Source organism: Melopsittacus undulatus, chromosome 6, assembly GCF_012275295.1.
Source record: "Melopsittacus undulatus isolate bMelUnd1 chromosome 6, bMelUnd1.mat.Z, whole genome shotgun sequence".
Lineage (NCBI taxonomy): Eukaryota > Metazoa > Chordata > Aves > Psittaciformes > Psittaculidae > Melopsittacus > Melopsittacus undulatus.
Genome location: NC_047532.1, coordinates 77,171,299 through 77,308,227, shown reverse-complemented (window position 1 = coordinate 77,308,227; position 136,929 = coordinate 77,171,299). Strand labels below are relative to the sequence as shown.

At 54.6% G+C, this 136,929-nt stretch overlaps 9 protein-coding genes across 16 annotated transcripts in view; 3 read left to right on the top strand and 6 right to left on the bottom strand.

Moving 5' to 3' along the window:
* The window catches only part of PCDH19 (protocadherin 19), a 57,725-nt gene extending 10,326 nt beyond the window's left edge, over positions 1-47,399 (bottom strand). The window contains exons 1-4 of one of the 2 annotated variants that reach the window (XM_034064117.1): positions 45,259-47,399; positions 41,982-42,309; positions 20,099-20,157; positions 17,781-17,953 (exon numbers count right to left, since the gene is read on the bottom strand). In XM_034064117.1, coding sequence (XP_033920008.1) covers positions 17,781-17,953; positions 20,099-20,157; positions 41,982-42,309; positions 45,259-47,399 — 2,701 coding nt within the window. The remainder of the gene's footprint in view (positions 1-17,780; positions 17,954-20,098; positions 20,158-41,981; positions 42,310-45,258) is intronic. The other variant, XM_013128822.3, reaches the window with a different exon arrangement.
* Positions 47,400-70,949: 23,550 nt separating this feature from the next.
* TNMD (tenomodulin) lies at positions 70,950-79,616 on the top strand. Its single transcript, XM_005148274.3, has 7 exons — positions 70,950-71,068; positions 71,164-71,298; positions 74,318-74,458; positions 75,561-75,662; positions 77,393-77,546; positions 78,598-78,767; positions 79,105-79,616. Exons 1-7 carry the CDS (start codon positions 71,021-71,023, stop codon positions 79,312-79,314), a joined length of 960 nt encoding a protein of 319 aa, XP_005148331.2. The 5' UTR covers positions 70,950-71,020; the 3' UTR covers positions 79,315-79,616.
* A 1,794-nt stretch (positions 79,617-81,410) lies between these two features.
* On the bottom strand, positions 81,411-87,427 carry TSPAN6 (tetraspanin 6). The gene is made up of 8 exons (XM_034063983.1): positions 87,272-87,427; positions 87,000-87,188; positions 86,297-86,371; positions 85,558-85,656; positions 85,254-85,409; positions 84,581-84,664; positions 82,877-82,976; positions 81,411-82,078 (listed from the first exon to the last, which is right to left on the bottom strand). The coding sequence occupies exons 1-7, from the start codon at positions 87,356-87,358 to the stop codon at positions 82,908-82,910; spliced, it is 759 nt and encodes a 252-aa protein (XP_033919874.1). The 5' UTR covers positions 87,359-87,427; the 3' UTR covers positions 81,411-82,078; positions 82,877-82,907.
* A 572-nt stretch (positions 87,428-87,999) lies between these two features.
* Positions 88,000-93,086, top strand: SRPX2 (sushi repeat containing protein X-linked 2). Its single transcript, XM_031048253.2, has 10 exons — positions 88,000-88,540; positions 90,110-90,196; positions 90,290-90,481; positions 90,577-90,753; positions 91,122-91,248; positions 91,336-91,457; positions 91,541-91,720; positions 91,800-91,933; positions 92,010-92,131; positions 92,375-93,086. Exons 1-10 carry the CDS (start codon positions 88,471-88,473, stop codon positions 92,553-92,555), a joined length of 1,392 nt encoding a protein of 463 aa, XP_030904113.1. The 5' UTR covers positions 88,000-88,470; the 3' UTR covers positions 92,556-93,086.
* Positions 93,087-93,469: 383 nt separating this feature from the next.
* Positions 93,470-100,872, bottom strand: SYTL4 (synaptotagmin like 4). 4 transcript variants are annotated; one of them, XM_034064176.1, is made up of 17 exons: positions 100,785-100,872; positions 100,058-100,220; positions 99,751-99,966; positions 99,159-99,268; positions 98,906-99,020; positions 98,646-98,753; positions 98,316-98,436; positions 98,143-98,230; positions 97,907-98,010; positions 97,741-97,827; positions 97,096-97,274; positions 96,868-96,970; positions 95,928-96,089; positions 95,166-95,271; positions 94,734-94,833; positions 94,125-94,333; positions 93,470-93,719 (listed from the first exon to the last, which is right to left on the bottom strand). In XM_034064176.1, the coding sequence occupies exons 2-17, from the start codon at positions 100,165-100,167 to the stop codon at positions 93,577-93,579; spliced, it is 2,061 nt and encodes a 686-aa protein (XP_033920067.1). In that variant the 5' UTR covers positions 100,168-100,220; positions 100,785-100,872; the 3' UTR covers positions 93,470-93,576. The 4 variants fall into 4 exon arrangements, with proteins under 4 accessions (XP_033920067.1, XP_033920068.1, XP_033920069.1 ...); XM_034064177.1 differs by having other exon boundaries at positions 100,781-100,799; XM_034064178.1 differs by lacking the exon at positions 100,785-100,872 and adding an exon at positions 100,407-100,452.
* Positions 100,873-101,953: 1,081 nt separating this feature from the next.
* TRMT12 (tRNA methyltransferase 12 homolog) lies at positions 101,954-105,938 on the bottom strand. Its single transcript, XM_034063857.1, has 7 exons — positions 105,345-105,938; positions 105,066-105,201; positions 104,793-105,024; positions 104,565-104,715; positions 104,377-104,486; positions 102,589-102,746; positions 101,954-102,517 (listed from the first exon to the last, which is right to left on the bottom strand). Exons 1-7 carry the CDS (start codon positions 105,413-105,415, stop codon positions 102,077-102,079), a joined length of 1,299 nt encoding a protein of 432 aa, XP_033919748.1. The 5' UTR covers positions 105,416-105,938; the 3' UTR covers positions 101,954-102,076.
* Positions 105,939-106,088: 150 nt separating this feature from the next.
* On the top strand, positions 106,089-112,858 carry CSTF2 (cleavage stimulation factor subunit 2). 2 transcript variants are annotated; one of them, XM_031048271.2, is made up of 14 exons: positions 106,089-106,177; positions 106,606-106,684; positions 107,352-107,521; positions 107,843-107,979; positions 108,072-108,191; positions 108,279-108,434; positions 108,562-108,679; positions 108,939-109,001; positions 110,731-110,872; positions 111,208-111,359; positions 111,646-111,923; positions 112,283-112,408; positions 112,532-112,658; positions 112,770-112,858. In XM_031048271.2, the coding sequence occupies exons 1-13, from the start codon at positions 106,120-106,122 to the stop codon at positions 112,652-112,654; spliced, it is 1,722 nt and encodes a 573-aa protein (XP_030904131.1). In that variant the 5' UTR covers positions 106,089-106,119; the 3' UTR covers positions 112,655-112,658; positions 112,770-112,858. The 2 variants fall into 2 exon arrangements, with proteins under 2 accessions (XP_030904131.1, XP_033919747.1); XM_034063856.1 differs by lacking the exons at positions 110,731-110,872; positions 111,208-111,359; positions 112,770-112,858 and having other exon boundaries at positions 112,532-112,654.
* Positions 112,859-113,849: 991 nt separating this feature from the next.
* Positions 113,850-119,517, bottom strand: NOX1 (NADPH oxidase 1). Of its 3 annotated transcripts, XM_031048239.2 has the most exons (13): positions 118,592-119,517; positions 117,277-117,372; positions 116,641-116,751; positions 116,449-116,533; positions 116,229-116,374; positions 115,968-116,149; positions 115,699-115,837; positions 115,518-115,610; positions 115,182-115,417; positions 114,947-115,109; positions 114,703-114,849; positions 114,426-114,550; positions 113,850-114,335 (listed from the first exon to the last, which is right to left on the bottom strand). In XM_031048239.2, exons 1-13 carry the CDS (start codon positions 118,634-118,636, stop codon positions 114,209-114,211), a joined length of 1,695 nt encoding a protein of 564 aa, XP_030904099.2. In that variant the 5' UTR covers positions 118,637-119,517; the 3' UTR covers positions 113,850-114,208. The 3 variants fall into 3 exon arrangements, with proteins under 3 accessions (XP_030904099.2, XP_030904098.2, XP_033919621.1); XM_031048238.2 differs by lacking the exon at positions 118,592-119,517 and having other exon boundaries at positions 116,449-117,805; XM_034063730.1 differs by lacking the exon at positions 118,592-119,517 and having other exon boundaries at positions 116,229-116,533; positions 116,641-117,805.
* Positions 119,518-119,660: 143 nt separating this feature from the next.
* On the bottom strand, positions 119,661-125,828 carry XKRX (XK related X-linked). Its single transcript, XM_031048201.2, has 4 exons — positions 125,688-125,828; positions 124,114-124,450; positions 121,994-122,253; positions 119,661-120,604 (listed from the first exon to the last, which is right to left on the bottom strand). Exons 2-4 carry the CDS (start codon positions 124,401-124,403, stop codon positions 119,859-119,861), a joined length of 1,296 nt encoding a protein of 431 aa, XP_030904061.2. The 5' UTR covers positions 124,404-124,450; positions 125,688-125,828; the 3' UTR covers positions 119,661-119,858.
* Between the last annotated feature and the right edge of the window lie 11,101 nt (positions 125,829-136,929).

Below are 136,929 nucleotides of genomic sequence, written 5' to 3'. Positions count from 1 at the left end.
CTGATGTTTACTCATGGTTAGCCATCTTTCATGGACAATGCACAACTGCATTATTTAACACACCTCTTCCATCTACTTTGGGGGGTTCTTTCCAACCCCCAGCACCTTCACTTGCTCAGCGGATGGATGCCACAGGGCACAAGGCACATCCCCATTGGAGCCCACCTCCCCTGCATCCCACCAGGAGCTCAGAAGCAGGAGCACATTGCGTCACACTCCAGATAAAATAATAAGCTCGAGCAAAATACAAACAGTCCCCAGCCATGGTTCATCATCTGCTTGTAAATTAAGACTCTGCACCTCTCCCTTATCTCCTGTAATAGCATAACATCAGGAAACAAGAGGTGGGGAATCGTGCATTATATTTTTGACCTATGGGCTTTTGCAGAGCCTTCTTCACCTTCCCTAATAAGAAATCTCTAGTCAGTGTAGAAATTTAATCCTGGTGTGGCTTCCCTTGCACAATGCTCCGAGGATGCTAAGAACCAGAGACGGTGACAAATGCTCTTTAATGCAACGAGGAGCCTTTCTTTCCCTCTCTTTTGCTACTGTTTGGGATTTATGCAAGCTAAAAAATGCTGTCTTTTTAAGCCTGGATTGTCTGTCCCAAGGCAGGCGGACAGCAGTGCTTGGGCAAAGCAAATGCCTGCAAGGAATTCTTTTAACGGAACAAGGGATGCAAATTAGATTAATTTATCAGGCAATTGCTGATAAGGACCCATGGTTGAATGCAGCCCATAGGCAGCCCTTCTGTAATGGTCAAGAAAGATGTGATGGGCTCACTCTGAGCTGCTGCACGTCTTCCCTCTTCCCCTGCTCTACATGACCATTGTTAACACCATTTCATCTGGCATTGATGCCTGTATCATCAATGAAGACTGACAGATCTGTATCATCAATGAAGACTGCACTTGAGAGGGCTAAGGAGAGGTTCGATGCAGGTGGGAAATCACCTTCCTGGGCATGCTGAAGCCTTTGGGATGAGAAGGCTCAGGGAAGGAGGGCAGTCACCCAAGGCAAGAGGAGCTGGTGTCTGGGCACGCCGTGTGCTGCAGCGCAGTCAGACCCAGAAGGTATTAGAGGCTGCAATGCAATTTAATGCTGGCTGCCCCCCTTTATCCGGGACCATGGGCCAATCCCCACCTCATTCACAAGGCAGAATTAATTCCCTTTCAGAGGGCCAGCGGAACACACCATTTAAACTCCAATTAATCCTTCCTGTAAGTGGTCCGTAGAGCTCGTGATGGCCCCTGAGTGGTGGGGATTTCACCTCTGAAACTCCACTACTCCTGCCTCAGTACAGGGCTCATTAGCATCCTAACTGATAGGATGCAGGATCTGGTCCTCAGAGAGGAGAACACTCCGGGATCTGACAGACCTTTTCCATCTCAAACCATTATAGCTCCGTAATTCATCGGCACAGCTCCCATTAATGCTAATGGCAGTTACTGCACGAGTGCAGAATACAACCCTTTGACTTCATTACTGGAATTCAATTTCATTAACGCTGGATACAGAGGGATTGTCCTAAATACACTCTTTCTTATATTTTTTTCATGTTAATGTAACCATTTGAGTATATTATACCCTGCAGAGATGGAAACATTTCTAGTCTGTTTAAACACATTTCCCACAATTGGGAGCAAAACTTTGTCTCCGTTTATGCCTTTGACACCAGCTGCCTCCCATTTAATGGGACTTCAGTCACTAAAGCAAATTAATCCAAAGGTTACTTTTCTCTGCTATTGTCAGGAAACAGACAAATGCACCCATTCTGGCAGGGTAATGTGGGACCAGCCAGGCAGCCACGTTCCAAAGGCAGCAATAGATCGAATTATCACCCTCTCCCATTCAAAATTAGGCATTGCTCAGAAAACAGTTACTTGATAAAAATCCAACAAACCAGGAATTGCAGTCGGGGGAGATAAGAAGCAATTCCCAACTGCTTGTACCAGGCCAGCTCCTGGCCCAGCGCCTGTCGGAGCAGCATCCCTGCCCTCACTGCAGCCATACCCATGTACACCCATAGTGAATGCCTGACCACAACCAGCAACAGAAGAACCCATCCTCATCCTCTTGCCACAGGGATGCAGATGGTGCCAGTAGGAGCAGGGATGCTAATGAGACCCCTGCCTGCTCAGCTGCCCAACACAGCTTTCCCTTTCCTAAGAGGTGGCTGGTGCTTCCATACAACAAGTAAGAAATAAAGGAGCCGAGGTTCTAAAGGCTGATACATAATTTACTCCAATTATCAAGATTAAACACATCTTTGCATGCTTAGCATAAACCAACTGCCTTCCCCCAGCTTTCTCAAGGACACGCATAAACTTCATTATTATCTAAATAATCAAAAGAGGATTTCAATGGAATATTTAACTGTCTGCCTACTGGAAGCTCACAGCCTTAATCTAACACTGATCCTCTGTTGTCCTTCATGTAAATATTGTTGGGATGTCAGCCAAAGCCTAGGGAAGTGAGCTTCATCTTGGTGGATGGGAATCTCTCGTGTCAGATACAGTCAGCCTGAATAATGAGACCTACAGCTTGCCAAAACCTACAGCCTTGCTGTCTGTTCCAGCCATTGAACGCACTCAGAAACCCAGTGGCACCAGCCCAGCAGTCTACAGATCCCAATCAACTATCAATAGCTTAAGTGTAAGTGATTGTGTATGAAGTACGAGCCAAATGTGTTTCCTTTTTCAGTTTTAGGACCTCCAGTATTGTTATTGCACCAGTAATGCTTGCACGGAATTAATCATAGACATACCCACAAGGCAAAACGTTCTGAGGAGCTCTTTGTACTTTGTGGAAGTGCGCAGCTCTGAAGAGCAGAGGGAGCTGGAAGGCTTCCCAGCATGATGGGGCGTTCCCTACCATTGGGAGATCACCAGGGAATTAGGGAATTTTGCCCTTTTCATTTTTTCTTAACCAAAAGCATTGGTTGCTGGCTGACTCCCATCATGACATTGACCTCTCGCTCCTCCACCCTGGAGCCCAGCAGTATCCCCTCCTCCCTGGTGCTCTACTTCAAGTCTTATTCAGATGAACACAGCGCTTATCCAAGCTGGTGGATCCTCTCCTTGGAAGCACAGGGATGTCCTGTGATGAGATGCTGGCACAGAGTGGTGGAAGCATCAGATATACATGTAGGGCTCAAATGAGGCTCCAGTTCCAACAAGGATACAGTGATGCCAGAAGAATGTCAGACATCGGTTACACTGGCCCCATGGCTACCAAGACAGATCATGGCATTGCCAAAGCCTGGGCATTCAGCCCATTTAATTCAGCCAAAACTTTGCTCTGGCAATTAAGTTTACCTTCATTAATTAGGAGTGTGATCATAGGGTATAAATATGCATGTAGAATTACTATGAGGCCAAGATTCAAATCTAAAACCTCATTATCAGCTTTGGGAAACTACATTAACTGTGAGCTCAATTTCCAGTGATACAGGTGGGATCCCATCCCATCCTGTCTGATCCCATCCATCCCATCCCATTGTCCTTGCAGCCATTGGGGAGAGATGGAGAACAAGCCCTCAAGTTTGCCTGGGGCTGTAAACTGAAGAGCTGCAGGGAGACAGCTGAACATCAGGGATGGAAAACGACTGTGGCCTGTGTAAGCACTGCAAGAAACACTCCATGGCTCCATCCCTCCTGGCCAAGCTGATGCCAACCCTTGGGCACTGATGCTGAGTTCAATGCACACTGCCCAGGGGTTCTGCCAGGACCTCCCTTGCTGTGGTTCCAATGCAGGGGCAGAGGCTGCTGGACCACAGTGGACATGTGCCCCAACCTCTGCCTGCACAGCCCCGGATGATTTCTGACTGCTCCGAGGCACATTCCTGCAGTGCTGCCCTGAGGTCAGGCTGGATTGTGTTGGCTCCTGGCCCTGGTTCACAGGACTGTCAGCTAAATTGCACCACGGCATCGTTACTCCTGGTGATGCTGTGACAGACAGACAGAGCCCAGCTGGATTCTCAAAACCTAAGCACTTTGCAACACTGACAGGCAAGAAAAAAACAACCCACATCCCTCTTAGTCTGAGCAGGCTTTATCTGGAAACAGCCAAAGCTGGTAGGTGTAAAACCCCACAAAGTCATTCCTCCTCAACCACTTTTCTGACCAAACCTTTTAGCTGTCACTGGGAAATAAAGAGCAATAGGTACCAGCCCCAGCTGGCGTTACCTGATGAGTCTAGTCCCCACCACATCCTTAACGCAGCCTTGCTGCAAAGGGATAAAGCAAGGCTGGGATGACTGATGTGATTTGGAGCTTTCGGACAGAGTTAGTGTGAGAAGAGTCAAGTTCATTACATTGGAGTTTACCACAGGGCTGCAGCAGCCCAGAAGATGCTGATGCTGGGGCCGGGCACCCACTTTGGACTGTCATAAGTGGGTAGGTTTAATGCAAACGTGTCCCTTTGAGGTGGGAATCAGCCTGGTTTCCCCCTCCCTGAGCACAAGAAGGGGATGCAATGAAAAGCAGGCAGAGTGGTTCTGCTGGAGCTGCTCTCTAGGGACCCACCCTCGCTGTCTGCAGCACACAGATGTAATGCTGCCTCTTTGCCACTGCACACTCACCTCGCTTCTGAAACACTTACACATGCAGCATGCATTAGAATTAAAAAACCATTAAACCTCGGGAAGGAAAAACTTTGACAGGGTGCGTAATATACTAACTATAATTAATTAAATTGGATGAGGCACTGGGGGACAAGAGAAGAGTGGATGGAGACTGTTCTTGGAAAAGGGATGGTAATGCACTAATGTTCAGCGTGTCCCATTAAGTAAGAAACAGCCTTGGACGAGGTGAGGATGAGTGACGGGGGCTTCAAGAGATGGCACCAGCCAGCTGGGCACCTCGGATGCATAACGAAGAAGGTGGTAGCATGAAATACGGCTCTAAAAAGGATATAATGAAGGTGGAAAAGGTACCCAAGAGATGGAAGAGCAAAAATGCTATGCAGGCTGCTAAACAGCTATGCCCTACCAGTGTCAGCTTTCGACAGAGTGATCCTCTCACCAACCCCACCAGGGCTTGGGGTGATGGACCAGCTTCAGCACCCAGCTCCAGCTCCTCAGGGCCAGCACAGGCATCAGGACAGGGAAGAGGAGATTCATCCTAGAAAGCATCTGTCTCTCTGTGGGGTTATTCTTTAGTTATTTGCAGCCCTAGGCATGGTTTCATAGTGTGGGTAGCGCCCTGCAGCATCCATCTCCCTAAGCAGGAGCTGAGCTGGGGTGGGAAGCAGCAAGCAAGGGCTGGGCATCAAAGGCATCCCCAGTCAACACAGCAAGCAGAACATGATGAGACAGCCACAGTCTGGCTGTTCAGCAGGACAAAGTTTTAACAGGCTTAACAACAGCATCAGCACTGATCATTAGGCAATTACAACTGCTGAAAGTTGACAAAGCACCAGGACCAAATGAATTATCTCCCCAAATCCTGCAGGCAGGAGCATGGAAAAGAGAAAAAGTCATCCTCAACAGCCTCTGATAGCTCACCGGGTGTGGGAGCAGTAACTAAAAACTAAAGGGCTGCTTGTTCACTTGCTGTTTGGAGAGATAAAAGGGAAAAGCCAGGAAATGGGGTTTGCAAAAACACTCTCATCATTTAGGGAGCGGCAGGAGGGAAGGTCCTGGAAACACTGATACAGCCAGGATTGCTCAGGCCCTGGGGATGTCTGATTCAGTGAGGATGGAGCTGTGTGCGTGCAGAAAGAGAAGGCACATTTTGACTGGGGGAGTTCACTCCTGAATCATCCCGAGCATGGTTACTTGCTCCATCCTTCACATCCCAGAGCTGCCCATGGGATCTGCAGAGCTCAACCCATGTAGGACCACGGTGACTCCCTGCTCTGCTCCCTTGCAGAGCAGGGCATGCTCAGCTTTGTCATGCTGCGCTTCTCAAGCACAGCCCTTCACTTTGAGTGACTAGGCATGCTTTTAGGAAACACATGCAAATGTGATTTAAAGACTCTAAAGTGATACAGAATATATCACATCCCTTGGGTACCTGTTCCAGGGGGTAATTATTCTAATTCCTGAAATCATGTGTCTCATTTGCAGCTAGAATTTTCCAAGGCAAACCTCCATCCTCCAGCATCCTCTGCCTGGTTCTGAATCAGAGAGATGCTCAGCAGCAGATGTCACCTCCCTAAATTCACTTCTGAACACAGATGACCGATGTCTCAAGCAAAGTTCAGAGCACATCCCCTGAGGATGACATCTCTCCCGGGTCCTATTACAAGCCCAATGGTCGCCGCTGAAAAGGGTCCTGCTGGATTCAAAAGGCTTTGAGTCAGGTCTTAAATCTTCAGACACACATTTGGAGAGAGAAAGCCAATGCCTTCAGCTATACCCAGAAGCTCCTGATGCAGAACAGCCTCCAGGAAGCAAGGGGACATTTGTGCACTGATAAAGCATCTCCTCTTCACATGCCTGCCCCAGCTCGGTGGTCCCTGCAGGCACATCTATCCAGTGTAGGGCTTGAGGGGCTTTATATAGTGAATTAATTGGACATATCCATCCAGCAGCAGTGGAGGAAGTCTGACAACGAGGAAATTGCAGGTGGAGCTGTGCATTTTACTTACTTGTCTCCATCAGTGTGAGGTACCTGGATCCTAATGGGTCAAAGTATCGAGAGGAATGACTATCCTTTCACAAAAGGACGGGCAGCTAAAGGTTGGAACAGACACAAATATTTCTTTGGATTGTACAAGGGCCTTTCCATTGCAAAATGAAAGCGACTTCCCAGAGACCAGCAGCTCACCAGACAAGAGCAACCCCAGAGGCAAGATGAACATCTTTATGAGGCTCGAAAGTGCCCAGACAAAGCAGAGCTGAAGGTGGAAGTAAGTGACAAGGCAAAACATGGGTTATACTTGAGCTGTTTGTGTCTCCCTGGCACTTGGATGAGTTGGATACAAGCATCCCGCCTACCTGTTCTCCTGACAGCACTGAAAGGAAACAAAAGTTTGGAACAAGCCAAACACATTCAATTTGCCTGAATAATTTAGGCTGCTGAGTTATCATGTGCCTCATGGACTGCCATTGAGAGCGGCTCTATTGCAGAGGAATGATCCGTAAATCAATGCATCCCAGGGACCAAACTAATCAGAGAGCGGCTGCAAAAGCACCGCCTGTCACAACAGATGCAGGACATGGAAGTCAATGGGTGAGTGCCATGAGGCAGATGCAGCCCCACGCTCCAGGGATGGCTTCTGGGAGCACCGGGAAAACACGGCTCCTGTTGAACCGTGCTGGTGAGCAGCAATGGCAGCAGCATGAACAGCTCAGCTGGTGAACACACAGTGAAAACCAGAACGAAGTCCTGTATATATATATGGTATATATACACATAGCGCCCACACTGGGACCCCACCTGAGCATGCCAGACCCTCCCCAAAGGTATGTATGTGCATCACTAATGCACCTACCGCTCCCAAACACACATCTGGCTCTCTAAGCTCTCCTGAATTACTGCTATGCATTGATTTGACTTCAGGTTTCTAGCTCAGCTCCTCTCCCCGCACAGAAGCTGCCCACTTATACCTCCTCACTGAGCTGTATCAAATCCAGAAGCACAGTTAGCTGAGTTGAGAAAAGCCATTCCTCTCGCAGGGCAAATCCGGAGGTTCCTCGCCTGGCTGAGGAGCGGTTTGGCTGCTAAACCAGCTGGCTGAGAACGTGCCTGAGCAGATGAGGCAGCACCGTCTGTTCTCCTTGCACTAGCCACCCTCCTGCCTCGATCTACAATGAAACTGATGCTTCCAAAGCAGTCAGAGGGAATCAAGTGCCCAACAACCTTCACAGAGTCATAGAATGAATCCCAGATTGATTTGTGTTAGAAGGGACCTCAAAGCTCACCCAGCTGCAACCCCTGTCACAGGCAGGGACACCTTCCACTGCAGCAGCTGCTCCAAGCCCCTGTGTCCAACCTGGCCTTGAACACTGCCAGGGATGGGGCAGCCACAGCTTCTCTGGGCACCCTGTGCCAGCGCCTCAGCACCCTCACAGGGAACAGCTTCTGCCTAAGAGCTCATCTCAGTCTCCCCTGCTCTGGCAGCTTAAAGCCATTCCCCTTGGCCTGTCCCTACAGGCCCTTGTCCCAAGCCCCTCTCCAGCTTTCCTGCAGCCCCTTTAGGCACTGGAGCTGCTCTCAGGTCTCCCCTTCAGGAGCCTTCTCTTGTCCAGGCTGCCCCAGCCCAGCTCTCTCAGCCTGGCTCCAGATCAGAGCTGCTCCAGCCCTCGCAGCAGCTCCATGGCCTCCTCTGCACTCGCTCCAACAGCTCCACATCCCTCTTGTGCTGCTGCCCCAGAGCTGGATCAGGGCTGCAGGGGGAGGTCTCCAAAATCAACCACCAAACCTCCAGCACACACCGAGCAAAATCTCTCCCCTGCAAAAAGGGCCAGAAGCAGATGCTCAGAACCCCATGGGACCAAGCACCTCTCACTTCACAGCCAGTCCTGCCCAGGGAACCTCCTGTTCTTGTCCCCACACCTCCACCCATGTGCTTCGGTAGCTTTGCGGTGTGCAGCTCCCCAGTGCTTCCATAAGACACTAGGTAGCATCTGTGGTGACATCTCACCAAATGATCCAAGATAGTTTTCTCCAGCTGGGACTGATTGAATATAGCCTGGGCACCGGATGATGTGGGAAATCAGTCGTAGCCGAACACAAATTGCATGCATAGAGGTAATTATTGCAGCACAAGGTTGGTAGCACCACTACCCACATGACAGTGTATCTCAGCAATTCTCATTTCCTATTGCTTCAATTCAGAGAGGAGGTTTTGTCATCTTTTATCTTTTTTATGGTTCAATTTTCTCTTTTTCCTACAGGGACTGACATTAACCCAGGATTTCTCCAGGATAAAGCTCCCCTTTCACTCCAGCCATCCCACATGTGGGATATCCACATCCAGATGTCCTCCTATTTACACCACCCAGACCTCAAGCCCAAACCATCTCACCCTGATGCCTCTTCCCTGCACCAAGTGTGACTGTCACTGCCTGAAGGTGATGTGACACAGTGGGGACCACCGGTCACCCGCTGCCAGCAGTGGGTATCAGTAATGGAACACAACGTGCGAGTAGCTAATGAAGCTGGTCACAAAGCAAGTCGTTCTTCACACTTCAGAAAGGGTGAAAATAAGGAAAATTGAGTAAAAAAAAGGCTTCTGCTGAAAAATAGAAACACTAATGCTGAGAGTAGGGAAGCTGATCATTACTATTACAGCTACGCAGCAGAAATAAGGCCATATTATACTTACTGTAATTACACACATTGTGGCCAGCATATATCTATAATATACTTCCCATAAAGAACTTACTTCCCAAACAGACACAGAGGTTAAATGCAAGATGGAAAAGGAAATCACTGGGCAAGGGCAACACAAAAACTCAGGCAAGCCCTGGCACAGCTTCTGCTGCACAGCCCAGCTTGCTGCACCTCATACCTGCGTATCTGTGTGAGGAAAGGCAGCCAAATTCCTTCCTAATTCCATGACCCATTTAAACCTACCTGCTCTCTCACATTCATATATGCTGTATGAGAAATAAAACATAGCGCTTCCCAGCTTTGAGTGGCAGCACTTCCCTTAAGACGGATAAAAGCTTCAAGTTCTCTGCTGTTTGGTGCCAATTATCACAGAGTTTTGACTTATATATTATTACATAGATCACTTAGTAAAACAACCTCCATACACACCCAGTGGTACATCTCCCATTAGCAGTTATCTGCTGGAACTGAAGCAGTTGAGACAGTCACCCATAGGCACCAATGAGTGCAGCCAAGGGAGATGCAGTTCCCTGCCCTATATACAGCTGAGTGCAAGCGTAATTAAGAGTTATTGTTAATGCACTAAGTTAATTGCACTATATTTGAGGGCAAAAACCCAACTTGTACCACCCCTATAGAGATGCTGGTCCAGCGCTGTACCCACTATTTCAGCCCAAGGGGATTTAGCCTGCTGGCTACCCATGCCCAGAAGCTGCTCTGAACCTCACCGTACCAGGGCAGTGCACTGTTTGTGGTGGTGATTATTCCTTTAATAAAGGACCCTGTATTTTCCAGTGGCTGCCAAATTGATGCGGGTTGCCATGGTAAGCACACACTTTCCCATTTAGCAGCATAAGAGACAGCTTTGTCTAATTCACTGATTTCAGATGATTTCTCACCCCGAGAGCAAGTCGCTGGAGTTACAGGAGTCACCTGTTGTTTAGTCAATCTGGCAATTTTAATTAGAATAAATTCGGATGATTCCTCTTTGCAACACTTAGAGCTGCTCTGCCACCGGAATGCCGAGATGTCTGTAAATTATACGGGCTCCAATCACATCTCCTTCTTTTTGCTGTTTTAATTACAGTAGCATCGCGGCATTAATCATGTAAGCCTCTGTTAAACAAGTAACAGCCATCCTCCATCATAATTAAAAAGAAAGGCCAAGCAAACAGGAGCTCTGGAGTTTAGCACATTTCCTCTGAAAATTGTATTTTGACTTCCGAGTTTCCCAAACACTACTTTTATTTGGCTCTAATTAGTGCTGTGAAGGAAACACCGAAAGGTTAATAAGAGATGGTTAGTTTATAATGCAAGTTTCCTGGTGCCAGCCCCAGCAGTTCAGTCTGTTTTCAGAGTCATTAACGATGTAGATTGATTACAGGAGGAGATGGGGAAGTGCTGCCTTGCTGCGTTAGCAGAAGGTTTGGTTTTATTCCTATACCTTCCCTACTGTTAAATACGATGGCCATTACCTTGACCATTTTGCTAGTCTTAACTGCTGTGAGACACAAAGTGTTAATAGTTTCCTTAGAGGTTACTGGCAAAGGGAAGGAAAAAAATGGTCCACGTGAGCCTTTTTTTGGCTTGTTTATAAGGGAAAAGGAAACTGCAAACTTGACTGAGCTGTTTATTTATCTTAGAAATACTTGGAACCCCAAGTATTGTGCAGTGGGTTTGGACAAGGATGCTCTGGGAGAGCCAGGGTTACTGAACACCACCCCGTCCTTCAGCTGAACCCTGGCTAGGATCTTCTCTGCTTGGGCTGGAGTTTAGGAGCAGTGACCAAACCCAAGCACAAACAGAAGCTGAAAGTCTCTAATCACAGATACCACTCCTCCATAGCTCCCCTAAATTGTCCTCCATTCACCAGCAAAATATCGGGGTAAGCAGTAACTAAATTTGACAAAATCTCATTAAAAAGCACAATAAACCAGGAGAAACCCTCCAACTTTCTGGGTGGATCATTCATCCACCCTAAACCTACACAACGGGGGCATGGAGTCAAGTGTTAATTTTCATCACAAAGTTGCCAAAATGTTCACATCTGGTGAGTGGTTTCTGTGCTGGGATGGCAAGGACTTGAGGAGGTAAAGGTTGTTAGTCCCATGCCCCTGGACTGAGTAACTTTGGTGATGAAGACATTGCAAGAATTAGCTTTGAAGGAAGGAACCTAAAAACTGAAGCAAGAGTGCCAGGAATGTGGGATATATGATAATGCTTCTTGAGCAAACAAAGGAGCTTACACATCTGTTTGCTATTTAGCTCTGCCGTTGCAGAAAGGGCTTGGCGTTCATTTACTGCTATGGCTATGACTTCAGTGTCACCCCTGCCCCACCAACAGTTTGCAGCAAGCAAACTCCAAGTTCTCCAAGGTGTGCTCAATGCTACATAGCTGTGAACCTAAGGAAGAAGTAACACGAGGAATCTGCCCATGCATGGATTAAACCTCCTCAAGTGACTGCAGTCCCATTCTGCCACAACACAACAACCTGACCCACTGCCCAACACATCTACATTCATAGCCATAGACGTAGATACCAAAGATACCACACTGAGTAGTGACAGTGGGCGCTAGGGAGGATGGGGAGAGCGTGTACAAAGCATCAGTAACCACCACGCAGCCATGCATGAGCTGACTGAGATGCTCAATACATAATCATTTAAAAGCATAGGAATCACAAGACAAGCAACTCCTCTTCCCAAAGCCCAGCTTAGCTGCTTGTCATAAATAATCCTTCTCTGGGGTTTCAAAGTACTGTGAGAAGCTGCCTGCTCCCTCCAGGCTGGCCACTGCAGGAGCACCACTGAGCTCACCAAGGCTGCTGTGCTGAGCCATCCACACAATAATACAGAAATCAGAAGAGCTGTAATAATTGACATTGCCCTGTAAAGAAAGCTTACAGCATTTATCCATCTTAAGGGATGTGCTGCCACTCACACATGGATGCCGTACTTTGTCTTGTGCTGCATATATGAATTCAAGAAAGTAGGTATTTTTACTAATTTGAAGAAACTTCCAGAGAAATGCAGCTGTATTTCCAAGCCTCCAAAGCCTTAGAATATGTCACTTAGGTCTCCACGTATATACAGCTCTACAGAAAGGCTTTTCTGCGGAGTAAAAGGCAGTTGCAGGTGGAACGACTGCTGGAAATCAGCTTAAAAAATCAAGTTCCTAATACCTGTGTTTGCCTCCAGTTAATACCATTAGTCATGTTCTCAGTTCAAGACTGAAATGCACCCAGATCCTATGGAGATGAGCATAAGAACCGGTTGGAATACTTTAGATAAAGCCTCATCCCTGAAATGACGATGTATCTGAATAATTGGGGATGCAACCAACAAGAAAGGTTTCAGTGAATATCCTGTGCCTGGCTCTCCTTCACATCCAAGCCTATTCCTACACCGTGCAATAGTAGAAAGGCTTAAAGTAAGCATTTAAACACAACCCATTTCTATACAAAGAAGCCTTCATCTTGCTGGACTTTATGAGACTCAGGCACAATTAAACCACCTATGTGAGCAAAGTTCCTCAGCTGTGGCAATGTATGCAGGGTCAGGTCTGAGCCGATGACACGCCAACCTTTACTGCTGATCTGGCACCAGGGAAGTGGAAGTGATGCTTTTAGAAGCAATTCTCTGTAAAGACACATCCCTGCTGTTGCTTAAAAACCCTCTCGCTTTGATTTTTTCACTCTTTTATGGCTGTGGTGACGATTTCTTTTTTATGATTAATGTGTGTTTATTATTTGTCTGTTTTCTTTTGGATGCTATTTTTACCTTACACAGTGAACCACTGCTTCTATGATTCATTGAGTCAATGTTTTTCCTTCTACAACTGATGGCACAAGTACTGGCCAGCACTGGGAATTAAGGTAAGTTTGAAATCTGTTGCTTCTAACATTAAAACCGCCTATGTAAAATAGTTCCTTTCTGACGTCTATGCTGGCATAGAGCTCCTATGACCTATAGAGGACAAGTACGGCTCTGGATCAAAGCAAGTGAAAAAGGTAATGGAAAACATTTAAGGAGATCTAGGTGTCCACATCCATCCACAAAGCAAGCCAAAATGCTATGTTGGGAAGAGGGTAAAGGGATTTAAAGAAGAAAAAGAAGTCCCAGTATGAGCAAAACCAAGGGAAGAATAACTACCTGAATGATAAAACAGAGTATCTAGCCTCAAAGATGCTAATTCAGGTCCTGAGGGATCTAATCAACCTCTTTGTTGAAGTAAAGATAAAACTTTTTGACAGCAAACGCTTTCTGATAAAATGGAATTTTCAATTACCTTGCAGAACATCTGCTCCACGCTGCTATGTCCCGGGAACAGCATTGCCACCCTCTGCAGGGTTGGAAACGTCTCATACTGAGATTCCCCCATTCACTCCTTACGGCAAATTTCCCGTAGCTCCCAGATCATCCACCACTGGGCACAGAGGTGATGGTGGTGGTGGGTCTCCTGCTTGGCACCTCACCTCCTTATGGAAATTAGGGTTTGTTCCAGTGCAGACTTTGAGACAAAGTTACACCAGGACATGGAGAAAACCCACCCCACACTGCAGTTCAACAGGGCAAAGTGCTGGGTCCTGCACTTGGGTCATAACAACCCCATGCAATGCTACAGGATTGGGGAAGAGTGCTCATGGAAAAGGAGCTGGGGGTGCTGACTGATGGGGCTGAACATGAGCAGCTTGTGCCCAGGCAGCCAGGAAGCCCCCAGCATCCTGGCCTGTATCAGCACCACTGCAGCAGCAGGGCCAGGGCAGGGACTGTGCCCCTGCACTGAGCACTGGTGAGGCTGCACCTTGAGTGCTGTGTTCAGCTCTGGGGCCCTCACTGCAACAGAGACCTTGAGGGGCTGGAGTGGGACCAGAGAAGGGAATGGAGCTGGTGCAGTACCTGGAGCACAAGAGAGATGGGGAACGGCTGAGGGACCTGGGGGGTTCAGTCTGCAGAAGAGAAGGCTCAGGGGGGACCTGATGGCTCCCTACAAGTGCCTGAGAGGAGGATGGAGCCAGGAGGGGCTGGGCTCTGCTCCCAAGGAACGAGGAATGGGACAAGAGGAAATGGCCTCAAGCTGCACCAGGGCAGGTTTAGATGGAGCTGAGGAACAATTCCTTCCCCAGAGGGTGCTCAGGCATTGGAACAGGCTGCCCAGGGCAGGGCTGCAGGCACCGTCCCTGCAAGTGTTCACACAGCGTGGAGATGAGGCCTCAGTGCCATGGGTTAGGGGTAGGAACGGTTGGATGTGATGAGCTTAAAGGTCTTTTCCAACCTGGTTCATTTTGTATTTCTATGAAACAGGCCAATATACAACAGGCAACCCCAGGATTTATCCCGATTCTCCAACCAACTTCTGCATCCAACCCAAAACATCACTGAGATCTAAGAGCCCCTTGCAAACCTCCTTTTTTCAACCAATCCTCATGGAAGTTCAGCTGAGGACGCCATTAGGGCAGGATGTACATAAACTTCTAGCAGTGCTTAACACCTCCGCAAACAAACAGCTCAACAGCAGCCAGGCAATGGCACAAGGTGGAGCGGTGCCATGCCCGCCTCCCTCAGCATCTCATTTGGTGTCTATTAGCAGGGGAAGGAAAACAATTCCAGGCCATAATGAACTCCAAATTGGGCACATATTAGAGCAATTAAAGGCATCTTTTCAACTGATGAATTTATAATCAATAATTAAGATCCTGAGGTAAAGAGGGACTGGGCAGAAGTCCTGCTCCCAAAATAAGGGACGTGGCTGAGCTCCAGGCTGTATTTCTGATGACCTGCTGCTACCCACTACAGCTCAACACCCTCTGTGCTGTGGTTTGCCATTTTCCTGGGAATCTAGGTCATTTCCAAAGGGAAAGAGAGTGCTCCTGCCAGCAGGACTGGCAGCTGGTGACACTCCCACCCAAGAGTGGCACCAGGGCAGTGAAGGACAGTGCTGATGTACTGGTTTAAGAACACTAAAGATGCTTGAACCCATCCATGCCCACCTCTGTCTGCAGGAAATCCAGCTTCTCAATAGGCAAAGTCTGGAGGGACAGGTCCGCACTAAGCCCTTCAGTGCCAGCACAGAGGGATCATCCTCTACACCTGATTTCTGCCAACCAATGTCTTCCCTTGGGAGAGCCAGGACTACCCATAAGCAAAGATTCACAAATCATCGGGATGAGGTCCGAGAGTTGGCCACTCACAAAGAACTCATGGTGTTAGAAGCCAAGATCCAAGCTCAGAATGGGGTCACCTCACTGGGCTCCCAGGCAGGAGATCACCAGCATCAATGAGCAAACTCTGAGGACTCTGCCACCCCATTCCTATGGGGCTCTCGCAGGAGGGTTGGACTAGATAATCTTTCGAGGTCCCTTCCAACCCTTGGGATTCTGTGATTACATGAGATGCGGTCCGGGCACAGACGGCGAGTGAAGGCAAAGCGTGGGGACATTGGCTCACTGGCCCTGCATGTCCTTGGCACAGAACTTGTGTTTCCTCCCCACCCTGCCACTCTGACCCGAAATGGGATACAAATTACCATGCCCAAACCATCGTTTTAATCACGCGGCTATCACCATCATCTCAGCATCTTGATTTTCCTGATTATATTCTGCAGTCCCTGCTCAACAAATCAGCTTGGAAAACATTCTCTTTAACCTTCCTTTTCAGCTTCTGTGACAGTAACCGCTAACCTCCCTGCCTGCTGCTCCAACAACACCCTGACAACCTCAGAGGTGAGTTCCTCCTGCTCCTCCCCATGGCACATGAAGAACAGGACCCACATCGCTCGCGGCAATGCAGGTTTCCTCCCCAGTATAAATCACAGCCAAGAGCACCAATCCCCGGCCATCGCAGCCAGACACACACGTTGCCTTGGGAAGTATTCCTGATTTTGGTGGGGGGGGTGGTGTTTTAGATGCAATGAGGAGTTCACATTCCAATGGATTGGACTGTCTATATTTCCATCTGAGTCCTGCGACGAGCTCTGCCTCCAACTCATCCCCTTTAACTTGTTTGCATTGTTATCTGGTGCACAACAGAGACAGCACGCAGACTTATCACAAATGTAATCCCTGTAAAACCCTATCTGCAGCCCGCTGAGATTGGGGGCTTTTTATTTTTGCCCAAGAAATGTGACCAAAAAGAATTAGCAGATGTTGCTCACACCATTCAACGGGACAGGAATCAATTATGAACATTCCTGCTCCTACAGTCCTCCCTTTCTGCAAAAAGCATCTTAGGAGACCCTCTCCTGATCAGAATGAAAGAGCATTCCTTTGTAGCAGAAGAATAATAAATGATAGCTATCAGCCTGCGTTCTCTGACACGCAGGATTAAGCTGCCACTGTACACTTATATAAATGTTTAATTCTTTTCATCTCTGGCCACAGTAGGCTTGTCTGGAAATACATTATCGCTGCGGATGCCATCCCTCTCCAATTAGTGTGGCTGGCAGTGTGGAATGGGTGGGTGACCTCCACGTCCCCCTCCTCGCAGAGTCTTACAGGGTTAACTATGGCCATTTAGCAGACTCTATGGAGAATTAATACAGCGATCAGCTCCTCTCCAGAAGGAACAACCACATTCGGTGGCACAGATGGCAAGAACTCTCGCTCCCCCGTTTGACTCTCTTATGACAGCAAAACAAAGGCTTTTAATGATGTTTACCATGAATTGAATTAAACAGCTGAAGACCAGTACATAATCACAGCATTTTGTTTTCATATCCTTAAGTCTTTTAGCAGTGGGGCTTCCCGTTGAGCCTCAGCTACAGCTTATCTCAAGATATAGCCAAGCGCCCCGAGGCTCCCCAGCACCAAACCACATTCAGGCTCCTTAATTGAAAAAGACAGGATGTTTGCATAGGATGTCTGCATCCGTCAGGCATTAAAAGTGACAGTCATGCCCAAGTACAAATGATGGCTTTGGGGTCCGCTGAACTCCTCTGACTTCTTTCCCCCAAGCTAATACCAGTCTGGTTTTGGAGCAGGACATCATTCCTACACATGGGGATGTGAAAGAGCTGAAACCTTGTCGCCTATTCAGGGGAGAAGATACAAACCCTCACCCACTGGCCTGAGCTAATCCCTTATGGGATGCCTAACTAATTGCCTGCATGCTCTAATGACCTTCAGGAACAGTTGCCTGAACAGCATGTGGAGAGCATGGTGAAGGTGAACTGTGTGAGTGTGAGAGAGAAGCACCAGCATGGACCAGTGCTAGCCCCTGCAATTCCTGCCCTAATCCCATCTCTGCCACTCGCTGTCAGGCAGATGCTCAAGGCCTTGTGTCTGTACCTGTGAAACGGAGCATAATCCTAACTGCTTGCTTACCTGACAGGCGTGGAGTGAAGATTAACTTCTGTGTACCCAGCATTCAGCATTATCCCCAGCAAGCATTAAGCATCCCTAATGTGCACCCACCGAGGCAGCACCAGAGCCACCAATGAGGCAGAAGGGAGCTGGGGTGACACTGGGCAGCCCCACAGGACACACAACAGTCACTCACCTTGCTCTGGTCCCTGGGACCCCATGGAGGGGACGCTGGTGTTCAGCACGTCGTTGACGGCCGTGTCGCAGTAGAGGCCCCGCTGGACGTCGTGCTCGCTGTCCGTCTGGTCACTCTCCTCATGCCCACTGTCCTTCAGGCTGTTCCCCTCCAAGTCCTTGAACGTTGAGCTGCTAGGGGAGACACAGCTGTGATTTACTGCATGAGGCCAGGCAGCCCCATCACCCTGCAGTGAGACCTGAATTGGTGGCACGGCTGCCACCTTGTGCTCTGCAGGGACAGGGATGTCCCCAGCATGGGGGCAAGCTGCTCTAGTGGAAGGTGTCCCTGCCTGTGGGCAGGGGGTTGGAACTGGATGAGCTTTAAGGTCCCTTCCAACACAAATCAGTCTGGGATTCTATGAGATCTGCACCCACAAGCTGATGTGTCGTGAGAAGACATGGCCTGTGCTTCAAAGCCCCAAACAGCTGGAGGTTTTCATTACTTTGAAAAGCCCTTTTGCATCTCCACGGAAACCAAGCAGACCACCTACCATCTGATGCTTTGCAAAGCCATGCGAAGGGGGGCTCTGAAACCCATCTAAATTGGTAAACCCTCAAACATGACTTTTTAAGTAAAGATGCCCCTGTTGAAGCCACTGACTTTGATTCCAGGTGACATCAAAGAGTTTTTAAGTTAAGAAAGCACTACAAATGTACAATGCATTTGTGTGTGTGTGGATGAGCGAGAGAGGCAGGCAGGCAACACAGGGAAAGTACAAATAGATTAATTAAAGTGCTTGGGTTTGAGGAGATTCACTCACCAGAGATAGGAGAGCTACAGCATCTTCATAAAGACAAAGGATGAAAATGATGCCACACTGTGTTACAGACAATATTTCTTGTTCTTAGATGTCTGCACAGCATTCTCAACACTCTTTGTACTTAAGATACAAGACAAAGGGGGGAAACGCTGTCCTACCCAGAGCTGCTATTCAGCAGGCTCAGGCAACCCCTGTTACAACGCATTTATCTTCCCCGCAGTGAACCAGACGGGAATGCAGCAGCCACACGACACGTCTCTAAAGGATGGGCAGGTCTCGGGGAATCAGCGGCAGCAGCAGTTCCCAAACAATACAGCCTGGGAGCAAGCCCTGCTGCAGCAGCAGGAGTGCTGCTTGCCTTTATCTTAGGTGTGAATGAGGGAAGATTAATAGATTTAGGGTCTTTCCCTGTGCCTGGGGGATGTGGCGTGGTGCATCTCTCTCACAATCCCATTAGCATCCTTAAACACCATGAGCCACGCAGGAAAATATACCTGCCCTTGGCTAGCTGAACCTGGGCTGCTTAAACAATGCGCTCACAGCTCCTTGTATTTTTAAGATGTAAAGAAATGGGATCTCAGCCAGGCAGATAATTGGATACTTTTCTTGCTCGGATCACATATCCACAGTCAAGGGATGGCTCCTGCTCTCTATTGCACCCCTGCTACACAGAGCACCCAGGTACAGGCATGGGTACAGCTTGGTGGCTGCACACCTCAGGTGGTCCACAGGGAGAAGAGGGGATGGAGATGGGTAAAGAGCTGCTGGCCACATCCTGCACAGGCAGAGAGCTCCTGCAGCGCTGCACAGACACCTCCTGAGCAGGATGGATCGTGCTGTGTCAGTGCCTTTCCCTGCCTTGAAGCAGGCAGGAGGCAGAGACTGCCCTGCAGGGGGGATGCTCACACAATCCAGTGGGGTTCAGCTGCATCAGTCTGGTGTTAACCTCCCAGCAACATTCCTTCACCACTGCTGAGCTCTGAGGATACCAGGATTTTATGCAAAGGGTTAAGTTCCCTCAAGGACAATTGCCAGATCTCAGCTGAACTGATGATTTCCTTTTTACCCATGGAAGAAAACAGCCTGGCTAAGTGCTGCTTTGCCTCCGTGGTCAAACTGAAACAGTGAGCGTGCATCCAACCCTATTACCTGCCCCCAGATGAGCTTTACTTCTGGGTTCTCTTTCCCCCCACCTCACATGGCAGGGAGATCCTGATCCAGACCTATCATTCCATTCCTATGCACTCAAATAGCATAAACTTTACGAATGTGAAAGTTGTCAGGGTAACAGCACTCCACCTCGCGCACTGCAACTTCCCAGCGCCAAAGAGATGGAAAGAAAGACTTCCCTTTATTGCAAACCAAGAGCAATGGGACTTAATAGGAAGTAAATACTGTTTTGGAAAGCAAATTGTTACTCTGGAAATGTTTTACATATTAGAAAAGGCAAGTGGTATATATCACAGTAAGGAAGAACACTGAATAATCAGGATTTGGCTGGGCAAAGCCTACGTACCTCTTTATTAAATGAGCTCTGCTGTTCACGTAGTTGGAATCAAAGGAGTAGTTTTCAGTCTGGAAGGAGGAAAAGAAAAGGGAGATGGTTACAAGCCTGGTATCCCATGACTGGGAATAGCAGGGGCAGGACAAAAGCCAGCACACCCCACAGGAGGGAAGCAGCATCCTGGCACAGGACAGGTCCAGCGAGCAGGATGAAGCCAGGCACAGAATCCTCCCGTCCCTATTGGATCTATCCAACACAAAAAGTCTGGCTGGTGACCACAGACCAATTTGCAGAGAAGAAACAATGTGACTACACTGTGTTACAAAACTAATTGCTTTTAATTCCCTGATGGACTCCGTTCTGTGTGTGTCAATTTGACTGGAAGTTCAAAAGGTATTTTTCTTATTAGTGTATAATTAACGTGTTAAAATATTTATTGCATAGATATGTAAATGCCAGCAAGGTAATCCCCTGCCAGGGAATTTCATGCAGGCACTTTTTCTTTGTTCTACATCATTTCATTTGCAGAGACAGTGGGCTCTGCTAGTAATAAAAGAGCAAACAATGGGTGACATGCTTAAAAGTTGGAGGGGAGTGAAAGCAGGGCAGAGAAGTCAATGGAGCTGTCACTTGTAGGCAAACCCCACTCACATGCTCTGAAGCATTGCCTTTTAACCTCATGTTACACAGCCCTGGATTTCTGGTGCTCAGAGCAGGTAAGGAACCAAACCAAGCAATGAGAAGGTAGGGAAGAGAGGAGGGTGTTACCATGCAAGAGGCCATGGTGGGAGCCGTGAGGTGGGATGCAGTGGTAGGTGGCTGGTAGGATGTGGTGGGAGATGCATGGTAGGAGGCAGTAGGAGATGCACAGTGGGATGTGGTGGGACCTGGGCTATGGAATGCAGTGGTAGGTGCATGGTAGGAAGTGATGGGAGATGCATGGCAGGTTGCACTGGAAGCCATGTGAAGGGACATGGTGAGATCTGCATGTCCTTGCCAGGATCCTTCCTGGGTTTCAGGGCCCCACAAGGATGCAGGTCTCTTGCTACAAGTCAGGCACCCCAGTCCATGCATTCATCCACCCAAAGTGCCTCCGGATCTGTGGGGATCCCACCAGTATCACCCCTGGACCAGAGGATGCTCCTTGTCCCCACCACCAGGCTCCCTGGGCAGCATAAGAAGCAAAGTCTCCTCTTCCCCCTCCCTCTGGACTGACAGCAATGTCCCCTAGGACACAAATGGGGACATCCACCTTTCCCACAGCCCTGTCCTGCCTCCTCTGTGCCACAGCCCCTCCTCACCCCATCCCCACGACTGCTCTCCTTCCCAAAGAGCCGCTCCAGGACACCACGGCCTGTTTTTATGGCAATTATGAACATGGTAAAAATAAATGCATGCATCTTTAATGTCTCAATAAATAAAGGCAAGCAGAGTCTGCTGCTAACGTAATCACAACGGCAGGATGCAGGGAGCGGGGCCGCCGCAGCCGAGCCCAATGTGAAATCCAATCGTACCCCAGCAGAGGTTACACTGCCCTGGCAGGATAATGAAGCGAAGGCAGCACTGGTTCAGTGTAACCTTTGCTGGAATAGAGCACGATGTTTAATTTACCAAACAGGAACCTCCCGGAGAGAAACACGCGAGGAGCTGGGAGCCGGGGGAGCCGGCACAGCTCCGTTATTGCTTTCACACTGTAATTACTGCTGGAGAGTCACGCAGGAGATTTACTGCACAGCCACCGGTCCCTGCAGCTCCTGCATCCGTGGTCCTGCAGGATGGCTTTGATGGGTAGAGCTTGGGAGCAGACAGACGCAGGTGTTTTTAAATACAGGATGCCCGAGGCTTAAAATGCCACAGAAAATGCCTGATCTGGAGTTTATCCATCAGTCCTGGCACTGCCATCCTAAGGGGAACACACAGCATCCCCTCTCAGCAGCCCCACAAGAGATGCCAGGCCTGCAAACAGGTTCTGAGGGCAGCTGAGTGATGGAGCAATGGAGGGATTGGAGTAATCCCTGCTTGGTGGGGAGCCTCCTCCATCACACTGTGCTGGTGGACAGAGGAATGGCTCCAGCAAGCCCAAGGACTCAGCTGACTCCATCCCTGTGTCCCTGGCCCCATTGCTGTGCCCAGTAGTAGCCTGAGACCCCCTGCACCCATCACCACCTCCATCAACTTCAACCCTATGTCTGCACATCTCAGCCCTGAGAAAGCCAGAAGGGAGGACCCAGAGAGCAAATCTCAATGTATACAAGTACATCACAGAGCTTAAAAGTGCTCAGAGCACTGATGCCACAGGAACCAGGGCTGAGGAGTCAAGGGATACAGTAAATGATCAACCAGTGCCACTGAAACCCCACAGAAGGCTGAGGAAACACCACATATGCTGCCACTACATGTCCTTTGGCAGCCCAGATACAGACCTCACACTAAATCCCTTCTGACCAGCATCACTGGGAGCTTTGCTATTGATTTCTGACCAAAAAAAGACGACCAAATCCTGCCTTGACTGAAATCATTCACCAACAGCAAATACAATTGATGGACTGGAGTAATGTCCTTCCCATGCGGACTCCCTGCTCCACGTGCTCCCCTGCTCGGGATGCTCCACACCACATCACTAACGCAACCCACAGCTCCAAGTCCACACACGGGTTCCCGCGGGGTTGATCCCAGCATCCGTTCCCAGGCTCCGAATCCCCCCGTGCCACCAAGAGCAGGACAACTGATGCTAATTACTCCCAGATTCTGGACAAACCAAGGAATAAGCCAGTCACAGGGATGGGAAATGTGCTTCCTTGGGTGTGGGCTGCCTGTCCTGCCTGCACCAGCACCTGCAGCTCATGAGACCTGCCCTCAGCCACGGGATTACCCATCAAGGTTATCTCCATGCAGACTAAGGGATCAAACCAGAAAAAGATAAACAAGAAATGAGGTTTTTCATGGAGAAGGGCTGCTTTCTAGCTTGTACTATTCCATTGAAGCTCACTTGATTTCATTCCAGTTCATCCCGCGCAGTGCAATCACTTATAAACAGGCAAAGAGATGGGAAGGAGATGCCAACATTTCCAACATGTCAACATTTTAATTGGGAAAGGATCTGCTCCCTCTCCTAATGAGGCTCAAAGAACAAAGTCAAAGCACAGAACAGAGGGAAAAGGTTAGGCTGAGGAACGCGTGCTCTTCACAAAGCATCATCGAGAGTCCAGCCCTCATCTTCTCCATCATTTTGCCAAAAGCAAACAAACCATTACTTCCTCAGCATCACTCCTATAGGGATCAAAGCAGAGCCCAGCCTCCAGCTCAGCCTCTCCTTTTCATGTCCAGAGATGGGTATAGCAAGGACCTCCCAATGCTCATAAAGGATGCTCATGCTTGTCAGGATCAGCCCCTCAGCCTCAGCAATGCCTTCAAAGCATCGGGAACAGCATCCAGCATCAAGTCTGTGCTCTCAGCCTGCATGCCCCTTGTAGGAGACAAACCCTGCTGTCCTTTGGGCTTGGGATTTGCTTTCCAGACACAGGCACAATGGTGTCAATGCCATCAAAGGCAGAGCCCTGGCTTGGTGAACAGCTTACCAGGGCCTAATTTGAAAACTGCTTTTAACTGCTGCCTTAGCAACACAAATACAAATATAACAACGGCCACGCTCGGAACGGAGCAATCAGCAGGGAAATTCTAAACTTGCCTTTTTTTCCCTCCCCCAGCTGTTGCTTTCAGCTGAGGATTGCCAATTCCATTAGATTAGAGGAAAAAAGGATGTACAAACCTCAGGACAAGTCTTCTTGACCTGTACATCAAGAGGGGGGTGACTTGCCCGTTAGTAAATGGTCTGTTAGCAACAGGGCGCTGCTCTAACGACTGCTCACTCTCTGCCTTAGAAACAGAATGAAACCCCTGAGCATCTAAAGGAGGTTTAAAGGGAATTACTACAGGTGCCAGAGGAAGGGTCAGTGAGCTGTGGGGACTCCGGGCACAACCAGAGCTGTGGGATGATGGCGAATAGAGGATGTAGGCTGGGGTCATTCCTCAGGATGTGTCCCTGCTAGGACATGCCCAGGAGCTGGCTCCTTCTCACTCTTCCTTCTTCTTCAGCTATTCCAAATACGGTTTCTTCCCAAGCCAAACTCAATGGAGGTGAAAACCCAGCTTTCCTTGCTTGTCCAGGCTCTTGATGGTCCACACATCAGCCCCCAGCAAAGTCCACAGTTGTTGGAAGCTGGACCCATCTCTGCTGACCCGAAGTGACAGGTATCCATCCCTGCACCAGCCTCCGCCTTGGAAGCATCTCACACAGTGGGGTTTTGCCCTTCTTCTCACTTCAGGGTGAAAACACTTCTATCTTCCTACAAATTACTGTAAACCTGCTGCAACCTCCTGCCAAAGCATGTAGGGACCCTTCACACAATCAGCTTCATAAAAATGACACATTTAGCACCACTTTTTCAGGGTTATCCCTTGAGCCTTTTCTTTCCCCCCTCTATGCCTTGCTAATAAAGCTGGCATGTCACCCTTTATTATCAAAACCCAAAGCAGACCTTTCTCCAAGGCTGCAATGTGCATCTCTCCTTTTGGGTTTCAGAAAATCCTCCCAAAACATGCAATAACTCATCTCTGCACCAAGAACACCAGGCTCCTGACCTTCCCTCCACCCTGCAGGCATCATAGGGGACCACAGAAATGGCACATCCTTCCCCAAAATCCATTGGGCTTCCCTGTTGGGAAGAGCAGGGGGTGCAAGACCTCTTCTCCTATCTCCTTGGTCCTGTTCTCCATAGGACATTCAATCACAGCTCCAGCATCTGCAATAAAACTGTTGCTGCCTGTTAGGAGAAGTCACCAGCACTTCATTCTTATAGTTTGAACTCTATTGCAGGTGACAGAGAATTCATGCAAATGAAATAAAACCATTCCAGCTGCACTTGGGAAACAGGGAAAATACCAAAGTAGGGACCAGGTCAATTGAAGTATGTATCAGCAATGAGGGAATGTCATTCTCATTTAGCAAGCTGCTTATTTACCCTATGGGAAATAAATAAGCAGCCTGAGACTCCTTCCCGCCGGGAGCAGGCATGCTCTGAAACCCCATCAAACACCAAAAGCAGCCCCATGGCTCTGACAGGAACAACCAGGCTCATCCTGATGCTCTCACACCCAGCAATGCAGCTGGGTTCTCTCTCCACATGCAGCAGGAGACTCATCACATCCAGCTCCAGGTTGGGAGCAGATCATAGGATGGTTTGGGTTGGAAAGGACCCTAAGATCATCCAGTTCCAACCCCCTGCTGTGGGCAGGGACATCTCACACTAAACCATATCACTCAAGGAGACCATTGGTCAGAGCCAGGACCAGTGGTTGGAGACCAGCCTGGATATGCCCCGCAGAGCCCAATCCACTGAAGAGCTCTGCTCCTCCTTCCCATGCTCACCACCAGCTCTGCTCAGGCACTGACAGCACTGGCAACATCTGCAACCATGGGTGAGGGTCCTGAGAACCACGGCCACAGCCTGGGAACATGCAGCAGGAAACAGACCCATATCTCCTGGTTCCTCACTCTGCAGCATCAGCGTCTCCCAGCATGGTGGGTATCAGAGATGTAACAGCAGCATCAGCCCAAGGCTTATGGTTAAATGTTACCCAAATAGCTCCAGGTGCTTGCACCATGGAGGAAACTCAGCACATGCCAATGGGAACAGTGCAGAGAGCGATGCCTGCAGTACCCCAAGGAGCCCACCATGCCCTCCTACATCAGCCAAGTTGTGCTTGGGGACCCCCCAGCCTTTGGAAAGGACCCGACTGGTCAATGGTCCCCATCAGCAGCACTGAACCCCAAGCTGAGGCAGAGAGATGCTCCTCTGCTGTGTCAAGAGCCCCAGGCAACCTGGAAGGAAAACACAATTCAGCTCTTACTAAGGAGCATTTCAAAGGCAGTCACCTGGAGGGGTTCAATAAAGGTTAAAAGGATCTGACCTCTGGCATCTCCCTTTGCAGCCATCTCCCTCCACACCAGCTCACTTCTAAAGAAGACTGCAAACTGTAAGCTCCCAGCTGAGTGTCTCTGAAGAAGTAAGTGTGTTCAGCATCTGATATTGATGGTTTATAATTAGATGTAATACAGCAGATCATTTCCCTGCCCTTGATCAATGAAACCAGGCTTGGGGTTGGGGTTGGGCTTTTTTTGCAGACACTCCTGATTGCTGCCTAACCCAAATGGAGCTTCGCCTCGCTCGGTTCAGCAAGAACGAGCAGAGACGAGGATGTGCAAACACAGCATCCATTTAGATTTACTATCCCCGCAATATAAACAGAGTATTTATTTCTGGCCTTTTAAGCACTAATTCCAGACTTAATGAGGGACAATGAACATTACTCAGAGCCAGGCTCCGGGGCTTGCTTAACACCACCAACCCTCCCATTACAACTGCAGCTTAAATAAAGGGCATTTGGTACTGATGGCCATTATTAAACAGTGAAGAAACAGAGTCCAGCCTCCATTTTCTCTTGATGAAATAAAAAGCATTGCAGAGAAGTCAGTGGGAGAGTTCATCCTTTAGCATCGCCCTGTTCATCACAATTAGAAGTGTCAAACCACGTTGTATCACGGCAGAGGCTGCCCACTAATCCACACTGAACTCCTGTCCCGTCCCCAAATAAATACAGGGTTTGGCATACTTAGTGTGAAAATGGATCAGAGGCAGGAGGCAAGGAGCTGCTGTGATGTGATTTCAAAACAAGGGCATAGGATTAGAAACCCAGATTGAATCCCGGGAGCGGCAACACACAAGGAAGCCATAATTACACTCCTGAAAGCCACAAATAGTGTCACCCAATTGAATGTGTCAACACATCCAAAATCTACTGTATGGTTAAGAGCAGCACAGATGCAATAATAATGAGCCTTCCTTACATTCAGATGGCATCTATAGCCCAAAAGCTCTTTGGTGGCCATAGCACAAGGGTCCCTCCAGCAGCACCTCCATCTGGCACTTACAACACCCCCTAAATCAACCAAAAAGCAAAATACTGACCCAAAATGGGGGCATGCTTTCCAAAGAAGTTCATATCATTGCCTTCCCTGGACCATGGGGATGGTGATGTTCCAGCAGCTGCCCAACAGGGCCAGGACAAGAGGGATTTTGGGGCAGCAGAGGCAATGCCACCCTCCCATGTGCCCACTAATCGGCACAGACCTGAGCTCACCAGCCTTCTGCATGCGGGTACAGCCTTAACATGCCAAGGAAAATTCCCTGCAGGGATGAAATAGCCAATAAGCCTAATAAAGGTGTGTTTTCCCATCACCTATGCCTGGGACTGTGCAATGGATCTGTGCATGCAGCTTCCAGTGCAGACTTTCACCCCTCCTTAAGCAGGAGAAACAACATAGATCTAATCAGCAGTAATGGGGCATGACTTGGAGGTTTGTTAAAACCCCTTTGCAAAGTGTCCTTTCCTGCCTCCTGCCATTAGGAATGAAAACAAATAGAACAGAGGGACCTGCTTTCAACTGTTCCTGTCGCTGGGGCTAAATAAACCTCCTTGTCAGTCACCTTCTGGAGCAGCGGGTCAGGGCGATGCGCTTGGGAGGGAGCAGGAGGAATCACACATTTGTCACTGCAGAGCAAGAACTGGGAAGGAGAAAGCAAAACCCAAAATCACTGCAGCTGAGTTAAAGACAGTGAAGGCGTGAGATGCTCCTGCCAGCGCGGCACATCAGGGTGATGGATGCCGGGGCAGTCGCAATAGGGCAAGGTGCTAAAGCAGTGCCATGGGGACACCTCGCTTTGCTTCTGCATCCCAGAGGAGATGGGGACACCCCCGGAGGCACCGCAGGGTGATGGGGCTGGCGGCAGCTGAAGGGTTTTCTGCTTTGTGGCTGACCAGGGAGGAATTGGGATGGGGGTAGCAAAATCCACATGGTGGGAGCAAGGGCAGGATGGGCACATGGGGACATCAGCCCTGCAAGCCCCATTTCTCCTGGGCTTTTGGGCAAGCAGCAAGCACTTCTCCTATCCATCACTACACACCCCACGTGTTTTCATCCTCATTAGAAGCCTGATCCAGCCCCCAGTGTGCCCCCAGCACATGGCTGTGCACATCCATACCGGCTCTGGAGTGCTCCCTCCACACCATGCAGCTAACATTCCCTGGCAATGGTGGATGATAAGAGGGAGGTGAGCACTGCCCCACATGCCCATCATGTTATCTTGTACATTGTTATCTACAACTGCACAGCAAGGCTCCCTATCAGGGCAGCCTTGGCCAGCTCGAAGCCTCAAGGGGACTTTGCTCACAACAGATTTATTTAGCAAAACAAGTTTTTCCTGCTTTATTCATTTTTCCAGACTTAGGCTGGAAAAGGCAGGTCTGCAGCCACGAGATGGGCAGCAAACCTGAGCAGGACTGGCCTTCCTTCCTGCTGCCATAGAAACACAGAATGGTTTCGGTTAGAAAGGGCCCTAAGATCCTTCAGTTCCAGCCCCCTGCCATGGGCAGGGACACCTCACACTAGACCATGCTACCCAAGGCTCTGTCCAGCCTGGCCTCGAACACTGCCAGGGATGGGGCAGCTACAGCTTCTCTGGGCACCCTGTGCCAGCGCCTCAGCACCCTCACAGGGAAGAGCTTCTGCCTTAGATCTAACCTGAACTTCCCCTGTTTCAGTCTGAACCCATCACCCCTTGTCCTATCACTACAGTCCCTGATGAAGAGTCCCTCTGCAGCATCCTTGTAGCCCCCTTCAGACACTGGAAGCTGCTCTGAGGTCTCCACACAGCTTCTATTCTCCAGGCTGAACAGCCCCAACTTCCCTAGTCCTCAGCACCATGTCCAGAGCCCAGGTGGGAATCAGAATGCAAAGCCTGGCTCAACTCAGCTCCCCTCAAACCATGCTACCCCCAGAGGTACCACACTAGCTCCAGCATCCTTGGGGACACACAGCACCCTCCGCAGAGCCCCTCATTCCCTCTGAGCCATGCTGCCAGGTCAGGGATGCTGGGAAATGAGGAATGTAGCCCAAGAAGAGTCAACTATAGGGAACTAAATGACATGAAAGAGCTCTCCTGGTGTGGGGATCTCTGCTCTGGATGCCCCTTTCCATCACCATGCTGCCCTCTCCCGCTGCCCAACAACCACCCCACATCATTAAGAGCCTGGTAAACACAGCCCGTGGGTTATTACAAAGATGCCAAACCCTTCCTAGTTCTTGTTCCTCCCAGTTAATGTACCATAGCCGAGGATAAATTGCTATTACAAGGAACTAAAAATAAACCTGTTTCAGAGGCCATAATTGGCTTGTCTTGTTGGGCTTTTTAAGGAGCCAAAGTACCAGTTCCAGGCTATTAGCCCTAAGGTTGTAAGAGAGCGGTGTAAAATATTTCTTCATTAAACCCCTACCTTCTCCATAGAGGGGTTTCTCTTTAGGGGATTTTCCCCCTCTTTTCCTTCTTTGTTTTGTTTTTCATTCTTTTCTTCTTAAAAGATGTGGTTATCGAATAAGCTTTAGTTAAAAGACGTCTTTGGAAGCCCAGAGGTGATATAAATAGACAGGGCTCAGTGCAGCTGGAGAACCAGCCAGAGCCTTCGCTCATCTATTCAGGTCATTTTTCCACACAACTTACAGAACATTCCTCATTCTCCTCTGTAATCCTGGATCATTTTTAATCATCAGAACCAAATACTGCAGACTTAAGGGAGAAGGTTCCCTGTGCAAGTACCCAGCACACTGCATGGGACAGGGACTGTCACCACCGCATTGCCTGAGAGGCACCGGGGTGCACAGGGTGCTCCATGGGGTGAGGGTTATGGGGGTTTTAACTTCTGAGGCTGCACCTTGAATCCTGTGCTGAGCTCAGGGCCCCTCACTACAACAGAGACCTTGAGGGGCTGGAGCGGGGTCAGAGAAGGGAATGGAGCTGGTGCAGGGCCTGGAGCACAAGAGAGATGGGGAACGGCTGAGGAACCTGGGGGGTTCAGTCTGGAGAAGGGAAGGATCAGGGGGGACCTGATGGCTCCCTACAAGTGCCTGAGAGGAGGATGGAGCCAGGAGGGGCTGGGCTCTGCTCCCAAGGAACAAGGGATGGGACAAGAGGAAACGGCCTCAAGCTGCACCAGGGCAGGTTTAGATGGAGCTGAGGAACAATTCCTTGCCCAGAGGGTGCTCAGGCATTGGAACAGGCTGCCCAGGGCAGGGCTGCAGTCACCGTCCCTGCAAGTGTTCACACATCGTGGAGGTGAGGCCTCAGTGCCATGGGTTAGGGGTGGCCTTGGCAGGGCTGGGAATGGTTGGGCTGTATGAGCTTAAAGGGCTTTTCCAACCTTGTTGTTTCTATGATTCTAAGAGCTTTAGTTCTCACCATTACTCAATACCACCAAGAACCATGGCAAAACCAAAAGCATCTGCAAACCCCATCAGCCAGACACCTCTGCCACAGCCCTTGGAGCAGCAGAGCATTAAAGTAAATGATATCAATGGTGATGATGACCAGTCTCTAAAGAACACTGCACAGCAGAAAAATCACAACACGGCCTTTTCCTTCCTGCTCTAGCACAAGGAAAGGGATGACACATGGAAACAACAACCCAACGGGTATTTACTGCTTTGATTTTGCGATGGGAAGGTTGCTGCTAGAAGAAGACTATTTCTGTTAGGTACAGTTGCTAATTTTTGATGGTGTCTAGGCAATACCTTGTTAAAAAGGGCAAAACAACAGTTATTAATTACCCTAATTAACCCAATTCATAAGACACATTTGTGTGGCTGTCATGACAACTGCTTTGACTAACTTGCCAAGAATAGCTTAGCTGTCCATTCAAATAAATCCCTGATAATTACTAGTCTGGTTTACTGGGCTTCTGTGATAATAATAATTAGTGCTACTGTACAGAAGGTCGCACTAAACAGTTTATGAATGATGCATTTCGCATGGCAATTCCATGAGTCACGCAGCAGCCAGCACATGGAGCAGCCATGCTTCCAGTGCAGCCAGAAGGGAGCCTCTGCCTGCTCGGTATGAGGACAGCATGGTGGGATGAGAGGAGAAGTCATTATGGATGAAGGAGAAAGAACCAAGAGGTTGGGTGAAGCTGGATGACCACTAACGTGCCTCCTCAGCAGCACAGGTATCCATCTGTCTGTCCAGCCAACACAAGGATGAGATGGTACTCGCTTCTGATGGAGGCACTGATAGACAGCAAAGCTTTCAAGCCTGACCTGTTGCATGTTGGTATCTCACTTCATGGCCTCATGTCCCTCCCTGTCAGTGGCTCTGATTTTGGCATACTTCCTCGTTATTAGAATCATATAATCAACGAGGTTGGAAAAGCCCTTTAAGCTCAGCCGGTCCAACCGTTCCCAGCCCTGCCAAGGCCACCACTGCCCCATGGCACTGAGGCCTCGTCTGCACAGTGTGTGAACACTTGCAGGGACGGTGACGGCAGCCCTGCCCTGGGCAGCCTGTTCCAATGCCTGAGCACCCTCTAGGGCAGGAATTGTTCCTCAGCTCCATCTAAACCTGCCCTGGTGCAGCTTGAGGCCGTTTCCTCTTGTCCCATCCCTTGTTCCTTGGGAGCAGAGCCCAGCCCCTCCTGGCTCCATCCTCCTCTCAGGCACCTGTAGGGAGCCATCAGGTCCCCCCTGAGCCTTCTCCAGACTGAACCCCCCAGGTCCCTCAGCCATTCCTCATTAGGTTTTAGGATCAATGACAAAGGAAAGACCAGGTCACCAAAGGGAACACAAGCAGGGAATGGGCAGCTCCAGTCCTCTCTGTCTCCATCTCTGAAGGAAGAAATCCTCCAACCTGCAGTCTGAGTCTCCCCATGAGCAGCTGCAGCTCAGCCCTCCATCACTGCTCTGAGGCCGCTGAGGGCACCAGAAGGAAGGGCTATCTCCCCCAGCACCTTCCTGTACTCCTGATGTGGCCATGCTTTCACACACCTTCATCCAGACACAGCAAATGTCATTTTTTCTTTGCTGAGGTTTGTAGATGAAAACTGATCCGTGGGATTCCCTACGGCTGCACTCATACAAAGGGGACAGGACCAGAATGGCCAACCATCCACACCGCAAAATCCTGCACAACCCCAGGCAGAGAGGGCAGCAGGGCAGAGACAGAGGCAACACGCTCACAATTAATACGGAGACAGCTGTCAGCTCCATGGAAATCTATGAAATCACCCTATTTAGAATAAATTCTGATTAAATACCACATATGGTCCTTATTGTCCATCCGGTTCCCTATCAAAAGAGGCGTCTGCATGCAAAGAGGGGTTTAATCTGCGAGTATTTGTCTGTTAGAGCCCTCTTCCCCCACCTCAACTTGCAATTATTCGTACTGATTGACTCTAAGAGAGCACCATGTACATGCCTCGAGCTGCCACGCGCCGAGCAAACAAGGGAACAACACCGGGCTCCACTGTAATCATTACCAGGGCGAGCAATTGCCCTGTCACACATGGCAGGTTATGGCTTCAGACTGGAGGCAGCAAGGCCAGATGAACACTTAAAAGGTCGTTACAGTGTGAAGAGTGAGGATGTGGAAATGACACCTCCTTTCTCAACCAATCTGTTCCCAGAGCATCACCCGGCTACGCAGAGATTTCATCTCATTAAGCCTAAGGAGCCATCGGAGGGAGGGACACAGATTTGTGTCCTCTTTGAGTGCCAAAATAAGCTCTGATGAGGACATCTTTAATGTGGGGGGAGATGGATTTGAGGTCCTGAGAAGGATTTCAGTGCTGGACCCCCAGCACTGGTTGAGAGTACTTGCTAAAGGATGAGGTGTTTTCATCCACCCAATGAGGAGAAATGAGGGAAACCTGATGCTGAGCAGAACCTTCCCCAGTTTTCCCAAGTGAAGTTTGCAGCTCAGTTCAATATGTTAGTGCCTAATGAAGGTTTCCCCCATACTCTGCAGGGTATAATCATTCTCCTCCTAATGAGCATGTGTTAATGGCATATTAATGCTGACAACAACCAAGTGCGGGGAACAGGAGATGAACATATTCCAAAACTCATTCTTTTTTTCCCCCTGAACAAAAGAATCCAAAGCAAGCCCAGCCCAGTGGGATGCCTGTGGCTCCCACAGTGATGTTGCCAGCTCTGGTCCGTGGGCTCACCATGGGATGCAGAGCCCATATGGGACCATGGCTTTGGTCTCTCATCAACCCAACCCCTGCAATTAATTGATGTACATGAAGGATCTCAGCCCATGTGTGGTACTTCCCTCCTCGAAGGGGACACAGCCACAGTGGGGGCTCCACAAGAAAGAAGAGGAGCCACTTGCAAACGTCTGGAGAGGCATTCCACCAGGCAGGCAGACAGGTTTGGATGCTGTTTCTAAGCCAACAGCCGCGTGGATTTGATTACTAAATGTCACTGAAGCTGGGCTCCTGCCAGAGCATCCAGATGTGAATCTGAATATGAAAAGTCTAGGAGGGAGCAGGTGACAGGAGTCGCAGACACCAAGCCCCCATCTGGGTTTGCATGACCAAGTTAATGCAAGGCACAGAAAAGAACACTCATAAGATGGGTGTTTTCCTACTTTTTCACTTTTGTGAAGGCAAAACACTGAAAGCTCCCCAAAAGCAGCATCCCCCTGTCTATGGGTGTGCTGCCAAGCACTGCAGGGAGGTGTGGAAGCCTAATTCCCTAACTGTCCAACTCCCGTGTGCCCCCACCAGCACATGCATTTAGACGTCCAGATCGATAATCGATGCTCAAATCAATAACAAGGAATTTAGCTACATTATAAACCCAGCAAAATCAGCCAATACTGAAAAATGACTATTGAGTCCTGTGTTTTCTGTACTCACTTAGTCTAATAATGGTGAATGATATTTTCCAAGTACATTATTCAGCAATAAAACCGCCGAATTATTTGATCTCTTTCTAACCTTTATGATTCTAAGCACTCTTTTTGACCCAGATTGAATGAGGCAACATCTGCAGAGCCTTTCACAAAATTGTACTCGGCATGCACTATTGTAGGTCCGCTGCCAAAGATAAATGTTATTATTTTAAAGCCATCATCCTCCTAATAGATGAGCGCACTGCATTAGCATAGCCTGCAGAGCTCGAGCACGGGTGAGAAAATGCCAGAGGGTTTTTGCTTAATGGAATTTTACATACCTGACTTAGGATGGGTTAATGCAATCCACCAACACTGGGGTTTTACAACCTGCCCTGTGGCATACACCTGCCATTACAAAAGATGGTTTAATCCGACAAGCTCCAGAGCGCCGGGAGAACCAGGAGGGATTCACATCCTGATCTCTGGTGGCCAACGGGATGTCAAGACAAAGACCTCATCTCCATGGCTCCAACGCACACTGTGCTATCTGTCCCAGACCTGCACGAGGAGCTGGGGGTGAGGAGAAGGGGTGGCTGGGGTCACCTACAGCATGCTGAGGGCTTCCATCAGAGGGGTGGAAGCACAATAGCTGCAATGCACATCACTGCAGCATTAGCAGTCACCGCACTCCAGCCTTCACCAGCCTAACAAGAACTCAACGTAATTCCATGTTAATTCCAAGGCTAAGTACTAATCACTTGTCTGGCTGACATAAGCCATTACTTCACTCCAAATTGAGACTAGAAACTGTAGGGAGACACTGAAGGAGCAACACTGAGGTCTATTCTCTTTCAAACCCTCAGACAGGTGCCATGGGCAGGAAGAGAAAAATTGGGAGCCAACAACATTGTCAGTATCCCTTTGCTGAGCTCCCAGTGATGCTCTCCTGAGGATAGTGAGGACCATGAGACCTCAGGAGACCCTTATATCGCAGCCCTGCAAGGGTAGCACTGCCTATAGAGCACCCCATCCATCACTGAGTCAGAGTACACTCTAATTTAAATCATAATTACACTTATAAGTACACAGATTACAACTATTTATGCTACAAGTAAGACCATCCCGTACTTTAATTAACAGAAAATGATTAGAACTCAACTATGGCCCCTACTGGGAACAATATCTAAGCATTTATTGAAGGGAGGCTTTGCCTGGCCCCATAGGCAGACTGGCAGGGAAGGGGGAATGGGCAGGGATGGGGTCCCTTATCCAAGCCCTTGCATGGAAGTGGGAGCCACTGTCAGAGGGATGAGAGGTCTCCAAGGGGAGATGGAGGGCTCATCGCTGAAGAGCCTCATGACGGAGGCAGGCAGGGAGCTCTGCCATTGCCAGATGATGGGAATTTAAGGAAGATCCAAGCAGGGCACCCTCAGTGAGGGCAGGAGCCCACAGACCCAGGAGGGCACATGGCTGAGGAGCTTCCCTGGCTCAAAGCCCTCAGGAGGGAGTTCAGGGCATGGCAGCTGGAAGATACAGCTCTATCCATGGAGAAAAGTGAGTGTGCATAAGGTTACTCAAAGGCTACGTGTGCTTGGCCTTACAATGCCTTTGGATGCAGCATGAGCTTTATTCAAAGTGAACAACAGGCAGAAACCACAGCACCCAAAACACTCAATACAGCAGGAGTTCACTTGGAAACTCCCCTAAGAGAGGCCAGACGTAGCGTGCAAGACCATCCTCTTGATGTCATTTAAGAGCCCTCAAAACTTACTACAAATCTTGCCTAATTTAAGGGAAAATTCTTCTCTGCCATGTAAATTTAGCTGCAGGAGGGTTTTTTATAGACTCAGCGAGGAAGAGTTATGCATCAGAAATAGGCATCAGAAATTCAGATTTACTAAAAGGAGAACAAAAACGAGCCTCTCTGCTTTCAGCAAGTGAGCCATAAACCCCCATCCAGCAGCATAAAACCAACTGAGATATAGATATGGTTATACAACATATTATATTCTTATTTATATAATTAGGTATAATATGGAATAATTCTAGACACACTTTTTATATGGTTATAAATATATTGTGTATATCAGAGCATACTGTCTATAATATAGATCATATACAGTATGCAATATATAACAATATAATCATATCCCTGTTGAGCACTCTAGGTTTTGCCATCAGAGAAGGTTTTTACTGTTAAATACAGCTTAGCTACTGCCACCACACCACACACCAGCCCCAGTTCCTCTAAGGACCCTTGCAGCAAACACCCTTGGTCGCATCTATCCAGGACCCCACTTCAGGCTGGAAAACCCTTTAAAAAGCCAAAGAGGTGCCAGGATAGGGTTGCAGCCCCATATCACCCATAGAAAACATACATGGTTTAGTGGTGGACTTGGCAGTGTAGGTTTGGGTAGTCTGAAAGGTCTCTTCCAACCTAAATGATTCCATGAAGAGCCAGAGCATGTTGAACCAAAGGTTTGCCCAAGACACAGCGAGTGTGGCCATCAGTGAGAGATGTGGTTAAATGGGAATGGGAGCTGGCATGTGTATCTCTGCTGCAAGGTATTCAAATGAGGTTTTCCACACAGATTGCTTGGAGTGATTACATTAGGAGATGTATAATTTGGTTAGGCTGACCTTGGCATGGAATAGAAAGCTGCTGATTTCCATAATGTCAGCATCCAATGCTCTGAGAGGTCAGAGAACATGCAGTGATACACAGAACTCTTTGGGAGTTGTTAAGCCGTGGGATTTGCTGGGAATTGCCATTTCAGGGCACATTGGGAGTGAATATGGAGAGCATCCAGGTTGGTTTGGGGTGGGTCTGGTCCCTAGCAGGGTCTGCTGAGCTTTCCCTATGGAGAGGATACCCAGTAGCTACCTAAGGCCGAAAGCATCGCTCCTCTTGGGAGGGCTCCCAGAGGATGAATGGGGCTGTTAGCTCCCAGACAGGGATACCCAGGTATGGGAATGCCGAGGCACGGATGGAGCCGTGACCTGTGCTTACCCAGCGCAGTGCACATTGCAGGCACAAAAAGTGCTGAGTTACAGTGACCTCCCAAGGAGAAAGCAAGACTGGCAACGCTGGCTGCGAAGTCAGCCTTCTGCCTAGCAGAGCATCATCGCTGATCATGCTTTAATTATTATCCCTGCTCAAAATAAGCCTCATTCCAAGAGCCTGGCATGCCTCAGCACGGCACACGTTCTCCGTGTTGGAAAATACCTCCTTTCCTTTCTCCCCTTCCCCTGCTCTATCCACAGTATTACTCAGAAGCAAGCCAAATCCCTTCCAATTATGTATCGTGACGTCTCCCCAGTGTTACACTAAAGCAAGGCCCTTCGCTTCTAAACGGTATGGTTTATAACAAATTGTCTGTTAGACCAGACAGAAAGTGATTTCCTCAAACCCAGCATATTAAAGTGAGTACATTCATTCTGGTTGTAACACACCAAATGTGATTACAACAGACACTTTGGGGGCTTTTTAAGGCTAGCGGAGAAGAGAAGGATAAGCTGGAGGGGAAGAAAGAATTGACAAGTAGAGAAATGACAGAGAAAGAGGAGCAGCCGCACTGATTTCATTCCTCCCAAAACAAAACTCTTTGTGTGCTGTAGAAATGTGCTTTAGTTAACACCACCAGATAGCCAGTGCAGAAACTGCCGCTGCTGCATGCAACGAAAATTGCTCTATTGTGCTTCGAAACCCATTTCCTATAGCGAGGAGAATACTTTCCAGGTAGTAAAAAAAGCACATCTGAAATCAACAGGGTCTTATCCTGCAACTGTTGCTGGCTCAAATAATCCCCACTGCCTCCAGGAGCCCCAACGAAATCAGTGTGAGTGAGGATTATGGGGGAGTGTATCAAGGTTGGGGGATCAGACCGGGATTATCACTAACACCAGTGATTCCCCATCTTACTGATGGTGGCCACCAGCTCAGGAGGTGCCAGACCACCACGGACATGACCCCATGGCCAGACCTGGGCCTGGGGGTTGTCACCGTATAGGGACCCAAAGGATTCCATCTTGACCATCTCAAACCTACCAAAGCAGCACCAGAGCAAGGCCATGCCTTATCCTCACCCTGCTTACAGTCTAAGGGCAGTGCTGCTGCTTACCTTCCCTGCTGCTGCCAGAGCAGAGCCATCTGGATCCCCAGAGAGCATCAATCCCACACCTCCATGCTAATTCCACTTCTGGAATTCCCCCACCCCTGTTTCACAACTCCTTGCTCTCCCATGCTGGGTCCTTCTGGGTCACTGTGGCCCTGGGTCAGAGCAAGCTGTGGTATCCTGGGAGATGCTCCCTGTTTCTGGGAATCACACGATGCATCAGCACTGTTTCCCAAAGCAGTGCTGATTTTGGATGTCAAACTGCCTCTGAAACCCAGATGCAGCCATTGCACACACAGAGTTTTCTTTTCAAACCACCAAGTCAAGATCCAGGCATGGAAGTGTTACCCAAGGGTGGCTGCTCGACATGCGAGTCGTGTCCCGGGCATCCTAAAAGGCTCGGCATTCAGACCGCTTTCCACACCACCCCAATGCAACCTGCATTTTTATCAAGGAAGCTGCCTAATAGCTGCTGTTCCTTTTGATTTTTAGTCTCCTGGTACAACTTCCAGTAATAAACATGCAAAACCTGACAACAAGCCCTTTTGGTTTCAAAGCTGACTTCTCCTCCGGCTCAGCAGGAAGACAAAAGAAAGCCCTCGGCAGCAGCAGAGCTCTGACCGGCAATGCCCTCGCAGCTCCAACATGTCCCACTCTCCCTCCTGCTAAACAAGTCCAAACACTAACAGGGCCCAAGCCTCCTGCTGTCAGCCACAATCACCAGAGCTGCTCATAACACTTTCTGCCATCGCCGCCTACAGCCGCGAGGATGCTCAAAGGCCACAGGCAGGCATCCCTGAGTGGTACCCAAGAGGCCAGAACCCCCCCTTCCCCCCAGGACATCCCCCACTGCCTCCAAATGCTCTCTTGGCAGCCAAGCCCTGACCCAAAGGAAAAAGCTTAACAAGGATCATCCCAAACTGGTTTTGCAGCCTCTGCATTAAGCACTGTTTAATTCTTTCTGTATCATCAGGGGAAGATGGGGGGCACCAAGGAGCACAGTTACCACCAGCACTGCACCACCAGCCTTGGGCCCTGCCACCACAGCAGGGAGGAAACAGTTCCTGAAGCTTCACAAATAACCCAGCCTCGGGGACTTGTATTTCAAGGCTTAAGGCAAATAAGGCTCACATTAAAGACCAGCTACACTGCAAACCCACTACTGCTTAGGACAGTGCGTGTCTACAGATGCTTACTCGCAGCCACAACCACCATATGCTACATGACACCACCAGAGACACATTTACCTCCCTATTTTATCTTTTATCAACCAATACTTTGCCTTCCCATCAGGGAAAGTCACTCCTCGGTGGAGCAGCATCAATATCTCCATGATGCTGACACCTCGTAAGGGCTCCCTGGGGAAACACCGGCAGCATCATCACCGGAGGCAATTCAAACCAGCCCAGACAAAATCCCACCAGATGTATTGCAGGGGAAGGTTTGGCTCTGGAAACTCCGGGCTGGAATTGTATTTATTAAATCATCACCACCTGGAGGTGTACCAATAGCACATCATCACACTGAAACACTTGCTAGGACAGCAATGGGCTGCCTTAACTGTAAAGATTCTCATGTAGAAGCATCTTTCATGCTGTTTCTGTGTCACCCTGTGTGTCAGTACATGGCTGTCACTCCAGTCACCACTAATCCTCCTGCCCCTTAGGTAGAACCCACACCACCAGTGAGATAATTCCCCTTGCAATAGCTGGGAGCATAACACCAGGACTCTGCCAAAAAAAAACCATAGATGTTCCCATCCTAACCCAGACTTCCAAACAGCCTACAGTTGGGATTTCTTATCCCCCTGCCCTGGCCATGCCCTTCTGTCCAAAAGCATCCCTAGGGAGCAAGCAGATTCCTGCCAGGACAGCATCCACCCCAGGGCTGCTGGCCCTTAGCAGGACTGGAGAGCATCATCTGCTGGAGGGCATGTTCTAAGCTGACACTCCATAGCACCCATTACAAAAGACAAATGTATTTCTCACAGTGCATGCCACCAGCACAAGAGATGTGGATGGAGCCACAATGCAAAGCAAGAAGCATCCCAGCTCCCTCACATGAGGGTGCACAGGGCATGGGGATGTCCACACGCTGCCAGACCACAGGGTAACCACTGCATCCAGACCCCAGGGTAACCACTGCATCGGGAAGGGTCATGGGCAGTGCTGCCTCCTGCCCTCCGTTGCCTGTTAACTTCATTTGCTATGATGTTCCCAACGGTCCTTCCCTCCTTCTCAGCACCACAGACCGCTGCCAGAATGTGCTGCTGGCTAATGCCAGCGTGGGATGGGTTTTATGACTGCATTTTGTCTGTAGCAATGAATCACAGGCTGACAGGGTGCTCCCATACCAAGGCACCAGCCAGAGATGTGCTGGAGACACCTCTCCAAAGGACATTGCTCGAGGAAGGCAGGAATTCCCCAGCATCCCAACAGTGATGGTCATTCACAGCTTGGGATGTGTCCCCCAGCCTGCTGGGTACCCTGAGCCCCTGCTGGTATTCAGTGAAGAGCACAGGCAAATCTGAGCATGGATAGACATCCCCTAATATATGAAGGGTGATGTTTACCATCCCCAGCCTGCCCGGGCACAGCACAAGGAGAGAAGGCAGCTTCAGTAACAGCTCTTCTGCCTTATTTGACCACAGACAGGCTCATCACAAACTGCTCCCATCCACACTTGGATGCAACATCACTGCCTCTGCCCACTGGGATATAGAATCAATCAGGCTGGAAAAGACCTTTCAGCTCATCCAGTCCAACCATTGCCCAGCACTGCCAAGGCCACCACTAAAGCATGTCACTAAAGGCCCCATCTACATGGTTTGTGAATGCTTCCAGGGACGGTGACTCCAGCACTACACTGGGCAGCCCGTTCCAATGCCTGATTATCCTTTCCACTTGGGAGCAGAAGAGCCCACTCAAGCTCTATGGCTGGATACATGCAAGTAGAATATATTAGTGCTTATATTCAGGTCACTTCCACTCTCAAAGCTCAAAGCTGCACCTCTGCTTTGAGCAACTCACATTTGGGCTGAAGCATCCCAAAACTGGTCCAATACCCATATGTGACCTCTTGGGAGCTGGTTCTGCAGCCTCAGCAGAGGTTAAACACCAGGGTTCAATGAGCATATCGCCAATACACACACAGCAGGATGAGAGAGGGCTGGCACAAGCCCTCTCCAGCAGCCCTGCAGGCTCTCAAAGAGGGCCACGCTCTGCTCTCCATAGCACAAGGATGAATGTGAAGCAGCTCCAGTTTCCAGCAGCATCGTTTTGCATTTACACCAGTACACTGAACGCAAAACAGAGCAAGCCATAAATATTTCAGCTGCTTTTTCAGCTTTGTTATTCCGTTCAAAGCAGGAAACATGACAAACCTTTGATTGTTTTGCTTAATACCAAACAATAATTCAAAGAGAGACAAACAAGCAACATTAAATGATGCCTGTGATGTACAGGAAAGCTGATGAATTAGAAGAACCTGATGAGGATAGTATGGATCCAAGCAGCCCCTTTCCCTGCCTTTGGCATCCCTCCCATGCCTGCATGGTGAGGGGACAGCAGGGCCAGGCAGTGACAACAGGGCACCCCCAACACAACCCATTGCCTCCAGAGCAACAACCACCAACACTGCTTTCAACAACTGCCTAGAAACCTCCTGTGAAGGCAGTAAGTGTCTCTTCCCTTGAGCATCTCCACACTTCAAACCCACCTGCAAAGCATCCACCACAGCCTGGCCTGGCCTGCAGTGCCAACATCGCTGCCTGGCATCTCTGAGACTCTCTGCAGCACTTGGAGGTGAAACATCCACCATGACCACATGTTTGGGCTGTCCCAGAGCCCTCAGCTCCCATCTTCCATCAGTCCCTTGCTCCAGAGCATCCAATACACAAACCCAGCACTGCCCATCGCTCAACACATCCTCTGGGCAGCACTTACACCAACAGCACAATCCTACTCCCAATGCCTAAGGGATACCCACACTCACCTCTGGCAGCGGCATCCCATTGATGATGAGGTCGGGCTGCTGGGGGCTCTGCCCCGTGAAGGTGTGATGGTAGATGTGGTTGGAGCCGGCGTTCCTGTTGTTCTGGCTCTCCACATTGAGGAAGGTGCTTTCGGAGCGGCGGCAGCCCAGCGGCAGGGTCTGCTGGTGGTAGTCGAAGTAGTTGAGGGATGAAGTGAGAGAGGAGCAGCTGACAACGTTCATTTTATCCGTCTCCTCCACGTCCCGCGGCACCAGGCGGATATCATTCTTGCTGATCTTCTTCTTCTTGCTTGATTTCTTCTGATGCCCATAGGAGTACTCTGCGATTCTGGGGGACAGAATGGAAATGAAGAGCTGAGAGCATCCTGAACCTGCCCCACTAATACACATGCAGAAACCCAGAGGGCTTGGCCCCCATCTCCATGTAGGCTTCTTAGTCATGCACATTACGTCATGTTTCGGGTCTGGTGGCACGACACCATCTTTAGCTTATTTTCATATGTATGATGCTTTCAGGTCAAATATGGAAAGTAATGGGAAGGAAGAATATGCCTCTGGGGTTTTATCCTAGTGTTTGTGATTGCTGATATTTAGCTACTAGGAGTAAAGTCCAGCCTGCAGAGGAGAAAAATGGAGATGTTAAAATCAGTTTCCATGAACTGAAAAGGGTACCTGCATTCATTTCCATGCAGAATAAGGATTCTAAACAGGATTTAATTTGCTCCCCATAATGCAAATTCAAAATGAATAGGGGATGTTTTTTCCCCCAGTTCATTTTCCACAGCAGTAAATAAAGCAGACCCAGAAGCAGCCCGAGCTGGCAAGCTCGAGTCTCTCACACTCCAAAGGCTGTTTGTTTATTAATGCCTTACCCAATTTGCTGCTGTTTTGGCTATCTCCTGATAATACCCGATAACCCGAAAGCTCTTCTCCAACCGCATCCTCTTCATCCCTCACCCCCTGACACGCACACCCCCTTCTGCTGGGAGATGCTTTTTGCCTCCTGGAAATCAGAGAGCAACAACCGTGTTTTGCAAAGAGAAATGATCCTTTTTGACCTTCTTTTTTTCTTTCCTCACTGCAAGCTTGTTTTTCTCTGCCTTTCTTTCCCTCTTTCGCTTCCCACCTGCCAAAGGAACCGACTGATAAAGTGCCTTGTTTGCCTTCTGCAAAGCACCAGAGGGAGAAAGTTACCCTTAAAACAGCAGCCGAGCAAATAACCATAAATACACAACTGCACCTCGCAGGAACTGGGGATGCTCGGTTCAGAGTGGCTCCTCTTTCCAAATGCCAATGCCCCACAGATAGATTTGTACATGCACAGCACAGGGCAGCTCAGTATTTCCCAGGGAAGCACATCAAACGCTACCCACAGTCACGAATACACATCTGAAAGTGAGGACTTTGCTCTTCTTGTGGTTATGATAACAGCATTTAAAAATAAAGGGGGAAAATTCCAAGAGCTGCAACAGAAATAACGGGATGAATAAATAACACAGTTTTATCTAGGAAGGCAAATCTTGGACAAATATTCTTGTTCCAGGAAGCTAATTGCCTGCGCATGAAAACGCCACCAAGTCGAACAGCTCTCATATAACCTGATGTGCCTCATAAATTAACCCATTTTATGAAGCCTCTCCAGCAGCTCTGCCGGAGAACCTCTCAGCTAAGGCTCTGCAAAGCCCAAAGGCACGCAGACAGCGAGGGGAGAGGGTGCCCATGGTCACCATGAGCCTACCTGGTGCTTCTCCACCTCTGCAGCCGACTTCTCCTGCTCAGATGCTAGCAGATAAGAGCCCGTGCATCGCCCGGAGCGTGCAGATAAATCAGGGGAAGGCAGGGATTCCTGTTGTGCCACCAATCTATACATTGCTGCCTCATCTAACAATGCTTGATGAAGCTTTAATTGTTCTGTTTGCCTCAATGTTTTAAGTTTGGCAACGGGAGAGCCCAGTTATTTCCTGCAGGCATTCATTTTGCTGTCCCTTCTCTATTGACCAATTATTTAATTAAACTGCACTTCATTAATCCCGAAGCCATCACAGTAAACCCAGAGCTTATACCGATGTGTGCAGCTATTAGGGGCTACCACCACGACGTGATTTTTATCCATTCAGCTCCTATTCTCATTGAACGGGCCAAGCTGGCAAGAAATCTGCTGGATGAGCTTTCACTTGAAGCCTGACATCCCATAATACAGCACAGACCGACCTTTATTTGCAGATGATTTTTTCCCCCATTGAGGAAAAAGGCTTTCAGCTGTGAAAACGGGGCATAAAACCCAAACTCTCCGCCATTATTCCTGCTTAAATAAAAGTTTAAGGTCTGCACATTCCCCCCCCCCTCCACGCTGCAGAATTGCCAGGGGCCAGCGTTGCGTTTCCAAGGTAGAGCCAAATTAATTCCCATCCCTCCCCTCCGAAACGACTCGGAGCCCAAGGAATGGAGAAGTCATGGCTATTTCACTAGTAACAGGATTAAACCATTTATGAGGCATTGCAGCTGCTCTTTTATGGCATCTGATTGATATTCATGTGTGGTTAGCATTTGTCTCCTAACTTGTGTAACACAGAGAATAGTAAAAGAGAGACAATAATCGCCGGGCTCTTACATATTCAGGGGGATGGATTTCCCCTATCACCCTTTCAGCAGCGCTGGGCACGGGGCTGACCTCCCCTCCGGCATTTCGGACCTAAGAGCACGCATCCAGACAGGGCAAAATCCCTCCTCGGCCCCGTTGCTCACAATCCAACCGGCCGTGCCGGGTGCCGGAGCAGAGGATCGGGGCAAAAAGGGGTGATTTGGGGCACTATTCCCTCCAGCTGGCCCCAGGAGAAGCCGCATCGGGTGCACAATGGCTCTTTTGAACAGCGAGCAAGGGCTCGGCAAAGGTCTGCAGCGGGGATGCTGCGGTGGTCGGGGGCTTCCCCCCCATTGTGAACCATGGGAGAGGCGCTGGGAATGGGGGGCTGCCCACTGGCACCAGCCATGCCACTGGCAAAGTGTTGTCCTCCCGTTCCCTGCGATGGGGATGCTGCAACAGATTGTCAAGCTGCACGATTAAGTGGATCTGTTACTCGGCACGGATTTGTGCTCTCCTCCCAGGGAGCAATTCCTTAAAGCTTCGCAGGGAATATTCCTGGAGGAACCTCACTTTTATTCCTAAAGGAAATCTATCCCCCTCCAGGCCCTCCCTTAAGGATACAGCAGCAAAGGGAAAAGCGAGTGTGGTGGCAAAAATCAAAGCAGGGTGCACAGAAGAAAAAGAGGTCTTTACCTGCAGTTGTAGGTCCTGATTTCCTTGTTATCCCTTTTGCACTTGACTGCCACGAAGATCATGGTGACAAAAAGAATGGCTGCGATAGACCCCAGGGCAATAATGAAAATCAGGGAGAGGTTAACAGATCCTATGGACTCCTGGGCATCCAGGGCTGGAGACAGGTATATCAAAATCAATGCGGAAGCTGACAGAGATGTTTTCCCATGGTCGTGAGCCACCACAATCAGCTCGTAGGCTGTCTTGGCGTTCTCCCCAAAGGCTCTGGTGGTCCTTATCTCTCCATTGACCTGGTCTATCTCAAAAAACCCTCTGTCTCCTTCCACCATTTCATAGGAGAGTCTGCCATTTTCACCCTCGTCGTAGTCATCTGCCTTGACCACGGTCACCAGGTAGCCAACCCCTGCGTTCCTGGGGATGTACACCTCCGCCGTCCCATTGACCAGCGGTGGGGCTGTGATCACCGGGGTGTTGTCATTGACATCCAGGACAATCACCCTCACGGTGGCATTGCTCTGCAGAGAGGGGTTGCCCCCATCTTTTGCCAAGACCTTGAACTCAAAGGCCTTTGTCTGTTCGTGATTGAAGGACCTCAAAGCATAGATATCTCCAGAGTTAGGGTTGATGGAGACATAGGTGAAGACAGGCATGTCCCTGACTTGGGAGGGCACGATCTGGTAGGAGACACTGCCATTGAGGCCCAGGTCAGGGTCCCTGGCTGAGACTGAGAGGAGATAGGCCCCCGGGGTGTTGTTCTCCTGCACAATCACCTGGTAATAGGGCTTGGAGAAGTGGGGATGGTTATCATTCTCATCGGTGATCTTGACAGTGAAAGACTTGGTGGCCTGCAGGGAGGGAACGCCATTGTCCCTGGCCTGGATGGTGAGATTGTACTGGTCCCTCTGCTCCCGGTCCAGCCGCCCATCCACCAGGATGGTGGAGAAGCTCTCATACTCCTGGAGCCGGAAGGGCACGTTGCCCAGCAGCTTGCACTGCACGCGTCCATTGGCCCCGGAGTCACGGTCCGAGACACGCACCAGGGCTATGACATACCCCGGTGGGGCGTTCTCGCTCACCTCCACCAGCTCGCTATTGACAGAGAGCAGGTTGATGAGCGGTGGGTTGTCGTTGGCATCCTGGACGCTGATGGTCACTTTGCAATGGGCGGGGATGGAGTTAGGCCCCAAGTCCTTGGCCTGCACGTCCAGCTCATAGACGTGACCCTCCTCATAATCAATGGCACCGCTTACTGTGATGAGGCCGCTCTGTGGGTCGATTTGGAAGAGCTCCCGCGCCCTCTCGGAGACATAGCTATGGAAAGAGTAGAGGACCTGGCCGTTGGTGCCTTCATCCGGGTCGGAGGCGTTGAGGCGGATAACCGGTGTGCCTGGTGGGGCGTTCTCAGGCACACTGACGGTGTAGGCCGGCTCCTCGAACAGCGGGTTGTTGTCATTGGAGTCAATGACGCGGATGCTGAGCTCCACCGTGCCGAAGTTGGGCGGGTCACCCCCATCCAGCGCCGTGATCACGTAGCTGTAGTGGGACTGGGTCTCGCGGTCCAGGCTCTTCTCCACCACCAGCTCGGCAAAGCGGGACCCATCACCTCGTGTCTTGGTCTCCAGCCCAAAGAGGTCATTGGGGGTGATCTCGTAGCTCTGCACGCCAAAGCTGCCCGAGTCAGGGTCATAGGCACTCTCCAGAGGCACCCGGGTGCCAGGGCTGGCCGTCTCCGAGATCTCCAGCTCAATCTGGTCAGTGGGGAAGCTGGGCGCGTTGTCGTTGAGGTCCTTGATCTCCAACTTGATCACGCAGATCTCCATGGAGCTGGACATCACCTCCAGTGAGATGATACACTTGGGGCTCTGCCGGCACAGCAGGTCCCTGTCGATCTTCTGCTTGGTCACCAGCAGCCCGGACCCGGGGCTGATGTCCACCAGATGGGGAGCCGAGTTGGAGACCACCCGGAAGGCAGCAGGCTGCCGAGGGTCCAGCACGAAACCGGCGTCCCGGGCGTCCTTGGCGACGTTGGCGATCACCGTGCCAGCCCGCTGCTCCTCCTCCACCGAGTACTTGAGGTTGACGAGGGCCCCGGCGCCGGCCCACAGCAAGGCGGCCCCCAGCAGCGCCGGGAGAGCCCCCATCGCCGCCGCCCCGCCGCGCCCCGACGGCCGCCGGCCGCCCGCCTCAGGGCCCCGCCGCCCTCATGCGGGCAGCGCCCGCCGGGCTGCCCCGGCGGCGGGCGGGCGGGTGCGGGCACCGGAGCCGCGGTCCCCCCGCGTCCACGCACCGCCGCCCGCTCAGGCGCTGCGAGCCGGCAGCGCCGCGGAGGGGCCGGGCATGGCGTGCGGGAGGGGGCGCCGAGCAGAGCCGAGCGGAACCGAACCGAACCGAGCGGAACCGAACCGAGCCGAGCCGAGTGGTGCCGAGCGGTGCCGAGACCGCTCCCGCCGGCGCTCGCTGCGGCGGCCGCTCGCCACTGCCCGCAGTCCGGAGCGCCGGCGGGCGGCGCGGGGGCGGGCGGCGGTGAGTGGCAGCCAATGGGCGCTCGGGGGCGGGGCCGGCGCGCCAAGCCGCAGCCAATGGGACGGCGCCGAGCCGCGCTGCCGGCCGGCGGGGCGGGGCCAAGGCGGGACCCGCGGAGCGGAGCGGCCGGGAGCGGAGCGGGACGGCCCCGAGGGGCCCAGCCCGCACCGGAGCCCCGGGGCTGCGGCACCGCTGCGTGGCCGCGGTCACCGGTGGGTGCCTCTTCGGGGGCCCCGCGGGCAACGGGATCACCCCCAGGCCCGTTCAGTCGCTTCCCGCTCGGGAAGGAGTGAGCCCCACAAATGCGCTCCGGCCGCACGGGTTGGGTCCCACGGAAGCCGGGGTGAGCCCAGGGACTGCCGCGCTCTCCCTGGTGGCTGCAGCCTCGGCAGTGCCCGTTGTTCACTCCTGTTACCGGGCAGCACCACGGTACCGGTTCCAGCCGAGATCACCCCTCCTGCCTTACCTCGGGTCCCCTCCGTGCCACGCAAGCTCCCGGGCCCTCATTAAGGGGCACAGGGAAGGTGTCTCCGGGCCCGGAGGTGGGGCTGCCCCGGCGCTGGCGGCGCCCAGCCTGGAGCCTGCCGGCTGCACACCCGTACACACGCCGTTCTCCGCCCCGAGGCTCCAAGCGGGGGGGGGCCGGGTGCCGGCTCGTCCCTGCGGCACACCGCCCCGGGAGCCGCCGGTCGATAGCGGCGAGCCGGCGCCTCGGCAGGGAAAGCAGCGGGACGGGGGCCCGGCCAGAGCTGCCGCGGCGCAGGCCCCATCGGGGCGGCAGGCAGCGGGAGCCGGCGCCTCGCCGGTGCAGGGCACCCCCCGCGCCCAGGCGGTGTGAGCCCGTTCGTCCGCCTGTCCCCGCCCGGCCCCGGCCTGGCCGCGCCGTCGGGCCCCGCTGCGCCTTCGCAGGCACAACGGTGCCATCTAGCGGCCAATGTCGGGATGCGGAGCGGCGGGGACCGCACCACACCGCAGGAACAGGGAACCCGCCTGGTGCACACGGTGCATGGGGGGCTACGGGACACCCCATCCACGGACACCATTCCCTCAGGACAGCGTCCATCCACGGATACCATCCCCCGGGACAACCCCATCCACGGACACCACTCCCTCGGGACAGCATCCATCCATGGATACCATTCCCCGGGACACCACCACCTTCAGGGACGCCGTGCCCCGAGGGACCCCCCCCCCGCTTTCTTCCCTATGGGATACAAGATCCCCCTGCTCCCGGAGGAAGGGAGTGAGGCACAAAGAAGAAAGAAGAGCCTTTACCAGGTTTTTTTCCCCCAGAAAACAGCAGTGCGGATCACCATGACCTGGGAATGGGGCAGGGAAACGTGGCTGGAGCCTCTGCTCCCGCATCCGTTAAGTCTTCTTCGGATACATTCTTTTTGATGACTCAAATCCATATGGATTGAAAACCTGGCTGAAAGCTCATAAACAAAGGGTAATTAGAAACAGGGGGAGGTGTTTATGGGGTACTGCAGGGATCTAGGTTAGGCCTGCTCTCATTTAATACCCTCGTTAATGACCTGGAAAGAGGGAGTAAACTACACATTAACGAATTTGGCAGATGATGCTGTGGCTGGGAGGTGCTGTGAACTCCAACAAGCACAGAAAATTAACACCCAAAGGGCCTGCTGAGATCAGAAACAGGGGCAGAAGGAGCCATGCCCTGAACAGCCGCGTGCAAATGAGACACAAATGGGTGCAAATGGGAGTAGTGATGGGCAGCCAAGCACCAAAGTGACACCCCAGTGATGGTCTGTGCGGCAGCAATGGGGACCCAGGAGCCTGCAGCATCAGGCCAGCCACTGGTGTTGCTCCAAGAGCCCATGGAAGCACCGGGATGCTCAGATGTGGCCGGAGCCCATCAGCACGGATGCATAGGCCTCAGTTCAGAGGGAAGCCACACAAAGGATCAAAGGCACAGAGAGACTGATATCCAAAGGCAGATTAAAAGGCTTAAGCATATATACCACTTGGTTAAGAGCTGGCCATCGGGAGACAAACTTAAGAGCCTTAAAGATCCTTAAATAGGGAGGGAAGGAATTACAGTCGGGAGTACAAGGGGCGTCATCACAAGGGATGACAGGAAATGAAGAAATGGAGCGTTCAGGTTGAATGTCACAGGGGGAAAAAAAAATCCCCTTTGCTGACAGGGATTGCGATGTGGTTCCCTGGAGAGAAAGAGTTCTGTGGCTGGAGATAGTTAAAACCAGACAGGATCAGGCTGAATAGAAAGGGATCAGCCCCTGGCAGGGGATGAGCAGAGGAGCGAGAGCTGGGCAGGGATGCACCTCCTTTTCCAAGGCTTCTTCCACTGAAATTTGTCTTTCTGTATCACAGACCTGCATTTTGTTTTCCTTTTCAAATATCTATTTCTGCAGCCGTAAAGGAAACCACTGGCACAATGGATGCTGTGCCCAATGGATGCTGTGCCCAATGGATGATCTACCAGGCCCTGTGTAGCTTGAAAAGGACCTGAAATCAAAACACTTCCTCTCCATAGAAGTATGGAGGGGGATTAGTGACTGGTACAAGGGTTCCGAGTGGGTTCATGGTGTATAAGCCCTGTGTCAGTGTCCCTGGAGCACAAGGTCCCCAGCAGGTTCGGCTGCTGTAGGGCATCTCAGAATGGTTTGGGTTGGAAGGGACCTTAAAGATCATTTAAATCAACTAGAACTTGTATCTCAATGGCCGTCTGCAGATGGTCTCCAGGTGACCAAGGAGAAGCCAGGCTGCACAGCACCTGTGACCTCAGCTAACAACCAGCTTGCCAGAGGCTGTGGCAGGATCCCTTTGGAACAAACCAGGCATCGATTTCATGCCCACCCCTCCCTGTCTCCTGCCTCACTGGAGGTCTGGCGAGGGCTGTCAACAAAATGGATTAATAGTCCTATTATCAGTTCAGATGGATAGTCAGGGTGAGGAGAAAACATCGCGTCCCAGGGAACTCAAGTAGGCACATTAATAAAGATGCCACACGTTGGCTCTGAAACCTATAAGCTTCGCTCCGCTCCTTGCAACACAATTAGTTTATCCAAAGCCTGACATTCCCGTTGTGATCTGCCTGTCACTACCCCCAGGGGATGGGCAGGGTGGTTTTGGTATGGTGGTCCCCACTGGGGAGCCTCATCATCCCACTTGGTACCAGCATGCTGCCCCTCAGCATCAGGATGCAGGTCTGGAGGGAGCAGCACTGTGACCTGTCACTCACCCAGCTCACTGATGGGTACAAGAAGCATGTAATGAAGATACTGGCTCTGCCCACGCTGTAAAATAAGGAAAGCTTTTAATTAAAAGCAAGTGGCGCAGCTTGCAGCCCTTTGTTTGAGTGCTAATGCGAACGACTTTCCAGCCCAGCACTCAGAGCTGTCTCCCTTGTACCTGTCAGAAAGTAAATCTCAGGATCTCAAACATGTATATTTAAAACTATGGTATCAGCAGGCTGTCAAGCTTGAGGTTTTTTATTCACCATCCGCTGTGCAGGGGGTGAGAGAGAAGGACAAGCAGGGGATGACACTGCAGACGGGGCAGCACGATGCTCTCATCCCCTGCCTGCCTCTTCCATGTGCTGCTGCAGAGGCTGATGGGGTCTGGGGCTCAACATCCACCCACCCACCTTACCTACCTCCATAGTAAAGGCTTCCTGATGCCCTGGCCCAGGCATCCATCCTCATCACTGCTGCAACAGTGGGGACCCATCTCCCCCAGCACCCCATTGCTCCAACACACATGCACAAAATAGGTCTAAATCTGAAGACTTGTGTTAAACATCAAAGACCACCTTTATCTTTTTAATTTTTCAGAGCCTTTCTTTTAATTTCACATTCCTGAAGTGTTGTTTTTCCCCCTCTCCCAGCACCTCTCCCTTTCAGCTACTGGGTGAAGTCAAATAAATGATGTAGGTTTATTCCCCCCCTCCTTTCTTTGCTTATCCAGTTCTGCAAAACTTGAAAGCTTTTCAAAGCACCTGGGTGTCAGGAGTTACAGTTTAGGCTTGTGCTGCTTTTTTCTCCTCTCCCCTAGCAATGTTTCTAATATCACAGCAAAGCAGAAAGAAAACATAAAACCCCGTAGCACAGAGAAAGAAAATGAAGCAATAGGAAAACACACAGCAAAATCCCTCAGCCATCAGCTGTGCGTGGAGAAAGAGAAGGCCTGAAAAGAAAAGACAATATTGTGTCTATGGGGGAGTGTCTGGAGAATAAGACAAAACGTTCAGCTTAGAACTAAACACACTTTTTCCCCCTCTCCTAATGTGGGAATTCAATGCATGTCCACCCCCAAGAGGTTTGGGAATGAAGACAGACCCTGTCCATCAGCACTCCAAGAGCCAAGCTTTATCGAGCATCCTCTCGCCTCGCAGACATCCCTGTGTAACTGCTTGCACACGATGCAGATAAGGGACCATTGCTGTAAAATATTGAGTCTTTAGACTACAAAACCCCTGTCTTTCACAGCTGAGATGGAACTTTATTTGTAGTGCAGCAATTCCACCCCAGTCAGCAGGGTTCCCTGGCTGTTAGCAAGGGCAGGGCCCAGCACGCTCCCGCCACAGCAGAGGTTAAAGAGTCAAAGGGAGGACAGCATCGCTCCAGGCAATTCGATAAGCTCCTATCACTCAATAGTTTAAATCACTTTTACTGATGCAGCATCTTTTATCAGAGATTACATAATGCTGAATAATCACGGAGCGCACAATGCAGCGCCAGACAGGCAGTTATAATCTGATTTACAGCCTGTATTAAAGCAGTGGCAGGTGCAGGGCTGGTGCTCTGCTCCCACACTGGTGCTGGTCCAGAGGAAACCTGCTGGAGCCACTCCTGATGTGCACAGCCTGCCTGGAAGCAAAGAGTGGGGAGAGGCAGCAGTAATAGGATGGTGCTTTATGAAGGTATCGATGGAGCCTGGCAGGCTCATCACATGGGAAGGAAGGCAGTGCAGGGTGCAGCAGGGAGCTGGGCTGCACTGGGCACAGTTAAGGGTAAAACAGTCAGGATAGACCACAGAATCACAGCCTGGTCTGTGTTGGAAGGGACCTTGAAGCTCATCCAGTTTCAACCCCAACACCTTCCACTAGAGCAGGTTATTCCAAGCCTCATTCAACCTGGCCTTGAACACTGCCAGGGATGGGGCAGCCACAGCTTCTCTGGGCACAGTGTGCCAGTGCAGTAATATGTCTATCAAAGTGCAAAACAAAACACACTGCATGATTCAAGGGGCTGTAATAGGTGATGCAGCCTTTCCCTCATCTCACTGGCCCATGTTCCACCACTACCCAGTGGCTACTTGATGGCTCTCAGGCCATTTCCCACAGGGCACATTGTGAGATGTCAATGTCAGAAGCAGCATCTCTGGTGCTACATCAGCCGAGAGGCCAGCATGGAGCAAGGTGACAGGTATCCCCACTGGGACAGGGGATAGAGTGAGGACCAGGCACACTATTGAGCCCTCATCACCATCCGGGTCAGCATCCAGCACCAAAGAGCACTCTCAGAGGTGACCGACAGCCATCCCATGGCCTGCTGCATGGCCACACCAATAAGAACCATGCAGCTCAATTGATTTAATCCCATCCTTCAAAGGAAAAGGTGACCTGAGGATCTGAAGAGAGCTGCTGGCCCCCCTCCGGGATGCTCCCCCATCGCCACAGCACACCTGCACTAGCAGCCTGTGGGGAGACACATGTTCCAGCCATGCTGGCTCAATATTTCCCTTGCAAGCAATTCCAGCATATAAACCCATCAACCAGGATAACCTTGTGATCAAATGGCCAACAGAGAAAAGTGCTTAATATTATCCACTCCAGATAATGAGCCGTATTTCCAGCACAGGCCCCAAACACCCATCACCACGCACTAAATGCCACGCAATTGCCTGCACAACAAGTTAAGCAAAGATTAAAAGCGAGAAGGAGAGAAGAGGGAGAGGAGACAAGGAAGCACAAGGCAATTGCAATCTGTGCCATCGGAGCGTGCCGGAGCAGGGGAGCGCTGCAATGCAGCTCAGGGCACAGTTGTGTGGTGGATGCTCGGGATGGGGGCTTGGATGCCTGCCTGGCTTTACAAACCATGTGTGCTGGTACCCACATGGGTGAGGAACAGGCAGGGTTTACATGACAGCAATGACATGGATGGGTTAGAGGCAACCAAACTTCGCTCTGCAGAAGCCCCTTTTCCTGCTGGCAAAGGTTATCCTGTGTGATGGGAGAATCTCTGCTCTTCTGCCCTGCTTACAAATAACCCATCTTAATTCAGCCTCTGGGTTCTTGCATGGGCAAACAGATTGTGAAGGTTGGGGGAATAGAGAAAACAGAGAAAGGGCAGTGATTTAGAGAAACAGAGCAGTCTATCTGCTCTGAGTGGCTACAAATAGAGCTCAGCAACCTGCTCAGGGCTCCAGCACCATCTATTCCACCTTCAAACCAGCCACAAACACAACTAAATCACTTGTTCTGCATTTTCCTTTCTACTTTTCTCCCCCTTTATTCCTGCATCCCACCCCCTGGGATGGAAAACAGACTGCCACGCTTCCCTCTTCCAGCAGGGATTAGATACCTGGCCCTGGCAGAGAGCTGACAGCTCCTAAGCATTCACTTGCTCTTCCACCAGAGCCACAGGCCTCCTGCCCAGCAGGCAGCAGACAGGAGAGAGCATTCCTGGGATATACAGCTCTTGCTGCAGCAATGAGCACCAGCTGGGAGGTTCCAGGAGCATTCCTCTTCCAGAGCAGCCAATGCAGACGTGCAGCACCAGCTGAGAAGCAGCCATGGGGCCAGGCTCCGGCTCCATCCCACATCCCACCAAGGTGCTGCATTTGGGATGCTGGCTCTGGATCCTCACTGATATTGGTTAGCAGCATCCTGCAGTTTGATGTTACTGATGCTGCCTGTATCCCACACCAGCAGCCAGCAGTCCAGGCACTGATCCCAACATGCTCCTCCCCATCACTCCCTTCTCTGACTGCAGATGTAGGGAAGTCACAGAATTCACCCATCAAAGGCCCATCTCCCCCCCCAGCATCACCACATGGATCATTGCCACTCTCCAAAATGAGACTCACACATGAGGGCCCCTCACCTGCACCATCGCATGGTCCCACATGACAGCACAGCCAGGCTATGGGTGCTGCTCCAGCAGAGCACTCCAAGATGTGAATGTCACACATTGCCTACGAGAGAAGGGAGAAAAAGCTTGGAAAATGCCTAGCAATGCCTGGAATCTGGGCTCTTCAGATGGCTACACTCTGTCAGACAAGGCCTGGCATAGCTTACCATAACTAAACCTAGGGTGGATGCTGTTCCAAGTGGTGATTAATACTCTGCTAGGATTTGTTCTGTCATGGTGATAACCAAACATGGTGTCTCATGAAGATTCCAGATGGCTGGCATGGAGCGGACCCACAGCCAGCCACCAGCATGCCCAGAGCCAGAGCTGGCTGCTCTAGTGCAAGTGGGTACCACAAGCTCCTCGTTTGTGGGATAATCACATCCTGGCAGGGAATGGCTCCTGCTGCTGCCCTGGTGATCCTTGAGCTGCTCCCGGTGCCTTGTAGGACAGGCACAGTGCTGGATACAGGGATAGTGTGCAGGCAGGATGGCTGATTCCAGTCCTGAAGGGAGCCTGTCACCAGCCTTGCATCAGACGCATCCCCCCAGCAAATCCTTTGACTCAATTTCCAGCAGGATTGTCAGGACAAAGCCTTCCTCCTGCAGGCCAGGCCTGGTCCTTCTCCCCATCCCCAGCCTGCAAACCTCATCTACTCCAGGGCAATGAAGCATCACCCTCCAGGCAGCCAGAACAGCAGCTATAGTGATGGAAAGCATGAAGTACAGTCCAATCAAGAGTCCACCCTCTTGTTATGGAGTGAGGATGGACAACTCAGACAGAGCTTCCTTCCACTGGGACCATGGCCAACACGATTCTTGTCCTTCAGAGAAGGACATGGCAGGGAGGTGGCAACTGCTTCCCATCCAACAGCTCACATCACTCATCCCCTTGGAAAGCAGCAGATCTTGGCTGTCCATGCAATCAGGTACCAACATCTCCATGTCTGCTGATGCCAACACATCCTCTAGTGAGAGGTAAGAATAAAAGCCGATCCAGCTGGGCCACAAGATATATTGTTTGGATCGGGCTGAGAATCACTTATGTGGTGTTCTATTAACCATAATGGATAGCTGTGCCTGGTAAAGTGAGTAATAACCTTGTTTAAGGGATCACTCCTGAATCACATCATGTTGTTGCCAATGCTGCAAACTTCCCTCTCTGCTCTGGGGCCAAATCCTGTCCTGGAGCAAGAGAAGACCACAAATCAGGTAGGAATGGCTTTCTGCCTTAATATTATTATTCTTTAAAAGAACTGGAGGTAACATGACAGGCAGCACCCTCCCTCATCTCATCTCAGTCCATCAGGAGAGCTATCTCACCCAGCCAGCTCTGGTGTTCCATGGGGACAGAGCTTGGCCTGGGGTAAATGGTCAGTGCCTAATGGAAAGAAATAGAAGAAAAAGTGGTTTACCTCAGCCAAAACTTTGTTCTTTAAGCTGCTATTTGGTGATAATCTATCTTTTCTATCTATTAACAGTGAAAGATGAATCTGTTCTGTGTTCATCTTGTTTACAGGTGATGTAGCAGGACTGGTCTATTAGAGGGCATCTTTGGAAACTTCATGTCCCTACCATCATAGGTGACCCCTAAAGCAAAGGGGGGGGGGGGGGGGGGGGGGGGGGGGGGGGGGGGGGTGGGGGGGGCGCATAGCATCCTCCCTGACACAGGAGTTGTGTTTTGAGACCTGCTGCAATGTATGACCCCCTGAGGAGCAGCAAAGCCAGCTTTGTAATGATGGAACACCCCACTGCCATCCCCCCTGCTTCAGTCAAAGAATGGGCACCCAGACACCGTGCAGAGCTGGGGCCAGGGACCCAGGCTTGGGACCAATGGGGAATGCACTGGAATGCTAGAGAAAGCAGTTGCCCATAGCACATCTCCAAGTAGATGCCCTCTTGGAACATCCCCCTCCCTGGTTTTCCACCCAGCCCAGGACCCTCATGCAGGTGAGGTGAGGCAGTGACTCAGGGCACCGAGCACTCCTGCAGCCAGGGAATAAACCATCATTCCAGTTAACATGACCATGTTCCAAGGAGGAAGCAGCAGTTATGTCTATGTGAAAATACTCCATCCCCGGCAGAGATTTAACATCTGTCAATGATTTACTTTAATTAGCAAGCAATCAGCTGCAGAGCCAGCACTGGCACTGGGTGACACTGAGGGTCCTGATGGAGGAAGCTACTGATGGGAGCCATCCCCCACACAGGGCATCCCAAAACCTGCACTGAGCTGGGAGGATGCACCTCAGAGCCAGGTCAGCTGTCCCTCTGTGTCTGTCTGCCCATAGGGGAAGGCCTGAACACCCAGCCCATGACCAAGATGAGGTTTCCAGCCCTGAAGAATGAAAACACAGTTCCTTGGAATCCTGCCTACCTTCCCAAGCAAAGCTTGTGGCTGCCTGCATGGCCAGGAATAGAGGCCCACCCCACAACGGGATGGGGGACCCCATATATCCAGCAACACTGCCTCCTGTGAGGAACACATAAAGGAAAATAAACACCAAAGAGTCCTCTTGCAATGCACATCAATGCCACAGGGACCGTTGTCTTTAATGCGAGCCAGTTCCCCCCAGGAGCCTCTTCTGAACTCCATTTCCCTCCAAGCCTGCAAGCATATCTTGCCTTTCCTCGCTGCTATCAAGGCCAGCAGCATGGGGGCTGTCCCCTGCTGCGCTCCTTAGGGGCATTCTCCTGCCCCACATGGAAAGGAAACACGCTCAGGTCTGAATAAGTCATTTATCTCCAGCCATCACAGCCACCCCAGTCTGCCCACCGGCTCTGGCTGCTGCTGTTATGCAGGCACTGAGATTGCAGTGGCTTCGGGCACCTGCCCATCGTGAGCTGATACAGACAGATCCGGTTTAGGCATTGTGCAGATTCACAACAAATGGGTTATTGGAGGCATTTAGCCTTCCTTTTATTCATTAACAGAGTTCAAACATACTTTGATTTCCTTCATATTTGCTCATTATATGGAATTGCACAGGGATGCTCTAATGGGGAGGTTGCGGAGCAGGGACTGCTGTTCAAAGGCAGGCAGGGAGCAACCACAGCACATCCCTGCTCCGGCCCCGACACGCTCTGCGGGATGGAAACCTGGCAAGGATTCAGGCTCCTACCACCACCCCCTAGACCTGCTCTTCCTGCAGGCTTTGCTATGAGCAGACTCTGCTCCAGACACAAGCGCTTGCTGAGAGCAATTTAAAAGGGTTTGCAAACACCAGCATGGTTCTTATTGAAACAAACACCCAGCAATCTGTGCTGTGGCCCCAGAGCACCAGCGCTGGGAAAGAGCACAGCTTCCCAGCTGGATCCGACACAGGGCCACAGCAGCAGGGTCAGAGGCATTTGGACACAAGCAGCCTCCTGGCTGATGGCACTGAAGTCTCCTTATCATGTAGTGGAGGGCATGAGAGGATACCCTATCACTACAACATGTGGTAGGAGCACCTTAGCCAGGGTAGACCATGGGGTGGGAGGTCTCTGTGGGTACCAAGCACAGCTTCTCCACGCTCTCATCAGTATCTGCACAGATAACAAAGCTCCATGCACACCAGACCACCAAGCGGAGCAGGGCCATGAGATGTCTCCTTTCCCTGCTTCTTCAGCCACATTCCTGACCTGGATCAGGAGGTCCGAGTGTAATCAGAAGGGAGAACCATAGGGTGAGATCAAACCCCTTGTTAATCCTGATAACTCCAAGTAGGAGCATCACTGACATTGCTACATCCACCAAACTGCAGAGGAAAGTCCCACCTGGAGCACAATGGGATCCTTGGGATGAGAAGCCACTATAAGGGGTTCCAAAGATCCAAGCAGCAAACTGCTGTGTGGATGCTCCCAACCACTGTGCACATCCCCCTGTAACATTTGGCTATTTCACATACATCGCACAAGGCGGGTTTATTCCAGGAATTACACGGTGATGGATAGCTAGATGTAAGGAAAGGCCATCACACACTATAAAAAGCTGCGCAGCCTTCCTGCCTGCTCCGTGCTCTGTGACAAACCATCTGCTTTGCCCACACCTCCCTTTGTTTATCCTGCTCGCCTCAGCTGAAATTAGACTTGACAAAAGCAATTTCTCCCCATCAAGTTGGAAAAGCCGAGCAGGAAAACTGCTGCACACGATGCCATAGAAACCTGGGCTGCTCCAGCCCCGTCGGCCTCCCTGTGCACCATGTAGAGCCTGTGAAGTGCCCAGATGCAGTGGGAAGATCCCTCCTGCACACACCGAAGGAGAAACACAGATGGATTCAGCTATGGGAGATGCACTTCACAAGCAAGAGATTTGTTTTATTCCCATCCCCTCTCCTTGGATTCAGAAGCACAGAGTGGCCCCTTTGATGAGAAAAGCACATTGGGATGGATCAGGAATGACTTCCCGTTCAGAGGAAAGCAGCTTATTTTCTCAGGGAATGCTTTTGGAGTGTTTGAGAACCTTCTGGGTTATATTGACACTGCTAAAGCGCTTCCCGGCTCCAAGCAATGCAGAACCCGGGGCCAGGCAGCAGGCACAGATGTAGCTGGCACCAAGCCTGCAGGACTCGGTCTCCCAGCACCTTACCTCTGACAACAAACTTGCATGGGGCTGGGAATGCTGCAGGATGGGTGAGAGCCCCTCACCTCGAGGTGCTGGAGCACATCCCCCCTTTAAACACAGCAACCTGTCTGCATCCCAGTGCAGGAACAAGGAACCCGAGGCATGGAGTGCGGGACCTTCATATCTCTCCATCCAATTTCTGTAGACATTAAATAGCACAAGGCCTTTTTACTCTGAGATGCCGTCAGAGTTGCAGGAAGGCCTTGCAGGAGCCCCTTGACTCACTGGAGCCCATTGATGTGGGCTGCAAGGACCAGGTTCTGCAGGGCAATGCAGCAAAGAATGGGAACCATGGGATGCTACAGCCCTTCTGCTCCCTGCAGCCACAGCTGGAGGGTCAGGAGACATCCAGGGCATGAGAGGAGACCAAGGTACACTTGAGATGGGAGCAGAGCCTCATCTAGGCTGCACCTTCCATAGAGATACATGGCTCCATGGCCACCTTGGACAGCAAGGAGAGCTCTCACTGCTCAGGTGAGGCTCAAATAGAGGGTTCCTCGATTCCCAGCCAGCATTTAACTGCCTCCCTCTTACACAGGAAACCCCACTGGAGCAGGGAGCTACAGCCCTGCAGCCAGGGATGCCAGGCTCTCCCTGTCACCAATCCATCAGGACGACTGCTCTGATTGCATTGCACATCAAGAGCCCAATAGATCCCTCTGCAGCAAGGTGAAAGCAGGGTGACAACACCAGCAAATCAATAGGGCAGTTCTGGATTTGCATAGGATGCATTACCTTAGGATCTGGATCTGCTCCCAGGTTTGTCCAGGATAAGCAAGATTAGATCTGGATCAATCTTGGGCTTACCAGGGCTAAGCAAGATTAGACCACGGATCAGTGTCCATATTGATCGTGTAATTTGTCACTCCTATGCTTGGGAATAACCACCCACCCCCCCCATGCAGTGAATGAAGCACGAGGCATGGGAGATGCCAGCCCTGCTCCCCTCACTAATTCATTAGCCATGTCATTCACTCAGCACAGTCTTTGTTTCCTGGGATAATGTACTTAACATTCAGCAACATGCTCTTCCCCACAGTTAAATAGAAACAGAGATTCACTCCCAGACATATATTATGCATTGAAACACTATTTCAGGAATTGGAGCTGGAATTCACCTGACTCCTCATTTAACCGTGGCTAATGAGGCTCCACACAACAGCACCCCATGGATGCTCCAGCCAGAATGAGAGCCAGAGGGACCAGGACACTGGGATGGCATAAGCAGGAGGAGAAGGAAGCCAAGCATCCAAAGAAGCTGGGTACACAAATGGAATTTGGAATAATCCACGATGCCACTGTGGCCAATGTGATATTTTAGTGTCTGCGATGGGGAGATGGCCTCATCCCAACCAAGTTGCCATTGGACTTTGGAGGGTTTGATGATGATAGCAACTGGTTGGGGTTATTTGCATGAGCTGCCTTCTATGCATCCCTGATGCTAAGAGTTAGAAGGAATCAAAGGCTTCACAAACCTTATAGAAGTCTTAGGGACAAAGGCAGGGAGGAGAGGGGAGGGCTCTCCTGGCCTCCCAAGCCCGCTCCTCCTTAGGGAACAGCGGGAAGTTATTTCTGCAATATGACAACAGGATCAGCGAGGAGGAAATGACAGGAGAGTAATGAAATAACAGTGTTCCGTGGGCTGAGCAGGGCAGGATATAGCCCTGGCAGCTTGCTGAGCATCAGGCAGGGGAACCACAGACACCAGCCTTCTGCCTGCATCTCTCCTGTGCCCTGGTCCCCTCCTGGGCAAGGGAGGGTCATTTGCAGGTGCAGAGACAACCAAACCACAGCTCTCTGTTTGCAGTGGGATGAATGCAGTGCTTGGCACTCAGTTATCCAGACACATCTCCCAGATAACTCTGCAAGTTTTCCCGAGGTATCCATGTCCCCTTATTGACTGCACTAGTGAAAGCTTCATCTGCTGGAGAGGAGCATCTGCATGTGCATGGCTCATAACACCAATAAATCACTGTTCACACTGTCAACAGCAAGATGCTGCTGCAAAGAGCTGATGGTGGTGGGTCTGTGGCCCCCAAATATCCCTTTCCCACCCCATCCTTGGGGCAAGTCCAGGCTCTGAGCTTTTCCTGCCCCAGGAGCCCAACCACCTTCCACAGGCACCAGTCCCTGCAAACAGCCCTGCACACAAGCAGGGTTTTTCCCCTGCTTATCCCAGTAAATACCTTTCAGTTAATCCAATTTGCTCCCACATTGAGCAGCATCAAACACAGCAGCTGCCAGCCAAATATTAAAGGTACAAAACAAGCAGCTCCAGCCCTTTACTGGTGGCTGGGGAGAGAAGGCTCGACACAGGCATCCGCACATCACATAGGGCAAGCAATTCCCCTGGCCCCCTGAGACACAGCTGGGGTACCGCAGTGATCAGCAGCAATAACAGAGGGGCGAAGGAGTAAATCACACTTGTACATCCTCCTGCCTGTGCTTCTCTGCATTATTGAAGAGAAAACCTCTTCTGATCTTTACTCTTTTCCTTTCACACTTGATCCCTGGTGCTGGTGAAGGAATTAAAGCAAAATCTCCAAGCCCAGGTTCCAATGATGTGAAGCCATGCTCTGGGTCTGATCCAGCTCTAGGAAGTCACCCCAGTTCCTACAGTGGGATAGGGTTGTCTCTTGGATCAGAGGGACATGGAGCAGCACAGACCTGGGCTCAGCAGAGCCACACATTGACTGAAAGCCCATTGTGCCTTGAACTGCAGATCAGGCCCAAACTCTGGGAAGAGCCATGCACAGGGAGCAGACTCTGACCAGGACCATCACAAATGTTGAGAAGGACCAAGACAAGGCAAGAGCTGGAAGCTACCATGGTCAGGCAGCATTTGGAGCTGAGGGCAAGGACCACACACCAGCACAAGCACAGGTTCTCCATCCTCACTTGAGCATCAGATGGGCCAACATTACTCAATGCCCTGTGGCCACAGCATCACACGGGGCTGTCTATGCACCTATAAACCCCCAACACGAGCATGGTGCCGGAGCAGCATCACTTCCCACAGCACAGTGACTGCTGACCTGCTCCATCTCAGCATGCCCTATGGGCAGAACTGACTCAGGGCAGCCCCATGCATGGTGGGGAATGGGCAGAGGAGCTGCCTGGGGCACACATAGGGTCAGGAAGTGAGAGCAGGCACCAACATCTCAATTGGAAAGCCTTTCCCTCCATTGACTTTCTAAATTAATCCATTTACAGCAGTGGATTTGAGCTGCTTTCCTTATACCTGATGTTTGGCTTTTGCATGGTGGGATTAAGTTGGGAAGGGAGTGGGAGCAGAGGCACAAGCACCTCTGGGTGCTGCTGCACACCTATAGCCTGAGCCTGGCAGGACCTGAGCCTCCTCACAGCTCTCCATCCTCCAAAGCATCTCCCATCAAGGCAAGGCAATGGAGGAGCCCCAGATGCATTGGGGTGCAGCACTGGACCAGCCCGAGGTGCTCCAGCAGCCTCCATCAGAGACCCTTCATGCTTTGGTGAGGGGGAAAAAGCAGCAGCTTGCTGGGGAGGCTTCTCCTCACCATCATTAACCTGACATAATGCCTCTCCTGCTGGCAGCTTTCAGGCTCAGCAGGTTTGTTATGAAATTCATTATCAGATATTGCAATCACAGTCACCTTTATCGGGCTCTGCATCTGCAATAATTAGGCCAATAAACACTGATTTACAAAAATGACAAGCAGGAACTCCCAGTAAGCAAGAAAAATGTGCTTCCCCCAACCAGCGCTTGCTCACAGGACACAACACACTGCGAGAGAGGCAGAAACCAATCACTGCAGGTGACAGCTGAGTTGAGCCGATTCCCACGGGATTTTCCACTTGCCAGCCAATACATCACCAAGAATAGATCCCATGGCCAGCAACGGGATGGGGGCATCCAGCTCCCTTCCCTGCACAGAGCCGAGAGGGAGTAGGGAGATGCAGGGGCTGCAATGGAAGGGAAGATGGTGTCAGAGGGGAAAAGCACAGAGGAGGTGGGAGAAACCAGGAGGGAATGCAGGAACAAAGCAAAAGGGGAGAGGAAAATCCAACCGAAGGGAAGCACCTTGGCAGGGAGGGAGGAAAAGAGATCCCTGCAAGTAATAGCAAAGGGAGAGCAGAGTAATAGGAGGGAAAGAGGAAGAGATGGAGCTTCCAGCCCTAATGGTAAGAGCAGAAAAGAAGGAGGAGAAATGAAGGCATCACCTGAAAGGAGGTAATGCAGATGCTTTCTGCATGCTCAGACTGCTCTAAAGGCTCAGCCTGCTGCAGATGGGCTCTTTGGTGTTGTGACACTAAAACAGACCCCCATGGTGCATCGGGGGGATGGCAAAGGCAGGAACACCCCACACAGAGGTGTGCAACCGTGGCCCCAAAGGCAAAGACTCACAGTCAAGGAAAGAGCTGAGCTTCAGGGGACAGAGACAGTGGGGCACAGAATGGGGCCATCCACAGTAGCAATGGCCCAGCATCAATGGGACGTGAGCCAGGCCTCTCACAAAGCCCAGGGTGGAGGTTTGGGGCTGGGAGAGCCCCATCCAGGATCAGAACACTGGGACACTGGTACCTCCCAGAAGGGCAATGCCTGAGTCATGTGGCGTTGAGCAAGGTCCCAGCCATGGTGGGACAGCCCTCAGCAGCTCCCAGTGCCACCACACACAGCCCTGCAGCCCCAGGACCCCCCCATTAGCCCCAGGCCAGGGCTTCATCCCAAAGCTTCCAGGCAGGAAGGGGTACAGTGGCACAGCAGCAGCTCTGTGCCATGGCCCCAGCAGCCAGCCCGCCCCCGCAGGCGGGTGCTCGGTGTGTGCCATGGTACATCAGCACCAATATGCTTGTCATCTCCCCTGCACACCCCCATTGCAGCCCATCTGTGCTCACACATGGCTGAGGAGGAGGAGGACATCCCTTAGCCCCATTGCAGTGCAGGCAGGCAGCCCAGCCTGGCACAAGCACTGCTCCCCTGCAGGAGCAGGGCTGGGTGATGCACACAGCTCTGCCATGGCCCCACAGCTCACATGCATGCACTGGAGCATCCTCTGCTCTGCTGCACACCTTCTGCATCCATGTCCCAGTTTCCTGCTCCTTCCTCAGTGAGGTCTCCGTGCTGCTTTACCTGCTTCTCAAGCTCAGCTGCTGCCTCTTTCTCAGCTCTCACGTGTACAACCATAGCTCCGTGGTCCTCATCCTTATACTTCTGGAGCCCACCAGCCTCCCTCTGCTCACCAAGAACCACAGCATCACAGCCCAAACCTCTCTGCCCCCTTCCCATCCCCTATATACCCACCAAGGCAGGGGCAGCTGAGCAGCATTAGCTCCAGCCCCTTTGCTCATGGAGAGCACCTGGAGACCCAGATGGAAGCACTGCTGTTCCCTAACTGGGTGCCCCCAGGCCCTCCCATTGGTGAGCATCAGAGGGGAACCAGCACCAATGATGAACCCCAAAATGTATAGAGCTGCAGAGCCTTCCACTGCTTTTCCCTATTAGGACCAGAGATGGGCAATCTGCTGCCTGGGTCCGTTTCATTTATTTTATTGATTTCTAAAATAGCTGCTTTTTTCCCAAAAAGGACCCCAGGGCAGTGAACAGCTTTGCTGTGTGTGTGTTAGTGCTTGGAAAGAGGCAGGAGCAGAGCTTGAGGCGCAGGGAAAGAAGCATAGAGACATCACTGAGGAAAGAACAGGCAAATCCCCATCTCCTGAGCCTTGGGATCTCCCACAAAGCCTAAGCACTCCCAGGAGACCAGGGTATTCCTCCTACCACCGCTGGGACACTGCAGATGCGTGCGGTCTCAGAGGAAAAATGAAGCTCACAGCATCACAGCACAATTAATGGCGAAGGCCGTCAATGGAAGAATCAATGACAAAGACAAAAGAACTGTGCTCAGATTCCTCACTTTGATGGGTTCCTTCTTGATCAGAGTCATCTCACCTCTGTCTTTAGTAAATAAGCAACATTAATAAGTGTATCAGCTGACAGGAGGATAACTGGAGCTTACATGCTCAGCTCAGCTGGAGCTTGTGCGACACTGAACTGATTCAGTGGGAAATGCTCAGTGTGTTAATGCTAACTGGTTTAGGGTTCCTAAGCAGTGATAACACCGGTTCTGCTTTTCATGTAATCCCAGCACCGTGCAGCAAATAGTGATCTTTTCCCTGTGGGCTTCCTGCTGTTGAGTTCATGACCAAGGTGAGGATCATAGAATCCCAGATTGGTTTGGGTTGGAAGGGACTTTGCAACTCACCTATCTCCAACCCCTGCCACAGACAGGGACACCTTCCACTGCAGCAGCTGCTCCAAGCCCCTGTGTCCAGCCTGGCCTTGAACACTGCCAGGGATGGGGCAGCCACAGCTTCTCTGGGCACCCTGTGCCAGCGCCTCAGCACCCTCACAGGGAAGAACTTCTTCCTTACATCCAACCTGAACTTCCCCTGTTTCAGTTTGAACCCATCACCCCTTGTCCTATTGCTGCAGTCCCTGATGAAGAGTCCCTCTCCAGCATCCCCTGCAGTCCCTGGAAGAGGACCACCTGGTCCCTCTCCCTGCACCAATGTGCTTATTGCTGCTGCTGGAGAAACCCAGAGCATCCATCCTGCAACACATCCCCATACACCTGAGCACATCTGCACTGCCTCAAGAAACCAGGCTGGCCTCATGCACAGGCATCACAGAATGACCTGCTTCTACCTGAGCAGGCTGGGGATTGCTCCCAGTGGAGCACCTGCATCACCCTAAGCACCCATCTGCTGCCATGGAACCCAGCCACAGCCTCTGTCCTGTACTGTCTGTCCTGTGTTGCTGCAGGGCAGAGTACTGCACCTTTCACTCCCCAAGTCATCCTCTCCTTGGTTTCCACTCTTCAAGAGGAGCTATAAGCTGTTCCTTATCATCCCTTAACCTGTTCCTAAAGAAATGCTTTTTGGTGTGACACCAATACACATGTAGCTTTCCATTACATTTTAGCACTCCCAGTAGGAAGTAGCTCTTTACTGGGAGAAGTGATTTATGGTAGTGCAGGATTATGGGTTTGGCCTTTGCGTTGTAGATATTCAAAACCTGGTGAAAATCAAGCATCATCTCAGCATCACCTATAGACAAGCTAAACCTTGTGCACGGGGAAGCATTCCTGAGGAAGTTAAGTGTCTGAAACAAACCTGAGCATTCACCTGGTAGAACAGAGGCATGGAATTGTTATTCATCAAGATGAAACCAGCATTAGGATAAAACTCCTTGGCAATGTTAATAACTTGTGCTGCCGAGGGAGTCACAACAGCAGCAATAAGGCAGACATCCCCCTGAGCTCCCGGGAGCAGGGTTTCCATGGGCTGTGAGCAAGGAGAAGTGTGTGTCTCCGGTAATAACTTTCTGAGTGGCTCCATCAGAACAGGCACCACAAATCCATCTCTTTCTATTCTCTCCAAAAGCTTTGTCAGCTCGGAATGAGCTGCTCTGGCTGCACAGCATCGCCACGGCCACGTGCATCCCCAGCCCAGCTCCCCGAGCAGTTCCATCATAATGATGGAGTTTCTTAACTTCAATCAGGGATGTCTCTGGAGTTCCCTATGACAACGTGAACTTAAGATAAACAATGAGTGATGAATAGGCCAATTACTGCATCATCCCTTCACTGAGGCCGTATGTGGCTGGTTGATAAGAGGAGATACGCGTCCTCTCATCTGGCAAATGTTACAGAAAGTGGGATGGTTTGAAGCAGAAATGGTTTCATCTAATCAGGCACTGGCTAATGAGCAATTTCCTTTTAGATGTGATTTGTCCCTCTCTCTGTGTGCTGTCTGGGATGCTGGAAGTGGGGAGGGAGCCTGCAGCCTGGCTGACATGCATGCAAATGCATCCCCATGGTGTCAATCCCCTCCCTCTGTTCCCACACCAGGTCCCAGTCCAGGATACAACAGGAGCAGGAGGTGGCCAGGGGCTGTGTGATGGTTCTGCACATCTCTTCCAAAGGCAAGGAAGCCTTTCCTGACAGACCCACCCAGAGCAGGGCAGCAACCCTTCCATAAAGCTACCTCCAGCCTGCTCTAAGCTTCCTGTGTGCAACAGCAAAGTGGGACAGACACCTTGGAGCAGGGCTGCAGGACAGGGGATGGACACCTTGGACTGGGGCTGAGGCCTAAGGGACAGACACCTTGGGCTGTGGCTGTGGGACCAGACGATGGACACTTTAAACCACGGCTGAGGACTAAGGGACAGATACCTTGGACCACATCTGCAGGACCAGGGTACAGGTACCTTGGACCAGTGCTGCAGGACCAGGCACATACGCTTTGGACCATGACTTCAGGACAAGGGGACGGACACCTTGCCCTGGACAATGCATTCTGGGGCTGGAGCACCCACAAGAGCAAAGCAAGAGGCATTTCGCCTACTGAGAGGCATCCCCCAGCAGCACCCAAGGAGAAAAGCAAAGAGATGGATCCAGTGGGATCCCTTCAAGTGCTGAAGCTCAGTGTTGCTTCCCTGGCTCCATTACTGCCACCACAGCACTCTGCAGCCAGAGTCCTGCAGTAAATGAGATGATTTACTTACTACCTATGGAATTGCCCAATTAATTCACTATCCACATTAATATTATGGCTCGTTTTTAACTTTACTGTCTCCATCGTTCCAATTTAGTGCTGCTCGGAGATGCTGCCGCTGACCTTAATGGGTTTTTCATTATAACAAAGAGCACCATATTAATCACCAGGGGGTTTCAGCCGGAGGCTGCTGCTTGAGCCCCATTGCTTTGGGAACCTGCTTTTTAGTGGCTTGGGGACCAATTTTACTCCTTCCAGGCTTCTCACCCTTATACCATGTACAAACCCTTGTGCTGTCCAGGAGGAATCTGCTGGTACCACACTTCCAGGTACAGAGATTTGATGCAGCAGCATATACTGAGGATATGTAGAGAACTGAAAGGATGCACCAGTCGTCGCCAATGAGCCTCTTATTGCCCTGTATAGAAATCAAATGGCTTTTAATCATTTCAAATGTTCTTCTGGGTATCAATTAGTCACACATTAATATCAGTATTGCTTCTCTTCCGCAGCTCGCATCAGATTAAATTCTCCCCTGTTGTATACACTGGCGCTCATTAGCTTCCAGGAAAATTAGTGATTGTTCCCTTTTCATTGGCACTGATGGGAGATTTCCATCAGAACTGCTTTTTATACAGAGAACCTGATTGTCTGCTTAAAGAGGGCTTTCCCCAAAAAAAAATGTTGCCTTTTCATGGAAAATCCTTTATTTATGACATCCTGAATGCTGAGACAGAGAATTAGGAAATGGAGGGGAAAAGACATTCCTGAGCAGTATCATAGACCCATAGAATGGCTTGGGTTGAAAAGGACCTTAAGATCATCCAATTCCAACCCCCTGCCATGGGCAGGGATGCCTCACACTAGACCAAGTTGCTCCAAACCCCGTCCAACCTGGCCTTGAACACTGTCAAGGATGGAGCATTCACTTCTTTGGGCAACCTCCTGTGGTTTCTTTCCCTCTCTGCATACCAAGTATCCATCTCCCTATTGGGATCCACCGGCTGTCACACAGCTGCTGAGGGGAAGAACTACTTGGGTTGCCCAGGGATTTGCTATCCTGGTTCAAGGCTGGATACTTATAATGCTTTCTATGGAGGGATCCCATCCTGCTCCCTGCATGGGGGTAAGGACACACAGGGCTGGCTGCATGTGCATGCATTGTGTGTGCCTGCACTGTGTGCTTGATCCCATTGGTTCCTATCCCCTGGGCCAGTAGTGCCCAGCAGGCTGCAGCAAGATGAGGTCTCCATCCCAGTGGTGAGACTCTGGATGCTCCATCCCCACCACTGCATCCCCACCACTCACCAAGCTCTGGAATGGTATTTATGGAGTTTTATCAACTCCCAGCATCAGGGTTCTCACCCCTTCCAGCTGATTCCACCGCTTGACTCCTGCTGGCGTTCCAGTGATTGCCATTAAAAACCTTGACATTCCCTTACAACAGCAATAAACCAGTCATGCTTAATTTGCTTTACAAGTGGTACTTGCAGTGTTCCCTGTGCCCCCAGTGGGGGCATTGTGAAGATGGGCTGCTCTGCTGATCAGTTGTGCCTGCTTAGTGGCACAGCTGCAATCCTCTCCTGTCATCACAGCTGTCTTTCAACTGAGCTGCTCCAAGGTTTTCCTTCGAAACCCTGATTTTGACAGGGAAAGAAAGTGCTTCCCAATGCTTCAGTTTCCAATGAATAACAAAGGCTTCCAGGGGGGACTTTCTGGTGGGAAGTGAGGGCACAAAGCCCATGTCTGCACAGGGCTGCTGCATTTAGATTCCCCGAACCTTTCGGGTGCTTGCAAAGGCTGCCTGTGATTGCTGTTCTCCATTGAAAAGGGATGTTTCTCCTCCAAATAACCTGCTGTCTTTCACTCCTCGATATGATTCCCTTTTGTTATTGGCTTCTCCAATACTACACTAACCCCTCCTTGGTGTGTTCTACATCCTGGAGCGATTGGTGCTGGGTTAAAGGAAGGGGAGCTGGCAAAGCCAGCACTGGACTCACTAAAAGCAATTTCTCCATTCCCCATCCTGAGCCAAGCCCAATGTGGGTTCTCTTTTATAGCAGTGCAGTTTTCATTAGTGCATGATGGGTTTATATTAGATGAACAGCTTGGAAAAGCAGCCCGTGCCAGCTCCTCGACACCAGGGAGCCTCATCCTGTTCAGACTAGAAGCTCCACAGTGGATTGCTGGGAGTCTTCCTTCGGATGGGTTCATTTCCATGCAGAAATGGTGCGATTGCAACAAATGGGAACTCTGGAATGTCGAGACAAATAGAAAACTTAGTCAGGAAATTCCTGGCTAAGCCAATGGTGTGGCAGAGCATGCTCCATGGGGAGAGCTCGGGCTTCATACTGCATTGCTGTGGGCTGGCAGTGAGTGTATATGTGCATGTACACACCCATACATATGTGCGTGCACACCCATATATACATATGTACATGCATGCACCCATACATATGCGCATCTACACATCCAGACATGTGTATGCACAACATATATACATATGCACACGCACACACCCATGCCCACCTATGCACAACCATGGCCATGTACACATGTTCCCCTGCCATGTCATGTCCCCATGCCATGCAGGGACCCCACTGGCATCTCCCGGGCTGCAGAAGTGCCCCTGGATCATATAATCATGGAATCATGGTATCACAGACTAGTTTGGATTGGAGGAGTCGCAGTCCCTGCATCCCCACAGCTCAGGGATGTCCCTAACCCTAACCCTCGCCCATCCATCAGTGCACAGACAGCAGCGTTGGGCAGGAGCAGCACAGAACCCGGTGCCCTGCCCACGGCCGATGGACACCGCACCGCTCCCCGCAGGCTCCTCAAGGCTTGGGAATGGCGTGCGAGCAGGCAGCGCTGCGGGAGCTGCGGGGGAAGCTGCTGCACCGTCAGGACCCGGCCCTCCCTGCTGCATGTGCAGCGCAGAGCCGCTGTGACTCCACCTCGGAGCGGGCTCGCACACGGAGCAGACGATGGGAGGCACGGCTCGGGACGGCCCGGAGGACTGCCGCTTTCTGGATGTGAGTTCAGGGCTCTGCCCCCCTGCAGCTTGTCAGTGTGTGCGTGTCCCTCCTTGGGTCACCGGCATCAAACACCGCTCTTTGTCATTCCTTAGGCAGAAGCATCCAAGAGGCAAAAGAGGACCTGCTCCAGGCACCAGGTCTGCGGGCTGCTCTTCAGCGTGCTGCTCATCTCTCTTATCCTCATATTCCTTGGTGTCAAATACCTCCGGAACCCAGCGCCCAGAAAAGTGAGTAAAAACTCTCTGATCCAGCATTACAGAGTGCTGCTTCCCCAGACAGAGCCTTCTCGCTTCCCCAACCCACCGAAACTGTTAACTACACCCCAAAACCCAAGCGACTTCACAAAGATGCACTTCCTTAGACCACAGGTATTCATGAGCCATTTAGAAATGTCTTTATTATTCATAACTAGCTTTTACTTTATACAGGCTGGGGTTTATTTCTCTCTGCCACCGCATTCTGACAATTAGAGGGGATGGGAGCTATGCCATGAAGAGTTAAAGTTACTCTTATTCCACCGGCAGCAAATTTCATGACAAGTAAGAAAATATTTTCCATTTCATTTCAATTATCTTGCCAGAAACTGGTGGAAAAGTCATTATGCCACCGCATAAAGAGGAGAGAAAGCCAGGACGCGGCCGTGATGGATTGTCATGGATTGTATTTCTTACTTTAATGTGTCTGCAATGCGAGGGGACGCTGAGACGGATTAGCTTGTGGAGGAGCTCCTGCTAACTGGATTGGGCTCCTTTATTCCCGGCTCCCCAGACAGACGCTGCTCTAAGTGCTCAGTGTGTCGGGGGCAGCAGCAGGGCTGCACGTCTCCCATACATCTCTGCCCAGCCTCTTGGCAATCCTGCCTTTTATTTCCTCCCGTACCCCAAGCAAATCACTTAACCTTGAATCATAGAATTAGCATTGATGGCAACAGCTCGGTGCTCCCCATCCTCCTTTGAGTGTCCATGCCCACTGAGGAGGCCTTGCTTTGCACCCTGGCACCAGTGGGTCTTGCCAGCTCTCCAGCATCCCCATGCATAGACAAAGCAACCCATTTCCCACATGGAATCTCCTCGCTCCTCCCATGCTGGAGCCACAGCATCCCGTCCAAGTACCCTCCTGCTGGGCAGAGGAAGCGCCCTGCTTGCTGGAAACTTGGTCTTTTTATCAGCAAATAGAAATAAATACCTCCTAAAAGAAAAGAAGCAGCAATCAAAGCCATATGTGCCTGCGGGCTCCTGCCAAGACCGCTATAAAGCCTCCACTGTTCCTCGAAGAGCAGGGTGTGTGCCAGCTCTTAACCCCTGGAGGGAAGGTTCTCTTCAGGCCATTGAGCCATTGCTGCAGCCTCATAGCTCCAGCCCTCAGCAGCCTCACTGGTGGGCACTGGGGGAGGATGGAGCCTGGTGGTGTCCCTGGAAGCCCTTCACAAGGCCTGAGGAACTAAAGGTGTTCCTGCAATGGATCTGCATGGGATGCTCCTGGTGTCTGGCATCACTGGTGTCTGTGGACTTCTCCAGCTGGGCAGGGAATCCTCTGGGAAAAGCAGGATGCAGGAGGCTGGAAGTTCCTAACACCCAGAACCCTGAACCAAGGGGAATCAAGCTCTTTAAAGAACAAAACCCTCTCCAAGCTCCCTTAATGAAACCAGGGAGTGGAAAAAAGGCTTTGAAGAAGACCTGTTCCTCTGAGGGGTGGCCTCTGCTCAGCAGCATCCAACACAGCAAGTGTCACCTTTAGTCCTATAACATCTCACAGCTCTCTGAGCATCATGAGCCAGCAAAGTCCAAATGGGTTACCTGACCTCTGCAATGGCAAAAGTCACTCTTCATAGATGGAGAGGCACTTGAAGGTAAGGTACCACCCAGGATCCTAACGCCTGGAAGTTATTTATGGCACTGAGTGCATTTTGTCAGGCAGAACCAATGGGTTTCCAGGCATTTTAGGCTGCAGGCTGTTTTTGCCATGCCATCACATCCACTGTGGCTGTGTATCTTTAGAAAAGCCTCCTGCTGACTAAAAGGAGATGCTCATGGATACCTAGGCACTCTTCACTCTTCTACTTTTAAGCAGAGGTAAAGGTACCTGGCAGTTATCACCTGCCTGGCCAGTTCAGCACCCAGGCTGCAAAGCAGGGGATGCTGATGCTGCAGACACTGCTGAGAGGCTCTGAACCCCCTCATGGGTAGGGATGTGCAAGAACCAGGGGACCCTGAAAGGGGGATTGGGTTGGGGTTGCAGGGTGTTCCTTTTCCAGCTCCCCAGCTGCACCGGGGGATGAATAGAGATCATCCCCGTGCCTCCATCATCCCCCTGTCCTGTGGGTTGGAGAAGTTTTGCACGAGCCCTTTCCTTCCACATGACACCATTAGATTCGGGAAGAGAGACTCCCCGAGGCTCAGTGCCAGCGGGATCACTTCTGTGCTTCAAACGGCATCTGCCACTGTGCATTCCTTAAGGGTCAGGCATCCACAAAGACTGGAGCGCTGCGGGGCTGGCTGCGTGCGTTGAACACGGGAGAGCAGCAGAGGGCTGCTCCTCCAGCACGGCTCCCCTGCGGCTCCCGCAGGGATGAGTGCCGACGGGAAGCCGGCTGCTACGCCCCAGAGCTCTTCACCAGCCCTGGAGGAGGGCTTTGATCCGCAGGCAATCCCTCATCTCCTTCAGGCAGAGAGAGGCTTTAGCTCGGCTTTTCCAGGACAAACAGAAAGTGCAGTGATGGAGCAAGGTAGCCAAGGATGTAGTGATGGAGCAAGTGAGACAGGGATGCAGTGATGGAGCAAGTGAGACAGGGATGCAGTGATGGAACAAGTGAGACAGGGATTCAGTGATGGAGCAAGGGAGCCAAGGATGCAGTGATGGAACAAGTGAGACAGGGATGCAGTGATGGAGCAAGAAAGTGAGGTCCCTTGGGCTCAGGACTTTATTCCAGCCTGGGATGAAAGCAGGTTCATACCACAGAAAGCACCAGCAAAGGCTGAGCCATGGCCAAGCTGCTGGTGCAAGTGTAAGATGAGCATCTCCCAGTCTTGACATACCTGTTCCCCCCACAGCCTGGCCCCATCCCACCCTTCTTCCCAGCCCTGGTGCCTGGGAGCTGCTTCTTCATGCACTATCCAGGTGATCATCCTCACTCACTCACATCCTCACCCTGATGCAGGGTACCCAGAACCATCCTGCTCACCCACCGGCCAGCGGGTGAATTCAGGTCAGGCTGATCCGACCCTTGTGTGGTTTCGTCCCTCACAGGTTTATGACATGGAACACACGTTCTTCAGCCATGGTGAGAAGAAGAAGATTGTGATGGAGATCGACCCGCTGGCCAGGACAGAGACCTTCAGCAGTGGGAATGGCAGTGAGGAAATCCTGGAGATCCATGACTTCAAAAACGTGAGTGCAGCAGGGTTTATCCCTGGGACCATGCATGAATTGTTACAGCAGGATCAGTGGGATCCCTGAGGACACCACAGGTCACTGGAGCAAGCCCCAGACCCATGTCAGGGAGAGCAATGCCCACATGCAGCATCCCTGGGGATGCTCTCAAAGGGAAGGAGATGTGTATCTACATAAGATTCCACTGGTATTTAATAGTGGAGTGGTTCAGTTCCAATGAGATGCATCTTTAAAAGCAAGCCCCAGTTATTGGATTTACCCTTGTGAAGGAACGCAATCACCATCAATCTACCCGAGCCCTGTGCATCTTTCTGTCTGCACAGCATTAAACCGTCATGACAATGTTGTAGGGCTCTCTCTGAAACCTAATTAAAATGTGTAGGGAAATATCCTGTGCGATGACATATGGCAAAACTTTAAGCTAATAGCCTGGCAGGAACCGGGGGCTGGATGTTCATATACCCATAACGGTCAGATGCTCTTCTGCACGCTTTTATTGATGATAACCACAGCTCCTGAGAGTTATAAGGAGAAGGGGAGCAAAGGAAAATGTTATTGCTGTCTGCCTTCAAATATCTATAAAAAGAACAATTCTCCAACCCGTAAAGTGCAAATCCCTTAGGAGAACCTGTTCGTGCATCTTAGAACCACCGCTGAGTGGGGTTTGCACAAGAACATCAATGGGAAAGGCAAAACTAAACCCTCAACCTGCTGCACCTACAGGGATGCAGAGGGACTCTTCATCAGGGACTGTAGCGATAGGACAAGGGGTGATGAGTTCAAACTGGAACATGGGAAGTTCATGTTGGAGATAAGGCAGAAGCTCTTCCCTGTGAGGGTGCTGAGGCACTGGCACAGGGTGCCCAGAGAAGCTGTGGCTGCCCCATCCCTGGCAGTGTTCAAGGCCAGGTTGGACACAGGGGCTTGGAGCAGCTGCTGCAGTGGAAGTTGTCCCTGCCCGTGGCAGGGGTTGAGCTGGAGGAGCTTTGAGGTCCCTCCAACCCAAACCATTCAATGATTCTATGCACCCTCTATACAATGGGGTTGGTTCTCCCACTTTGCCCTGACTGGTTATTTGCTGTTTGTTCTGATGCTGTAGGGAATAACCGGCATCTTCTTCGTGGGACTTCAAAAATGCTTCATCAAAACTCAGACTAAAGTCCTGCCTGAGACGACAGAGGCCAAGATCCCAGAGCTTGAGGTAGGTGCATAAAGCAGGACACCCTTGTGCTCCCGGTGAAACCCTCTCGTGTGCCCAGCATTGGGAGCACAGCACAGTTCCCACTGCCCTCCCATCTGCTTCTGCCTTCCAATGATGCTGCAAGAAAGGAATAATGAGTTCTGATCGCTTCATAAAACGATCTTGTTTCAGAGGATTGCTTCTAAAAACAAGTGGAAAGAGGCAGGATTAGGCTGCCGGCAGGCAGAAACCTCTCAGCACAATACCGCAGATCAAGAACAATAATCCTGTTGTAGTCAAAAGGTCGCAAGGCAGCTCAGGATTAGCAGGCACTGAGAAGTCAATCAGATTGGTTTCTCCCAGAACTGAGCCTCGTGTTCTCAAGCCGAATGAGGCAGAAGTAATGAATTTAAAAGAGCAGCCGCGTTTAAGGAATGGGATTTGGGAGCGCGCTTGGAGCGCAGCCCTGGAGGTGGGAAGCATGGGGCTGGGGACGCCTCCCTGCCCTGTGTGAATCCATAAGTTGGTCTTGTGGAAGGTGTCCCTGCCCATGGCAGGGGTTGGAACTGGACAAGCTTCCAACACAAACCAGTATGGGATTCTATGGTTCTATGGCTTTAACCCCTCTCTGACAGCCTATCCTCAGCTCAGTGCCTTGAAAGCATCCTTACTTGTCCCCATCCCCAAGCTCCCTATGGTGGCACAGCACCTCCCGCCTCCCCCTTTGTGGAATGCAGGGTATTAGCACACTGACCACCCCCAGGGAAGCCACTGCAGATGAAGCACCAACAGGACACGTGTTTGAATGGAAGCATGGGCAGAAGCAATTCCCTGAATCCTGACCCAGATTCCCAGATGCTGATTCTTTGATTATGCCATAAGATGCCCATGGATCTCTTCAGCTACCGCCATAAAAGGGTGACAACTTCTCAGGCTTCAGCAGAACATTGCCCCAGGTTGAGAGCTGCAATGTAAAACCCACTGAGATAAGTGTCCTTCAGGCAGCACCTCTCCAGCCTGGCCGCTTTCACCATAGGTTCCAAACTGACCCAGACTGGGTCAGCTTGTATTGGCTCTTCCCTAAGACTTCCCAAAACCATAAGGAAAAGCTCTTATAAAAGAGAAGTACAGCTCCAGCCGCCTCCTGGAATGCAAAAAGATGCCATTTGCCAGCTTGCTCTATGGACTACGACCGCCACCACACACAAGTGGCCTCGGCAGATAGCTCAGCGCAGACCCATTCAATAGTCTTTATATATCTCCTTCCCTAAGCGCCTGCCAAAACACACCATGGGCTAATGCAAGGGCAGAGACATGTGCTATAAATTGCAGTCTATGGCCACGCAAAGAAGTTCTGTGAGGAATAAATTAAAGTGTTCGATCACAAAATCAGCAGCAGAAGGAGAGGGAAATTAAATAGTAAGAGAAAAGCAGAGGGGAGATGCTTTAATCTTGGGTTTGAAATGAGCTGGGGCACTCCAGAAGGCTCCTCCAGATGGTGGGGACCACGCAGGAGAAGGCTGTTGAAGCATGATGAACAGGGAGAGGAGAGCAGGGGGGTGGTGGCTGAAAGCAGGTAGGGGAGGTGGGGATCATGATGGGACCAGTGGGGTGTTGCATATGCATTGGGTGAGCACCATAAGGCAGATGAAGCCAAGCTGCTCTCTGGGATGGGAGAGGTGCCTCTGGGTAAGCAGAGGGGAGCACAGGGTGTCTCACCATGCAGAAGTGAAATCTGGCTCTTCTTCCAGGGAGAAGAAATCACAACCACGTACTTGGAGCAGTCTGTGGTCTGGGTGCCTGGGGAAAAGCCCATCCAGAACAAGGAGTTCCTCAAGAGCTCCAAGATCTTTGACATCTGCAGAAACGTGACCATCTACTGGATCCATCCCACTCCCATAGCAGGTACAAGGAAACATCCCCCATCCAAAGCACATGGGAGCCCCTCAGTGGGATCAGCCCCATCACCCACTGTGTCTCCCAGTGCAGCAGGAACCCATTTCCAGGGGCTTATTGTACATCTCAGACATGAACATGATGTTGAACATGACCATGAGAGCATGGCCAGTGCAACAACAGGAGCTGAAGTTTCTCTCTGCTGGCCCCTCACTGTCCTGCACTTTGCAGAGCTGCCCCTTTCCTTTCTCATAACAAGGCAAAACTAAACCCTGAATCCTTTGTACCTGTAAAGAAGCCAGTGCTGCTGGAAAATGGGGACACCTCAATGCTCATCGCTGCTGGAACACCCAAGCACGAGCAGACGTCTGCATCTAAATCACACAACAGGGTTGCAGCTCTGGCTGCCCACTACAGAGCCCTCACAGAGTTTGTGGCCTCTGAGATGTGCCAGTGCAATTACCCACTCATTAATCCACTTCTGAGCTGGTTTCAAACCCCCTCCCCCTGCTCTGCAGCCATCGAGGAGCATCTCACACCACATGGGTACCACTCAGCTTGTACCACTGACGCTCCTGGGAGCAAGTGGACATCAGAGATCCCCACTGTACAGGGAGGCTGCTGGCCCCTTTCTCCTCAGTCCCTACCATCAGACCCCATCTGCAGTTGGGTTTCAGCAAAGGAAATCAGTGTCACTGTGGTGCTGGGCCTAATCTGCCCCAAATCCTGTCACTCTGCTGGGGCTCTGTAAGTTCCCCCCACAGCAGCACCATGAGGAGGTGCTTCCCCACAGCATGATGATAATGCAAACATCACCCATTGGTACCCACCACCCATGAGCACAGGGAGAGGACAGGACATGCCTTCTCTACCCTTTCCTCTCACCATATTACCTTCCACAGCCCTTCCAGGCTTGGTAAGGGCAGGAGGCAATGAGTGCATCTAGTTTGCTGGTGGGCTTTTCTTGTGCCTTAGCACCCAATTTTGGTACATTAATACCTGCTGCTGTGTTTGTCCTGCTCCCTGCTTGTTGACAGCAACATTTGGGCTCTTCCTGCAGCTCCTGAGCTGGCCAACCTCGAAGGGGCTGAAGAGGAAGACCCTGAGCTGCTCATGGACAACCAGAGCTGGTTGGATGGGGGGAGCGAACATGAGGTGAAGGATGCGCAGCCGGGGCCCAAGCGCCACCCACGGCAGCTCACTGAGGAGGACCTGCCCGTCAATGACTACGTGAGTGCAGGGAATCAGACCCTGGGGCTGCCCAGTCATGGTCCCAGGGTGTCCTGGGGTGTCCTGGCTCTACTCCTTGGGATGTTCTGTCTATGCCCCTGGGATGTCCTGCCCATGTTCCTTGGGATGTCCTGCCCATGGTCCTTTGGATGTCCTGCCCATGTTCTTTTGGATGCCCTGTCCATGCTCCTTGGGATGCCCTGCCCATGCTCCTTGGGATATCCCGTTGATGCTCCTTGAGATGTCCTGTCCATGCTCCCTGGGTTGCCCTGCCCATTCTCTGGGATGCCTTGGTCCCACATCCCCCTGGCTGTGCTGACACTGGCTCTCCTGGCAGTCGGAGAACGGGCTGGAGTTCCACCCGCTGTGGGACGAGCGTGGGTACTGCTGCGCCCAGTGCCGCCGCGCCAACCGCTACTGCCGGCGGGTCTGCGAGCCCCTGCTGGGCTACTACCCATACCCCTACTGCTACCAGGGCGGCAGGGTCATCTGCCGCATCATCATGCCCTGCAACTGGTGGATCGCTCGGATGCTGGGCAGGGTGTAGGCTCGGATCCTGCCCATGCCCACCTCGCACCCATCCGGATGCATCCTGACGTACCCATCACACAGGTCATTACCTGATTGGGTGCTGCCAACCACAGCACCCTCACCATGCACACACTGCCTGTCCGCTGGCATCCTGCACTGCCCTATGGGGCTGGATGGTCTGTGTGGTCACACATCCCTGCTGCAGGGATGCGTGGTCCCCCTCCCAAGTGCTGTGGGGTCCATGCTCAGTGCATCGTCGCCATGCTGAGAGGCAAGAGGCAAACAATAAACGTCTTGTATGAGCGATTGCAAAGAAAATGGGAAGTCGTTTAGTCAGCCTGGGATGCTTAATGGGTCTGGGAGTGATCTAATTGCTCAGCTGCCTCGTCACGAGCATCCATAACTCACGGAGCAGGACTGCCAGCGCTCACCTCATTGGGAATGTGCTGAGGTCCCTAATTTGCTCCTTGATGGCACTGGGAGTTGTTCAGCTCATCTCAACCTGCTGTTCCAACGTGCTCTGATGTGCTCAGTGACAGCTCCAGTCCCATTAGGAGTGATGTGGGCAACGGGGAGGCAGGAGCATCCTTGGGGAACTGGGTGGCCAAAGCCAGAGGGAGAAAAGGTCAGGCCCTGCTCGGTGCCACTGTGCTGGGTGCCAGCCATGGTGTCCCTGGTGCTGCCAGGCCCTCCCTGCATCCCTGCAGCCCATGGGGATGTGAGCACATTTTAAGGGCAGCTCCCTCCATCCCTGCTCACAGCTGTGCTGAGCAGAGCAGCAGAGCTCCACATATGGCATCCCAAGGGACACCAACAGCCCTGGCGATACCACGTGTTTCTGATGTGTCCCTCAAGACATTTATCCCCATGAGAGGGGAGGTCTGAATGCAGCAGGGACATGTGAAAGCCACGCAGACACAGCTGCTGCAGGAAACCAGCCGTGTCCTGGCTATGTCGGACCAGTCACATCACCAAGACACATCAATGCCTTTGCCAGGACTGCAGTGTCTGAGTCCGCCTGGCATCCCCCCAGCACATGCCTGTATTTCTGGGATATACTGATGTCCTGGCAAATTAAAGTGAGGCATCTCCATAAGCACTATTTAACTGGGTGAGATCTGCACCATGTGGTGGGTGCCTGTCTCTGGCCATGGGGTCCAGCAGGCTGGACAAGCCTCTGCGCTCCCCAGGTCAGCACAGACCATCAGTGATGGTTTTGGAACCTCTGGGCTCCCCAAGCCACCCTCTAACATCACCCCAGACCTGTGCCCTGGGAAAGAAGCTGCCAGCAGAGGCAGGCACAATTCCCTCTGGCATGGATGGGTTTATCCAGACCTGGCCCTGCTTCTCACGTGCTCCTGTCTCCCTCCATCCACCAGCCACTGCGGGCTGATCGCTCTGATCTGGTTTCCATGCTCCAGGCCTGGGACACTTTTGGTGCTGTCAGCGCTCTGATTGACTCACCTGGGTTCAATGCAACACACCAGGGTTCCAGGTGTTCCCTTCAGGTTCCTCCATCAGCAGCAGGGCTGCCCTGTGCTGGGTCATTGCAGCACCATGGCACAGCTCAGCCAGGCGTGTGCTGACAGAGCCACCGCTCCTACCCAGGGCTTAACCACTCCTTTTCCACCTTCCTCTGTGCTCCAAGCCACAGCCCGTGTCAGTTCCACCCTCCAGACCCAAGGATCCCCCAAGGAGGGGGGTTTCACTGCACCACATGGCACCAGCAAGGCAAAGCTGCCTGACAAACAGCCTCAAGATGAGCAGTATCAAACAAACACAGATGCTCTGGTGCATGTTTCTTACCCAGAGGAGAGGCTGGGCTCACAGGCAGCTCCAGCAGCTCTGCCCTGCCCCTCGCTCCAAGTGATCCACACGTTTACATGGGGTTGGGATGCCCCAGGCCTTCAGCTCCAACACTGTTACACAAGCACTGTTATGAAGAAATTCAATTACAGGAGTTATTGGTAAGCAGAAGTGCACCAGTGAGCACTGGCGATGCCAGCTGCGATCGGACAGAGCTTACTGGTTGGCCTGGGGCAACCACATCACCTCCCAGTGGAGTTTGCTGCTCTCCGCAGTGCCAGGAGATGGAAAAAAAAGCCAAGGTGGTTTCAAAGGGTAAAGTATCTTAATATTTATTGTGTGTCAGGATGAAAGAGTTCTACTCAATACATAAAATAAGATAAAGCAGCACGTAATACTGACAATTAAGTCACAGCTGACTCGGTGCAAGGACACCTACCAAGGGAAAGGCACCAGGAGCTACATCACCAGACCTTGCTACAGCTTACAAAGAATCACTACGGCCTGTACTTCAGAAAGTACAACTATAAAGAAGTATATAAACCCCAGGGCAGGGATGAGAGAGAAGAGCTTGGCATCAAGCAGAGATCTTGCTGAACCAAGCGCTTTGGGCAGGCACTGTGGGTTGGAACAGGGCAACAGCCCCATCTCAAGAGCAACCGCATCCAGAGGGGCTGCTGGAGATGAGGGAAGTGTTGCTTTCCCGATGGAGGCACTGAGAGGAGCACCAGGAGTCCCACAAGGCACTGCACCGAGCCAACGGAGGAGCATGCTTGCCGTAACCACCGCAGCTACACTGATTATCCCACACGGTGGCACAGCAGAGTAGTGTCAGGACAAGTCCCCGCGCACCAGGATACTGCTGCGCTCGTTCCTATGAGCTAGGTGAGAGGATCAGTCAGTTCAAAGCAAGATTTTCCAAAGAGGCATCCAGAGGAAAACTGGAGGTGGTGGAGAGCCATGGAGAGCATATCCTGCATCACACAGAACAGCAATAGCAGAGCAGGCTGGGTTATACACAGCTTAAAATGAATCATAGAATGGATTGGGTTGCAAGGACCTCAAATCTCCTCCAGCTCCAACCCCTGCCACGGGCAGGGACACCTTCCACTGCAGCAGCTGCTACAAGCCCCTGTGTCCAACCTGGCCTTGAACACTGCCAGGGATGGGGCAGCCACAGCTTCTCTGGGCACCCTGTGCCAGCGCCTCAGCACCCTCCCAGGGAAGAGCTTCTGCCTAAGAGCTCATCTCAGTCTCCCCTGTTCTGGCAGCTTAAAGCCATTCCCCTTGGCCTGTCCCTACAGGCCCTTGTCCCAAGCCCCTCTCCAGCTTTCCTGCAGCCCCTTCAGGCACTGGAGCTGCTCTCAGGTCTCCCCTTTAGGAGCCTTCTCTTCTCCAGGCTGCCCCAGCCCAGCTCTCTCAGCCTGACTCCAGATCAGAGCTGCTCCAGCCCTCACAGCAGCTCCATGGCCTCCTCTGCACTCCCTCCAGCAGCTCCATGTCCCTCTTGCGCTGCTGCCCCAGAGCTGGATCAGGGCTGCAGGGGGGCATCTCCACACAGAGCAGCAGAGGGGATTGAATCCCCTCCCTCAACCTGCAGGTCACGCTCTGGGGATGCAGCCCAGCACACATGACAGCAGATACTGTCTTGCCCTCTATCCCCACACTCCCATGTGGTACCCACCACCATGCTGAGGGTCCCCAGGGGTGACCAGGCAGCAGCCAGGGATGCAGAGGTTCCCCGTTGTGCTTACACCACAGGACAGACCTACCTGGCCACAGCCACTGTGTGCTGGAGGCCACCTACACCATCTCGTACTGATTGTTGGTGATGTATTGCGACAGGCAGCAGGCGAGAATGATGCCAATCAACTGAAAAAGACAAAAGAAAACAAACATCAGGGGTAGCCACAACCAGGATGTGGTGTTTTTTAGGGTTAAAGTTTGAGATATTGCCCCAGAACCCCAGTACTATAAAATCCGAGCATGGACAGTAGGATTTACAAACCACAACACAGGCTGCTGTGCCCTGCTTTGGAATAACTGAGAGGCTGAAGCAGAGCATCCTGCCGGCATCAGCCAAACAAGCTCCCCACACAAGATGCTCCTCATCCCATCCTGTTACATTTTGCTTCATGAAGCATCTACTGTTTTATGGCAATTCTGGAGATTACACAGATCTCAGGAGCATCACAGCCAATTACACAGCCACTAGAGAACAGCAGACACCTCTTCCCGTGGCAAGGACAAGGTTGGTGTTTTCCCATCAGCATCTGAAGGACACGCTCTTGTTATCACAACATGTCCTCCCAGCCCCTGTGCAGACATTTGGGGCCACATCCTGCTGGAGTCTGACCTACACAAGCGAAGTTAAAGGCACATTTGCATGATGGGTCCCAGCCGGCTGCATGGCTCAGCAAGGCTTGCTGGAAGAGGGATAAAAGCCAGGAACCAGTTACAATTCCCAAACCTGGCATCAGCCGGGATAATTCGGGATCTGGGACTGTGCAGCTCACCACTGTCTATCTGTTGTCACGTCTCAGTGACCCCACAGCTCACTGAGGAGGACAGTGTGGTCAGTCGTGCAGCAGCTCCGGCTCCTGGGCTCTCCCAATTGCATTCAAAAGCACTTGGAAGCACAAGCTGCAGCCAGGAGCTGCTGCTCCCACCTCTCCCCCAGTACAATCCATCTCTTACTGGGAAAACACAGCAATGTGCCTGTTATGGGAGGAATAGCTTAGTGGGGTTCCTTCCCCCCATGCTGGAAGTTCATGTACTGTACGTGCTGGATAACAAAGGTGAATTCCAGCCCCTCCAAAGTCAAGGCCATCCCAGAGCCCCGGCTGCAGAGCATCGGAAAACCCTCAGCACTTCGGGAAACCCCACAACGTCATCGTGCCCAATGCTCAGCCTACAGGAGGGGCCCAGGGGCCCCTTGTTTCCTGATAGGATAAAGCCTGCAGGAGTAGGGGCTGGCAAACGCACTGCTGCTGCAGCTCCTGCAGGAAGTGTCCTGCGGAATAAAGGAGGGCTTGTGGACAAGGACACAGAAGACAGGGTAACTGGCACAAGTGGTGCCCTCCACAGGCACTAACAGGGATGCAGCCACGCTGAAGTGATGCCAAAACACCTCCCTGCTGAAAAGGAAGGTCAGTGGCTAGGAAAAGGAAGGGCACACATCTGATCCCAACAGCAAACACAGAGGGGGTGCCCAGCACAGGCTCCATCTGTTTTTTCCTGAAGCTGGCTGTTTGAGGCAGGAGCTCTGTTCCCAAACAGCCTGGGCTCACGGAAACAGAGCTGGTGCTTCAGCACTGGGTTTAAGAGACTGGGGACAGCACAACAGTGAGGTTAAACCCAAGGGGCTGACACCGGCCGTGCCTTTTGTACACACACCAGCCTTTGTGCAGGAGTTAAATACCTCCAGAGACACAGCAGTGCCTGCACTCCTCCTGTGCCAGGCAAGGCAGGCTTACCTGGGAGCACGCAACGCCAAAGGAGATCCCAGCCACAACGCTCATCTTCGACTCCATCACTGACGTGACCAGGAAGAAACACCCCTGCAGAGGGAAAGCAGGCACGTGGCTGCAGTGCTTATCACCACAGCACACACCAGCGCCAGGGGAAGATGTTCCCATTCTCCTGCCCGACCTTGTCAAAGTCCTTCCCCTATCAGTGAGCAGCTCCCAGCCCAGCAGCGTTATCAAGGGGAGGGCTGCCCCTGGGCTGCTCCCAAGGTAACTGGGTTGAATGAGGTGCTCCTGGTCCTTGCCTTGAAGCAGTGACTCATCAGAGACACATCCCTTGCATCACCTGCGGGGTGAGGTCACCCCTGCCTGCGCAGCACCGGGGCAGGCAGACGTCAGCAGTGCCCATACTTCACTGGGAAATGACCTTCTTATTCAGCTGCACACAAACACTTGGGTCTGGCTGGTCCCTGAGCTCCAAGGGAGGAGCAGAGGGGACATCAGACACAAGAGAGGGCTCATTTCTCTGTACCATGCCCCCACATCCACCCTAGGGGAATCCCTGGGCTGCAGGGAGCAGTTCTTTCCAGCCTCATCAGGAAGGACAAGCCCTTCTCTACCCACCCAGCTCTGCCCTGCCCACCACCAGGACAGGCAGGGGGATCTGCTCCGCTTCACTTACATCCACAAACACTTTCAGCTTGGCCTTGCTCAGGTCTTTCAGGTCCTCCTCTGAGCAGTCAGCCTGGCTCCTGCAGCAGCTCTGGGGGATGCCTCTCTGCATGAAGTATTCAGTTCTCTCCCAGTCCGAGTAGGTCTGCACCCCACAGCAGTGCAGCTGGAGGGAGAAGGACAGTCACCCATATCCTACCATTACTCCCATGCCCCTGCCTCCCCACAAACTGCCCCCATCTCACCCAACACCCCCCAAACTCAAACCTCCATGGTGCAGAACCATTCTCCCACCACCAGCATGGAGCACTCACGGTTCTCTGGATGGTGTCAACAGCCTCACTGTGCCGATCTGCAGTCACGTTATAGTCCTTCAAGGCCAGCTTGAGGTTACTCTCAAAGTTGGTCTTGATCTGCAAAAGAGAGGTCTCTGCAGTGCTGCCGTCCCCTCCCGTGCTTGGGGACCCATGGCCCCATGTTAGTCACCCCTTGGTGATGGCAGGAATGAGTGTGGCTGTGGCCAGCAGACGTTTCCTGTCCCCAGGCAGGTAAAGGCTGTATTCAAGGGCAGGCTGGGATGCTGTGTGTGTGTAATAACAAGGATGTGCGCGGTGCCAGCTCCCCCCAAGAGGCTGCTCCGTGATGCAGGAAGCCTCAGAGGCTTTCATTTAATGATTTAATTACAGAAATTACAGCAGAAGATAGACCAAAGGCAGGAATTAAAGGCCAGGCTACTCGACCTGTCCTGGTGGAGGGGCAGCATGCACCCAGCCTCTTCCCTATGGGGACCTTATGGGTCCTTCAGGACCAGGTTGGACACAGGGGCTTGAAGCAAGCTGCTGCAGGGGAAGGTGTCCCTGCCCGTGGCAGGGGTTGGAGCTGGGTGAGCTTTGAGGTCCCTTCCAACACAAAGCATTCCATGTTCTATGGTCTTACAGGGACCAAGCTGCTCTTTGGGCCGGTTTAAACCCATGTTAGTGAAAGCAAGCACTGCACCCACTGGTCCCTCCAGTGCCATCACTGTACCTGGGTTAACACCAGCACCAGACTCACCTCGTGCCTGAAGACGAACCCCACGACAGCAGCCACCAGGACAATGAGGAAAATGAGGGACAGGAGCATGGCATACTGCGGGCAGAAAGGATGGGGTGGGACGGGCCAGATGTGATGGGATGAGATGGGGTGCAACAGGACGGGGTTGCAATAGGGTATGACAGGAAGGGGTTGGGATGGGGTAGGATATGTCAGGGTTGGGATGCAGTAGGGTGGGACAGGGTTGTGATGGGGTAATACCCAGGGATGTGGCTGGGATGGGGTAGGATGGGATGGGACTGGGATGGGGTAGAATGGGATGGGGTTGTGCTGGGGTACAATGGGACAGGGTTGCGAAGGGGTAGGATGGGACAGGATGGGGTAGGACAGAATGGGGTTGGGATGAAGTAGGATATGTCAAGGTTGGGATGTGGTAGGGTGGGACAGGCTTGTGATGGGATAGGACAGGACAGGGCTGGGATGGGGTAGGATGGGATGGGACTGGGATGGGGTAGAATGGGATGGGTTGTGGTGGGGTACAACAGGAGCGGGTTGTGATGGGATAGGATGGGGAAGGATGGGACAGGGCTGCGGTGGGGTAGGACAGGACGGAGCTGCAATGGGGTTGGGATGGGGAAGGATGGGGAAGGATGGGGCAGGGAGGTTGGGGACGTGCCGGGACAGGTCAGGAGCAGACGGGACCCATCCCCACCATGGCACCCACCAGCTTGAGCATCCACGTGCTGCCGCGGCAGGTGGCGAAGCACCCGAAGGTGCCCAGGAGCACCACGACGGTGCCGGCGCCAGCCAGCACGAACGGGACGTTGGTGGCCTTCTCGTCCAGCAGCGAGAAGTACACGGCGAGGCTCAGGCTGCCCCACACGCCCACCGCCAGCAGCACGATACCCGACACCTGCGGGCACGGGGCACAGCTCGCCACTGTCGCGACAGGGAGGAGCGGTCGCGACAGGCGGCGGGGCCGGGACGGGCTCTCACCCAGAAGACGAAGGTGTAGGTGAGCAGGACGCTCTTGAGGCAGGTGATCACCGGCTTCGTCTGCAGCCGCCGCGACGGGGACGCCATGGCCGACACGGGCTCAGCGCTGCCGCGCACGCTCCGCCCCGCTCCGCGCCGGAGCCGCCCGAGCACCGCCGGAGCAGCCCGAGCGCTTACGGAAATGGCCGAGAGCCACCGAAGGCGTTGGCGCTGAGCCCCGGAGTGGCGCTAGTCCCTCCACGTGTCGCCCCCTGCAGGCTGCATGCCGACAGTGCCTGCGTGTGTCACCCTCTGCTTGCCCATGCCACCCAGTCCTTGCTCTCCTGCCCTATGTCACCTCCTGCCTGCCCCATGCCCCCGCTCCCTGCCCTCCTGCCCCAGCACTGCCGATGCACCCAGCCCCACGGTGGCCCCCCGCTCCATCCCATATGTGCCCCTCCAGCAGAGCGGGGACCAGCCACCCTGTGACCCAGCACATGGCACAGCCACCATAGGTCGAGCACCCCATCCCCTCCCCGGGGCTGTCCCCACACATGGCCTCTTGGCTCCCCTCTGCTGCCAGGCCAGCTGTGCTATTAGTTACTGTGCTGGCTGCCACATAATTAGTGCATTCAGACAGAGCCCCCCCCCCCCCCCCCCCCCCCCCCGCCCCACACCAGCTCTACCTGCCCTGCCAGCCTCATCCCTTGCCCGGCCTCCTCACCAAGCTCCAGACCCCAAACCCCAGGCAGCGGCTGCCTCCTCCCATCCCAACCCCATGGACACGGGTCCTAAGGAACGTGCTTCATTACCTCTGTGCCGCGGGGCTGAACCGCAGCTGGAAAACAGCTCCCAGCTGGAAGCGTTTGCCTCCGGACCGCGTTGGGAGCCCGCGGCTGCAGCGGGGATCCCAGGGGTTCATCCTTAGCATCCCGGAACCCCATTCCCGGAGCTTGGCACAGGCTCGGCTCTCCCCTGTGTCCAAACGGGCTCCTGGCTCTGCTTGCAAAGGGAAAGGACCCCCCAACCTTCCAAAGCTCGGGAGAAGCAGGAGGTGCGTTGGAAAACGGGAGATCCTGGGACTTGTTGTTTTTAACAACCCCATCGTTTTGGGCCTGACTCACGCCTTTTGAATGCTGGGGACGGGCAGCAGAGGGGAGGTTTGCTGAGCGCAGGCAGCAGGGCCGTGGTCCTGCCCCCAGCCCCACGCAGCCCCCGGCATGGCGCAGGATGCGGCCCCCGTCCTGCTCGTTGTCCTGGCCAGGCTGGTGTCATCCACGTGGCATGAAGGTGAGTGCTGGGCTCCATGGGGATGCAGCATGTGGGGTCCTGCTCCCATCGGGGGCTCGCAGTGGGGTGGAGGGAGGGGAGCAGGGTGATGGGGAGAGCAGCGGTGCCTGCGGGGTATGGGGTGCTGTGGGGGAGCAGAGCGGGTGCTGGGAGGCATCCAGAGAGGAGCAAAACCAGCTCTGCATCATGCCTGCAGCATTCCCGGTGACCCCTGCTCCCACGGGACATTGCATGCAGATGTTTGCTTGGATAAGGCACTCGATCCCACAGCCGGGTCAGGGATCAACATCTTTGTCCTGTTTGGGGGGGGTTCCCCTTCCCTGCTCCCATCCCATTCCCATCGCCTTGCCATTCTGCCAGGACCCCTGACTCGGGAAGCTCCTACCCAGTGTCCCCAGGTGAGAAGGAACAGAAAGGGAATGTCACAATGAAATGGGGCATCTGCCTGCAGGGACATAGTGCGATCCATCCATAGAGCCCTGGTGAGGGGCTCGGTACCCACCCAGCAAGCATCCCTGCTTGGGGGGGTCACCGACATTGCCACCATCAGCCCCATGGATGCCAGCCCTGCCCTGGTCCCCTCTTCTCCCTAAGGCAGCGTGGGAAGCACATTGGGATGAAAGGCTTGTGGGAACGAGTGGGCAACTTCATGGAGCTTGTGGGAAGCGTCAGGGAATTGCTCTGTAATAAAGTTCATGTCGGAAAGATTTGTAATGGAGTTTCCTTCCCAGGGCTTCTGCTGGGAATGGGCTCTGTGGATATCCCATTCCTAAAGCCTGGAGCAGGGTGAAGGGGAGTTGCAGGCACAGCAGGAGTGCTGCTTTACCCGGGGTCCCTTTGCTCCCAACCCATCGGGAGCAGGGAGCACGGTGGGATGGGATGGATGGATGATGGCGAGGAGGGGGCCAGCGGAAACACAGCGGAAACGTGAGCTCAGAGCTGGGGAATGCCGCGGCTGCCGCGGCGCCGAAGGGGAGGACAAAGTCCTCGGCCCCTGCCTGCTGGTCCCTGGCCCATGGGGGGGACATGAGGATGGCACAAGGCTGTTCTCCCCCTATCCATGGGGCCATGGGTGATGTGGGGCCAGCCCTTCCAGCAGCTTCCCGTTCCCTCACGGGAGCAGGGGCTGCAGCATCGCTCACCTTGGCCAGGGGCTCCGCTGGGATGAGAGGGCAGCTCTGTGTGTTCCTTTGGGATGCTGGATGGTGCCATGGAGCCTATGGAAGCACTTCCCAGCAGCGCAAAGCCAGGGGTCGGTGCCAGCCCGCTCTGTGCCAGTGTCTGTTTCCTGCCATAACCACGGCTCCTGCCATAACCACGGCTCCTGCCACAACCACGGCTCCTGCCACTGTTTAGTCTGCAGCCGGTGCCAGCACACACAGTGTCACTGGGGACGGGGCTCACTGTCTGCCAGGCTTAACCCTTGATGGCAGCCCCAGGAGCAGCAGGACAGGGATGGGAATCTCTCGTTGGGATGTTTCAGTGCTGGAGGGTGCATGGAGGCACCTGGGGGCTGCTTCAACCACAAACCATCACACAGCAGCCTCCTTATCTCTTTCCTCCTCCCAGGGTCTGGTTACTACCGCTCCGAGAGCCACACCAACGAGGTGTACACAGAAGACGCTCCCCCAGAGCCTGCCCTGGACTACCACCGAGGTACCCTCACCCCAACCCACCCCTTGGGGCTCCCCACGGGCACACTGGGTCTCCATGGGGCTGGGTCCCCCTCTCACTTGGTTCATCCCACAGTGCCACAGTGGTGTGCAGCGCTCAGCATCCACCGCGGTGATGCCACCTGCTATTCACCCCGCGGCGGCTCCTACCGCAGCACCCTGGGTACCCGCTGTGAGCTCAGCTGTGTCCGCGGCTACCGGCTGGTAGGGCCCAGCACCGTGCAGTGCCTGCCCAGCCGGCACTGGTCCGGGATGGCGTACTGCCGACGTGAGTGTGCCCCAGCATCCCCAGTGTGTGCCCGGCCGTGGGGTACGGCCTGGGAACCGCATCCCTCCTTCCCCTCTTGGCTCTGTCCATGGCAGAGATCCGGTGCCATGTGCTGCCCGCGGTGCTGCGCGGCTCCTACGTGTGCTCGGCCGGGGTGCAGATGGATTCCCGCTGTGACTACTCCTGCCTGCCTGGGTATCAGCTGGAGGGGGACCGGAGCAGGGTCTGCATGGAGGATGGGCGCTGGAGCGGCAGCGAGCCAGTCTGTGTAGGTAATTCTCACCCTCTGTCCTCACAGCACCATGCATGCAAGGAGAGGTCACCTCCATGCCTGGGGTGCCTGCAGGTATCACCTACACATCCCACTCAGGCATCGCTAAGTGCCAACTCCTGCACCTTGTGCCCTTAGTGCCCTATCAGTGATGCCCCCAGAGGTGCTGTTATCCCCAAAGCATGTGTAGCACAGGGCACATTGGTCCAGGATTGAGGCATTCCACAACAGGTCTTGCTGGCTGTGGACTGCCTGTGCTATGCATCCTGGAGCACAGCACCCTGGGGTGTCCAAGCACCGGTACCCAGCTCCCACAGCCCAGACCCAGCACTCACAGCCTTTCTGACTGCCTCTCCTCCCTATGGGCAGACATGGAGCCTCCCAAGATCCGCTGCCCGGATTCCCGGGAGCGCATAGCCGAGCCTGGCAAGCTGACTGCCACCGTCTACTGGGATCCCCCCCGTGTGAAGGACTCTGCGGATGGCATCATCAAGAGGTGAGGTGAAGGTGCTGTGGGCACTGCTGATGGGGCTATGAACCATGCTGGGTCCCACTGATGGAGAAACCCATCTGCTGGATGCAGGGTGATGCTGCGAGGCCCAGAGCCTGGCTCAGAATTCCCTGAAGGAGAGCACATCATCCGCTACACGGCCCATGACCAGGCCTACAACAGAGCCAGCTGCAAGTTCAGCATCCGTGTCCAAGGTGAAGCCACCCCCAGGCTCCTCACCCCATGGCTGGGACCATGCCCCACTGCCCCCAGCCTTCACCAGCCTTCCCCTTTGCAGTGAGGCGCTGCCCTGTGCTGAAGCCCCCACAGAACGGGCACCTCTCCTGCACCTCAGACGGCAACAACTACGGGGCTACCTGCGAGTACCAGTGCGAGGGGGGCTACGAGCGTGTGGGGACCTCCCTGCGGGTCTGCCAGTCCACACAGCAGTGGACGGGCTCCCAGCCCCTCTGTGCACGTAGGTGTGGGGCAGGGTGAAGGGATGGGGAAGGGGCCATGGGGTAAAACCCTCCCCACATGCTCCCCTCTCGCCCCAGCCATGCAGATCAACACGGATGTGAGCTCGGCTGCCAGCCTGCTGGACCAGTTCTATGAGAAGCGCCGTCTCCTCATCATCTCAGCCCCCGACCCCTCCAACCGCTACTACAAGATGCAGATGTCCATGCTGCAGGTGAGGAGACCATCCCACTGCCCCCCCTTCCCACTTCCACCCCAGCATCCCATCACCATCACCCTCCCATCCACAGCAAGCTGCCTGCGGGCTGGACCTGCGTCACATCACCACTGTGGAGCTGGTGGGGCAGCCGCCGCACGAGGTGGGACGCATCCGGGAGCACCGGCTTTCCCCTGGCATCATTGAGGAGCTCAGGTAAAGGGGGAACATCCCTTACCTTGGTTGTGGACAAACCAGCCCAGCTACAACCCGTTGTGGTGGAGGGGCTTGTGCAGTGTGGGGCAACCCCATTAGGTCTGAATGCAGCATCCCTAGACCTGAGGAAGTGATTGGAGCCAATACCCCCAGAGAACACAAGCATTGCTGGATGGGGTGGGCAGGCTCAGCCCTCCATGCACCCCCTCCAGCCTTAATCCCAGTTCCCCTTGCACCCATCAGGCAGTTCCTGCGCCTCACTCGCTCCTACTTCAACGCGGTGCTGCTGGACAAGGGGGGCATGGACCGGGAGCGCTACATCAACCCCGTGAACCCCGACGAGCTCTTTGTGTTCATCGACACCTACCTGCTGAGCGAGCAGGAGGCAGCACGGCGGGCACAGAGCGGGGACCCCTGTGAGTGAGGCAGCGATGGGACCCCCTTGGACACCTCCCTTCCTGCTTTCCTTGTCACCCACTGCAGAGCAGGAGCAGGGTGCCAGGGAGCTGCAGGGAAGGGGAGCCCCACACCGGCTGCTCTGGCACAGAGCATGGATGGGGCCATGTGCTGTAAGTGGGGTGGCTCACCAGGACCATGGTGGGAGACACTGGAGGGCCTCTGCTCAACCCCGGGGCAGGGGGGATTGGGGAAACAGAGGGAACAAGCAGGGCAATAAATAGCCTCTAATAGAGCAGCTTCACCATCATCATCCTCACCCCCTGCACAAGCTGAACCCACTCCCTATGGCCCGGGTTAGCCCTGCTGGGCAGGGTCCTGCCATAAAGTCTGTATTCAAAGCTGCAGCCCCCTGCTCAGCACAGCCAGCAGCAGCCCACCGAGGGCTCAACATCCCACCCTGTGCCTTGCTTCCTCTTGCCAGCCACAGGCACCCTTCCTGGGGGCAGTTCTGGCAATAGAATTAACTTGAAATAAACGTATTTGTTATTAAAAGTCAGTGCTGGAAGAAGGTGTGTAAAGGACAGGCTTGGGAATGAATGCTTCCTGGGAAACACCATCCCCAGGTGAGCCTGCATGGCTCCATCCTGGTCATCTCCAACACCATCATCATCTCCAGCCAGGGCTGGGATGTGCAGGGCTGCCCCAGTCCTGCAAGCAGTCAGCAGGAGAAGGGTGGAGAAGGCAAGGAGGGAGCAGACTGTGAAACCCAGGGGGTGGGAGGAAGAAGAATGGGAAGGACTAAAAACCCAACCACATCTCAAAGCATTCTGCCTGCAGGGAAATAAAGGGAAGGTCCACAAGGACTCCAGTTCAGCCTGAAAGCTGCGGAAAGGAAAACCCTTTAAACAAAGCTGGGCCAAGAAGACTTTCTGCCCGAGCCTGTTTAGAGAAGGTGATGTTTATTAAAGCGTAAGGATAAAACAGAACAACCCACGTTTGGCAGCTCTGCTGGGCCATGCAGTGACTGTATTCCCGAGTCCTAGTGCCTACAGCTTCAGCTTGGCCATGGTGGAGCGGAGCTGGAGAGTCCCCTCTGCCCACGAGCCTGGGTACTGACACATCTTCTGCCATAGATTCAGCTCCTCGCCCGTGGAGTCCATCCAGTCCACAGCTTGCCCATTGCTCATGCCTGTGGGAAGGATGGATGTGGGCAGAAATCATGGCCCCTTTCTGCAGCGAGGCAGCCTCAAGCAGGGCTGCTTGTGCCCATGGTTTGATGGGACCCAGGGCTCCTCATTCCCATAGTTTAATGAACCCCAGTGCTTCTCATCCCCATGGTTTGATGGACCCCAGTGCTTCTCATCCCCATGGTTTGATGGGACCCAGGGCTCCCCATCCCCATGGTTTGATGTGACCCAGGGCTCCCCATCCCCATGGTTTGATGTGACCCAGGGCTCCCCATCCCCATGGTTTGATGGACCCCAGTGCTTCTCATCCCCATGGTTTGATGGACCCCAGTGCTTCTCATCCCCATGGTTTGATGGACCCCAGTGCTTCTCATGCCCATGGTTTGATGGGACCCAGGGCTTCTCACCATTGCCCATTCCAAGCCGGACACCCCCAAGGAAGTCATTGCTGGACAGTGGCTCCCGGTCCCAGACCGTCAGCTCCAGGCAGATGTGCTGCAGGTCCTCAGGGTTGATGCCGTTGTAGACAAAGGTGTGGTTGTAATGAGGGTTCAGGGTCTTCTTCACCACCGGTGTCTTCCTCTTGGAGGCTCTGGTCTTGTGCGGCAGGAGGTAGCTGCGGAAGCGGCCCCTTGGGTTTAGCATGGCCTGAGCCCACCTTCCCTCATAGGGCTTGGGAATAGGGCCCACGGCAAGGGGCTGGGGCTCTGCTCTGCCTCCTCTAAAGCTCCTCAGCAGGCTGCAAAGCAGTCTGAGGATGGGAGAGGGCAAGGACCAGAGGCTGCTCATCCCACCTATGCTGCCTGGTGGCTGTGGTGGCAGCTGGAGCCCTGCCCTGCACACAGGGTCCCACCATCACCTCTCAATCAGCAGAACCCAGGGGATTTGGTACCAAGAGCATCTTACCTCTGGGCAGTCAGCAGAGTCCCTCCCCTCCCCATGTCCCCACAGCAGCGCAGGGAAGTGCCCTGGGATGCAGCCAGGGGGCACAGCTCCCATCCAGGACCCACACTCACCCCTTGACAAAGCTGTCCGAGGTCCCCCCAGATTTGGCAGCCGTGAGGTTCCTGGCTTCTTTGATCCAGACCTGGAGCTCGCCACCTTCGCCTGTTTTGCCTGTAAGAATCCCACCACAGCAGCAACCAATCAACCCTCATTTCCACCACCTTTCTAGCAAGGTCCTGCTGAACATCACAGAGGCAGGCATAGATCCCAGCTAGATCCATCCCTTACCGATGAGGTGAGAGCAGACAACTGGTCCAGCCCCATGAAGGCACTGGGACCACTAGGGCAGCCTGAGGACAGGCAGGTCTGCCCTGACCCAGAGCATCATTGCAAGCATAGCAGAGGGGAAGGCTGCAGTGGCACCATGTAAGAAACCCACCCAGACCCAGCTCTCATGGCCACAAGCAGGTCCCACACACTACACATTGATCCACAGCACTCACCCGTCCTGCCATTCCCAGCCACAGGGTGCTTGGGGGATGGGATGTACTTCATGGACACGACCAGCTCCCCCTTGTACTGGTGAAGACCGGCAGCATCCACCCCAATCTGCAAAGAGAAAGACTTAAACACTGCTGGAGGGTAAAGTGGATGTGGTGGTGGTCCAGCCTGCCTGCAGCATCCCCCCATGCTGTGCCAAAGGCCTCTCCTAGATGGGGTTTAGCTGGTACAAATGCCTATGGACCCTCCGCAGCATCACTAGGTCAGCCTCTGGGATCCTTCTTTGGCTCCATCACTTCCCTTAAGAAACCCTATTTAGGGGTTTCCACAAGCCCCAGCAACACAAAACTGAGCCCATCCTATGAGTTAGTCCAGAGAACCAGCCTCAAGCCCAGCAGCAGCATCTGCTGCCAGGGAGCTGCAGTAAGGCCATCCCTGCTTTGCTCTGGAATCACAGCAGGATGTCCAGCCCAATTTCCACCATTTGTTTCCCTGCATTGGCTCCAGCTCCTCCCAGCTGGGGCAGAGCCAGGAAACAGCATGGAAATACTTGATGGAGCAGAGCAAGCTCCACAGCATCACACAGGGGACATAGCGAGGAAAAGAAGGGGGCTCTCTACCCTTATTAACTATAACAGCATTGCTGCTGGGGGCTTCACTACCCCAAGGGTTTGACTTGGAACAAGCCTTTGGCAGCTTCTGCATCCCCCATGGAGGTCTCTGCATCCCCTAGGCAGAGGGATGCTGTGGGCACAGGGCAGCACCTTGCCATGCAGGGGCAGGAACTCCTCCAGGTGCCTCTGGAAGTCCCAGGCATGCAGCGGCACCTCCACCTCGCCCAGGAATGTGTTGCGGCCAAAGCGGTCGTGGTGCCAGACTGAGAACTGCAGTGTCCTCTCGGGCAGCAGGGACCTGTGGATCTCGTACTAGAGGGGGAGATGGGAGAAGCCCTGTGAGCAGGTGGGGCACACACATCAGGAGCACTGGGTGCACACAGGATGCTTGTCTCCCTTCCCAACCTCAAAGTGCTGGGGCAGTGGTGCAGGAGACCATGCTCTCCCCAGAGCCCATACAGAGGCAGGACCAGGGCTCATGGCATCCAGCCATCCCATCCCATCCCACCACAAGCAGAGCTCTGCCAGGCCACCGAGCCTCAGGTGGTCAAACCTCAGCAAACATAGGGCGTTAGGAGCCTGGGAACCAAATTAATTCCCACTTTCCATCCCTGCTTCCCTAGGGATGAGCTGCCAGGCTCAAGGATGGAGCCACTCAGTCCTACCACCTTATGAAGGCTGCAGTGGGGACGGTGAAGGGCAGCACCAAGTGCCTCTGGGCTCAGAACTGCCTTATCTTTGCCCCAGCAGCCACACTGCTTCCCTCCAACCACTGCAACCTGCCTGCAGGAGCCTTGTCCATGGAAAGCAGTGCACAGGGTAAGCAGAACCAAGCACTGGGGGATGCCACAGGGCCAGGAAGGCAGCCTGTGACCACATCCACATCCGTACCTCCACCCCACCACAGCCCCAGGGCTTGACACCACAGTGCTATTAGAGTCTGGAGTGGGTCTTCCCAGCCTTCACGGTGTTTGGATATGGGTCCTCTGCAGAGCCTCACACCCTCCATGGTTTGGAGCGCATCCCTCCCCTGGTTGGTCCAGCAGCATCCCCAGGGCTGAAAGCCTGCATCCCAGCCTATCCCCATCACCTTGAGCAGCTCATTGTACAGGGGGTTGATGGTGTTGCGTTTGATGGTTGTCTTGCGCTTCCCCTGCCGGGATCTGTCGGGCAGGAGGTAGGTCTTCACGTACCTGATGGGAGAACAACACCAAGGTCTCACCACAGCTGACCCCCTGAGCCTCCCAGGGCAGCCCCAGACCTCCTGCCTCACCAAGACATCCCCCCCACAACCCAGCCATCACCCCATGGCTCTCACGGGTTGGAGCGCTTCTTGCCCTCATCCCCATAGGCCAGCTGGCGGCACTCCTTCACGTGGATGAACAGGGTCTGTGTCTTCTGCTCGTAGCTCAAGGAGAAGGAGATCCCCCCGGTGACCGCAACGCTGCCGAAGTCCCCAGCCTCGCTGTAAATGCTGACCATGCTCCCCAGTGTGCTCTGGAAGACACGGCAGGGCTGAGCCAGTGCAGCATCACTTATAGTCCATCCTCATCCTCAGCAAGGCCTCTTCTGAACAGCCACACTCAGCCCCATGATTGGGAATGGATGCTAAGTGCATCCCATCACACGCAAGCTCCATAGAAGAGAGCTGGGTCTCCTTGTTTTGATTCCCTTCAAGGCCCCATATTCACATCTCTTGTCCATGCAGCCCATGCCTCCCTCTCACCCATTCCCTTTCTCCATCATCTCTTCCCATAGCAGAGCAGAGCATGGCCCCATGCCATGGGGACTCTGGAATAGGCTGCCGAGGGCAGTGGTAGAATCACCATCCCTGGAAGTGTTCAAAACCATGTAGATGAGGCCCTCAGTGACATGGATTAATGATGGCCTTGGGGTGATGGTTGGACTTGAGGATCTTAAAGCTCTTTTCCAACCTGGATGATTCTATGATTCCATGACTCACGGAGGAGGTCCCGCTGCGCATGCTGCCCCGGGCCACCCTCTGGCGATGGATCTCCACCAGGTTATCAATGTCCTCCTCCTCCTCCTCCTGCAGGGAGATGGACCAGCCATGCATGGGGAGCATCACCAGCCAGGCAGCCAGCTCCATGGCATGATGAGGGTCTCACCAGCTCCGTGTTGAGGCCAGGGACCGACTTGCTCCTGTCCCCCAAAGAGCCGCCTTCCCCCACGAAGTCCTCGGGCCGCAGGTCGATCACCGACTTGGTGTAGTCTGCACAAGGGACAGGGGGGAGAGAGGCAGTGGTTATGGGCACACACAGCCCTACTGCTCCCACCCGCACCAAAAGCCACCTGCATCACCCATGCCAGCACCCAAACCCCCTGCACCGCACACAGCGCTCACCCGCTGGCCTCACCACCCGACGTGGGTTCTTCTTGAACATCATTTCATGCTCATCCAAGGCGCTGCTGCGGCTCCCCACGGCACCATCCTGCGGAGGACAGGTCCCGTCAGAGCACGGCAGGGATGGGCATCCCATGAGGATCCCGATCCCACAGCCAGGACAGGGCACGCACCCGTCTGGAGAACACGTGCTTGGAGTGGAGAGGGAGGGTCAGGCTGGAGGCAGCAGGTCCTGCTGGTGCAGGAACCTGTTTTCCATCTCGGAGAGGGGTGGCTCTCTCCAGGGAGTTACTCCTGTGGAGGACATGGACAGGGGCAGAGCTGGGAGAACAAGGGCTGGCCAGGATGTGCCATCTCCCCACAAGCTCCACGGAGCACCCCAGCCTGGGAGCAGAGGACCTGCCTGTCTACAGACAGGCTTCAGCCCAGCTCCCCCTCACTAGGCTGGGAGAGCCACACTCCACATAAAGCTCCTTATCCAACGAACCCGGGGAGCCCCTCACCTGCCCCCCAGCCCACCAGGACTCGGTCTGTAGCCATCCAGGCTCATGTTTTCCATGGATTCTGTGTCGCTTTTGCCATCCCGAGGGTCTGAGGCATCTGGAAACAAGCTGCAGACAAACCAAACCACAGGTATGTCCTGTTTGGCAAGGAGGAGGGACTGAGAGGGAGCTGCTGTGCCAACACGGAGCCAAGCAGCATCGCTCCCATCCCTGTGGCAGATGCCTGGGGCTTGGAGCAGAGCAGACAGCTGGATCCTCACCTGGGGCCCTCCCGCGGTGCTGGGGGGCTCTGCTTCTGCACTGGGGAGGAGCTTTTGGGCTCCCCAAGCTGGGCTTTCTGCAGCAGGGTTTGTCCCACGGTCTCCCTTTTGCCGGCTGCAAGGAGAGAAGCATCAGGAGAACCAATGCACCAAGCCCATTACCTGGAGAAGGAGCTGCTCCCAGCCCACCAGGGAAAGCTGGAGCATCCAGAGGGCCGGGATGCAGGAGGAGGCATGGCTGTGGCAGTCCTACCTGCTGCCTTGTGCCGCAGGGACAGCCGCACCATGTCACTGCCCAGGCGGTTGGCGAAGCGGTTAACTCTCTGGTCATAGAACCAGTCGCCTGTTGTCTTCTTCAGCTCACTGCAGGGCAGGGGGGCAGTGAGGGTGGGCAGGGAGGCACCCCAACACCACCCTCAGTGCTGCCACCAGCCAAGGAGAGCATGATCACAGTGGGCACACTCAGCAGGTGACGATGCACTGGGCAGATGATGGACCCAGTTACATTGCCAGAAAACATGGGAGCAAGATGGGGTTTACAGGACAAGAACAGCCAAGAGGAAGGACCTGGGGTGCTCAAAACACAGGCTGCACAAGGGGCACAGGGGGATGCTGGAGTAAAGTAAGAGGGGAAAAGGAACCGGGGGGGCATGAAGGAAACCCAAGAGTGAGTCACAACCCAGCTCTCCAGCACCCAACCATGGATGCCCACCCTAGGAAGTGACAGCAGAGACACCTTCCCTGAGCTGAAGAAGACCAGTGGTGGTAGGCAAGGACCATGGGGCATCAAGCTGGGGTAAGTGGGGCCAGAAGGGGCACGCAGCAGTCCCAGCCCGGGTACTCACGCCTCCTTGGAGCAGACTTTGCAGTGCCAGGCGCTGTTGGGGCCGTAGGTGCGGCAGTCCCGACACACCAAGTGGTTGCAGCCCCGGCAAGTGTTGGCCTTGGGGCTGACCCTGCCCAGGCTCTGCTGGCAGCGGGCGCACGTCCGCTCGCTGTAGCGCTGGCTGCCCCGCTTGGCCCCCTTCCGACGGATCTCCAGGAGCTCGTTCTTGAGACGCCTGCTCGGACCCCACCAGTGTCAGAGCCGCGACGGCTTCCACCGCCCGCTCGGAGCAAGGCAACCAGCGCCCTGCCCGGCCCCAGCCTCACCTGATCCTCCTCTCCTCCGCTTTGCGGAGCTCCTCATCGCGCTGCAGGACCTGCAGGATCAAATCCTTCTCCACATCCGACAGGAAGGACAGATCCACGGCCTCCGACATCGCTCCGCCCGGGATCGCTCGCCCTCAACCAGCAGTATCCGGACGCGTCCGTGCTGGGAGCAATCCCTACTCTCAGCACAGCCGCATCTCTGCTCGCAGCCCCGCCGGGTGCCGCGGTGCCCGCAGCCGGGGCAGGGCTGGATGCCTCCTCCTCCCAGCCCCGAGCGCCCGCACCCAGCCGCCTCCCGGCCCTGCCCAGGGCACGGCGCTGCCGCGGGCCGCCCGCCAGCCCCACTGACCTCAGCCGGCTCTGCGGGACCCAGCACGGCCCGGGGGGGAAGAACTGCCCCGGGCTGCTGCCCGCACACACACACCCGCACCCGCACCCAGGGCAGGATCCGGCCGGGCTCCGCACCGTCCCCCCCGACGGAACCGGTCCCGGAGCCCCCACCGGGGGGTCTCTGCACTCCCGACGGCACCGGCGGGGAGCGGCTGCTGCCGACCCCGTTGGGAGGGTTCCTCCTGCCGAGACCGGGAGCAAGAGAAGCAAAGGGACGGGACCGGGAAACAACGACGACACCGACCCGAGCCGACGGGGCGGGCACAGGCGGCAGCCCTGGGCCTGAGCGGACGGAAGGGAACACTCACCCCCCCCACCCCGTTTCCCCAGTACCTGCCTTGGCTCCGGCCGGCGCCTCCCGGCAGCAGCGGGCAGGGAATGGTGAGGGCGGTGCCGTCTCCTTAAAGGCACCGCACCCACAGCACCGACGGCGCGGCCCGGGCGGGAGGCGGCGCCCGGCGCGTCCAACCCCGCCTCCCCTCGGGCACAGCTGCGGGTCCCCGGGGCCGGCTCCCCCCGGCACGGCCCGCTCGGTGCCTGGAGCAGGGCACGCAGCCCTATGGGAAGGCAGCTCCTCCCAGAGAGCACACACAGGCCGGTATGAAGGGTACAACCACTGGAACTGCCCCTCGGGGTCCCTGCACGACAGCAGGCTGTGGATTGAGACACCAGCACCACGGCCACGGTGTTCCCAAGCCCTGCCCGCAGCAGAGGACGGCCTCACTGCAAGGTTCCAGTCTCTGTCCTTGTCCTTCATGGGCAGATGTGGTTCCTGTCAGGCTCCTTGTGCCCGCAGCAGCACAGGAAACAGGGAAACAGGACGAGGCGTGGGGCTCACAGCGTGGGAAGGTGGCTTCTTGGCACACAGGGTGTGGGAGTGAGCTGGGAGCAACCTCAAAGCAGACGTGAGGGCTCTGCCCACATGCTGGCTGCATCCCAGGGATCCCTGCCCTAGGACAGAGGCTGCAGGAGGAAATGGGACATCTACATAGGGGAAGATGCACCAAGACACCACAGGGCCTGGGGGAGATCCCTCGGGGATGGAGGTTTCTCTGCAACACAGGTGCAGACACAAGGCTCATGCAGAGAGCTCTGGGCTCACAGGTAGAGCTTGAGAGCAGAGACTTTGTCCCCCGAGCCCCTCCACACAGCACCCTAAGACTCAACCTCCTCAGGTCCTACCCCTACATGGGCGCCAGTGTTCATGTTTTAAATGGACACCAACACAAGAGGTAAAAAACATCCTTATTTCTGCAGAAAGGGGAGAAGAAACCAAGATGAACAGACCTGGTTCCAGTGCACTTAAAAAGCATGTTGGTAAATGGAGACACAATGCCTATCCCTGATTTGCCAAAATGAAAAGCAGCAGGAATCCAGGGTTTATGCAACCCTGTGGCCCTCTCCTGTGTGAAAATGGAGCTGAAAGTGCCACCATGTGTCCAAGGCAGTGATGGACAGGACTTGAGTGCTCTCAGCCCCAGCTTGCTCCATCCTCAGCCTGGATGTGACCCATGGGAGTACATTCCCCCGTTTCACTGCAAGGCACTGCCACTGGGAACAACGGGATGCAAAGCACATCCAAGCTATCAGCAGGCAGTGGTGGCATCTCCCACCACCCATGCTCCAGCATCACCGTCCTGTGGGATCTGGAGTGATGGGGGAGCTGGCAGTGGGTTCTGTGGGCAGTGTCGGCCGGCACTCGAGGTCCAGCACGAGGTGATGCACATGGGGTGCATAGGACTTCACCGCCTCGATGTGCAGGATGCTGGTGCTCCATGACTGCCCATGCAGCTCTGCCAGCAGCCCCTGGATCCGTGATGCTGTGGCTTCAGCCCATCTCTCCCACTCAGGTCTGATCCTGGCCCTCTGCTTCTCCTTCCCACCACCCTCCACTGGGTGCTGTGCTTCTCCATCAGGGCTGGATCCCGCTGGGAATGACTCTACATTGTGATGGATGTGGAGAACACCACCCGTGGCCTTCTTGAGGACGCGGCATGCCACCGGCCAGCCCTCCTCCGAGCTGGGAATGAGCCCCAGGTTCACCCTGTCCGCCACGTCCCGCAGCTCCAGCTGGAAGGAGACAAGGGGTGGTGAGGGGATGCAGTGCAGGGATGGGGTCCGTGGCTGGGGGCAGCGCTCACCTCCCGGTTATCACCGTGGTGCACACGGCAGCGGTCCTGCACGCCGTTCAGCACCAGGTTCCTCCGCAGGGCCTCCACAGCGTGGCTGTTCCACTCACAGGCATGGGCAAAGGCAGCTGCTGCATGGACCAGGTAGGGCAGGGTGAAATAGCCAATGCCTGGGGGGAAAGGAGGTGGCAGCAGCTGAGGCAAGGAGCCAGGCACCTCTCCTGGGGCAGAGTGGGATGTGACTGACACCCTGGGTCTCTGAACCTGCTCTGCTCTGGGTTGGAACAAGCCCAGACACTGGGGAAGGGAAATTCATCCCTTCCTCCTCAAGAGCAAAATCTGCCCTATTTACAGAGGAGCTTATTTTACCTAAAACAGAGGAAGTTCAGGTTAGATATAAGGAAGAAGTTCTTTAATGTGAGGGTGCTGAGGCGCTGGCACAGGGTGCCCAGAGAAGCTGTGGCTGCCCCATCCCTGGGAGTGTTCAAGGCCAGGTTGGACACAGGGGCCTGGAGTAAGCTGCTCCAGTGGAAGGTGTCCCTGCCTGTGGCAGGGGTTGGAAGTGGAATACCTTAAGGTCCTTTCCTTCATGGAAGTGTATCCATACAGGTTCACAGAATCACAGAATCCCAAGGGTTGGAAGGGACCTCGAAAGATCATCTAGTCCAAGCCCCCTGCAAGAGCAGGGTAACCTAGAGTACATCACACAGGAACTTGTCCAGGTGGGCCTTGAATATCTCCAACATAGGAGACTCCACAACCCCCCTGGGCAACCTGTTCCAGTGCTCTGTCACTCTCACAGTAAAGAAGTTCTTCCTGATGTTCACATGGAACCTCCTATGCTCCAGTTTACACCCATTGTCCCTTGTCCTATCACTGGATATCACTGAAAAAAGCCTAGCTCCATCATCCTGACACCCACCCTTTACATATTTTTAAACACTAATGAGATCACCCCTCAGTCTCCTCTTCTCCAAGCTAAAGAGACCCAGCTCCCTCAGCCTCTCCTCATAAGGGAGGTGTTCCACTCCCTTAATCATCTTTGTGGCTCTGCGCTGGACTCTTTCAAGCAATTCCCTGTCTTTCTTGAACTGAGGGGCCCAGAACTGGATGCAATATTCCAGATGCGGCCTCACCAAGGCAGAGTAGAGGGGGAGGAGAACCTCTCCTGCCCTACTAATCACACCCTTTCTAATGCACCCTAGGATGCCATTTGCCTTCTTGGCCACAAGGGCACATTGCTGGCTCATGGTCATCCTCCTGTCCACCAGGACCCCCAGGTCCCTTTCCCCTTCACTACTTTCCAGCAGGTCAACCCCCAACCTGTACTGGTACATGGGGTTCTTCTTCCCCAGATGCAAGACTCTACACCTGCCCTTGTTGAATTTCATCAAGTTTCTCCCTGCCCAACTCTCCAGCCTGTCCAGGTCTCGCTGAATGGCAACACAGCCTTCTGGTGTGTCAGCCACTCCTCCCAGTTTAGTGTCATCAGTGAACTTGCTGAGGGTACTCTCAGTTCCCTCATCCAGGTTCAGGAGCCTTTCAGAAATGATACGAAGGCAAATCTTTCCCCTGGATCCACATGATTCCCACGACCAGCACTAGGTACACAGCAGTGCAAGGTCATCTGAACTCCTCAAAGGCACCAGGGACACAGGAGGAACAGCTGTGCCAAGTTAACTGAGAGCTCACAGAGCCCGGGTATTATTCCAATCCAGGCTGGAAATGAAGTTCCACATCCACCTGGATGCCACAGGTCCCCCCACCACCGCTCTCTGCCCTGCCAAACCCCTCTATTACCTGCATAGAGATCCACCAGCACCTCCCCGGCGCAGGGCAGCGATGCCACCCTCAGCTTCTCCGTGATGTTACCCGGTGAGAACATGCACTTGGTCACATCAAAAGTGTACCTGGGAGAAACCACAAACCCGATGAGGGCAGCCCCTTCCCTGCAGGGGCCACATCCTGCACCGCAGCTCCTGCCCTACCTGATCCCATTGTCCACATGCTCCACCCAGGGGTCCTGGCCCAGCAGCAGGGTGACACTGGGGGACCGCATCCCTCCTGGCAACACCCGTCCTCTCCGGGCCAGGCGCCGCGCACCCAGTGCTGATGCCACCGTCTCCCAAAGCACCGGACCTGCAGCACATCCATCCCGGCAGCTTTGGGAAGAGCTCTATGGGCAGCATGGGGCCGGCAGACCCTGTCCCCCTTACCCAGCTGCTCCCAGGGTGCAGCCCTGAGGCTGTCCTCGCTCAGCATCACCAGGTCCCCATGGCGTTGCCAGGCTTGGGGCACATCTCGCTCCAGCTCTTCGGACCAGCTCTCGCCCAACAGCCGCCGCAGCTCATCCCGCAGCCTTCGGGCAGGCGTCTGCCGGCGGAGTGCCCTGGAGGGGATGGGATCCTGCAGGAGGGATGGGGCACATGGGGATGAGACCCTTCTATCCTCTAGCAGGGCTCAGGGGCTATCCCAACCTGGATGTGGACCAGCCCACAGGGCATCTCCTGGGGCAGGCTCAGCAGGGAGAGCTTCTCCTCCAGCACGGGCAGTGCCATGCGGCCCCCTGGCACCTCCTGCAGCTGGTAGCGCTTGTCCAGGAGCTGCTCCGCTTCCAAATGCTCCCTGCAAGGCCAAGGCATGGTTAGGACCTCCCCAGACCCACAGCCCACCCCACTGCAGGGCAGAGACCCCCGGGTGTGGGGCTGGCCCCCTTTGCCTGCACCCTGAGCAGACACAGGGCTCCCCATTCCCCCCTCCAGGCTCACCTGAGGCGCTGGGCGAACCGTGGCTCCGTGGCCAGTGCAGGGATGGGGATGGGGGCATCCATGGTCTCCATCCCGACAAGCTCCAGGATGGAAGGATGTCACCGGAGGGCAGGGATGTGGCTGCCTATCAAAAGAGCACAGGCTGCAATGGAGAGCCAGGGTCCCTGTCACTGCCATGCAATATCGGGCTGCCCTAGAGAGCAGCCGGTGACAGGGGCAGTGGGATACCCAGGGAGATGGGATCCTCTGGAGAGGGGATGGGGATTGGGTGCTGCATGGAATGGGGTGCCAGCTGGTGGGATACCGGATGGGATGGGGTGCCCGGGGTGTGAGGGAACGGGTGCCTGAGTGATGGGGGTGCACTGGGGTGGGATTCCCGGAGGATAAGGGTTGACGTACCAACAGATGGGATACCGGCGGGTGGGATAACCGGAGCGCTCTGCCTTAGGGCCGGTGCCGGGGCTGGATTGTTGTGGCCGCGGGGCTGCCCCGGGAGCCAGCACCTCGTGTCCGGGTGTCTCGGGAAGGGCTCCGCAAGGACGCAGTGTCTCTGTACCCCGATATCCCGGTACCCTGGTATCCCGGTATCCCCATATCCCGATATCCCGGTACTCTGGTATCCCGGTATCCCGGTACTCCGCCCGATCCGCTCCCCGCTCCTACCGTGTTTCCGGCCGGACCGCTTTCCCCGCTACACCGCCGCCTCCATGTGAGCTGTGGGGGGAAGCGGAAGTGGGGGGATGGTTGTGGGGCCGGACCGGGGCCCGGCGGCGCCATGGCGGGGCTGTCGGTGCGGGACCCGGCTGTGGACCGCTCCTTGCGCTCCGTGTTCGGTGAGCGCTGAGGGGGCAGGGATGGGAACAGGGATGGGGACAGGGTTGAGGGGCAGGGATGATGGGCAGGGATGGGGGCAGGGATGGGGGCAGGGATGGGGGCAGGGATAGGGGCAGGGATGAGGGGCAGGGATGAGGGGCAGGGATGGGGGCAGGGATGGGGGCAGGGATAGGGGCAGGGATGAGGGGCAGGGATGAGGGGCAGGGATAGGGGCAGGGATGAGGGGCAGGGATGGGGGTAGGGATAGGGGCAGGGATAGGGGCAGGAATGAGGGGCAGGGATAGGGACAGGGATGAGGGGCAGGGATGGGAGCAGGGATGAGAGCAGGGATGAGGGGCAGGGATGAGGGCAGGCGCTGTTGCGAGCTGGCCGGCCGGGCCCGGTGTCACCCCCGCACTGACCGTTGCCCGTTGTCCGTGTCCCGCAGTGGGGAACATCCCCTATGAAGCCACCGAGGAGCAGCTCAAGGACATCTTCTCGGAGGTCGGGCCCGTGGTCAGCTTTAGGTGAGGGTGGCGGCTCCCTCCGAGCTTCCTTTAGGTTCCTTTAGGGGAGGGTGGCAGCAGAGCGGGGCGGCCTCGGGGCTGTGGGGTCCAGACATTGAGGTCCTGCAGCGGGGTTCCCTAGGGATGCAGGGCATAGCGGTCCTAGCACAGCAGCCCATGGCGGTGGGGAGGCACTGGGTGGCTTTGAGGACCTTTCCAACCCGAATTGTTCAGTGATTCCATGGGATCTCCAGGCTGGAGGCACTGGTGGCATGGAGCCTGGGCAGATAAGTCTTTAGGTCGTGATGAGGCTGTGTGCAAAGGGATGGGATTGCTCCACAGGGATGTTTTCTTGGCTTGGCACCAGGCTTCAGAGAGCTCTCAGTGAAGGGTTTGGGACTTTTGGAAGCAGCCAGTCCAGTTCTGTGTCCCCAGAAGTTGTCTTTGTGGGGTTATGAGAAGCACGGGGCTTGTGCTGGTGGCTTTGCTGACACTGGGGCTTTGGGAACAGCCATCAGGCCAGATCCAGGAGACCTTTTGGTTCTCAGTTAGGGCTTGACCTGATTCCGATGCCTTCACTCCTCCATGGTGCACCCCAGCATCCCTCTTGAAGCACTGGGGAGTGGTGGGCACTGCTCAGTGCCTGCACTGCCCTCAGCAGTGTGGTTCTCTCCTCCTCGCTCTGCAGGCTGGTCTATGACAGGGAGACAGGCAAACCCAAGGGCTATGGCTTCTGTGAGTACCAGGACCAGGAGACAGCGCTCAGTGCCATGCGGAACCTCAACGGGCGCGAGTTCAGCGGCAGGGCCCTGCGCGTTGACAACGCCGCCAGCGAGAAGAACAAGGAGGAGCTCAAGAGTGAGTCTGAGCTCTGTGCTGGAGAGGGCACTGCTGCGGTGCTGGGCCTGACCTTTTCAGCATGACATTCGTGCCTCTTCCATGGGGCTGGCAGAGGGACTCCTGGAAGCAGAGGCTGCTTCCGTGAGACCTCACAGCTGGCCTGCTCCAAGTGATGCAGCAAGTGGTTTTGCAGAGGGATGCATGGGCTTAGCTGTTTTCACTCTCAGATGATTCTGTTTTCATTGCTTCCCTTTCCTTATAATGGTGTGGGGCTTCCCTTCTGATGAGCCCATTACAAACAGTTCATGTTGCCATAGGAGGTCACGAACTCTTTTGCAGGCTTGGGCACAGGTGCACCCATCATAGAGTCACCCTATGGGGACCCTGTCAATCCTGAAGATGCCCCTGAATCCATCAGCCGGGCGGTAGCCAGCCTGCCACCAGAGCAGATGTTTGAGCTCATGAAGCAGATGAAGGTGAGAGGAAGGCTGCACCCTATGAGCACAGCTTCTACCATGGCTGCAGCCCTTGTGTCTTGCTGGAGCTCTAATCTCATGTGTCTTCTCAGCTGTGTGTCCAGAACAGCCCCCAGGAAGCCAGGAACATGCTGCTGCAGAACCCCCAGCTGGCTTATGCCCTGCTGCAAGCCCAAGTGGTCATGAGGATCGTGGACCCAGAGATTGCACTGGTTTGTCCCTTGTCCAGGGTTGGTTGGATATTGGTGGCCGCCCACTGAGGGTGGAAGAAAACTCCTTTCTGCTTCTTCTGCCCCTAGAAAATCCTGCATCGCCAGACCAGCGTTCCACCTCTGATCTCAGGCAACCAGCAGGCAGTGCCAGGGCCAGGACCTGGACCAGGACCAGGGCCTGGGCCAGGGCCAAACGCACAGCTGAACCCACAGAATACCCCCTCGTCCCAGCCACAGCCCATAGTAAGAGCCTACATGATGCACAAGCAGTGCAGGGCAGAGCTGAGCATTGCCAGCTCCAGCTCTCCCAGCTGGGGGGCTGGTGCCTGGGTGCCGGGGCTTCCCTGAGGTCTGGTTTCTCTCTGGGCAGGGTGGGATGCACGTGAACGGCGCTCCCCCTCTCATGCAGCCCCCCATGCAGGGAGGAGTGCCAGCCCCAGGACAGATGGCAGCTGCTGTGCAGGGCCCTGGGCCCATGGCTCCAGGAGGTGAGTCCTGAATGGGTCCTGAAGACAGACCCCCCCCCCATAGCCAGAGGCTTGGTTCCATGAGAGCACACATAGCCCCATACCATGTGTTGTGGCTGTGGCTGCTGCCAGCAGCGGTCCACAAAGTTGGCTTATCCGTGTGTTCAAGTAAACCTCCAGATCCTTGCCTGGGAATGGGGAGGTATTTGGGGGCAAAGGAGTCTGATAGTAGCACAAGGATGATTGAGGGGGGCTCTCATGTCTTCCTATTCCCCCTAAGGTGGGATGCAGCCGCAGGTTGGGATGCCAGGTGGAGGACCTGTCCCATTGGAGCGTGGACAAGGTAAAACGCACATGGATCAGTGCTGTGTGCCATGTGAGCCTCCAGTGGGGCCCGGGCCATGGGTACTGAGCAGAGCTGCACCAAGAGCCCCTGCCAGCTCCCTGCAGCCTTCCCATCCCTGTACCTGGCTCTGTTCGCTTAGGCTCAAGGCTGCGGCACCAGCTCTCCTGCTCCCCCTCACACACACACCACTTTGTTCTGTGTCATGTTGTGCTCTGGAAGCCAGGAGAGCTGCCAGCCCCTGCAGAGCCCTCCGAGCGGGACATGCCTGTGTTTTCCACCTCTCTGTGAGCCCGTGTCTGTCCCTGTGCTTGTGCAGGCAGGCAGAGCTTGTCCTTCTCTGGCCCCTTCCGGCTCCTCCGCTGCCTGGGTGCTGGGGAGCAGCTTGAGCTGCAGCCGCGTCGCCGTGCCCGGCAGAGGGAGCTGGGCCCTCGCTTTTGCATGCACAGAGAGGGCGAGGCTTGGCAGGGAACTTCCCAAGGAATGATGCTTGCCTTTCCCTCCGCAGGCACGGTCTGTACGGCCCAGCCCCGCAGCCGGATTCCTTACGGTGCACCCGCCGGGTTCCCGTTCTCCCAGTAATGAGGCACGCAGGCACTTGACGCCCCTGTTGCCTTGACTTGTATCATAGGCCTTGTTTCAGGAACCTGTTCTGAGCCCCTCTGGTCTTAGGGGCTTTGGACTCTTGTTTTCTTTGGGGTGGGCACCATCTCGCTGAGAGCAACCAGGTAGTTCTTGGCACCCAGAAGGTTTGGAGCAGGCAGAAAGCTGGCACTGGGGAGTGCTGCAGGGAAGCTGTGAGCAGGGGCAGGAGCTGGCTGTGCATCTGCAGCATGCCCCTTGTCCCAGCAGGATGTCCTCTTGCCTTGCATGTCACACAGTGAGTGAGGGAAGGGTCGTGCCAAGCAGTCTGTCCCTTCTGTAGTGGAGGAGGTTGATCAAGGCAGATGTGCAGCGTGAGCATTCCCATAGGTTTTGCTAGGGGACTCGAAGGAGCAGAGGTGCCCCTGCACTGTCCCAGAGCTGAGTGCATGTGTGCATACACTATTTACGTGTCTGCTCTTCTCCCTCTCTTCCTGCTGCTTGCCCAGGGAACCTGCAGCTCTCGCCCGTGGGACCTGCCAGGCCTGCGTCTATCGAACGCGTTCAAGGTATCCCAGTATCTGCCTGCTCCCTCCTGCCGTGGAGCTCGTGTGGAGTGTGCAGAGAGCAGCGCTCCCCCAGCTGTGTCTAGGGGCCACCAGGTCCCTCTGTGTGCCCTGCTTGAGAGCAGGAGGCAGGAAGTCCTCTGGGGCTGGAGGAGAGAACAGGCTAGGGCCATACGCTAGTAAGAAATGGAGAGCCTGCTAGAGAGCATCTTTGCTTAGGATCCAGCCCTCTTTGACACTTCACCACCAGGTCTTGCTTCGCTCCTGGCCTCACATCAGCAGGATGTTAATGCCCGTGCTTGTAGGGCTTGCCATGGGGGCACCCACGCTTGGTTTGGCCACCTGGAGCTAAAAGAACCCTGAGACAGAGCCAGATAGGGATGAAACCAGCAGCTAGAGAAGGGGTTTTGGTGTGCTGTGGCCCTGTGTGAGGGGCTGCCCCCTCGGCAGTCAGCATGGCTCACCCACCCGCACCAGGGGAGCAGTGTGGGGCTGCCCCACACCCGAGAGCGCTGGGGGACAGTGTCAGCATTGCACTGGTCATACAGATCCTCACGAGCTCTTGTGTGTCTCCCTGGCAGTGCCCATGCCAGACCCGAGGGCCCCTATGCAGCGTGGACCTCTACCTGCTAGTGGCCCGCCGCCCCGAGGCCTTTTGGGAGATGCCCCGAATGACCCTCGCGGAGGGACCCTGCTCTCAGTCACTGGAGAAGTGGAGCCCAGGTGAGGGGAGAGGGAAGGAGAGGAGCTCTTGGCACCATCCCCTGCCCAAGGGTGACCTCTCGCTGAGGACAGGGATGGCACCATGTGTGCTGCTGCCCATGGGGGCTGGCCCGGTTCCCCGGGGACGGGGCATCCCCGGGGTGGTGGCAGCAGCCCTGTGGCATGGGGCTCACAGCACCCGTCCCTGTGCCAGCCTCACCCTCCTCCCCTGCGCCCGGCTTCGGGGGCACATCCCAGCGCTCTGCCCAGACCGTGCCAAGCCAGCCAAGTCTGATTCACAACTCTCTCGCTTTTTCTCCTCCTCCTGCTTTGCTCTCCTCGTCTCTCTGCGTCAGAGGTTACCTTGGGCCGCCCCACCAAGGAGCCCCTATGCACCATATGCCTGGGCATGACAGCCGGGGCCCCCCCCATGAGATGAGAGGGGGACCCATGGGAGAACCCCGACCACTGATGGGAGAGCCGCGGGGGCCCTTGATGGATGCTCGAGGTGAGAGAGGGGGCATGAAATAATGGGTGGCTTTAAAGAGCACAGACAAGGAGTCAGAATGGAGCCCACTGCCCAGCAGGAGACACAGGAAGGGGTTTGGGCAGTGGAACAGCTGACTCCAGGGCAAGGAGGGACAGTCCCATGGGGTAACAGTCTTCTTCCAGGCATGTCCCCTCTGCCCCAAGGCCTGCACCTTCTGGCCCCCAGACAGAGGAGGTAGGGGGCTCGCTTCATGCTCCCTGCATCCCTGCTCTCTCCAACATCTCGCCTTGTCTTTCCTCTGCAGTTGGGAGAGATCCCCGAGGGCTGGAGCCACGAGGATTGGAGCCACGAGGGCTGGAGCCCCGGGTGATGGAGGCACGAGCCCTGGAAGCACGAGCCCTGGAGGCGCGAGGGCTGGAGCCAAGAGTGCTGGAGGCCAGGGCCATGGAGGCCAGGGTCATGGAGCAAAGGGGCTTGGAGCCTCGAGGGCCTGGTCCCAACCCACGTGGCCCCATGCCTGGTGGGATACAGGGTCCTGGGCCGCTTAGCATGGGAGCCAGTGGCCCGCAGGGGCCCCGCCAGGTACACACAGCACCTCTGCTCGGTTGGGTGCTGGTGGTGTCTTGTAGATGGGGACTGGGTGGGGATTGATCACATCCTGCAGCAGCAGCACCTCTGAGAGTGAAAGCCTTTGGTGGCTCTTAGGGAGTCAGGGCATCCATCCGTCTCCATGGCACTGCCCATCTGTTGGGGACAGGACATTGCTTGGGCCTCTCCACCTGCTTCTGATGTGCAGGAACTAGAGGGGCAGGAGAGTTCATAAAACCCCTGTGTCTTCATACTCCGGTGTCTTCAGGCTGGAACATCTGCTTGATGTTCCTGTATCCACATGGCTGAGTCCAGAGACCCCTTGCTCCTCACCTCATCTCTTGTGCTCACAGGTTCCTAATATGGCAGGGGCAGGCATGCAGGGAGGAGGCATTCCTGGAGCAGGAGTCCAAGGAGCTGGCCAGCCCGGAGGCTTTAGCCCTGGGCAGAGCCAGGTCACCCCCCAGGATCACGAGAAGGTGAGAGGACAAAAGTGAAAGGGTGAGACACTGGGAGCAGCACTTCCTATGTGCCTCACAGTGGTGGGAGCAGCCATTCCTGCCTCAGGTAACTCAGACTCTGACTCTCCCTTGTCCCCACAGGCAGCTCTGATCATGCAGGTTCTGCAGCTGACAGCAGACCAGATCGCCATGCTGCCCCCAGAGCAGCGCCAGAGCATCCTCATTCTGAAGGAGCAAATCCAGAAGTCCACAGGAGCTCCATGACAAGGTGATGTCCTTAACTCAGCCTGTGCCTCTCCCCTTCAGTGAACCGGAGCTCAGAATGGGGCTCTGCTGTTCCTCTCCATGCTGGGCTCACTCTTCCCCTTCCTTCTTGCAGCCCTGGCTGGTGTGTGGTGAAGGTGATGCTCCATGGCAATTGCTTCCCATTGCTGCCTGAGCTGATGCTGCGTTTGGGAGAGGTTTCTCCCATGACATTTTCCTTTCCCACTCATCCTTTTGTTTTTTTCCTGTGTGTATATTTTATGATGTTTGAAATAAAGTGGGAGGAGGGTTTGAGTAAAGTCATGTCTCTGGTTGCCTTGTTTGGACTCTCATGAAGGCCAGATGGAACTGTTGGGTTCTGGGAGCATCCAGGCTAATGCAAACCACTCGCCTTCCTCATTTCTCCCAGCACCAGAGCAAGAATGGATTTCTGATGTGCCATGCTGTTGTTCACAGCTCTCCACAGGGGGTAAGCTAAGGGCAGGATGGGGAGCTCGGCTTTCTATCCTGTAAGTGATACAGCAATTGGATACCCCCCCCCCAGCCTGCTCAGGGAGGGTGGTTTTGCCTCTTCCCTGTATATGCTGGAGCAGGATTTGTTGCCTTTGCATGAGCTGCATTTGGATCATGGAATGGTTTGGGTTGAAGGGACCTCAAAGCTCCTCCAGCTCCAACCCCTGCCACAGGCAGGGACACCTTCCACTGCAGCAGCTGCTCCAAGCCCCTGTGTCCAACCTGGCCTTGAACACTGCCAGGGATGGGGCAGCCACAGCTTCTCTGGGCACCCTGTGCCAGCGCCTCAGCACCCTCCCAGGGAAGAGCTTCTGCCTAAGAGCTCATCTCAGTCTCCCCTGTTCTGGCAGCTTAAAGCCATTCCCCTTGGCCTGGCCCTACAGGCCCTTGTCCCAAGCCCCTCTCCAGGTTTCCTGCAGCCCCTTTAGGCACTGGAGCTGCTCTCAGGTCTCCCCTTCAGGAGCCTTCTCTTGTCCAGGCTGCCCCAGCCCAGCTCTCTCAGCCTGGCTCCAGAGCAGAGCTGCTCCAGCCCTCACAGTGTCTCCATGGCCTCCTCTGCACTCACTCCAACAGCTCCACATCCCTCTTGTGCTGCTGCCCCAGAGCTTGATCAGGGCTGCAGGGGGGTGGGTCTCCCCAGAGCACAGCAGAGGGGGGAAAGTACCTACACGGAGCCTTTTAGTGCAAAGAAAATCAAGTTTAATGTACCCTTTCATGCAGAGAGCTGTTTAAACCCAGAGGGGCATGCTTATCCCCACTGCCTGCTCAGCATGGCCGTGTCCCATCCCTGTCCCACAGTTCTGCCCAGCCTGCTGGGTGCTCCTGCTGCTTCCCACTGCTCCAGCAGCATCATCGCAGCACGTGCCTCTGGTTTATCAATGGGGGTCCATGCAGAGCAGTCTTTGACCTTCAAGTTTCTCATGGAGAAGGAGTCTTGCCTGGCTTCAGTGCATGTACCCTTCAGGAGATGCTTACCCCTGGCACAGGGGATGACATGAGATGTGTGGTCCCCTGCCCGCGGGGTTCCCATTCTGGCTGCTCTTAGAAGTTCTCCTTGTTGAAGTAGAATTTGACCTTCCTGGGGTCCAGGCTGGAGTGCTGGTGGCAAGACTTCTGCAGGCTCTTCGCCAAGGCCCCCGGCCCACACAGGAACACGCCAACCACCGACCTGCACACAGCACAGGGACATCAGCCCCAGGTAAGGGGCCCAGGGAGGACGGGTGCCCCCAGCACCCTGAGCCCCCTGCTCTGCTCTCACCTGGGATGTGCTGCAGCCACCGCTGTGAACTCACTGTTCCACATGGGCCGTCCAAAGCTGGTTTTGTGCCTGAGCCCTGTCACCGTGTCCACAGCAGTGTCGAAGCGCAGCGCCACATTGTTGGCCTGGGCAGAGCAGGGGCAGTGAGGACCCTGCCACCACCCCTGAGCCCATTGACAGTCCCTCACCATGGAGGAGCACCCACTGCTGATGCCCACCAAACACCTGTAAGTCATTGCCATCCTATGTCCCCCCCCCTTGCCCATGGTCAACTCACAATGCTGGTATCCCAGCCAGTGAGGAAGAGGCGGTAGGTGAGGAAGTCAGCCTTGCCCGACTCGGCCATCTTCTGCTCCAGCGAGGCAAGCAGATCATTGAACCAGGCAAAGGCTCTCCTGTCCCGGCAGAGCCAGTAGAAGTAGATCTGGGATGCAGAGAGGGATTGCTTGCTGTGGAGCAGAGCAAGAGGGATGGAAGGATGACGTGTCAAACCCACGCTGCTCCCATGGTACAATCCATACCTTCTTGGTCTTGAGGGTCTGGTCACCCTGCTGGAGCTTGTACCAGATGGACGTCAGGATGGAGGCAAAAGGGGTGACACCAATGCCTGCTCCCACCAGCATGGCCACCTCGTACTGGAACACATCTTCACTGGCTGTGCCAAAGGGACCATCCACCTTGATTCTGGCCAGGGAATGGTCTGGATAAGAGGCATGGCTTCCCCACATCAGCCCATTTGAGTGGTCCCCAGCCTACCTGGGCATCTCCAGCTTCTGCTGCTGGAAGGTGTCGATGAGGCGCTCGGTCCAGTCTCCGGCCTCCCGGACGTGGATGGAGAAGAAGTCCTGCTCGGGTGCAGAGGTGAGGGTGAAGGGATGCCACTCCAGCAGGGAGATGGAGGGGCAGTTGACGAAGATGTACTGCCCCACTTCCATGCGGAACCCCTTCTTCTGCATCTGCAGCTCCAGCACACGGGAAGGGTGCATCACCACCTATGGGGAGGGATGAGGCTCAGCACCCAGAATGGCTCCTGTCCATCTCCCCATGGCCATCATGGCAAGGAGCTTCAACATGTGCTCCTGCTCCACACACCTTGGTGACAACCACTTTCTGCCGCGCACGCCAGACCCGCAGCATCCGCTCAAAGATGTAGAGGATGACGGGGCCCAGGACCCACTTCCAGGACTGTGGAATGGAGGAGAGTAAAGGGCTGGAGCATCCCAAGTGAAAGGGAAAAGTTTCTCCCCCTTCCTCCATCCCAGCACTGCCCTACCTCAGCAGGGATGCTCCCAAACTCGGGGTTCTTGCAGCAGGCATGGTTGCAGTTCTCGTCCTTGTGTGTGAGGTACTCAGCGCAGTGGTGTGGATGCACCTCCTTGATGCTCTCCTCTGTCTGTCCCCGCACCAGCCCACTGTGGGGAGATGAGGGCTGAACCTGGCTCATGTCCCCTCCTTCAGGGTCCAGCCTCAATGCATGAAGCCAACTGGGAATGGGGAGTCCTGAGAATGGGGACCTCAACTCCCTGCTGCCCAGAGCCTTACGCGATGCCATGGATGACAAGCCCAGCAAAGTAGATAATGAAGAGGTGATGTGTGTACCAGAAGACCTCAAAGTAGTTCCTGCGGATGAACTCGGTGGAGGACGTGACCATGAGGATGAGCGCCAGTGTGATGATGACTCCCGTCAGCCCCGGGATGGTGGTGAAGGCCACGTACTCGACCGTCTACAGGAACAACAGCAGGATGGGTTAGGGATGCAGGTGCTGTTGGTGATGGGGAGCTGGATGCCAGGGTCCCGCTCACCGTCTGGTTGGAGTGGATGGGATTCAGCCACTTGTTGCTGCCCTGCAAGTGCATCTTGGAGAGGACAGCGTGCAGGCTGCCATCCGTGGCCTGCTGGCTGCTGTTGTAGCGCTCCAGGTTGAAGAGGTGGGCAATGGTGTGCACGGCTGGCAGGGGACAGGCAGTCAGCCCATGGTCACCTCCCGGTCCCCACTGTGCCCCAGCCCGCGTGGGGCAGTACCTGTGAGCAGGGCCAGGGTGTACGCCACCAGCTTGTGGAAGGTGAGGTTGTGGTCCAGCTGCTTCCGTAGTGTCCGCCGGCAGCACTGTGGGACAGGCAGGGGTGTTGGGATGGGGATGGGGATGAGGATGGGGATGGGGATAGGGACTGAGGATAGGGATTGGGGTGGCCTTGCCACCACAGAGCCCTCACCGAGCAGGTCCCACGGAGGAAGGAGAGGAGGTTGCGGCACACGGGCAGCAGGATCAGCATGCTGTTGAAGTTGAGGCACTTGGCTGATGCTCGAGCCCATGCCAAGGCGGACTGAGGAGAGGAGGAGGAGGAGGGATGAGCACTGCTGTTCCATGCCACAGGTTGGGTATGTCTGCCTGCAGCTGTGCTGCTCAGCATGGGGCTTGGGCAGGATGGGGTTGAGCAATGCTGAGATGGGGAATGGGAGGTGGAGTGATGCTGGGGTGGGGACTGGGAAGAAGGGTGATGCTGAGCCAGGAAAGGGCAGTTTTGTCCCCAGAGGGTGGTCAGGCATCGGAACAGGCTTCCCAAGGGAAGTGTGTGGAACCAGCAATCCTGAAAGTGTTCAGATCCACGTAGATGAGGCTCTCAGTGCCATGGGTTAGTGGTGGCCTTGGCAGTGCTGGAGAATGGTTGGTCTCAACGATCTTAAAGGTCTTATCCAACCCATTTGATTCTATGAGAGGAGAAGGACTGGGAGGGGGCGATGCTGGGCTGAGACATGACAGGGACCAGCATGGGCTGTGAACTGGGATGGAGCAGGCTGGGAGAGGGCAGGACAAGGAAGGGGCATCGGTGCTGCAGGGAGAACCTTACCCCGAGGATGGCCCTGGTGTAGAAATACTGGTCATCCTGATCGAAGAACAGGAAGTAGTAAGTGAAGAGGAAGATGTTGATGCCCAGCCAGGCTGCCTGCAGGGACAAGCCACAGCCTCATGAGGGACCCTCCTTTCACCCTAGCATGAGGGTGCATCAGGACAATGCAGACCCTCCTGCTCTATGTGAGCTGTGGCAGCACATGGGGCAGGGACATAGGGACAAAGGTGGGGAGGGTGAGTCTGGCAAAAGGATCATTGGGTCACTGCAGCCCCGTGCATCACCCTGATAAGGAAGGAGGAAAAGCGGGTGCAGATCCCAGTGCTGGTTGGGGCTGCGTGGGGAAGACACTGGGAGGAGGAAATTTCAGCCCCACGGCACTGCCAGCCCCTACCCAACCCTGCTGCATCCCACAGCAGCCCTCTCACAGCCACACCGAGTTCCCAAAGCCCCTCTGGCTTGTGCTGTTTTCTTCAAGTAGTTTAAAGAAATGAAGATGATCGGATGAGAGCTGGGCTGGGGCAGCCTGGAGAAGCCTCCTGAAGGGGAGACCTGAGAGCAGCTCCAGTGCCTAAAGGGGCTGCAGGAAACCTGGAGACGGGCTTGGGACAAGGGCCTGTAGGGACAGGCCAAGGGGAATGGCTTTAAGCTGCCAGAACAGGGCAGACTGAGCTGAGCTCTTAGGCAGAAGCTGTTCCCTGTGAGGGTGCTGAGGCGCTGGCACAGGGTGCCCAGAGAAGCTGTGGCTGCCCCATCCCTGGCAGTGTTCAAGGCCAGGTTGGACACAGGGTCTTGGAGCAGCTGCTGCAGTGGAAGGTGTCCCTGCCTGTGGCAGGGGTTGGAGCTGGAGGAGCTCTGAGGTCCCTTCCAATGCAAACCATTCCATGATTTTAAGCTGCACATCCCTGTTTCTCATGCGCTTGCAGCTCCTCCCAAGCGGTGCCACCCAGACAAGCCCCGTTACACCAGTGATGCCACAGCACGGCACCAGGCATCCAGAGGGTCCACCGTCACACAGTGCAGGCTCTCACAGGAGCCTCCTGCTTTCCCAGGGGGAGAAGATATTCCCAGGCAAAGCAGCCAGGCAAAGCTATGGCATTTTTAAGCTTTACATCAGGATCCCCCTTTCTTTTAAGTCATGTTTTCCTTAAGCTTTAGGAACCCCATTCCTCCCTGACCACTGGTGCTGTGCAGGTTGGCTGAGCAGAGGGGGTGCTTCTCTCTCCCTGCCCATCAGCCCCCTTTTCCCCCTGCTATCCCCCCAGCCCATGCTCCCCATAGCCCCCCCACATCACCCCCAGCCCCACACACTCACAAGGACCGCAGCAGAGAACCAGTGGTTGACCAGCCAGTTGCCCATGGTGCACTGTCAGTGCCTGCACTGCCTGCCCAGGGCTTTATGGAGGCAGCGGCAGCCCCGGCCATGGGAGCAGCTCCTCAGGGACTTTCCCCTGAGGAGCCTTTGAGGAAATGCGGGCTGGTTTCAAAGGCCGCCTTCCAGGAAGGCAGGGCTGACCCTATCAGACAGCCGTGACATCAGCCCCCTGCACCGGATGGGTATGATCACCACGGAGGGGGTGCCCTATGGCACCATGGTTGGGTGCTGCAGGGCATCAGGGTGCTCCTCGCACGCGTTTGCACTATTTGGGGACAAAAATGGGCTTTTCTGAAGGGAATTTCCTGGTGGGAGGAAGGTGCAAAGGGTTCAGCTCTGTTGTGCTGCTCCCAGCCTTCCTCACCAGCCTTCACTGCCCCTGGCTACAAGAAACCATTGGAGGAGGAGGAGGAGCAGCATCCCGGCACAGTGCTGATGCCAGGCTTCAACCCAGGGATCCACTGCAGGGTGGGTAAGTTAAGACTGAGCACCAGCGGTTCTGTACCCCCGTGAGCACCCTCAGCCCAGCACCAGCATCCTCCCAACAGAGCTGACCCCACAAAGGATGCTTTGGGATGGAGGAGGGTCACACTCCTGATTTGTCACTGGGATGCCTGGGTCACATCTGCATCCCTGCTGCTGTGCCAGCCACCCTTTCTCTCCCACCTGCCTTCCAAGGCAGCGTCCTGAGGCCCAGGGTGCTGGTGCTTGGCTGGGAACAGCAGCCGGGGCCTGGAGGAACAGGTTGGGCAGGATTGCTCCTTGCAGCCTCGCACCTGGCCCACGGCCATGGCCACGCTGATGGAGGTGCAGGATGAGGCAGGCCCCTGTCCCGCCGTGCTCCTGCCTCTTCCCAGCTCCATTGTGGGGCTCCCCCTTTACCCCAGTACCCACTGGCACAGCCCCTACTTGGTACCCATGAGCACAATCAATGGGTGCGCATCCATGCCAGCCCCAGCGCGATGGTGATGGTCCCACCCTCACATGAGTCAGCGCCAGCACCCGGACATGCAGCCACAGCAGAGGTTCTTTACTGCTTAAAACAGTCCTGCTGGCCCCTGTGTCCCCAGGGTCACTGTGTGTACCATAGTGTGCAGGTTGGGGTGTCAGGGCACCCACAGGGCTGTGCACTGCACAGCGGCTGCTTGCAGCAGCAGTTTGGGCATCCCAAAGTCCTTTGTGTCCATAGCCGGGTGCTGGCTGTCCCTCAGACAATGCTGTGCCTCACACCAGGCTCATACGGTACTTCGAGGTGCAGAGGGGTCCCCGGCGGGTGCCGGTGACAGCAAACACAGTGCAAGAAGTCAGCAACGTTGTGCTGGAAGAGCTGCCGGCAGGGATGCAGGTACTGGAAGAAGAGGAGCATGAAGTAGATGCCCAGGCAGTAGCCGAGGAGCAGCTGCACCACCAGCAGCGGGGTGCAGATGTTCTCATACACATCCGTCTTGAAGAAGTACCAGAGGACCATGAGGGTCATGTTCTCCATCAGCCGTACCACGTAGTACACAGCCAAGCGGCCCCAGTCCTGAGACTTGTCAATGAGGTCCCTGTCAGCCAGCTTGAGCTGCACGGCCGACCAGCAGAACATGTTGATGCTGGCATAGAGGAGGGTGAATGCGCAGAGCACCACCACGGTGCCCACGCGGCTGAAGTTCTTCTCTATGTTGTCGGGCAGGCGGGTGCCGCTGCGCCAGAACTGCACCCAAGGCATGAAGAAGACGATCAGCAGGTTGGCCAGGGCGATGGGGATGATCCAGTGCTTGAAGACAGTGCTGAAGAGCACCAGGACAGCCACGCGCGTGGAGATCTCCAGGCTGCGCCACAGCACGATACAGAGGAAGGCCAGCGGCCGCAGCTGCACCTTGTAGTCGTCGTACTTGACCTGGATGGACAGGACGTTGCAGACGAGGGCTCCGTAGGTGACTGACACGAGGCAGATGCCCATGAGGACTGCTGCAAAGGGAGAGGACGGAGGAGTCAGACAGCGCTGGGGACTGGAGCTCATCGCTCACCCCAAGGGCATCTCAAGAGCCAGCCTCATCCAGGGGCAAGATAGAATCATCGAACCACAGAATAGTTAGGGCTGGAAAGGACCTTAAGGTCATCTAGTTCCAACCCCCCTGCCATGGGCAGGGACACCTCACACTAAACCATATCACCCAAGGCTTCATCCAGCCTGGCCTTGAACACTGCCAGGGATGGAGCATTCACAACCTCCCTTGGCAACCCATTCCAGTACCTCAGCACCCTTACAGTAAAGAACTTCTTCCTTATATCTAACCTGAAATTCCCCCATTTAAGTTGGAACTCATCCCCCCTAGTCCTATCACTCAGGATGAAGATCATTCACAGGGAACACTGGCAGCTGCTCCCATTCACTGCACCCAGGAAAACTGCAATGGAAGAAATGGGAAGTATCTGGTCCCAGCTGTGCCATGCCAGTGGTGATGGCTGTGAGAGGCAGAACTGAGTTCAAGCATCCGAGCTGCAAGGGAGTGACCTGGAATGTGCCAGCCTGGATTCACCTGCATCTGCTGCTGGAGGGGCACTGGTGCTCATCCTCCCTCTGCTGCTTCCGCTCCCTAAAACCCCTTTCAAGGGGATATGGCCAAGGAGGGGGTTTCTATGGGGCACCCCCATGTTCCCTCTTCCATGGGCACAGCTCTGGGCTCCCAGCATGGTTGGTGAGGGCAGCTCCATCCCCAGGCACTGCACTGCAGTGGTGCAAGAGCTCCTGCACGTCCGGCTCAGCAGCATGCCGAAGTGGGAGTTAAGAGCCTGCTCTGGCACATCCAGCCCCAAGCACATAAACATCCTGGGAGCAGGCAAAGGAGCCTGGGAGTGGAAGCACAGGACTGGGAGCTGCAGCTGTTGGGAGAGGCGCAGAAATAGATCCAATGGAGGGGCTGTGAGGAAGCCAGAGCATTCTATTCTATTTCCATCTATTTCTATTTGATCTATTTCTGTCATTGGAAACAGATCCAATGGAGGGGCTGTGAGGAAGCCAGAGCATGTAGCTGGCTGGAAAACAACAGCAACTAATACAGACTGAAGCAACGTGGGGCAGGGACACAGCATTTTCATGGTACAGGGCACAGGGTGCATGGATGGCTTTGTAGGGCAGATATCTGTGAGTGGCATACCCAGTCCTTCCCGCTTTCCCAAGCATCACAGCAAGCTGGAGAGCACAGAGTGGGAAAAGCAAACCAGGGATGGATGAGTGCAGGTTGAACTCCATGTTATCCAGTGGCCACCATTCCCCCAGAGCTTTGTGGGATGCCAACCATCACCCATGGCTATGGAGCCCGTGCCTGTGGGTCCCCATGCACCGGGCACCCTTACCTCGGGCAGCAGGGACATACTTCTCCAGGATGCTGATGTAGAGCTGGACGCTGAGCTGCGGTGTGGAGCCCAGGAAGGCCTGGATGACCGCCATGCGCTTGAAGGCATTGCGGTGCGTGGCCAGGCGCCGCTCCGAGTGACCCATCTCCTGCTCCATCTCCACCTCGTAGCCCTTCCGCAGCCGCCGCTTGCGGGTGATGGTGACATAGGGCTCCTCCTGCCTCCCCGATGAGCAGTACACCACCAGTGCCTCCACGCACCTGCAGGGATGTAGCAGTGTCACCCACAGCCTCACCGTGCCCCCCAGTGCATCTGGACCCCCTTCACCCAGTGCTGGATGGACCCTGACCCTGCTGAGTGCAACCCAAATGATGTGAGTGAGCATTCAGCAGTGCTGCAGGCAGTAGCTGGCCCTCGGATGTCAGGATGAGGGCAGGATATCAGGATGAGGACCAGGTCACACCAGGACCATGGGGATGACCGGTGGTCACTTCTCTGCTCCAGCACTCAGGGTGAAGCATGAAGGGTAAGGGGACAACAACTACCCCAGCAAGGGATGCAACAACCGATGCAAGAGGTGCAGCATCCAGGGTGCAAAACCATAGCTCTTCTCAGAATTAGAGCTACAGGAAGTGGTTCATCACCCCTGGGCTCCGTTTCCCCACTGGCACAAACAGCCTGTTTTCCTCTAGGCAGAGGCAAGAGAAGCTTCTGATATCGCTTTTGATCTCTCTTCTTGTAGAAGGCTTCTACGCTTCCTTCTTGGTGGGGACGGCAGGAAGGGGAGCGCAGGGTGAAGCTGTGTGTGCCATGGGGAGATAAGAGAGCTCTTCCGCAGCCGCTTCCCCACAGGACACGCTCACGTGTGCGCAGGGGATGTGGGTTCCTGAGGACCCCCCTCCCCTCCACACACAGCCACACAGTGGGGTGCATGGGCTGGAGGCCATCAGCAGAGGAGGACCCATCCAAGAGGCCTGGCTCCCACCCAGAGATGAACTGGCTCTGGGGCCAGTGGGATGTAATCATCTGAGTGCTCATTAGGGCAGCAGAAGTTGCTCTGCTTCAGACCCAAATGGAATGAGGTTTCTGGATACGTTCTCTTGCCAGATGAGGCCAATGCTCATGGCTCCCTGCAACCTCTAACGGGAAAACGGCTCCATCCATAAAGGCTGGCTCCAGCGAGCAGCCTTCCCTGAGCATCCAGGCTGGCTCTTCCAAGTGGCCAAGCACTATCATCATCATCATCCGATGCATCACCATGGGTCAGCATGGGCTGATGTGGCCCCACAGCCCATCAAATGGCTGATGGCACCGAGGTGAGGCTTCCCGGCCCCCTCTGAAGATGAAACATCACGACAAGGATGTCCCCGCACCCTGCTTGTTCCTGATGCCGCAGGACATGTCGTGCAGGCCATGGTGTGCCCCAAAGCGTGCCCTTGGGGCAGGACCCATTGGAGATGGTGGTTCTGCCATGCTGCCCATAGCACCCTCTGTGTGCTCTCATGGAGCAGGGTGCCCGGGGTGGCACAGCCCAGGGAGGCTCCACAGCATTCCCAAGCAGTGAGAGATCAGCACCTCTCCGGCTTGTGCAACACCCGCCTCCTCTCCCAGTGTGGTTCAGTGGATCCCAGCATCCACACCAGCCCCAATCCTGCACCAAGCTCCTCTCCTCTACAGCCCAAAGCTGGCCCCAGGGCTGGGGACCTTTCCTGGGGGGCAGGAGCCCTATTCCCTCAAGCACCCAGTCAGGATTTGCATCCGTGCTCCCAGCCTGAGCAAGAAGAGGATAAAACCCAGAGGCAGAGGGAACAGTTGGGCTGCAGGAAGCAGCAGTGGGAAGAACCTTTAGAGCAGCTGAGATGCAACAGGCTGGCAGAGCCGCGTCGTGCCTGGAGGAGAGCAGGCAGCAACCCCTGGGGAGGACCGTGGCACCACTGGGTGCTGGGGGCCGAGCACAAGGCCCCATGAGACAGGAGCAGCAGAGCCCCGAGGGAGGAACAGGATGGGGACACATCAGGAGCAGCTCCGGGCTTGCCGGGAGAGACCCTCCTCTCACCGGGTGCCTGCTGAAGGGGTCCCCTCATCCCTGTAGGGGATCCCCGCATCCCCGCGGGGCTCACCTGATGATGGGCCCGAGCTGGAGCAGATGCATGAGCCCGATGAGGGGCCGGTCGCGGCTGATGTCGCGGTGCACGAAGATGAGCGTGAGCTGCACCAGCACGGACGGGCAGAGCATGAAGAAGATGGTGAGCGCCAGCCAGAAGCGGTCGTCGGAGTGGCTGTAGGAGAAGCAGAGCACGGCGGCCGCGGCGCTCTCCCCGCAGAACAGAGCCGTCGAGAACACGATGCTGAGCGGCAGCTTCGGCCGCAGCGGGCCGGCGGGCGGGCAGCCCCCGCTCGGGCCGTCCATCACGGCCCCGGCCCGGCCGCTCAGCCCCGCCGCGGCCACATCCCGGGCTGCAGCGGGGAGAGGAGCAGCGCTCAGGGCGGAGCGGGGCGGAGCGGAGCGGGGCTCCCCCGCCGCTCCCTGCCCCCGCCGCGGGTGCCCTGCCCCGGCCCCACAGAGCCGAGCCCGGCGGGGCGGGGACGGGAGGCACCGGCAGCGCTGCGGGACCGCCCCGACGGGAGCAGGGGGAGGGACACCCAGGCCCGGGACCCTCCCGGTGCGGTACCCGGGTGCCCACCCGTGTGGAGCCCGGGCCCGAGGAGCCCCAGCACCTCTATCCCGGGATCTTCCTTCCCATACCTCTGCCAGGTACCCCCATTCCCCAACATGGCCAGGACCCCCACCCCAAACCACCCCACCAGCCCAGGGCACCCCTGCAGTACTCACAACCCCATCAGCCATAGCCCTGCCAGCCCCTTCGCAGCCCCCAAGCATCCTCCCCTGCAAAGGCCTGGCTCACTTGTGTCTTGGCAGCCACCAGCACCCCAAGGTGGGGGGGCCACCCAGGCAAGGGCTGTTATCCCTAGACAGTGGGGTCCCACCGTGGGGCAGGGAGCATTCTGGTATTAAGCAAGTTGAGCTGCAGCAGGGGCATCCCTTTGGGTCTGCAGGCAGCTGGGGTGGGTCTCAAGGTTTGGGGAGGGTGTTACAGGGGAGATGTGGTTCTTGCATCCTGGGTGCTCCAGGTAGGAATTAGTGAAGACCACATAGTCCTACAGCTGAGCAACAGGGTGATTTTCCCATTGCCTTTAAGGACCCACTTTCAAGGTGATGTGATATATAACCTCACTGATGGAGCCTAACATCCCATTGCTGAGCCCACCATTCAGCCCCACATCCCCTGTGTCTGTGGTCCAGCCCAGGACAGCAAGCTGAGCCCCACACCTCGGTCACCACACAGCCATGAGGTCCCTGCTTTGCCCATCATTCACTGAGACCCTCACCCCTGTCATTCCCTCACAAGCAGTGGTGCTGCCTTCCCAAGCATGTGCTGCCTGCCAGGTTACTCAGTGCAGCCTGGGCACAGGCTGGCTGTCTGGGAGAGGTGGGACAAGGCAAGGAGCGTTTGAGGTCAGCCGGTTTTCCCTGGGTTAGGCAGACTTCCAGTCTTCGGTAGCTTTTAAATCCCTCAGCAGCCAGACCTTCTCACAGGGAGGTGCCCACGTTGCATCCATCACTCATCCAGCCCCATACAAGCCAAAAGCACGAACCCTCCCAAGCCCCACACACAAGTTCCCTCTCTTTTACCAGGCTTATCAGTGGCAAAGCTGGGAATGAAACCACCTGAGCCCTCGGAGGCTGCGTCTCCCCAGTGGCAGCTCCGACACAGAAGCAATCCCAGTCTCAGCACTTTTCCTTCCAAGCAGCTGAGGAGCTGCTTTGGGAAGCCACAAACACCATGAGCTCATAGGGACTGGCCTGACCGGCGCAGACAAGGACCCACGTGTGACTGCTCAGCTCTGGTATGATAGTCATGTATTTTCCAGCTGTTTTTGGAAGCAGCCTCTCCAAAAAGAACCCCAGTGGGACAGAGGGCAAAGGGAACAGCATCCGAAGGAAGGAGCTGGCTTCTGTGGATACCTGGGATGGGAGCTGGCCTGGATGGGCACTCAGACAGTGACAGAGCACTGCCAACTGTGCCCACACCTCTGTAGTAGCAGAGCAAGGGGCAACTCACATCACTGATGCAACTTCCATTTACCCAAATTAAAAGCATCCCCAGGAGCCTGGCAGGGCACCAAGCCCTCGGCTGAGCAATGCCTGGGCTCCAACTCATCCCATTGACGACTTCATATTCCCTTGTTTCGTGATGAGCAATTGTTTAAACACTCTGGAATTCCAGTCCTGCATCCAGAAGCACCAGCTGTGCCCATGATGGGAATGGTGGGATAAAGCCTCACCGCGCTTCCCACACCAGCTATTATCCCATTTTCTGACCCAAGCAGCGGGCTGTGTCCTGGTGCACGCTGTGAGTCACCTCTCCAGCCTAACCCTACCTGGCTGCAGTGTAAACAGCAGCCATAAACACTCCCTGCGTCACAGACAGCACCAGCCACCCTGTCCTCATTGCCACCGCCGCTCCCTGGACCCATGCCTCTGCCTGCAATCCCAGCATGGCTTTAGTGACACCTGAGGACATCTCACCCTTGTGTCCCCATCCGCAGCAGATGGATGCTGGGCCAGAACCCTGGAGCAGAACTGGGGCTGGATGGGGTGAAGTGGCCTTCAATGTTATGCAGAAATAGCATGGAAGTGCTCATCAGGACATAAGCCAAGGTGCCAAACAGACGGGGACTGTGCTGGCACCTGTAGGACCACTTAGGGAAGTGAAGGAGTTTCAATGGGTTGCAGTTCACTTCTGTTTGGGTTGTAAGGGACCTTAAAGCTCATCCAGTTCCAGCCGCCTGCCATGGGATTCCCAAAGTCCTGCCACCACTGCCGGATGTCAGTGCTGAGAACATCCCAGCTCTGTTGTTTCCTTAATCCCAGCCTCCATTATTTTGTCAGTGCCGGTGTTCACACACATTGAACACGGGGCTGTGGCAGGGGTGTCTGCCTGCGGGAATTGATGTCTATGAGGCTGAGCGTGGGGTGGGAGCAGGCTCCAGCTCTGAAAATAGCCCTGTGTGCTTTACACATGCCAGGCGGCTCAGCTCCTGTAAAAGGAGAAGAGATGGGAATGGGAGGCAGCTCCTTGCCAGAGCCCTTAAAGAGCCCAGGTAGGATCGCAGCCCGCGGCTCTGCTCTCCTGTCCTTGCCGCACCGCACTAGGACCCGGAGCGGCTCTCGGAGCCAAGCGCACGCTGCCGGCATCCCAAATATAGCCCAGCACATAGCATGGAGCAGGGAGAGTGGGGACCGCGCTGCCCTTTCGGCCCCAAAGCACCCCAGCAACACGCTCCGAGGAGGGTTAAACACTCAGCATGGAGCAGGGACGTGCTGGGTGAGGTGGGAATCAGTGTTCCCTGGCTCCGCACGGAGCGAGCAGGAACCTCACCGGGTTCACAGGAATCTCTGAGCCGGGAATGCTTTACTTAGTTTGGAAATAGCTCTGGTGGTTTTGACAGCCTGAGCTGTTTGGATTCTGCATTGCTGCCTCAGTAACTCAGCTGCCTTTTTTTCCTGCCTCAGCTGTCTGTGGAATAGTTTCTGCTTGGGGAAATATTTCCATTTACTTCATCATGAGACTGCTTTTACCAACCCAGTTCCTCATCCAGCTTCTCTCCCTTATCCTGCTGGGATATAAACTCGTGGCTGCTCTGAGGACCTCTTCCCTCTGTATCTCACTGCAGTGCTGGGCCCAGTGCTGCCCATAGAGCAGGCACTGAGCCACTCCTGGCTTCAATACTTTAACAAGAAAAGAGTTACCATCTTCAAGGTAACTTCAATACATTTATAGGTGTTTGCCATAGTTACAGGTGGTGCCTCTTTGGGTACACTCCCAGTTCAGGCACTGGGTGATGCTGTAACAGTAAACCAGGGCAGGAAGGGTTAAAATTACTTTAATTAACCGATTCCTCTGGTCCCGCCTCCTGTAAGAGTATACAGCTCACCCTGCTAACCTAGCCAGGAGGTACTGCACATGCCCAGGCATCCAGGCAGGCAGGAGGGATGGGTTACACTCCACTGCCCTGTAATGCTCTCAGCAAAACCACTGTCAGAGCCTGGGTAGGGCTTGTAGTCATCAAAGGGGCATCATAGAGCTGGCATCCTCCCCAGGCACCAGGGAATGATACAAACCCCAAATCCAAGCCTCTCCTGGGAATCTGTGTGTGCTCTGGCTGGGAAGCACCCAGCTCCCTGCACACATCTCCCCTGTGCCTGGTGCAGGGTGATGGGAGTGATGGAGGGGGAGCAAGGAGAGCTCTAGAAAAACAACTTTCTGTGCCTAAAATAGCTCAGAGAGTGGTTCCTGGGCTGGTGCTGGGGAACACAACCGGATTCCACTGTGCTTGGTGTCGGTGTGGAAGCCATGGTGCAATCCTGCTTTACTCCCTTTCACCGTGCCAGCAAACACTCCCGGTGCCCCATTGCCACCAGGTCTGCGTGGCACAGGCTGTAATTATCCTGCATTTCCAGCCTGACCACGGGGCCTTCGTCTGTAATTAGCTCTTGGGATTTAGGAGCTCGTATGATCCGGGTTATCGGTAACCACCAGAGCCGTGCTGGGATTTAAAGGGACGGCACATCTACCTGCACTTGCTTCTGTGTGCCGGGTCGGAGGCATTCAACAGAGAGATGAGTCCCTCCCCAGAGCCTGGGCATGCCCTCACCCTGCTTTTTTGGGCACACTCAATACGATCCCAAGCAAAGCAGAACAGCTTGGAAATATTCCAGCCAGGCTTTAAGGTCCTTGCCATCACCTCGGTTTTCATCACCCCAAGATAAATGCTATAGGGCCCCTCTAGAACTGCGCTGGCCACTGCTTTCCCTTGCAAGCCATCATTCTCCATGTGCAAGCTCCCCATCCCTGCCACTGTTGTCCCCCTCACTCAGCCCCTCACCCGGGCTCCTGATGCCAGCTCGGGTGCATACTCACAGGGTCTAGTGAAGCCAAGGCAGGGCAGCCCGCCAGCCCGTGTCCATCTGCACTCCTCTTCTGTCCTGTGCTCTCGCCTCCTTCCCTCGCCCACGGCACTCCAGAGAGGCAGAAATAGCCCCAAAACACGTGCTGCCTTCCGGGATGTGATGCCAGGGGCTCGGCAGCCCCAGTGCCCCGGGCACAGCCTTCCCTGGGGGGCTCCGGTGATGGCTCTGGCAAGGAACACCTACAGTTATCCACCAAGAGGATAAATTCTGCCTCGGAGTTTCTCACCTGGCAACAGTCACCAAGGAAACCCAAGCAGCGGGTACCCACTGGCACTGCCCGGGGGGTCCCTGTTGTGCTGGATGAGGGGCTCCCTCTGCTCCTTGTGTGCCTGTGTGGGATAAGGGCCAGCCTCTGCTCTGCAACCTGAGCCCGTGGAGCTGGGCATGGCCCTCACGCCGCCGCTTGGGATTCAAGGGAGGGTTCTGCCAGGTTTGGGATGGGTTTGGAGGGTTTCCCAGGCTCTGTGCCCATTGTGGTACGTGAGGAGGTGATCTGGAGCTGATCCAGGCTCCTGGGGTTTCCCAGTCACTGGCACCAGGGATTTGGGGCACTTGTGTTAACAGCAGCAGAGCACCCATTGCTCTGGAAATCCATTGGTGCTGGAGGAACACCAGCTCTTGCTGCCCCTCAGGAGGCTGCTCATGCCACCAGGGCTGCCTGCCACGTGGCAATCCCTATGGATAACACCTCTGGTGGTGCCTCTTCCCAGCCCCTGCCTGGCTCTCGCTGGCAGTGCCACCCCTAGGCACAAAGGCAGGTGTTATCGCTTCCAGCAAGTCAGTTTGGCCCTGGTGCAGCTAATTCTGGTACAGCAAAAAGCTTCCCAGCCCCATGCTGCCTGCAAACCTGGCACTGCTGCTGGTCCCATAATGGGAACAACTGTTCCAAACATAACAGGAGCTGACTGGGCACAGGGCTGTGTCCCATCAGCAGCATGGGGTGAACAACAGCCCCAAATATTGTTGTGTGTGGCTGTGATACAGTGCAGGAGCCTCGTCAATCATTAACCACCAGTGGCTCCCTGCCCCTGACGTGGCTCTGGGCAGCTCCTCACCCAGGGGCAGGCACTGCAGTGTGTGAGGCTGTGGTGAGGGGCTGTGCTTGGGCTTGTGCCCTGGGTCACCCTTGGAGCTGTGGGATGCATGAAAGTATCTCAGCACCCTTCGCACGTGGCTGGGGCTCTGATGGTCAAGGTAGTGCTGCTGGCACTGGGTGGTTTAGCACAGACCCAGGTGAGCTGGTGGGATCCTTGTTTAGTTCCCAGTGTGGCTTTGGAAGGTCTCGTGTCATAGAATCATGGAACGGTTTGGGTTGGAAAGGACCTTACAGCCTGGTCCAACCTGGATTTGGACACTGCCAGCTCATGTTGAGCTTTCATTCCCTGCCCCTTTGAGGGTTCCCACCATCTCCCTGCTCCCAGCCAGGTGCCTGCTTGGGCTGGTTGGTGTTTCTGTTACAGGCAGCACAGGAGCTGTTGATGCTCAGGGTGTGCTTCATTAGCACCAAGTACCAGCAGTGAGCAGTGATGTCCCACGCAGAGGGGACCTTGGGTGGGCAGTGGAGCCCTGCACACCTTGAGGGGCTGCAGAGAAGCATCCACACAGGGATTAGGCAGCAAGAAGCCAGGGACACCATTGGTTAAAGCAGGCACTAACTCAGCTGGCAATCCCACATGGGCTGCCAGGCCGTGTCCCTGCCACTTGAGCCATCGATGGAGACACAAAGCAACCAGGTGGGTAATGCAGTGCTGTGCCATGCTGTGCCGTGCCACCCAATGTGGTGTGCAGCCCCATGGCATTCCCTGCCCCAGTGGCCACAGGCCTGGGACGACCCACTGGGATTAGGGAGGCTGCGAAGAGTAAACCATTTAAATCCAGATTAGGTTTAAGCAGCTGCTGAGCAAAGGGGATGTGAAAGGGGCAGCACGGCGGGGACGAGAAGGTAAGAGGCTGTATGGATGCAAGAAGGGGCTAATGGGGGTCCGGGTCCATGGGGCATCACCAGTGGGGCTGGCAATGGGGTGAGGTGCTCCCTGCCACGGGCAGAGCAGAGGATGCAGAATGGGGACCAGCAGGCTCCTTACTTCATAGGTGCTGAAGAGAGGTCATCCCTCCACACGGAGCATGTTCCACCTCTTCTCCCACTGCTGGTCGTGGCTGCAGGCCATACAGGAGCCCATCAGGTAGGTCCCTGTGTGCTCTCCTTGGAGATTCCCGAGGGATTTATCCATGAGTGAGGCCACTGATGCAGGAACACTGTGAGAGCTGTGCTCATTGCAGGGACTGACCCTGACTGCAGAGCAAGGCACACAAGTGTTCTCGCAGGCAGGGGTCAGGCAGGCAGGGGTGGGAACACTGCTAGTGGGATTACCCCTGTGTCAGCAGCTCCCCAGGAAAGCCAGGGAGGATGTGGACACCTGAAGGGGCTGCAGGAAAGCTGTAGAGGGGCTTGGGACAAGGGCCTGTAGGGACAGGCCAAGGGGAATGGCTTTAAGCTGCCAGAACAGGGGAGACTGAGATGAGCTCTTAGGCAGAAGCTCTTCCCTGGGAGGGTGCTGAGGCGCTGGCACAGGGTGCCCAGAGAAGCTGTGGCTGCCCCATCCCTGGCAGTGTTCAAGGCCAGGTTGGACACAGGGGCTTGGAGCAGCTGCTGCAGTGGAAGGTGTCCCTGCCTGTGGCAGGGGTTGGAGCTGGGTGAGCTTTGAGGTCCCTTCCAACCCAAACCAGGCTGGGATTTGCATTTGTGGGGAGACACAGGTTAATTCCCTGGAGATGGTGCTGCACCAGCCCAGGCAGATGCTGCAGCAGTGAGAGGGTTTGTGGCCCTGTCCCACCAAACAGGACACGTTACTGTAATGCCAGCAGCTGGGCTGCAGCACCCAGAGTGTGTTTAAGGAAGAAAATAACACTGGGAATCACTGTTGTGGCTTCTCAACACCGGGGAAACGCTCTGTGCATCACTGCAGACCAAACAGGGCGGTTTAGCAGCAGGAAAAACCTCCTGAGCCCAGGCAGGAGCTCATAAAATGCCTTTGCTACCTCTCCCTGTCTGTGTAAACCCACAGCCCTCTGACAAGGAAGGGCACAAAGAGCAATCATTAACTGTTTGCGTGTAAGGAGTGATCATTTTGGCCTGTGCATATCATTGCTTAATCCTATGTGATATGAAAAGGAATCCTTGCTGTAGGTAGCACATTAAAGGCCCTGCATTGTGGCTGTCCCATGGTGCTGGGGGGGGGGGGGGGGTGTTCCTGTGCCTGCTCTCACCCTCAGCTCATGCAGAGCCTGTGTCACCATCTCCTGGGGTAGAAGTTAACCATGGGCAGGGTTTGGGGAGCCCTGGAGCCAGCAGTGGTCAGTGGTCCCCAAGGGAGCACAGCCTTTCTCTGGGATGCTCACATCCCATTGTCACTCCACAGGAAGGTCACACTGCTTGTGTTGGGGCTGGACAACGCTGGGAAAACCTCCATCATCATGGACCTAGACAGAGGTGAGGGGGTGCACTGCCCCAGAGCCAGCCTTGCCTGGAGGCAGCAGCTTTATGTAACCAAGTGCTTGAGCCTTGAAGGACCAAGACCCCTCTGCTGCTGGCAGTGGGGTCGGGAGCAGGAGGCACACACCACAGGGATGCTGCGGGCTCACTGCACCCGCTCTCTGCCCTCTCCTGCCCACAGCCCTGCCCAGTGAGGTGCTGCCCATGGCACAGCCGGCCCAGACCCGCCTGCGAGTGGAGCGCTTCGAGGTGACCCTGCTGGACCTGCCCGGGGCCCCGCGCTCCCGCAGTGCCTGGCGCAGCCACTACAGCGCAGCCCATGGGCTCCTCTTCGTGCTGGACTCCAGCGACCTGGCACGGATGGAGGAGGCCCGCAGGGTGCTGAGCCGCGTCCTGAGCCACCCCGATGTCTCTGGGAAACCCCTCTTATTGTAAGGCTGGGTCCCAGGGATGTGACCTGCAGGGTTTGTGGTGAAGGAGGGAGCAGGGACTCGTTGCTGGGATTGCGACTTGGATGCTGAAGGGATGTGGTACCCAAGGGGCTGTTGAGAGGATTGTGGGACATGGGGACTCCAATGATGCTCTAGGGGTATCCTTGGGGATGGGGTTTCAGTGTCTGGTAAAGGCTTGGGCAACACTTCACCTAATCGTAGCCAAAATGGGGCAAAGCATCCAGCCTTCCCTCCAGCCAGGTGCCCAGAGGCTGGAGTGATGGTCACGCTCCTCTCTCCCCATGCCCTAGGCTGGCCAACAAGCAAGACACAGCGTCTGCCCTGCTGCCCTGCGAGCTGATCGAGCGCCTGTCCCTGGAGCGGCTGGTCAACGAGAACCGCTCTCCCTGCCGCATCGTGAGTGCGGGGCTGCCCCGCTCCCCGTGCCGGCCCCTCGGTGCCCGTCGGGGTTAACCGTGCCCCTCCACCACAGGAGCCCTGTGCCGCTAAGCGGGGCCCCACCGCCGGCCCTCCCCGCACGACGCTGCAGGGGCTGCGCTGGCTCCTCCGCACCATCCCCGCAGCCCCAGCCCCACAGCCCGCAGCCGCTTCCCCGCCCGGCCCCGGCCCCAGGGCTGCCCGCGGCCGCCAGCCCGGCCGCAGGTGAGTGCGGGGGTCCCGGGGTGCCCGTCCGTGTGTCCCGTTGGCCACATCCCTATCCCCATCCCTCGCTGTGCTCTCGCCCCAGCAGGGACCCGCCGCTCCCCGCGGAGGATGCCAGAGACGGCGCTGGGATAACGAGCGAGTACCGGCCCCTGCGGCCCGTGCCTCGCCTCCTGCCCCTGGTGAGCGCCCCCCTGAGATGGGATGGGGTGGAATATAAGGAGAGTTCCGGTGCCTTCCCTCACCCCCCTTACCCTGCCCAGGAGGACAGCGCTAAGGGCGCCGGGAGGAAGAAGAGGAAGGTGAAGGTGAGGAAGAAAGGCCTGGGGCAGCCAAGCCCAGCCGAGGAGCCGGAGGGATCAGGAGGAGGGGGTGACAGCCGAGCAGGGGCTGCCGGGGGCCTGCTGCCCCCCAACAGGGTCGGGCAGGAGGAGCTGGTGCCCACTGTGACGGCCACCCCGCACCCAGGTGAGAGGGGCTGTGGTGCTGCACTGCACATTGGGACCCCAGAGCCAACCCATAGGGTGTTCTGGGGGCAGCACAGCAGTGTGCTGCACCACCGGTTCCCACCACCTCCATCAGCTTTGCTTGCAGATCAGCTGGGCACAGAGCGGGGTCACAAAGATCTAGCTGGGAAGAAGAGGGACATCCCTGAGCACCTCTGCAGGGGCTGATGTGTGGAAGTGATGGAGGGCTGCACCAGCAGCAGTCCTCTCGGCTGATCTGGTGACAATAGCATCCCTGCCCTGGTGTAGCTCCTGACATTGTGCATTTCTCCATCCAGTGCAGGCCATGAAAAAGAAAAAGAAGAAGAAAATCAAGAATAAAATCAAGTCACAGGGTCCCGCTGTGGAGCAGCAGCACGAGGAGGTCTCAAGCACCTTTGGTTCGTATTTCCCAGGGCAGATGCTGCTGAAAAGCACTTAGGGTTTGTCCTGTTAGCAGAGGGGCATAAGGTGTGCAGGAGCCCTTGGCCATGGGGTGCTTGGTGTGGGGACAGCACAAGCAAGTGCTTCTGCAGGACTGGGGGGGCTGTTGGGGAGGCAGATGTGCCACCTCTGGGATATGGGGAGGCAACATGAGTGCCTGTGCTGGAGCCTGGGTGTCCTTGCTCAGCACAGGCTGCCTGCTGGGCCCTGGAGCTGCTCCTGTGCTCAGCCCTGACCACTTCCCTCCTGCAGATCTGTACCGCCGGGCGATGCTGGCTCTGAAGATGAGGCAGGAGCAGAGGAAGCAGCCATCAGCCATTGCCCCCTGAGCAGGGACAGCGCATCCCAAGGGATGTGTGGCTCCAGGGTACCCCACACTGCAGTGGGATCCATGCTCAGGCAGGGCTTGTGGGGTGCTTGGCCAGGGCTGGCAGTCCTGGGGCATGAACAGCATCATTGTCCTCTGCACGGCTGGAAAACCAGGGATCACAGGAGCGAGCCAAAGTCTCTTTGTGAGATGCCTCTCTGGCAGCCAGGCTGCAGTCCTGAATGAAAGTGGAACAGAGGCCACTTCCCAACCCTGTGTTAGTATTCTGTGGAAGGCTAGGGCTGAACCCAGCTCAGTCTGTGGGAAAGAGGAAGGTCAGAGCATGCATCCCAGGGGAAAAGCCTGTCTTGAGTTGACCTATGCCCAGGCAAAGCTGTCTGTTCAGGTCAGGGGTTTGCTCAGCCCCTCATTCAGTCACTGGTTGTAGCTGGACAAGTCTCCTTTCCTACTGGTGAAGGTGGAAAGGTGGTCACGGAGGGTCTGCGGAAGAGCTTCATCCATCTCCACTGGCATCACTGACAGTGAGCACTCTGCAGCCCTGCTAGTGTGTGCTCTGAGGCAGCACCTGCATCTCAACACATCCGTATCCAGCAAAGTGATGCTATCCCAGGGACTGGGCTGTATCCAGAGGGCTCCAGGGCGGTCCATGTGCTGGGAAACCATCCGTCAGCCCAGGAAACACTGGATATGAAGTCACTGGTGGAGCAGTTTTCCCTTCCAGCTTGACCCGTGCTCAGCAGCACAGCCTGAGTCAGCTCTGCTCCTGTGGTTACTGATTAACAGGCACTGCCTTCGTGGTCAGGGGGAAGAACAGTCACTGAAACCCTTCCCTGGGCAGGGCTGGGAAGGGGAGAGAAGAGAAACTGCAGCTGCTCCACCTTGCTGTGAAGTCTGCCTCACTCAGATTGAACTGCCAGTGACACAGCTGCCAGTGACCAGATGGTCTTGAAGGTCCCTTCCAACCCTAACCCATGATTCTATGACATGGGGATTAATAGACTGCAAATAGGAATTGCACAGGTTAATACTGGCCTATAAATACAACACTTTTAGTAACCCATTGTCTCTGTGTGATGGAGATCCCTGTGGTGCTGGTGCTGTGAGTGATGCAGGAGGGCAAAGCAGGGGCCTGTGCCTGTGGTGGAGCCCATTCTCCTATGGTTGGGGCTGTGTGTGACCCCATGGGGACCCACTGGGGCTGCCAATCAGGCTCCTTCCAATGGATCACTTCATGGGGTGCTCCCTGTGCCTCCTGCTGGTTTGGATCCTTGGTATGGCCACCAAAGCTGGAGAAGGCATCAGTGAGACCAGTCCAAAGGCAGAACTGGCCCTGATGGTGCTGCAGGGCAGCTGAGTGAAACCTGCCCTGGGAGTAAGCTGTGAGAAACCAGTTCGGTTCATCTCACACACTTTCCCCTGATCCCCAGTGAGTGATGCAGACAGGCAGTTCTAATGTATTCCAAAAGCATCCCCCCTTATCCTGGTGTTTCCATGGCTGTAGAGCCGCTAATCCCGACAACAGCCAGGAGACAATCCTGGTCTGCACCTACCAAGAATTTTTTATCTTCCATAGAAGGCAAGCAGCAGCCCCTCTGTGTTAAAAATGGCCTATCCCAAAGCCAGAAACACCTCAGAAATGAGATCTTGGGACCTATGTGATCAAAGATAAACTGAAATCATCAGTTAATGGCCATGGGCAATGGGTTGGGCTGCTCCTGCCATGTGTGAAGAGCAGTGATTGGAGCACAAGGTGCACGCTGCGGTGAGCAGGGCTCCTTTTGCCATTGCTCTCTTCCTGCTATCCATCTTACAGCCTTACAGCTCAATAACCAGCAAGGGAAAGATGTGTGCTTGGTCCTGCTGCCAGTGGGGCAAGATGCAGCTCTGCCCAGGCCGGTCCCAGCATGTCCCATCTGCTGGTGGGTGCACCCAGCAGCAGTGCCTGCACCTTCCCATGGATCTGGGGTTGGTTGGGAAGTGCTGGGCCTCCAAGTGTGCCAAGAAGAATGAAGTGATGCAGCAACAACCACCCCAGGGAGACCCATCCTCTGTCTAT

What these genes read in the sequence shown, in the direction of transcription:
- TNMD (XM_005148274.3), top strand. Translation starts at nt 71,021, where the DNA reads ATGGGAGGCACGGCTCGGGACGGCCCGGAGGACTGCCGCTTTCTGGAT. An exon ending in GGAACCCAGCGCCCAGAAAA is followed by an intron (nt 71,299 to 74,317) that starts GTGAGTAAAAAC and finishes CGTCCCTCACAG; the next exon opens with GTTTATGACATGGAACACAC. An exon ending in AGATCCATGACTTCAAAAAC is followed by an intron (nt 74,459 to 75,560) that starts GTGAGTGCAGCA and finishes CTGATGCTGTAG; the next exon opens with GGAATAACCGGCATCTTCTT.
- TSPAN6 (XM_034063983.1), bottom strand. Translation starts at nt 87,358, where the DNA reads ATGGCGTCCCCGTCGCGGCGGCTGCAGACGAAGCCGGTGATCACCTGC. An exon ending in AGCTGAAAGTGTTTGTGGAT is followed by an intron (nt 84,665 to 85,253) that starts GTAAGTGAAGCG and finishes TTCCCTCTGCAG; the next exon opens with GGGTGTTTCTTCCTGGTCAC. An exon ending in TTGGCGTTGCGTGCTCCCAG is followed by an intron (nt 82,977 to 84,580) that starts GTAAGCCTGCCT and finishes TGTCTTTTTCAG; the next exon opens with TTGATTGGCATCATTCTCGC.
- SRPX2 (XM_031048253.2), top strand. Translation starts at nt 88,471, where the DNA reads ATGGCGCAGGATGCGGCCCCCGTCCTGCTCGTTGTCCTGGCCAGGCTG. An exon ending in TGCAGATGTCCATGCTGCAG is followed by an intron (nt 91,934 to 92,009) that starts GTGAGGAGACCA and finishes TCCCATCCACAG; the next exon opens with CAAGCTGCCTGCGGGCTGGA. An exon ending in GGCATCATTGAGGAGCTCAG is followed by an intron (nt 92,132 to 92,374) that starts GTAAAGGGGGAA and finishes TGCACCCATCAG; the next exon opens with GCAGTTCCTGCGCCTCACTC.
- SYTL4 (XM_034064176.1), bottom strand. Translation starts at nt 100,167, where the DNA reads ATGTCGGAGGCCGTGGATCTGTCCTTCCTGTCGGATGTGGAGAAGGAT. An exon ending in TCGGACAGCTTTGTCAAGGG is followed by an intron (nt 94,334 to 94,733) that starts GTGAGTGTGGGT and finishes CCGCTTCCGCAG; the next exon opens with CTACCTCCTGCCGCACAAGA. An exon ending in CCGGCTTGGAATGGGCAATG is followed by an intron (nt 93,720 to 94,124) that starts GTGAGAAGCCCT and finishes TCCTTCCCACAG; the next exon opens with GCATGAGCAATGGGCAAGCT.
- TRMT12 (XM_034063857.1), bottom strand. Translation starts at nt 105,415, where the DNA reads ATGGAGACCATGGATGCCCCCATCCCCATCCCTGCACTGGCCACGGAG. An exon ending in CGGTTCGCCCAGCGCCTCAG is followed by an intron (nt 105,202 to 105,344) that starts GTGAGCCTGGAG and finishes TTGGCCTTGCAG; the next exon opens with GGAGCATTTGGAAGCGGAGC. An exon ending in ACCACGGTGATAACCGGGAG is followed by an intron (nt 102,518 to 102,588) that starts GTGAGCGCTGCC and finishes GTCTCCTTCCAG; the next exon opens with CTGGAGCTGCGGGACGTGGC.
- CSTF2 (XM_031048271.2), top strand. Translation starts at nt 106,120, where the DNA reads ATGGCGGGGCTGTCGGTGCGGGACCCGGCTGTGGACCGCTCCTTGCGC. An exon ending in AGCTCATGAAGCAGATGAAG is followed by an intron (nt 107,980 to 108,071) that starts GTGAGAGGAAGG and finishes GTGTCTTCTCAG; the next exon opens with CTGTGTGTCCAGAACAGCCC. An exon ending in CCCATTGGAGCGTGGACAAG is followed by an intron (nt 109,002 to 110,730) that starts GTAAAACGCACA and finishes TCTCCCTGGCAG; the next exon opens with TGCCCATGCCAGACCCGAGG.
- NOX1 (XM_031048238.2), bottom strand. Translation starts at nt 116,974, where the DNA reads ATGCCTGACCACCCTCTGGGGACAAAACTGCCCTTTCCTGGCTCAGCA. An exon ending in CACCCTGGCCCTGCTCACAG is followed by an intron (nt 116,375 to 116,448) that starts GTACTGCCCCAC and finishes GTCCCCTGCCAG; the next exon opens with CCGTGCACACCATTGCCCAC. An exon ending in CTTGTCATCCATGGCATCGC is followed by an intron (nt 115,838 to 115,967) that starts GTAAGGCTCTGG and finishes ATCTCCCCACAG; the next exon opens with TGGGCTGGTGCGGGGACAGA.
- XKRX (XM_031048201.2), bottom strand. Translation starts at nt 124,403, where the DNA reads ATGGACGGCCCGAGCGGGGGCTGCCCGCCCGCCGGCCCGCTGCGGCCG. An exon ending in CAGCTCGGGCCCATCATCAG is followed by an intron (nt 122,254 to 124,113) that starts GTGAGCCCCGCG and finishes ACATCCCTGCAG; the next exon opens with GTGCGTGGAGGCACTGGTGG. An exon ending in GTATGTCCCTGCTGCCCGAG is followed by an intron (nt 120,605 to 121,993) that starts GTAAGGGTGCCC and finishes CTCCCTTTGCAG; the next exon opens with CAGTCCTCATGGGCATCTGC.